This window comes from Amblyraja radiata, chromosome 2 (genome assembly GCF_010909765.2).
Source record: "Amblyraja radiata isolate CabotCenter1 chromosome 2, sAmbRad1.1.pri, whole genome shotgun sequence".
In the NCBI taxonomy this organism is placed as follows: domain Eukaryota; kingdom Metazoa; phylum Chordata; class Chondrichthyes; order Rajiformes; family Rajidae; genus Amblyraja; species Amblyraja radiata.
The window spans coordinates 9,366,935-9,501,934 of record NC_045957.1 but is presented as its reverse complement, the minus strand read 5'-3'; the positions used below and the strand labels follow the sequence as shown (position 1 = coordinate 9,501,934).

General features: G+C 42.7%; 1 protein-coding gene across 4 annotated transcripts; it reads left to right on the top strand.

The window, feature by feature from the left end:
• The first annotated feature begins 37,590 nt into the window (after nucleotides 1-37,590).
• Nucleotides 37,591-106,348, top strand: itgb1 (integrin subunit beta 1). 4 transcript variants are annotated; one of them, XM_033041940.1, is made up of 17 exons: nucleotides 37,745-37,863; nucleotides 75,302-75,371; nucleotides 79,508-79,593; nucleotides 82,915-83,131; nucleotides 84,664-84,834; nucleotides 85,006-85,244; nucleotides 85,608-85,766; nucleotides 85,924-86,019; nucleotides 89,742-89,831; nucleotides 89,936-90,076; nucleotides 92,346-92,548; nucleotides 94,291-94,529; nucleotides 98,851-99,073; nucleotides 99,635-99,861; nucleotides 101,321-101,487; nucleotides 101,659-101,740; nucleotides 105,185-106,348. In XM_033041940.1, exons 2-16 carry the CDS (start codon nucleotides 75,302-75,304, stop codon nucleotides 101,734-101,736), a joined length of 2,406 nt encoding a protein of 801 aa, XP_032897831.1. In that variant the 5' UTR covers nucleotides 37,745-37,863; the 3' UTR covers nucleotides 101,737-101,740; nucleotides 105,185-106,348. The 4 variants fall into 4 exon arrangements, with proteins under 4 accessions (XP_032897849.1, XP_032897840.1, XP_032897831.1 ...); XM_033041932.1 differs by having other exon boundaries at nucleotides 37,761-38,082; XM_033041958.1 differs by lacking the exon at nucleotides 101,659-101,740 and having other exon boundaries at nucleotides 37,591-37,863.
• The last annotated feature ends 28,652 nt before the right edge of the window (nucleotides 106,349-135,000 follow it).

The following is a 135,000-nucleotide window of genomic DNA, read 5'->3' as shown; positions in this document are numbered from 1 at the left end:
TTACCCCTCAGTTTCCTATTAAATCTTTTCCCCTTCAACTTAAACCTATGTCCTCTGGTCCTCGATTCCCCTACTCTGTGCATCTACCTGATTATTCCGCTCATAATTTAGTACACCTCGATAAGATCACCCCTCAGTTTCCTATGCTCCAAGGAATAGAGTCCCAGCCTGCTCAATCTCTCCCTATAGCTCACACCCTCGAGTCCTGGCAACATCCTCGTAAACCTTCTCTGTACCCTTTCCATCTTGACAACATCTTTCCTAAATCATGGTGCCATGAACTGAACACAATAATCGAAATGCGGCCTCATTAACATCTTATATGACCTCCCAACTCCTATGAGAGACACAAAATGCTGGAGTAACTGCAGGCAGCATCTCTGGATAGAAGGAATGGGTGACATTTTGGATCAAGACGCTTCTTCAGATTGAATCAGTAGAGAGGGAAAGAGATAAGGAAGGCTCAGGTGTGAATACGAGACATCAAAGGGGACAAAGTTAAGAAAAATGTAGAATAGATCATCCTTAGCTAGGGGAAGTTGACAACGAAGCATACAAAGATAAAATTTAATCAGGATGACATTCAGAGAACTAGGATGAGGGAGGGATGCCCCCCAATTTCTATACTCAACACTGATGAAGGTCAATGTGCCAAAAGCCTTTTTGACTTGACAGCACCTTCATGGATCTATCTACCTGTGCTCCTAGATCCCTCTGCTCGACAACACTCCCTGGAGCCCAATCATTCACTGTGTAGGTCCTGCCTATGTTAGACTTTCCAAAATACAACTCCTCACATTTCTCTGTATTAAATTCCAACCATCCCTCAGTCCACCTGGCCAACAGATCAAGATCCTGCTGTGATTTGTGACAACCATCTTCGCTGTCTGCAACACCATCCACTTTAGTGTCATCTGCAAACTTGCTAATCTTGCCATGTACATTCACATCTAAATCATTGATATAGATGACAAACAGTGGAGGTCAAGGACAGAGCGTTCACATCGCGGCCCTGATTCCACCAATCTTTCCACCACCACGCACAAGAAGCACAAGAAGCGACATGACAGACACCATAGTGTGCAGATGCCGAGAAGTGTGTTCAGCTCTGGCTGAACAACTTCTAATCTTGTGTGTGGACTCGAGAAGAAGAAGAATGACAAACAGTAATGGACCCAACACCGAACCCTGAGGCACACATTGTTTTCATGTTAAGACTCTTTTTAGGAAGCAGAGATATCTGATATGAACAATTTAAATTTCTGATATTCATATTTAAATCTCTTTACGGCTTCACCATTCTCTTTCACTAAAATGTTCTCCTGTCCTACATCTCTCCCACCTAACTCTTAGTTCCTCCAACGTTTGAACTCATGATTGCTCTTCAGAGAAAAGACATGGACTTGATGTGCTGATAAATGTCCGTTTGTGACATAACGGTTCTATAATTCTTTTGTCTAATTCTCCCAACATTTATTTGAGGAAGGACATTCTTGCTATTGAGGGAGTGCAGCGTAGGTTTACAAGGTTAATTCCCGGGATGGCGGGACTGTCATATGCTGAGAGAATGGAGTAGCTGGGCTTGTACACTCTGGAGTTTAGAAGGATGAGAGGGTGTCTCTTTGAAACATATAAGATTGTTAAGGGTTTGGACACGCTAGAGGCAGGAAACATGTTCCCGGTGTTGGGGGAGTCCAGAACCAGGGGTCACAGTTTAAGAATAAGGAGTAAGCCATTTAGAACGGAGACGAGGAAACACTTTTTCTCACAGAGAGTGGTGAGTCTGTGGAATTCTCTGCCTCAGAGGGCGGTGGAGGCAGCTTCTCTGGATGCTATCAAGAGAGAGCTAGATAGGGCTCTTAAAAGTAACGGAGTCTGGGGATATGGGGACAAGGCAGGAACGCGGTACTGATTGGGGATGATCAGCCATGATCACATTGAATGGCAGTGCTGGCTCAAAGGGCCGAATGGCCTCCTCCTGCACCTATTGTCTATTGTTTATTTATCCCAACATTGATAACTGTCCATTCACCCTCCTTCGCCCTGTTCTGAGATTTCCTCTTTAAATTCGACCATTTCTCTATTCCACTGTTCTCCTTCAGGACCTCTCTTACATTTCTTCAAGCTTTGGAGACCATCTAAGTAAGGAAGTCTGGAGATGACTTCAGTAGTGCTACTACCTCACACTTTGGGAACCTGGATTTGAACCTGACCTTTGATGCATCTGATATAGACACAAAGAAGCTGGAGTAACTCAGTGGGTCAGACAGCATCACTGGAGAAAAGGAATAGGTGACGTTTCGGGCCGAGACCCTTCTTCAGACCCGAAACTTCACCAATTCTAGTTCTCAAAAGATGCTGTGTGACCCGCTGAGTTACTCTGGCTTTTTGTGTCCATCTTTGCTGTAACCATTTTGTGTTTCTGAAGGACTATGCTGGTACCTCACTTTGTTCTCAGGAATGAGAATGCTAATGGAATAGTTACTATTAGTGAACATAAATAGATAAATGCACTGCTGTGTCAGGAAACTGGTACAATCCCCTTAGCTCCCATCAGAGCTGAACCAGGAACCTGGTGTGAACCCATGCTCTTTCTACTGCTGCGCTGGGAACCCATTGCCAAGCCCAGTTCTTCCTGCTGCTGTGCTGGAACCTAGCACTTATCTCTGCCCTCCCCACTGCTGTGAAGCTGGCATGAATCCCTGCCCTCTCTGTTGCTGCACATTGCTGGGCCTGTCAACTGGCATCAACTCCTGCCTTCCATTGGCACTAATGCCAGCAATGACTTGTTCACGTCTCGGTGTGGAGAGACTGCCCGAGTATTGTGTCTATCTTTGGTTTAAACCAGCATCTGCAGTTCCTTCCTACACATTTTGATATGCATCCATGTGGAGTTTGCATGTTCTTCTTGCGACTGCATGGGTTTCCGACACTTTTTCCCGCTCCCACCCCTTCATCTCAAAGATGTGCGGGTTGGTAGTTTAACTAGTTGCTATTGATTGCTAACATGTGCAGGGGACAGGTAAAATCTGGGTGGAGTTGACAGTGTTTGGGAAATATAAAATTGGATTAACGAAAATGGGTGTTCGACAGTCAACATTGACTTGGGGGTTGGCTGAATGGTCTGTTTCTGTACTGTATGACTCCGTGGATCGATGATTAATCACATCAGTAGTTAATTCAGTGGAACGGCTGAGACCCTGATGGAAGCAGACAATGTTGAGGATTTGGAAATAAGTAGGAAAAAAAATTGAATTTTGAGTTCATAATTATTGTAGCAATTCCACTAGCCATGTAAAACAATGTTTTGTATCAATTATACAAAATCCCCCCCCCCCCCCCCGATGCAGAAGCTTGATCGCCCTGACGAGAAGGCCCGCCGCCGGCTATGGGAGTAAGATCGTCCCGTCAACGGAAGGTTAGAGGTCCCCGACCGCTAGAGGACAAAGAAGGAAGTGATTGAGCTTCTTTTTGCCTTCCATCACAGTGAGGAATGTGGAGGAGTCACTGTGGTGGATGTTCATGTTAAAATGTATTTTGTGTGTTCTGTTGCTTTTTATTGGTATGACTGTATGGCAAATCAAATTCCTCGTATGTTGCAAAACATACTTGGCTAATAAAGTACGATTATGATTGTGATTATGATGATTTGTATCTTTGTATATAGGAAAGAACTGCAGATGCTGGTTTAAACAGAAGTTATCAAGAAGGAACTGCAGATGCTGGAAAATCGAAGGTACACAAAAATGCTGGAGAAACTCAGCGGGTGCAGCAGCATCTATGGAGCGAAGGAAATAGGTAACGTTTCGGGCCGAAACCCTTCTTCAGACTGATGATTAAACAGAAGTTAGGCAGCATCTCTGGAGAGAAGGAATGAATGGGTGACGTTTCGGGTCGAGACCCTTCTTCAGACCATTCTAAATCTATCTCCTCGTTCTTTTCCTGAGTTCCTTTAATATTTTTCTTCCACGAGCGTTGATACAATTCTCGACCACCTCCTTGTTATCATGGATGTCCAGTCCCTGTAAACTTCAGGAAGGCTTTGGTGGCACCTGTTTCTTTATTGAACAAAGACCCAATCAGTTCAGCACAAACACACTTGAATAAAACTTATATCCTCAACAGCTTCCCTTACGAATCCTCCCACTTTCTACAAGTCAAAGGTGTAGCCATGGGCAATCTCACAAACCCTAGCTATGCCTATCTTTGACTGTGGAACAATCCTTGTGAAACACAGCTGTCCCACTGAATTCATTTCCACATACCCTGGCTCTATCCTATCCCCCCTGGTCCAATCCCTCCCTACCTATGTCCAAGACACCTCACACGCCCTTCGTCTCTTCAATGACTTTCATTTTCCAGGCCCCCATGCCCTCATCTTTACCACCTCCTGATTAAATGCAAAGATTCAGGTAGGGAATTTCAGAACTTTGTGGCCAGGCAGCTAAAGACACAGCCAACAGAAAGGATCTGATGATTTTTAGTTTAGTTTAGTTTAGTTTAGTTTAGTTTAGAGATACAGCTCTGAAACAGGCCCTTCGGCCCACCGAGTCCGCACCCACCAGCGATCCTGCACACACTGGGGACAATTTACATTAACACCAAGCCAATTAAACTACAACCCTGTGCGTTTTTGGACTGTGGAAGGAAACCAAAGATCTCAGAGAAACATCCGCAGGTCACGGGGAGAATGAACAAACTGAGTACAGACAAGCACCCGTAGTCAGGATCGAACCCGGGTCTCTGGCGCTGTAAAGGGCCTGTCCCACGAGCATGCGACTCCATGCGGAAAGCGCGACCTAAAGGGTCTGTCCCACGAGCATGCAACTCCATGCGGCAAGCGCGACCTAACGTGGTCGCTTGAGCCGTACGGCCTCGCGGGACCGGCCCCACTTCGATCGCCGGAGCCGTATGGAGTTGTGCGGAGCTGGTCCCGACATCGCGCGGGGCTTTGAAAAACTGACCGTGTTCAAAAATTCCGCGCGGCAACGGCCTGCCGGCCCGCAGCCGCCTCGACGCTGTACGTCACGCGCGAACTTCCCACGGACTTCGCTCGAACTTCATGTCACTCACTCGACCTCCGCGCGGCCCCCGCTCCTGGTTTGGTCGCGCTTGCCGCAAGCAGTCGCATGCTCGTGGGACAGGCCCTTTTGGTCGCGCTTGCCGCATGGCGTCGCATGCTCGTGGGACAGGCCCTTAAGTCAGTAGCTCTACCGCTATGCCAGCGTGCCACCTATATTCAAGAATGATCAAAAGGTCAGATTCAGAGGTGCAGAGATATCTTGCGGGGTCGCGTGGCTGAAAGAGATTATGCATTCCAGGAGGAGCAAGGCCCTGAAGACATTTTAAAACCAGGATGAAAAGTTTTAAATTAAGCAACCACTGAGAGAATGGGTGAACAGGAATTGAGGCAGGTTCAGCTTTGCAGAATATATATAATATTACGTCAGCCAAATCGTCGTACGTTAGAATATCATTCATATCCTAATAATCCTTTGTGTAAAAGATTCCTCCAACCTTTTTGCCCCTACTGGTGGTGCCCACGCACTTCAATCTGTTGCTAAAACCTAAAGATACAATTCCCTACTTCAACAACAGATGGCGTATCTGTGTGTTTTTTTTAGTTGTTAAATTCTGACGTGACAGGATTTTTCCAGGAAATGATCAGTAGGCACAAATCCCGAGAGAATCCAGGCTTACCACATTGTTTGACAGTAAAGGGTTGGCTGCTGTTAGAAATGTATGAGTAATGCATTTATTGCCTTTAAAAACATAAAAACATAGAAAAATATGTGCAGGAGTAGGCCATTCGGCCCTTCGAGCCAGCACCACCATTCAACATGTTCGTGGTTGACCATCCAGAATCAGTACCCCTTTCCTGCTTCCTCACCATATCCCTTGATTCCGTTAACCCTAAGAGCTAAATCTTAAGGGCCTGTCCCACTGTACGGGCTAATTCAAGAGTTCTTCCCGAGTTTCCCCTGATTCGAACACGGAGAATTACGGTAATAGCCGCTCGTAGGTACTCGGGGCTGTTGAAAAATCTTCACGAGACTTCACGAGCTTACCGCTTTTCACGAGTACCTGCCGTTTGCGTTACGAGCCGCTAAGAGACGTCCTGAGCTCCGACGTACCCGCTACGTACATTATACGTGCTTACCACGAGTTTGACTTTTTTTTAAACTCGGGAGAGCTCTTGAATTACCTCGTACAGTGGGACAGGCCCACAACTCTCTCTTGAATACATCCAGTGAATTGGCCTCCACAGATTTCACAGATTCAAAACTCTCTGGGTGAAAAAGTTTTTCCTCATCTCAGTCCTAAATGGCCTACCCATTATTCTTAAACTGTGACCCCTGGTTCTGAACATTGTGGAGTCTTCAGAATTATCTGCACTGCTATGAAGATACACAAATCTATTCGCTAGTGAGTTATTGGATTTTGACTAGAAACAATTGCATCTATATTTTTACAGATACAGCATGGAAACAGGCCCTTTGGTCCACAGAGCCCACGCCAACCATTGATCACCAATTAACACTAGATCTACATTATCCAAATTTCTAATCCACTCCTTACACACTAGGGACAATTTAGAGAGGTCAATTAAAGTGCAATCCCGCAAGTTTTTGGGAAACCAATGAGGTCACTGGGAGGTTCGCATGCAAACTCCACACAGAGAGCACCCAAGGTCAGGATCGAACCCCGGTCTCTGGTGCGGTGAGGCAGCAGCTCTACCAGCTGCTGCACTGTTGATGTGTGATTTCAACAGTATTGGTCATGGACCTGAAATGTTAACTGTTTCTCTTTCCACGGATGCTAACTGACCAGCTGAGTGTTTCCTTCGCTCCATGCATGCTGCCTCACCCGCTGAGTTTCTCCAGCATTTTATCTGCCTTTGATTTTACCAGCATCTGCAGTTCCTCCTTAAACAGATGAGTGTTTCCAGCATTTTATGTTTATATCAGAGGACATTGTTGTCCAAGGTATGATGTTTTGTGGTAGAATCCATATTTTTAACATTTGATACAATAATGCAAATGACTTGCTGACAGGTGGATGATTTCAGTCCAAGGAAAGCCATTGTTAATTTATTAAAAAAGGGGTGAGGTATTGACAAATCTTATAGTCTTGTTTGAATTAGTGATTAAACAAACATAGAAGGGTACAGCACAAGAGCAGGCCCTTTGGCCCACAATGTCTATGCCGAACATAATGCCAAGACCATCTCTTATCTACCGATTTACATATAATCCATATCCCAATACATTTAGTTTAGTTTAGGTTCGAGATACAGCGCGGAAACAGGCCCATCGGCCCACTGAGACCACACCGACCAGCTATCCCTGCACTTTAACACTATCCTACACACACTAGGGACAATTTACATTTGTACCAGGCCAATTAACCTCTACAAACCTGTATGTCTTTGGAGTGTGGGAGGATTCCGAATATCTCAGAGAAAACCCTTGCAGGTCACGGTGAGAACGTAAAAACTCCGTACAGACAGCACCTGTAATCGGGACCTAACCCGGGTTTCTGGCGCTGTTAGGCAGCAACTCTACTACTGCGCCACCGTGCCGCACGATACAAAAGTCTCTTAAATGCCACTGATGTATCTGCCTCAAACCTCGCCCGACAGTGCGTTCCAGGCGCTCATCATCTACCATGTAAAAATGTTGCCCCATACATCTCCTTTAAACTTTGCCCCTCTCACCTTAAAGCTATGTCATCTACGATTTGATTATTCCTACGAAATGTTTTATCGGTCTATCCTATCCATGTCTCTCATAATTGTATGTACTTCTATCAAGTCTCTCGCAACCTCCAGCATTCCAGAGAAAACAATCCAAAACTGTCCAAGGTCTCCCTGTACCTAATACCCCCTAATCCAGGAATCATTCTGGTAATAGTAGGCTAGATTATTGCAACGGTCTCCTTGCAGGTCTTCCAAAAAAAACTGTCAGGCAGCTACAGCTTGTTCAGAACGCTGTTGCTAGAGTTCTAACAAAGACCAAAAAATTTGAGCATATTACACCAATTCTTAAATCCTTACATTGGCTCCCTGTATGTCAGAGAATTGATTTTAAAATCCTGCTGCTCACCTATAAATCACTACATGGTTTAGGGCCAAAGTATATCACTGACATGCTTCCACTATATAAGCCTTCTAGACCGCTAAGATCTTCTGAAACCAATCTGCTAGTGATTCCCAGAGTAAATACAAAACATGGGAAAGCAGGATTTAGTTACTATGCAACAAATAGCTGGAATAAACTTCCTGAAGATTTAAGACTTGCCTCAACTTTGACCACTTTTAAAACAAGACTGAAAACTTTTATGTTTACTTTAGCTTTCAGCTAAATCTTAACTAATGCATTTTTAATTTTGTTTTTCTTTTCTTTTAGTTCTTCTATTTTATTTCATTTTATTATTTCATTTATTGTATGACATGTTTTTATGTGAAGCACTTTGAGTCTGCCTCGTGTATGAAATGTGCTATATAAATAAAGTTGCCTTGCCTTGCCTTGCCTTGCCTTGCCTAAACTGATAAACTGGTCTGAAGAAGGGTCTTGACCCGAAACATCACCCATTCCTTCTCTCCGGAGATGCTGCCTCACCCGTTGAGTTACTCCAGCATTTTGTGTCTATCAACATTCTGGTAAACCTCCTCTGCGACCTTTCCTAAGCCTCCACATCCTTCCTGTAATGCGGCGACCAGAACTGCACACAGTACTCTAAATGCAGCCTAACTTAAGTCCTATACAGCTGCATCTGGCTTCCTGACTATTATACTCAATGCCCTGACCCTTCTTCACCACTCCATCTATTTATTTTGCCACTTTCAGGGAGCTATGGATTTCGACCTCAAGATCCTTCTGTACATCAATGCTGTTAAGTGCCATGCTATTAATTGTATCGTTTCCCCTGATATTTGATCTCCCAAAGTTGTAACAACTTATACTTGCTCGGACTAAACTCCAATGTGCCATTTCTCCACTCATTTCTGTAGATGATCAATACCTCGTTGCATACCCTGACAGCCTCCTCACAGTTTACAACCCGTGTAATCTTAATGCCATCACCTACAAACTTAATAAGCAACTCTTCCACGTTTACGTCCAAGTCATTTATATATAGTAAACACTCGCAATTACAGACCTGTATATAGCGGACATCAGTTACAGCAGACTGAGGCTCCTACCAACTGCCCCCCTCCTTCCCCCTCCTCCACCAGTTACCAAATGAGCTGGCACCATATAGTAGCGTGCTTCAGGTTACACGAGTGGAGAGAGCGAGCAGCATGAAGGCGGCATGAGTACCAGGCCCAACCCTGGCCCCACATACTGGGCACCACTGTTGATGTGCCATTCCAACAGAGTTGGTCGTGGACCTGCAATAGAAACATAGAAAATAAGTGCAGGAGTAGGCCATTCGGCACCTTTGAGCCAGCAACGCCATTCAATATGATCATGGCTGATCATCCAAAATCAGTACCCCGTTCCTGCTTTTTCCCCATATTCCTTGATTCCGTTAGCCCTAAGAGCTATATCTAACTCTCTCTTGAAAACATCCAGTGAATCGGCCTCCACTGCCCTCTGTGGTAGAGAATTCCACAGATTCACAACTCTCTGGGTGAAAAAGTTTTTCCTCATCTCAGTCCTAAATGGCCTACCCTTTATTCTTAAACTGTGACCCCTTCTTCTGGACTCCCCCAACATCGGGAACATTTTTCCTGCATCTTGCCTGTCCAATCCCTTAATAATTTTATATGTTTCTATAAGATTCTCTCTCATCCCTCTAAATTCCTGTGGACGGGTGACAATCTTACAACCCAGCAGTATGAATATTAATTTCTCTAACTGCAAGTTACCATTGCTTTCCCTTTCTTTCTGTCCCTCCCCCACCCTAGTTCTACATCTAGTTTCGCTGTCCTCATGATTAATTTTACTGTTTAACTGCCTCATTGTCACCTTCCCCTTCAAGGGCAATGTGAAGTAACCCTTGTTTTCCTTCCCTCTCCATCCCTTCCCTACCCTAGCTCTCCGAATAGTTTCACTGTCCTCCTGATTAATTTTACTGTTTGTATACCTCGTTGTCACCTTCCCCTCAGCCAACAATGAACCATTCTACATTTCCTTGACCATCGTCTGCTTTGACCTGTCCTTTTCACACCTTACATGCTCTTTGTACCCTTCCATATCTCTAGACTCCCTCTCCCCTGACTCCGTCTGAAGAAAGGTCTCGACACGAAACGTCACCCAATTCTTCTCTCCATAGATGCTGCCTGTCGCGCTGAGTTACTCCAGCATTTTGTGTCTATCTTTGGTGTCAACCAGCATCTGCAATTCCTTTCTATAGTCCCTTCGGATCTTCACTGGTCCAGCCTGAAAAAGGTACATTCCTGTTCTTTTCCTTCTCATCTTAGGCAGTCCTTCAGGATTGAAAATAACTTGCTTCCACCCCTGTTTGGTGGATTTTAATTTGCTAATAAGGCCAAAGTAGGACCTGAAAATCTTTGCGCAGATGGGATGTTACTCTAAGTAGCGGAAGCATTTGTTGTTAATCTATTCTGGTGGACCATGTTGTTACCTTTATTTAATCTCCGTACCGTCCCTTTAATTGATCAGACAATGTTAGTTCAGTTTAGCTTATTGTCACGTGTACCGAGGTAGGGTGAAAACCTTTTGTTGCGTGCTAACCAGTCAGCGGAAAGACAATACATGATTACAATCGATCCATTTACAGTGTACAGATACATGATAAGGGAATAACATTTAGTGCAAGGTAAAGCCAGTAAAGTCCGATCAAGGATAGTCCGAGGGTCACCAAAGAGGTAGATAGTAGTTCAGCATGCTCTCTGGTTGTGGTAGGAGGATTCAGTTGCCTGATAACAGCTGAGAAGAAACTGTCCCCGAATCTGGAGGTGTGCGTTTTCTTAAACTATTGCCTGATGGGAGAGGGGAGAAGAGGGAGTGGCCAGTGTGAGACACATCCTTGATTATGCTGCCGGCCTTGCCAAGGTAGATCAGAGGCCATGAAGTGAGAGGTCTCCAGCCTTGTCAGGCATCTCGGTTAGTTTGTTGGAAGCTCTGCATTAGTGTTCCACACTCTCCCCATGACCTGGGTGGGTTTTCTCAGAGATCTCCGGTTTCCTCCCATACTCCAAAGATGTAAGGTTTGTAGGTTAGATTCAAAAACCTGGGGTAACTCAGCAGGACAGGCAGCATCTCTGGAGAGATGGAATGGATGATGTTTCGGGTCGAGACTCTTCTTCAGACTGGTTAGGGACATAGATGACGATGTAGAGAGATAAAGAACAATGAATGATAGATATGCAAAAAAGTAACAATGATAGAGGAGACAGGCCATTGTTAGCTGTTTGTTGGGTGAAAACGAGAAGCTAGTGCGACTTGGGTGGGGGAGAGATAGAGAGAGAGGGATTGCTGGGGTTACTTGAAGTTAGAGAAATCAATATTCATTAGAATGAGGCGAAATGCAAATTGAAGGAACAGCATCTCATATTTCGCTTGGGCAGATTAAATATGATTTTCGTGCTTTTCCCACATCTTTGCAACTTCTGGAGGATGCCTCACCTTTCAGTGGCGCTGATCTGTATGTCATCATATGTCAGTCCCCACCATCCCGGGAATTAACCTGGCGAACCTACGCTGCGCACTCCCTCAAAAAGGGCAGGCTGGGACTTTATTCCTTGCAGCACCGGAGACTAATGAATGATCGTATAGAAGTGTTTAACATCATAAGGGAAAAACATCAGAAGGTCAATGCACAGCCTTTTATCCAGTGAGAATCAAGGACCAGAGAACATAGGTTTGAGCTGAGAAGGGAAAGTTTTAATAAGATCCCATGGGGTAATTTTTTTCCACACAAAGGGTGGTGGATATATGGAAAGAGTTGCCAGAGGAAGTACATGGATGGCAAAGATTTAGAGGGATATGGGCCAAAAGCAGTAGGTGGAACTAGCATACATGGGGCATCTTGGACTGCATTGGCACGTTGGGCCGAAAGGTATATTTCTGTGGTGTAATGGCTGTAAACATGTATAAGATGCTAAGGGGGAAAAATATGTACAATTAATGTCATGATCTTTAACAGCATAGATGTACAGAGGGATCTTAGGGTCCATATCTATAACTCCCTGAAAGCGGCAACACAAGTAGATAGGGTGGCAAATAAGGCATAGGGTAAGCATCCCAACAAAAAACCTTCCAAGTGTTTCCCAATCAGAAGCCTTGGATGAACTATGAGATCCGCACTCTTCTGAAGACCAGACACCGGGCATTCATGTCTGATGATACAGTGGTCTACAAGAAGTCCAGATACGACCTTGGTAAGGCCATCAAAAAGGCCAAAAGGGATGATACAGATGTTCGGCAGCTGTGGCGGGGCCTGAATGCAATTACCTCCTACAAGGCGAGATCAGGAGGCAGCTTGAATGTCGGCGAAACATCACTCCCTGACGAGCTCAATGCGTTTTACGCACGCTTTGATAGGGAGAACACTGATGTGCCTTCTCTAGCCCCCATTCACTGTGATGGTATTTCAGTCACAGTGACAGAGGCCGACGTCAGAAAATCCTTTAGAGGGGTGAACCCTCGAAAAGCGCCTGGACCTGATGGTATACCCGGTTGTGTTCTTAAAAACCTGTGCGGACCAACTGGCTGGTGATTTTACGAACATTTTCAACCTCTCACTTCTGAGGTCTGAGGTTCCCACCTGCTTTAAAAGGGCATCAATTATACCGGTGCCCAAGAGCAAGGTGATGTGCCTCAATGACAATCGACCAGTGGCTCTAACGTCTGAGGTGATGAAGTGCTTTGAGAGGTTGATCATGGCGCAAATCAACTCCTACCTCGACAAAATCCTGGACCCACTGCAGTTCGCTTACCGCCACAACAGATCAACAGTGGATGCGATCTCGCTGGCCCTCCACTCCGCTCTGGACCACTTGGACAACAAAAACTCATATGTCAGGCTGTTATTCATTGATTACAGCTCGGCATTTAATCCAATCATCCCCTCCAAGTTGGTTACCAAACCCGCAGAACTGGGTCTCTGCGCATCCCTCTGCAATTGGATCCTCGACTTCCTCATTCACAGACCACAGTCTGTTCGTATTGGTGGAAATCTGTCAGCCTCGATAACAATCAGCACGGGAGCACCTCAAGGCTGCGTGCTTAGCCCCCTGCTGTACTCACTCTATAGTCATGACTGCGTAGCCGGTTATAATGCGAACTCCATCATCAAGTTCGCTGACGATACCACTGTTGTGGGACGTACCACTGATGGGGACGAGTCAGAGTACAGAAGTGAGATCGACCGACTGACCAAATGGTGCCAACACAATAACACCAGCAAAACCAGGGACTGATTGTGGACTTTGGAAGGGGGAGGATGAGGACCCACTGACGCATTTATATCAATGGGTCGATGGTGGAAAGGGTCAAGAGCTTCAAATTCCTGGGCGTGCATATCTCTGAAGATCTTTCCTGGTCCGAGAACACTGATGCAATCATAAAGAAAGCACATCAGCGCCTCTACTTCCTGAGAAGATTACGGAGAGTTGGTATGTCAAGGAGGACTCTCTGGAACTTCTACAGGTGCACAGTGGAGAGCATGCTGACTGGTTGTATCGTGGCTTGGTTCGGAAAAAGACTGCAAAAAGTCCATCATCGGCTCTGACCTCCTGTCCATCGAGGGGATCTCAAAAAGGATGGCAGCATCATCAAGGACCCACACCATCCGGGCCATACACTCATCTCCCCACTACCTTCAGGTAGAAGGTACAGGAGCCTGAAGACTGCAACGACCAGGTTCAGGAACAGCTTCTTCCCCACAGCCATCAGGCTATTAAACTCGGCTCGGACAAAATTCTGAACATTAATAGCCAATAATCTGTTTATTTGCACTTTATCAGTTTAATTATTCATGTGTGTATATATTTATCTAATGGTATATGGACACACTGATCTGTTCAGTATTTGTGCCTACTATGTTCTGGTGTGCTAAAGCAAAGCAAGAATTTCATTGTCCTATCAGGGACACATGACAATAAAACTCTCTTGAACTCTCTTGAACTCTCTCTTGAACTCTTGCTTTCATAGGCTGGGCAATGAGCATAAGATTCAGGAAATCATGATGCGGCTTTCTAGGACTTTGGTTAAGCCGCAGTTCTGGTCTCTGCATTACAGGAAGTGAGTTTAGTTTAGTTTAGTTTAGTTTAGTTTAGTTTAGTTTAGTTTAGTTTAGTTTGTTGCCAAGTGTACCGAGGTACAGTAAAAAGCATTTTTGTTGCATGCTATCAGGTCCAGCGAAAAAATTATACATGATTACAACCAAGCCGTCCACAGTCTACATACAGGATAAAGGGAATATCGTTTACTGCAGGATAAAATCCAGTAAAGTCCGATTAAAGATAGTCCGAGGGTCTCCAATGAGGTAGATGGTAGGTCAGGACCATTGGTTGTGGTAGGATGGCTCAATTGCCTGGTAACAGCCGGGAAGAAACTGTCCTGAATCTGGAAGTATGCAGTTTCACTCCTCTGTACATCCTGCCTGTTGGGAGAGGGGAGAAGAGCGAGTGATCGGGGTAAGACTGGTTCTTGATTATGCTGTTGGCCTTGTCTAGGGAGGCAGCTTGAGGTGTACATGGAGTAAATGGAAGGGAGGTTGGTTTGTGTGATGGTCTGAGCTGCATCCTCAACTCTCTTGCAATTGCAACTCTCTGCAATTTCTTGCGGTCTTGGATGGAGCCGTTCCCATGCTGTGACGCATCCTGATAAAACACTTTCTACGGCGCATCTGTAGAGAGATGCACCTGACCAACCGACCACAATTAGTGAGGATAGGCGACAAATCATCCACTGTGATAATCCTCAACACTGGCGTTCTCAGCCCCCTGCTATACATTCTTGTACACCCACGACTATGCAGCCAAATACAAATCCAACGCAAGTTCTAATTTTGGAGATGACAGCACCGTAGTGGGCCAGATATCAAATAATGACGAGATGGAATACAGGAAGGAGATTGAAAACTTCATAACCTGGTGTGAAGACAACAACCTTTCCCTCAATGTCAGCAAGGCAAAGGAAATTGCGATCGACTTCAGGAAGCAAAGCGGTACTCATACAGTGACAATGCCGAAGTAGAGATGATTGAAGGCTTCAATTTCCTAGGAGTAAATATCACCAGCAACTTGTCCTGGACCAGCCTATCTTCAAGGTGAGAGTTGTTGGAGATACGCCGAACATCCTAAGCCTTCTAAGGAAGTCGAGGCATTGGTCTGCTTTCTTGGCCTTTGCTTCGAAATGGCTGGTCCAGGACAAGTTGCTGGTGATAATTACTCCCAGGCAATTGAAGCTTTCAATCATCTCTACTTCAGCATTGTCACTGTATACCGGGGTATGAGTACCGCTTCACTACCTGAAGACGATCACAATTTCCTTTGTATCTAACATCTAAGACAAAGCACCAATGTCTCTACTTTCTGAGAAAATTCGGTATAATTACAAGAATACAATCGAGCCGTTCACAGTGTACAGTGTACAGATACATGATAAGGGAATAACATTTAATGAAGGGTAAAGCCAGTAAAGTCTGATCAAAGATAGTCCAAGGGTCACCAATGAGGTATATAGTAGTTCAGACTGCTCTCTAGTTGTGGTAGGATGATTCAGTTGCCAGATTCAGTAACAAACAGGATGTCATTATTATGTGCATGTTGTGACTAATTCCCTGATAAGGAAATCAATGTAGCCTTACTCAGAGCTGAGCATGCTGCACTGACTCACGAGCTGTCACTGAACCTTGAGTTTTCCAGCAAGTCTCACTCCATCCTAACTTAGACGTAACTTAGACGTAACTTAATCTTTTACATCTGCAACCTTCCCCCCCCCCCCCCCCCCCCCCCATCGATGAACTGTACGCTGCGAGGGCCAATAAACGTGTGGGTAAGATCATCTCTGACCCCTTCTCACCCTGGCCACAAACTCTTTGGAGTCCTCCCCTCTGGGAGGCGATTCCGGACTATCAAATCCTCCACATCCAGACACGAAAACAGCTTCTTCCCAGGAGCGGTAGCTCTACTTAACAGCCGCACCACACCACCACATTGTGGCATGTAAGGCAAACACTTGTGAACTCTCCAAGTGTACTTTAGATATCTACAGTACATGTGCAATATATAGCAAAAATGACCCCTTTTACTCTTGCACTTTAATTTTATATTTTTTAATTATAATGTTTTTCTATTGTCTGCAGTATATTGTGTTTTTACAATGTGTGAGCACAGCACCAAGTCAAAGTCCTTGTATGTGTACATATTTGGTCAATAAATTGATTCTGATCTTTCATCAAAAAATCTCAGAAATCACTACCGAATACAAAACTGAGGATATCATCAAAGAGAAATGTATTACCACCTTTCCAGGGAAGCAGAGATTATGTTATGAAATTCCTCCAAACTTAGTAGTAATCATTTACATGTTTAAACTGTGATGTTTAATGTTTTATTCTTAATGGTTTACTGTATGTCGTGCTGTTACTTGTGAGCGGAGCACCAAGGCAAATTCCTTGTATGTGTACATACTTGGCCAATAAACTTATTCATTCATTTATCCATTCAACTTTTTTTTTTTAATTGTAATATGCTCAATGTTGAATCATGATTCATTTCCAGCTCCTGAATGAATAACCCTTTGTATGAGCTTGATGGCTTTAGATAAGAACTATACTATATGGTCTGAGAATTCATTTACATGAGGAGGTTTGTGTTCAACTGTGTCATTTATTTTAACCACCTTGTAATTTTCCTTTTATGGCCAAAACATATCTGGCATGTATCAGCAAGTCCAGCTTTTAAAGGCACTGCAAATGCGTCGGCTCTAAAGTCCCGCAGTCTGACATCTGTTTCGATTAATCCACTCATCAAAACATTATTCCCCTTAAGTTAACTTTACTGCAGCAACAGTGTCCCGTCGAAAAGTTGGGACATAATTTAACGCACTTCCCCAGAAGGAACGCTTCCTCTGCGAATCCGGATATGCGAGAGGCTGAGACATATGTTTTTGCCCATATCCTGGAATGCTGCCAACATGGTGTACAATTGCGTGTTCCAGCAAGTACGTCTGACTAACACAAAACGGCTCTCTTCTGGTTAATTGCTATCTAGCTCTTGTGAACATACTTCAGCTACAAGGAAAGGATTGAGCGTAGCGTCTGGGCTGTGTCTGGTCCACTCGTTGGTATGGAGTGCTCATCCCTGACATAAGGCACATGCTGCTGTTAAGGTTGTATTGTGGGATGCCTCAAATGTTGCCCCGATGCATCAAAGGGCATGCACTTACTGGTGAAATCATTTCTGCTTTTTGATTTGGTCACGCACAACGAAACATAGAAACAAACAAAAACTAGGTGCAGGAGTAGGCTATTCGGCCCTTCAGCCATTCAATATCATCATGGCTGATCATCCTAAATCAGTACCCCGTTCCTGCTTTCTCCCCATATCCCTTGATTCCGTGAGTCCTAAGAGCTATATCTAACTCTCTCTTGAAAACATCCAGCGAATTGGCCTCCACTGCATTCTGTGGCAGAGAATTCCACAGATTCACAATACTCTGGGTGAAAAAATTTGTCCTTATCACAGTCCTAAATGGACTACCCCTTTTTCTTAAACTGTGACCTCTGGTTCAGGACTCCCCCAACATTGGGAACATTGTTCCTGCATCTAGCCTGTCCATTCCCTTAAGAATTTTATATTTTTCTATGACACCCTCTCATCCTTCTAAATTCCGGTGAATATAAGCCCAGACGATCCATTCTTTCATCATATGTTGACACGAGTTGTTACTATGCAGATGCCAGTTGCTGGGCAAGCTGACAACTAAGTGAGGACATTACAGGCCATGACCTCTTTTCCACCGACAGGATGCAGATGCATAAGGCTGAAAGAAATACAGGAATCTGTCTGATTAAGTCATGATTGCTGTTGCTGTTCTAATCAGACACAGGTACTTTCAAACTGCTGGCTTCACTGCAGAATGTGGTTCACCACCGTGTTCTCAAGGGCAGCATGGATAAGAATCAATGCCGACCTTTCGTAAATGAATAAAAGAAAATAAAGACCATGAGAATGAAATGATGAGATTTGTACTCATTCCCTTGATTTTTAATTTCAGTTTCTCCTCTTGTTTGGAATCACTATTTCAATAAAATCATATTCCTAAACATAGAGAAAGAATTTAAGGGCACAAAGGAAATAATGGATGGCATGCCAAGGAGGCATGGCAGCCAAAAGCTTGGTGAAACAGGTGGGAATTTATAAAATTATACAATAGCATGGTCAAAAATCAAGGAAGTCCTGAAAACGAGTCCTCAACAAAGGCACATCCTCTAGTTTGTGGAGTAGGTAGAGAGCAAAGTCCAGATTCACTAACTTAGCATTACTAGGTGGCTAAAATCTTAAAGGAAAACGGTTATTCAATTGTCCTAGTTCTCCGACCAGTCTGACTGTCCTCCTGATTCAATTTTATCTTTGTATGCCTCGTTGACACCTTCCCCTAGCTAACAATGATCTATTCTACATTTTCCTTGATCTTCGGCCCCGTTGACGTCGCAATTCCGCACCTTACCCTTCCATTTCTGCGTGTCTCGCTCTCCCCTGACCCTCAGACTGAATGAAGAAGGGTCTCGACCCCAAACCCATTCCTTCTCTCCAGGGATGCTGCCTGTCCCGTTGAGTTACTCCAGCATTTTGTGTCTATCTAGTTATTCAATGGAGGCAGAGTACAGCAACAAAGCTACATTTGCTTGGGCATGCCTCAAACAAATTCCAATGGGAGCATAGAACAGGAACAGGCCCTTCAGCCCACAGTGTCTGTGCCGAACATGATACCAAACTAATCTCCACTGTCTGCATGTGATCCATAACCCTACCATTCCCTGCATATCCATGTGTCTATCTATAAGTCTCTTGAACACCACCACCCCTAGCAGCGCGTTCCAGGCATCCACCACTCTCTGTGTAAAAAACTTGCCCTGCACATCTCCTTTAAACTTTTCCCTTCTGACCTTAAAGCTATGCCCTCTAGTCTTTGACATTTCCACTCTGGGAGAAAGGTTCTGAGTGTCTACCCTGTCTATGCCTCTCATGATTTCTATCAGATCTCCCCTTAACCTCCAAGTTCCAGAGAAAACAATCAAAGTTTTTCCAACCTTGGCTCGTAGTTAACGTCCTCTAATCCAGGCAGAATTCTAGTAAACTTCTTCTGTACACTTTCCAAAGACCCCACATACTTCCATATGATGAGTGTTTGACGGCACTGGGCCTGTTTAGAAGGATGAGGGGGGGGGGGGGGACCCTCATTGAAACATGCAGAATATTGAAAGGCTTGGATAAAGTGGATGTGGAGAGGATGTTTCCACTAGTGAGAGAGTCTAGGATCAGAGGTTATAGCCTCAGAATTCAAGGACCTTTAGAACGGAGATAAGGAGGAGTTTCTATAATCAGAGAGTGGTGAATCTGTGGAATTCATTGCCACAGGAAGCTGTGGAGGCTGTCAATGGATAGTTGTAAAGCAAATATAGATAGATACTTGATTAGTACGGGTGTCAGGGGTTATGGGAAGAAGGCAGGAGAATGGGGTTAGGAATGGTAGATCAGCCATGATTGAATGGCTGAGTAGACTTAATGGGCCGAATGGCCTAATTCTGCTCTTATCACATATGCATTTATGAACTTCCTGTAATGTGGTGATCAGAACTGCACACATGTGCCTAACCAAAGTTTTATAAAACTGCAACATGACTTATTGACTCTTATATTGAATTCCTTGACTGATGAAGGCAAGCATACTATGTGCCCTCTTTTCCACTCTGTCGACTTGTGTTGCCACTTTCAGGTAGCTATGGACTTGGTGTCCGCGATCCCTCTTAAATCAATGCTGTTAAGGGTCTTGCCATTAACTGTACACACTCCCCTTACTTTAGACCTCCCAAAGTTCAGCACCTCACACTTGCTCAGATTAAACATCATCTGCCATTTCTCCACCCATATCTGTAATAGCCCTGCCTCACCCCTCCCCCCTCTCCCCCACCCCTCCCCCCCGCCTTCAGACAGAAGATAGAAAACCTTTAATACCCGTACCACCAGATTCAGGAATAGCTTCTTTACTGTTATCAGAATACCATGTGGTCCACCGATAAGCTAGGGTGTAGTCTTGATCTCTCAACCTACCTCATTGTGGATCTTGCACTTTTTCTTTATCTGCACTTTCCCTGTAATTGTAACGCTATGACACTGTACCACTATTTTCTGCATTCTGGTATTTTTCACTTTGCACTACCTGTTGTACTTGTGTATGGCTTGACTGTAATCATGTTTACTATGATTTGATTGGACCAGTTCAGTTGAGTTTATTGTCACGTGTACCGAGGTACAGTGGAAAGCTTTTGTTGCATGCTAACCAGTCAGCAGAAAGACAATACATGATTACAATCGAGCCATTTACAGTGTGTAGATGCATGATAAAGGAATAATGTTTAGTGCAAGGTAAATCCAGCAAAGACTGATCAAGGATCAGTCCAAGGGTTACCAATGAGGTAGATGGTAGTTCAGGATTGCTCTCTGGTTGTGGTAGGATGGTAGGATGGTAGGATGATAACAGCTTGGAAGAAACTGTTCCTGAATCTGGAGGTGTGCGTTTTCACACCTACACCTTTTGCCTGATGGGAGAGGGGAGAAGAGGGAGTGGCCAGGGTGCGACTCGTCCTTGATTATGCTGCTGGCCTTGCCGTGGTAGCGTGAGGTATAAATGGAGTCAATAGAAGAAAAGTTGGTTTACGTGATGGTCTGGGCTGCGTCCACAATTTGGTACAATTTCTTGCGGTCTTGGATGGAGTTGTCCCCAAACCCAGCTGTGATTCATCCTGATAAAATGCTTTCCATGGTACATCTGTAGAGGTTGGTGAGAATTGTTGGGGACATGCCAAACTTCTGAAGCCTTCTATGGAAGTAGAGGCGTTGGTGTTCTTTCGTGATCGTTGCTTCAAGGTTGGTTGTCCAGGAGAAGTTATTGGTGATATTGACTCCTAGGAATTTGAAGTTTTCAACCATCTCTACTTCGGTGCCGTCAATACAGACTGGGGTATGTGGACTGTTTCACTTCCTGAAGTCGATCACTATCTCCTTTGTCTTGCTGACATTGAGAGAACGGTTGTTGTCTTGACACCAGGACACGAGGTTCTCACGAGGATAGCAAGCAAATAAAATTTGTCACTGTTTCTCAGTACAATCGACAATAATAAACCAATAAGCAATAACCAGAGGTAGATGTAATTAAGATTAATGCAAAATGAAATGGATAAAATAGAATTCATTAAACATTGGGAATATATATCTGAATTCAATTTACTGGGGTGTGGATGGTCTTGGCAGGGACAACTTGTCTTTTTCTAAACACACTTGAGATGGTGGAGATGAGTTATTTACTTGAACCACTGCACTCCAAATCGATATGTAAGGCACTGATAATCAATTGGAGTGAGTCACTGGGCATTTAAGACATGTCAGTAAATTAGACGACAAAATGCATCTACTTCAAATGGATGACTGAACATCAAAATCGACTGTCGACTCATCAGTATCCATCCCAGGTTTTACTGAAAAAGATGATGGTGCAAAGGGTACTTCAGGAGTCAGGTAAGAATCAATCACATCAATTGAGAGGTGGTATGCCAATTAGGCATGTCTCAAGGAGGATTTTCATTGACATCCCTAAAGGACAATTGAGTCTTTGTAATAATCTGACAATTTTGCGCTCATTTGCCCTTCAGACTGTGATGACCTTCAGGCCTATCTATACTAACGGCAGAGGCACGACTGCAGTCCTTCTGTCTTTGTTTTTTGTCCGTTAGATGTATGTATGTATTTGGTTCTAATTTTTATTATTTTTTATCTGTGTATATGTGTGTGGGGGGGGGGGGGGGGGGGGGGGGTGGGGGTGGGCTAAATCATTTAATCTCTTCCCTGTACGGGGACCCGACTTTTTCACTGTCGGGCCTCCGGTATCGTTGGGCCTAACATCGTGGAGCCGGCGGCGGCCTTTTACTGCGCTGTATCTCTAAACTAAACTAAGTGATACTGATATAGTGCAAGTTTTACAATTTCATATAATATAATAAATAAATTATTGATCCAACTAAGTGTTTATTATTTTTATGTGTACTTTGCTGGGCATCTGTTTCTAATTAAACACATAAACAGCACCAATCGTATGTACATCAATAATAGTGAACCATAATATGAACCTTGAACTTCAAACCACGTTAGGCACGACAGCAATAAATGAATGAAGAAAATCATGCAATTAATGATTTATTTCCTTTTCCATATTTTCAACTATTTAAGTGGTTCCTTTAATTTATGATGATTACGTGCATTTCTTAAGAGGACAAAATGGCTGAAAATGATACTAGTGATGATACCACACCTTAGAGACCTGCAGAATGAAAATCAGGTCATCGGGCTCACTGTTCACATCAGGGGCTGTGCTATAAAGAAAGCAAATGAGAAATAGAAGCCAAGGCAATTAAAAAATAATAAGAGATGAAATGGTAGATTTCCAAGAAAAACAAACAGTTATATAAAGGGTACAAGTGTCGGCACGGTGGTGCAGCGGTAGAGTTGCTGCATTACAGCGCTTGCAGTGCTGAAGACACAGGTTCAATCCCGACCACGGGTACTGTCTGTACGGAGTTTGTATTTTCTCCCCGTGACCGTGTGGGTTTTCTCTGAGATCTTCAATTTCCTCCCACACTCCAAAGACGTGCAGGTTTGTAGGTAAATTGGTTTTGTATAAATGTAAATTGTCCCTTGTGTGAGTGTAGGGTTGTGTAAATGTGCGGGGATCGCTGGGCGGCGCGGACTCGGTGTGCCGAAGGGCCTGTTTCCGTGGTGTATCACTAAACTAAACTAAACTCAACTTCAGTTTCCTCCCACACTCCAAAGACGTACAGGTTTTTAGGTTGATTGGCTTGGTATGAATGTTAAATTGTTCCTAGTGTAAGATAGTGTTAATGTGCGGGGATCGCTAGTCGGTGTAGACTCGGTGGGCAGAAGGGCGTGTTTCCGCGCTGTATCTCCAAACTAAACTAAAGTAGAAACAAATGAAGAGAAAAAGTACATTTCCGTGATCGACTGCTGGGAAAGATTGAGAATGTGCAATAATGCTTAAACATTAAACAAGGGTTTGCTGCTCCTATTCTGAAGCAGTACATGCAGGACAACACAGACATGTATCCAAAAATGTAATTCTACTATTAAATAAATTATTAATATTAAAAAAAATTAAAAAATGATATTAAATAAAACAATATCACTTTCGCCCAAACAGCTAACAATGGCCTGTTTCCTTTATCATCGTTACATTTTTGCACATCTTTCATTCATTTGTTCCTTATCTCTCCACATCATCGTCTATATATCTCACTTCCCTTATGCCTAACCAGTCTGAAGAAAAGTCTCGACCCGAAATGTCACCCATTCCTTCACTCCAGAGATGTTGCCTGTCCCGCTGAGTTACTCCAGCTTTTTGTGTCTATCTTCGGTTTAAACCACCATCTGCAGTTCCTTCCTGAACAATATTATAAAGTTTTGCTTTTTTAAACATTTGGCATTTTTCTGCCACAACCTCGCCCATTCCGATCAGATTGGCCAAGATCACAGTTTAAGAGGCAGGAAAAAGGGGCGATGTGAAGATTTTCCTACCCCACTCCTTCTTCCCATCGTTTAACTTCCAATCTTTGTCTGGTCAGATCTGGTCTTAACTAAGATTTTATGTGACATATTATTTCCGACCATCTGGTCTTTTAAATCCATCAGTTCCATCTTAAGTTGTCTCGAGTGTGCATTCAGTTAATTTTGTTCACCACTCTGAAGACAGTCCACCTGCCTGTTGCTCCACCATACGGTACCCTCGTCTGCCTGGATAGTATACTCTGAATCCTCTGATGGAATATCGCAGCCACGTTACATCATCCCTTTCCTTTGCAACCAACCTGAAAGCACATCTATCTATTCTACCTGGGTTTTGGTCATCACTTCTTAATCTCACCTTTAATTTGGTTTCCAGAGTTGTGCTCAAAGTCTCGTCTTGGGCAATCGCCGTGTATTGAAGATGATTTGCCTCTACACCAGTTTTGTGAGTTCTATGATGGCTAGTGAGGTCACCGACGCTGCAGGAGATGGCTGAATGCAGATGAGTGGTAGATTGTGCATTCCTACCACTACAGGCACAGGACCTCCATGTGCTCCTGATGCCTAGACTCAAGGTTCTCAACATCACCTCAATTACTTCTTCTCCAGTTTATGCAGTCATGGGATATAGATGCCCAGGGGTTGCATATCTTCATGGATGCCTGAAGCTTTTCCTAAGTCTGCCTGGTAATCCCTTGCCATAACAGAGTTTGCAATAGAGTACCAGTTTCAGGAATCTAGCATGTGAAAAATATGGCCTGCTCAATAGACACAGGATATTGAGCATAGAAACAGCCAAACAAATCCTTGCCAGCAACCTTGCTCTACGGTGCAATCCTCCATTGTACCATCCTCCACCTTTCCTCATCTTAATCCATCAGTATTACTTTCTATTCTCTGGTCCCTCCTAAACCCATCCACACTGATCATTTCAACCATTCCCTGCAGTGGAGAGTTTCACATTCATACTGCTCAGATGTTCCTTCTGCATTCCACAATGGCTCTCTTGGTGACTAACTTTATCATGTTGGCCTCTAGTTACATTCTCTACAAAAGTTCAAACATTCTCTTTGCAACCATTCTCTTTGCATCAAAAGCCTTCAGAGTTTTAAAATCCTTTTAGTTTAGTTTAGTTTGGAGATACAACGCGGAAACAGGTCCTTCGGCCCACCAAGTCCGCACCGACCAGCGATGCCCGCACATTAACACCATGCTACACACTAGGGACAATTTTACAATTGTACCAAGCCAATTAACCTGCAAACCTGTACGTCTTTGGAGTGTGGGAGGAAACCAAAGATCTCAGAGAAAATCCATGTGGTCACGGGGAGAACGTACAAACTCCGTACAGGCAGCAGCTCAAATCAGGATCGAACCCGGGTCTCCGGCGCTGTAAGGCAGCAACACTACAGCTGCGCCACCGTGCTGCCCCAACCTTTGTTAGGTTGCCTCCTCTTCTTTCCTCATAGCCTCTGCAAACACAATGGGATTTTTTTTCCTATTTCAAAGGGATTGGGTGAATATAAATTGGCGTTAATTTTACTTTTCACGGCAGTTTTCAGAATATACATAACTTTTTGAATCGGATGCAACATTTCAACAAATATTCAATTAGAAGCATAGACTGCCATCAAAGCTGACGTGCACAATCGGCTTCCAGCATGAACCCACGCAAGTAAATATTCAACTTAAATATCTCATCAATGGCTGCATTTAAATAAAAAGTTCTTTCTTGAAGGGATCGGAATCTGCTTACACGTTAAAACGGCTCGTATATTTCCTGGTCTGTGGGACAATGCAAAACTGCAATGTAACTGAGAGGGTGAGTGCCAATCTTAAAGGACAGTTTCAACCAAAAGCATATCCAGTTTACAAGGAGCATTCCACTGCCATGGTATTCCTTCTTAGCTTTGTTTCAAATTGAGAAAAAGGCAACTTCACCATTTCTGCCTTGAACTCTTGGCTCCCGTTTGTAATATATTTGCATACTTAAATCTGTTTGCACGATGAGCAAAGTACAGACCATTTTTGAATCTCACTAATGGTCAATCTCCTGTATAATGACTCATGTTTAAAAGATATGTATAAAAATCCTATATAAACACTTGAAAGTTCTTAGTGACAAGTGGCGTATGTCTTTGTTTGACTTGTTTGCATGCCAAGGAATTGGTTGTTTAGCATAAGAGGTGTTATCCAACTGTTGCTGTGAAATTGAAGGGAATTCCTTGAAAAGGATTTATTTCCCAAATTGACTGATCTGAATTAGCCTCTGTTCAACTGCATACACCTCTCTGAAATTCATTCAAATAGTTAATGCAGAGTTTATTCATGCAAATAGTGACAGTAAAACCCTTTTTAAATATTTGAATATGTAGAGTTACTGCGGTAAAAGCAAAATCAAAATTAATTCCATCTTTTATTTTGGCAAGAGCAAATCATGCTTCCATTTGCAAATCAATGCCCTCTGTAATGTGTTTTCTAGTCTGACAGTTCAAAGCACAATAGACTTGAATTTACTACTACTTAGTTACTTCTTTAGTAAGGAAAGTAATGCAGTAGCTAATTTTTGCTCACACACTTCCACAAATAACATAGGCATTCTTCTTCTTTCGTGTCCATCTTCCATGTTTCAAATGTTGTCATCGTCCATCCTGACAAGCTTCCGGCGACAATCAGTGGGAGCCATCACTTAGATAGATAGATAGATAGATAGATAGATAGATAGCCTTTATTGTCATTCAGACCGAAGTCTGACCGAAATTTCAGCAGTCATACATATAATACAATAAAAACAACAATAAACACATATTAACATCCACCACAGTGAGTCCACCCAGCATCTCCTCACTGTGATGGAGGCAAAAGTCTTAGGTCTGCAGTCTCTTCCCTCCTCTTCTCCCTCTGCGCTGAGGCGATACCCCCCGGGCGATGTTATAAATCACACCGCGGCCCGGGGTGGTCGAAGCTGCCGCCCACCAGTCCTGCAGACGCAGCCGCTGGCCCGCGGCCGAACCCCGGACTCAGGCCACCGCCGCCAGAACACCGTCCCAGCCACCCTCACGTGAGTACCGTACCGTCTTCAGCCTCGGGCTGGGCCGCCCCGACATGGGCGCCGAACCTCCCCCGGGCCGGGCCGCCCTGACATGGGCGTCGCTTCTTCCCCGGGCCGGGCCGCCCCTGACATGGGCGTCGCTTCTTCCCCGGGCCGGGCCGCCCCGACATGGGCGTCGCTTCTTCCCCGGGCCGGGCCGCCCCGACATGGGCGTCGCTTCTTCCCCGGGCCGGGCCGCCCCGACTTGGGCGTCGCTTCTCCCTCTGGCCGGGCCGCCCCGACTTGGGCGTCACTTCTTCCCCGGGCTGGGCCGCCCCGACATGGGCGTCGCTTCTTCCCCGGGCCGGGCCGCCCCGACTTGGGCGTCACTTCCCCCTCTGGCCGGGCTGCCCCGACTTGGGCGTCGCTTCTCCCTCTGGCCGGGCCGCCCCGACTTGGGCGTCGCTTCTCCCTCTGGCCGGGCTGCCCCGACATGGGCGTCGCTTCTCCCTCTGGCCGGGCCGCCCCAACTTGGGCGTCGCTTCTCCCTCTTGTTGCAATAGATGATGGTGGAAGCAGAATTAGCTCAGGATACTTTCAGTTTCCAGCCCCATGACGTGGACACTTCTGCTATGGGGCCACAAAGGCATTGATTGCCCCATAAATGTTTTAATGAAATTGGTGATGGGTCAATATAAAGCAAAACACCAAGAGAATTTCCAAAAATACCTCAATCTTTTACATCGTAGAGGGCAGACAGGAGCTGGGTTTATTAGGTCATCCAAAGTGATGGCAGCCTAAAAAGTTGCTCTCTGGGCACTGATCAAAAATGCCATGTAGTTGAGAATAGGTTTAATCTAGAGTGGAGTCATATTGTATCCATTTCCAGGCCTCTTAATACTCAAGGGAAATGTCCATTTTTCAAATTGTCCATTTTCGTTGCCTAAAATTTTCCATTTTTTCTTTTATAACCATATAACCATATAACAATTACAGCACGGAAACAGGCCATCTCGACCCTTCAAGTCCGTGCCAAACACGTATTCTCCCCTAGTCCCATATACCTGCGCTCAGACCATAACCCTCCATTCCTTTCCCGTCCATATAACTATCCAATTTATTTTTAAATGATAAAAACGAACCTGCCTCCACCACCTTCACTGGAAGCTCATTCCACACAGCCACCACTCTCTGAGTAAAGAAGTTCCCCCTCATGTTACCCCTAAACTTCTGTCCCTTAATTCTCAAGTCATGTCCCCTTGTTTGAATCTTCCCTACTCTCAGTGGGAAAAGCTTTTCCACGTCAACTCTGTCTATCCCTCTCATCATTTTAAAGACCTCTATCAAGTCCCCCCCTTAACCTTCTGCGCTCCAAAGAATAAAGCCCTAACTTGTTCAACCTTTCTCTGTAACTTAGTTGCTGAAACCCAGGCAACATTCTAGTAAATCTCCTCTGTACTCTCTCTATTTTGTTGACATCCTTCCTATAATTAGGCGACCAAAATTGTACACCATACTCCAGAATTGGCCTCACCAATGCCTTGTACAATTTTTACATTACATCCCAACTTCTATACTCAATGCTCTGATTTATAAAGGCCAGCACACCAAAAGCTTTCTTTACCACCCTATCTACATGAGATTCCACTTTCAGGGAACTGTGCACAGTTATTCCCAGATCCCTCTGTTCACCTGCATTCTTCAATTCCCTACCATTTACCATGTACATCCTATTTTGATTTGTCCTGCCAAGATGTAGCACCTCACACTTATCAGCATTAAACTCCATCTGCCATCTTTCAGCCCACTCTTCCAACTGGCATAAATCTCTCTGTAGACGTTGAAAATCTACTTCATTATCCACAACCCCACCTATCTTAGTATCATCTGCATACTTACTAATCCAATTTACCACACCATCATCCAGATCATTGATGTACATGACAAACAACAGTGGACCCAACACAGATCCCTGTGGCACCCCACTAGTCACTGGCCTCCAACCTGACAAACAACCATCCACCATTACTCTCTAGCATCTCCCATTCAGCCACTGTTGAATCCATCTTGCTACTCCACCATTAATACCCAACAATTGATCCTTCTTAACCAACCTTCCGTGAGGAACCTTGTCAAAGGCCTTACTGAAGTCCATATATCAAACATCCACTGCTTTACCCTCATCAATTTCCCAAGTAACCTCTTCAAAAAATTCAAGAAGATTAGTCAAACATGACCTTCCAGGCACAACTCCATGTTGACTGTTTATCCAGATGCTTATATATATTATCTCTAAGTATCCTTTCCATTAATTTGCCCACCACTGACGTCAAACTAACAGGTCTATAATTGCTAGGTTTACTCTTAGAACCCTTTTTAAACAATGGAACAACATGCGCAGTACGCCAATCCTCCGGCACTATTCCCGTTTCTAATGACATTTGAAATATTTCTGTCATAGCCCCTGCTATTTCTACACTAACTTCCCTCAATGTCCTAGGGAATATCCTGTCCGGACCTGGAGACTTATCCACTTTTATATTTCTCAAAAGTGTCAGTACTTCCTCTTCTTTGAAACTCATAGTTTCCATAGCTACTCTACTTGCTTCCCTTACCTCACATAATTCAATATCCTTCTCCTTGGTGAATACCGAAGAAAAGAAATTGTTCAATATCTCCCCCATCTCTTTTGGCTCTGCAGATAGCTGTCCACTCTGACTCTCTAATGGACCAATTTTATCCCTCGTTATCCTTTTGCTATTAATATAGCTGTAGAAACCCTTTGGATTTACTTTCACCTTACTTGCCAAAGCAACCTCATATCTTCTTTTAGCTTTTCTAATTTCTTTCTTAAGATTCTTTTTACATTCTTTATACTCCTCAAGCACCTCGTTTACTCCATGCTGCCTATAATTATTGTAGATCTCTCTCTTTTTCCGAACCAAGTGTCCAATTTCCCTTGAAAACCATGGCTCTTTCCAATTTTTACTATTTCCTTTCAACCGAACAGGGACATAAAGATTCTGTACTCTTAAAATGTCACCTTTAAATGTCCTCCATTTCTCTTCCACATCTTTCCCATAAAACAAACTGTCCCAATTAACTCCTTTTAAATCCTTTCGCATCTCCTCAAAGTTAGCCTTTCTCCAATCAAAAATCTCAACCCTAGGTCCAGTTCTGACCCTCTCCATAATTATATTGAAACTAATGGTATTGTGATCACTGGTCCCGAACTGTTCCCCAACGCATACCTCTGCCACCTGACCCATCTCATTTCCTAACAGGAGGTCCAGCACCGCCCCTTCTCTAGTAGGTACTTCTATGTATTGCTGCAAAAAACTATCCTGCACACATTTTACAAACGCAATTCGCAATTTTCCAACGAGAAGTTCAGCCCGATGATATTGGAAATAGAGCAACTCTTCCCCATTTCAGGTGATGTTCAACCTCGCTGGTCAGAAAAATGATCTTCTTTATTTACTCATACATCAACTCGCTTTTATAAGTTCCAATTCCTATGAAATCAGGTTAACGAAAAAATCAATCAAATTCAAACTGCATTCTTTGCTAAGTAGCTCCCTCATTCCACAACTTCACTGCTCACTCTTAAGACCAAGCCTTCCAGCACCATCAACAGCATTTCTGTACTAAAAGATAGACACAAAATGCTGGAGTAACTCAGCGGGACATGCAGCATCTCTGGATATAAGGAATGGATGCTGTTTCGGGTCGAGACCTTTCTTTGGACTGAGGACTAAAGACTGACCTCCAATGGTTATTTGTTAAGACATACGGTGAAAGAATGGATCGACTAGCCTTATATTCACTGGAATTTAGAAGGATGAGAGGGTATCTTATAGAAACATATAAAATTATTAAGGGATTGGACAGGTTAGATGCAGGAAAAATGTTCCCGATGTTGGGGGAGTCCAGAACAAGGGGTCATAGCTTAAGAATAAGTGGTAGGCCATTTAGGACTGAGATGAGGAAAAACATTTTCACCCAGAGATTTGTGGATCTGTGGAATTCTCTGCCACAGAAGGCAGCGGAGGCCAATTCACTGGATGTATTCAAGAGAGAGTTGGATATAGGTCATAGGGCTAACGGAATGAAGGGATATGGAGAGAAAGCAGGAACGGAGTACTGATTCCGTATGATCAGCCATGATCATATTGAATGGCGGTGCTGGCTCGAAGGGCCGAATGTCCTACTCCTGCACCTATTTTCAATGTTCCTATGTTTCTATGTAAGACATGACAATCGCCTTGCTGGATGACATAGAAATGGAACATAGGTGTAAGGAGCACAACAGGAATGAATGTAAAACCATCCTCTTCTTATTGGAAAATCTCCTCTCTCAGGAACCAATCAACATTTGAATGTAAACGTGAATCTACATTTTGAGCGATCTCACCAAAGGCGTGAATAGGTGCAGCAAGGTTTCGTTACTCTCGTACGCCAATCTCATTATATTACTGAATGAACATCGTAAAAACTGCAAATCGTGGAATTCTAAAATAGAAAAAAAAAATTGCTGTAAAGATTCAATGAATGTCTATTCTGTAGAAAGAGGAATAGTGTGTCAGATCTGGGACTTTATTAGAGAAACATACGTGTTTCCCTTTCCACAGGTACAGGCTGATGTGCTGAATCTTTACTAATTGTCGTGGTCAGTCTGCTAATCTGAATAGGACCTGTTTAATCCTACCCTTTTTTCTATCAGTTAACCTAGACTCAATCTACATATATGGTCTAACAGTACTCACAACTTCCGGTGTGGTAACTAAGTAATCGTAAGTAATCCTCACAAATTGTAACTAATAATGATTTCAATGGATTGAATTTCATGGGTAGTGATTCAATCACATAATACTGTACTAACCTTACAAATTAACTACATTGCTCGGGTTATTGCTAATAAAAAACCTAATACTTTGTATTTCCCCTCTTTTAAAAAAAAAATCTCATGGGTTTAAGTTAAAGATGTAAACAGAATTGTCAGCATCGGTTGTACATACTCCTTGTGCTTTTATCACATAACCTTGGGCCTGTAGTCATCCTTCTCGCAATCCTGTGGCTTTAGTCACCCAACATGGCCATCTTAGGCACCACCTCCCACACCAGCTTGTAGCTAAAGAGCCTCTTAATTAGCCATATGATTGATGTCAAGTGCCACTTATTTCAGTCTTCAGAATTTGTGTAATTATATCTCTTCAACGACACTTGCCGAACCCATGCTGTTCTTTCCAAGTCCAGCACAAGCGCCCTAGTTTCAAGTGAAACCACGTGTAGGAAGGAACTGCAGGTGGCGGTTTACATCGAAGATAGGCACAAGAATGGATGACGTTTTCGGGTCGAGACCCTTCTTCAAACTCCATCACTTTCAAGGTCCACTGCAAAGTCATACACAATCCTAATTCGATTCAAAATTCTGGAGTTCCCTGTGTAATAAGATTATGGTGTGAATGACACTTGCCATTTCCACCAGCAAACTGTAACACTCCGAGAAGATCAATTACCATCTTTTTAAGGCATCTGGTTACAGACATTACACAGATGGTGGTGGGTATGTGGAATGTGGTGCCAGAAGTGGTAGAGGAGGTACAATGACACCATTCAAAAGATATTTAGACAAGTACATGGATAGTAGATTAGTTCATTGTGTCCGGTGAATTGATATTTTCATAATGTGTGAAAGGGAAAATTTCATTCATTATATTTATGGATTTGAACCAAATAAACTGCATTCTACAATTGGGACTGTTGTAAATCATATTTTTGATTTTCTTCTTTGAAATTCACAGTTTATCAAAATAAATATGCTATTATTTTTTCATTCAAGTAATTCATGTATTAGAACGCTCAAAAGTGCTTCTGTTTGACTTTGTCTTGGTAGTTGTTTTTCGGTATTTTGCTCAATGAAGGGGGATGGTTCATTGAGTTAGAAATTGATCCCATTTAGATTCTGCGAGGCCAACTATTTTCTTCCCGATTGTGACCGACATGGAAAACCGAAAAAGCTTTCTTCTCCCCTTCTCTGTTTTAGAATTTTCTCTTCTTCTGAACCGCTTATGGGCTTGTGTGTATACAAATGCACATTGATGTACATGCAGGTACTTCTCTTAGTTTAGTTTAATTTAAGTTTGAAGCAACAGCATGGGAACAGGCCCATTTCCATTGCTGTATCTAAACTAAACATTCTCTCACCTTCCCCTCTCAATCCTACCCTCTGGAATGGCAGAAATTAAGTCCTGATATATTGAAACCAAAGACATGTCGTGAGTCCAGACCAGTTGCCTGAGCAGTATCTCAGTTAGAGCCTTTCACTGTCTTGTGGAGACCAGTGCATCTCACACCACTCAACAATAGGTTGGGGCCACGGGGACATATGAGACTGCAGGTGCTGCAATCCAGAGCAGCAATCTACTGAAACATAGAAACATAGAAAATAGGTGCAGGAGTAGGCCATTCGGCCCTTCGAGCCTGCACCGCCATAAAATATGATCATGGCTGATAATCCAACTCAGTATCCCATACCTGCCTTCTCTCCATACCCCCTGATCCCTTTAGCGACAAGGGCCACATCTAACTCCCTCTTAAATATAGCCAATGAACTGGCCTCAACTACCTTCTGTGGCAGAGAATTCCACAGATTCACCACTCTCTGTGTAAAAAATGATTTTCTCATCTCGGTCCTAAAAGACTTCCCTCTTATCCTTCAACTGTGATCCCTTGTTCTGGACTTCCCCAACATCGGGAATAATCTTCTTGCATCTAGCCTGTCCAACCCCTTAAGAATTTTGTACGTTTCTGTAAAATCCCCCCTCAATCTTCTAAATTCTAGCGAGTACACGCCGAGTCTATCCAGTCTTTCTTCATATGAAAGTCCTGCCATCCCAGCATTCAGTCTGGTGAACATTCTCTGTATTCCCTCTATGGCAAGAATGTCTTTCCTCAGATTAGGAGACCAAAACTGTACGCAAAACAAAACTGTGGTCTCACCAAGACCCTGTACAACTTCAGTAGAACCTCCCTGCTCTTATACTAAAATCCTTTTGCTATGAATGCTAACATGCCATTCGCTTTCTTCACTGCCTGCTGCACCTGCATGCCTACTTTCAATGACTGGTGTACCAAGACACCCAGGTCTCGTTGCATCCCCCCTTTTCCTAATCGGCCACCATTCAGATAATGGAAATCCCTGAAGGAACTCAATGTCTAGAGCAGCCTCTGTGGGAGAAAAGAACCAAAGGCATTTTGGCTCGAGACCCAGCAACCGGCTTGCAGAATCTCTATCTTAATAGTCAACACTGCCTTCCCTCCCCACAGATGCTGCTTTACTCCAGCAGATTGTCTGTTGTCATAGATTGGGATCACGTCTGTTTTGTTGGTGACCTTTGTGCCTTCTTGATTGTGTACATAATAAATGGAATTACTTGTCTACCACTTGATAATGGAACCACGTGAGGTCCAACGAGATTCACTCCGGTTAATCTTAGAGCTTTTCTGTCAACAATCACTGAATTTTTAAAGTAATAAAGTATATTAAGTGTGTTTGAGGATTGGAGGGCGTGAGCTATAGGGAGAGGTTGAGTAAGCTGGGTCTCTATTCAATGGAGCGCAGGAGGATGAGGGGAGATTATAAGGTCTACAAAATCATGAGAGGAATAGATCAGGTAGATACACAGAATCGTTTGCCCAGAGTCGGAGGTGAGGGTTTTGCCCCCGTCAGGGGTTGACACTCGTTCTGGCAAGTGGGGGGCTTCTCTGACTGCAGTCAACGGCAGCTCCATACGGACGTATGGGGTTCACACAATCCCACTCATCTTTGGCCCCTGCCATTTTACCTGGACCTTTACGGTGGCCGACGTTTCCCAGATTTCCTCCAGGCCCATTCTCTGTTGGTGGATGTGCGGGGGCAATGCCTCGTTCGTCTACCCTTTCGGTTTCGTGCCTCCGGTTCTGGGGAGGGTCCTGTGGCGCCACCCAGTGGTTAGGCCACTTACTATGCGAACCCTCGGCAGTTGGGGGTAGGGTCATGTGACTGGGTAATGGCGGGACGGAGTGGTCACGAGGTATAGGGGTGTGCCCTAGTATATATAATGAACCCCGGGTCAACCTTCCCCCATTCGCGTGTATATTGTTCTCTTTGCTTTGACAATAAAGATCTCTTTGATTCACCACACGTGGCTTGCTTATTCACCCGCCATAAGGGCATTGTATAAATTTCAATGGCCACCAGCAGTGAAACTTACCGTACGTTCTTAAGAGACAACAGTGTGCAATTACTGCAGGGAGATAAGATTGAAACAGTTCCCCTCCACCACCCCCTAACCTCCCCCAGACACACCAACTCCAAACCAGTGTCATTTTATTAGCTTAGTTTACAGATACAGCACAGAAACTGGTCCACCGACCAGCGATCCCCGCACACTAACACTGTCCTACACTAGGGACAATTTACATTTATGCCAAGCCAATTAACCTACAAACCTGTACGTCTTTGGAATGAGGGAGGAAATGAAGAAAACCCACGCAGGTCACGGGGAGAATGTACAAACTCCATACAGACAAGCATCCTTAGTCAGGATCGAACTCGGTTCTCTGGTGCTGTAAGGCAGTAACTCTACAACCATGCCACCCTAGATCATAAAAATCTGACATCAGAAATCAATTAAAAAAAAAGAAAGAACAATTCAAGGATATTTCCCATTACCCGAGGGATCAAAAGTGAGGGGCATATATTTAAATGTAGTTGTGATATAAATTAGATAGCGGCACAATATGACGGAGGTCTGAATCTCAATTATCTTTCGTGGCAACACACAACACATTTGAAAAGGACAATAACCTATAGAGCACAGGAAGCTGTGTTTCATTTTTTATATAAATATGTAAATAGCTCATGTTTGTACAGCTTACTAAGGAGTGGTAGGTTTCATTAGCCTTGAGGAAAGTACTCACTTCTGAAACACGTGTTCGGCTGCAACTAGCGTTTATCAGAACTTAAAGGCACAGAATGGGTGCAGCAAAGGAGAGGACAATTGAGTATGTCTAAGATACACACAAAAAGCTGGAGTAACTCAGCGGGACAGGCAGCATCTTTGAAGAGAAGGAATGGGTGGCGTTTCGGGTTGAGACCCTTCTTCAGAGTCTATCTTCGGTTTAAACCAGCATCTGCAGTTTACACATATTGAGAATGTCTGTTGAGTCATGCCAGCTCTGTACAAGAGCCACCCCTTCCACTCCCTCAACCTTCCCCATAGCCTTGTAAGTTCCTACCTTTCAGAAACTCATCATCTTATCTCATTTGCAAGGTCCTTCATACAAAAGGAAGAAGGTCATGAGCATAGGCTGATTTTGTCACAAACCGAGTATTGTATCTTCTAGGCCCACTGGACCTGGAGGCTTTAAGACAGTACAGGTCTACCAAAATAATTCCAAGGACGAGGATTTATAGTTACATGGTTAGACTTACTTATTCAGTGTCCATTGCAGGAGGGCATTCAGCCCATCAGGTTCATATCTGCTCTCAGCAAAGTAAGCCTATTAGTCATATTGTCCCCCTATTATTTCTTCCTGCAATTTATTCTTTCATCCCTCCTTTGATTTTGTTTTGCTACTTACCTACACTATGTGGAATTTTCGGAAGCAAATTAACCTATTGGCATGTCTTTGAAGTGTGAGAGCAAGGTCAATAGTGAATCTTGGTCCTTGCAGCTGCAGCAGCGGCAGCACTGAAGTCTACATCACAGTTAATGGAACTGTAACATTTAAACTAATAGATAACTGAAGAGAGATAATTTGCAGGACTATGGAGAGAATGGCGAGTGGGCCAAGCTGAATTCCTTCAATGCTGTAACCGTTCTGTGTCATCCACCCAAAAACCTTAACTCTATGCTTTTTTTCACCACAGAATCCATATGACCTGTTGATTTCAATGCAACCGCAATGCTAGCATTTATTTCAAGATGGCTAGAATACAAAAACAAGCATGTAATGCTGGGGCTCTACAAGGCGCTGGTCGGGCCGCATTTGGAGTATTGTGAGCAATTGTTGGCACTATATCTGAGGATGGATGTGCTGGTGCTGGAGAGGGTCCAGGGGGGATTTACCAGAATGATCCCAGGAATGAGTGGGTTAGCATATGATGAGCGTTTGACATCACTGGGCCTGTACTCGTTGGAGTTTTGAAGAATGAGGGGGGACCTCATTGAAACTTAGCAAATAGTGAAAGGCCTGGATAGAGTGGATGTGGAGAGGATGTTTCCACTAGTGGGAGAGTCTAGGACCAGAGGTCAACGCCTCAGAATTAAAGGATGTTCCTTTAGGATGGAGATGAGGAGGAATTTCTTTAGTCAGAGGGTGGTGAATCTGTGGAATTCTTTGATTTGATGACTGCCTCCAGCATTTGTTTTTTTTTTCGCGTGGGTGCAAGTCCTGTTCTCCCCTCCCCTTCCATCCCATCCTTCCTCCCCCCCTTCCATCCCCCCTCCCATCCTCCCCCGCTGCTCCCGGCGATGACATCACCCTTGTCTCAGCGCCACGCCCACGCGGTGACGTGTAGGGTCTGGAATTCGATGCTGGCGGGCGCCGCCGCCGCTCGGCCGGACTCGGGAACATTCGGCAGCTTCTTCGGGGGGGAGGAGGAGGAGGAGCCGGGAGCCGCTGCAGCTGCAAGGAGCTTTGAAGGAGCAGTCGCGAGCCCAACCGCCGCCGCTCGGCCGCCGGCCGGACTCGGGAATCTCCGGGGAGGAGGAGGAGCCGGGAGACGCGAGACGCGAGACGCTGCGGCGACCACAGCAGCCACGGGCAAAGGCAAAGCGTGGCCGCCCCTCGGCCGGACTCGGGAATCTCCGGGGAGGAGCAGGAGGAGGAGCGGTCGCGGTCGTGAGCTTAACGGCCGCCGGCCGGGCTCGGGAATCATCGCCATCCTTCTTCGGGGAGGGAGGAGCCGGCAGACGCTGCAGGCAGCAAGTCAGGAGCAGTCAGTCGTAGGCGCTCGCTGCCGCGTCCCGGAGAGAAACTGAAGCGCCGGTTGTAGGGCGGGTGGAGGGTAGGTCTTTTTTTTAATTTTTAAACTTTTTTTTTTAATTAAAAAAAGAAGAGAAAGAAAGCGGCGATCGAAGCGGGGGTCGTTAAAAGTCAGTCAGTGAGTGAATGAGAGAGAGAGCGGGCGGGGACATCCATTGTGTGGATAACAGTCCTCGCCGGGGCCGGAATTGGGCTGAGCGGCTGGAAAGCTGCTAACTCGGGGCGACCCGCATATAAAAAGGTAAGTGGGCCCCTCTCCTTCCTTCTCCCTCTCTCCTTCCTTCCTTCCTTCTCCCACTCATGCCTTCGCCCTCTTCTCCTTCCCTCTCCACTCCCCTTCCTTCTCCCCCTTCCCTCCCTCGCCCTTCCCTCCTCCCTCTCCTGCTTTTCCCCCTCCCTCCCGCTAGACACCACCGACCCGAGGGGGTCCCTCGGCGTATTTTTCACCGGCTCCATACTGTCCTTGGGTCTGGGGGAGGGGAAAGGAAGAGTCATGCACACAATCATCTCTCTCTCTCCCCCTCCCTCTGTCTCCTACCGCAGTAAGGACAGGAATGTGATTCATGCCCTATTTATGGGTGGGGGACGTGCTGCCACTTAAATGTACATCTTTTTGCATTTATATATACACAGACACACACAGTGTGGGGGAGGAGGGTCGATTTTTCTACGCCTCGACGAGGCCATTCTGCTCCCAACGCATTTTAGGAGTTTTAAGTTTTGTTTTAATAGTCGTTTGTACAATAATCTGAGCGAATTCGAGCTTTTCCTCATGCTCCAATCCCAATTTTCCAGCTCGAAACTTGGAAGTTCCTTGTGAAAGAGTTTTAACTTGATCGCTTGTTTCTATTCTGTGGTGGTATCTTCAGATATAACCTTGAGTTTTCGCAGTGGCAAACAGCCGGGGAAAGCTGCACAGCTTTCTCTTGTGGCCTTGGGCGTGTATTTTATTTGCTTTTATCTTTTGTTCTTTAAAAAAAATCCAATGATGACTACTGCTTGTTGCCTTTGTAATCGTCTCGGCTTTAACTGTACTCGATAGAATGATTCATTTTGAAGGTTTTTTGCCTATTTGATATTGTAAAAAAAAAGATTAGCAGTGGAACGCCCTATGCTGCAGGCGTCTTGTTTCATTAAAATATATATTTTTAAAGAAATTGCCATGTGAGCCCTTGTATAAATGATGACATGTGACCTGTTTTAACTCGCAAATGGACAAATATGGAAAAGGGATTCAACAGACCAAGGTGTTAAAGCCTTTCCATTTAAAATAACAATCTAATGTGATAAGAAATAGATTCTTCTTACTGTTTTCAGAAAATAACATACACAAAGAATAGTAGAACTAATAAAAAATAGCAGTAATTTACTTTCCCTATGACTATCTCCCCATGAATTAAGCTAAACTCTTGCCCTGTATATGCAAGGTTTTTTTTTGAAAAGAAAGATATGCATTTTTGTAGTGCTTTTACAGAAAATTTTCAGAAGTGTCATACTTAATTTTGGCTATCATTTATTAAACGCTACAAGTAAATTTCACAGACAGCAATGTGATAAGAGCAGGCATTCTACTACAGAACAGTACAGCACAGGACCAGACCCTTCGGCCCACTTGTAATCCCTTCTGCCTACAAGTGATCCATATCCCTCAATTGCTTGTATATTCGTGTGCTGATCTTAAAATCCTCAAACACCACTATTATATCTGCTTCCACTACTGCCCTTGGCAGTGTGTTCCAGGCACCTACTCCTACGTTAATAAAAAAAACTTGCTCCATACATTCCCATTAAAGTTCCCATCTTTAATCCATGGCCTTGTTTAGTTAGTGTCATTAAGAATAACAATCAGGATGTGTGAGAAAGAACCCTGTCCTGAAATAGTTTGGGATCTTTTGTAGATGGCCTCAATTTAATTTGCTTACAAAACATGGCGCTGCTAACTCTGTAGCAATCTCTCGGTACTGTAGTTGAGCAATATCCAAGGTGAAACATTTTAGAAAAGTGCAAATTCTTGCTGGAATGGCAAGACGGGCATCAGCATTGATTCTGCTATAGTAGGTTCTCCCTGGGTTACGAATATCAAACTTACATATTAGCGAGCATGTCGGGAGCTGGTTGGATAGATTTGCTGACTGCTATGGGGCTGCAGGCGCCATCTTCCTGGAGGGAGCAAGGCATTTCTGTATGCCTTCTCAATCACTTGCACCCTTTCCCCGCCACCCACGTCGTGACAATTGGGACACGGTCTAACTGGCAGAGCTGAGGGTGCTTAGCAGATGCCCACTCTGAGTCCGTAAGCCTGCTCTTCCTGCACCTCCTTGCTACCCTGTCACAGCCTTTTCTTAGTGTAGATAGACACAAAAAGCTGGAGTAACTCAGCAGGTCAGACAGCATCTCTGGAGAAAAGGAATAGGTGATGTTTCGGGTCGAGACCCTTTACTGGGAATCGGGGAAAGGGAAACGAGAGACATAGACAGTGATGTAGAGAGATATAACACAAATGAATGAAAGATATGCAAAAAGGAAACGATGATAAAGGAAACAGGCCAGTGTTTGCTGTTTGTTAGGTGAGAACAAGTACAGACAATGAGATTCAACCAGACTACTTTGAAGCTGGTGTGACTTGGGTGGGGGAGGGATGGAGTGAGAGGGAATGCAGGAGTTTCTTGAAGTTAGGGAGCATTGCTTCCACAGCTCCAGTTTCTTCCCCAGCTTGGCTGTCCGCTCCAGCAAATTCTTGTCACACGCCTCAGCCCCCTCGAACCAGATCCCCAGCGCCTTCAAGAAGTCAAGCTTGATTATGAAGGGGACGGAAGATCGATCGGGCCAGTTGCCAAAGAGCAAGGCCTCGCTCTTCCTGTGGTTCACCCTGGATCCCGTGGCCGACTCAAACTGGTCACAGATGCGGATCGACCATGGATCCGAGCAGAAGGTGGCGACATAGTCCATGTAAAGTGAGGTTTTGACCTGAGTGCCCCCACTGCCTGGCAATGTCACTCCTCTTATGCTCGTGTCCTTCCTGATGGACTTGGCAAAAGGTTCAATACAACAGACGAACAAGACGGGAGAGAGGGCAACCCCGCCTGACTCCAGACCTGACGGGGAAGCTGTCTGATTCCCACCCATTGATTTGGACTGCACTATAGATATCGGTGTAGAGCAGTTGGATCCAATTCCTGATCCCCTCCCCAAAGCCCATTTTCGAGAGCACGTCCAAGCTGGTCCAAGCTGACTAGGCAGGCATCCATCCGTCAGTCCTGCACATAGGCAATGGTATCTCTCAGCAGTGCCAGGTGGTCTGAGATTTCCCTGCCAGGTACAGCACAGGTTTGGTCCGTCCGGGTGGATCACCCGTGCCAGAGCAGATTTGACCCGGTTGGTGATGGCCGTAGACAGGATCTTGTAATCAACATTCAACAATGTGATGGGTCTCCCATTCCTTGTATCCTTCATCTCCCCCTTCTACTTGTAGATTAGGGTGATGCTGCCCTTCCTCATGGAGTCTGACATGCTGCCGGCTAGAAGCATGTCGTTGTACACTTCCAGCAGGTCCGGGCCCACCCAGTCCCACAGAGCCGAATACAACTCGGCCGGTAAGCCATCGCATCCGGGTGTGTTACTCGAGTCAAAGGAACGGATGGAGCCAGTCACCTCCTCTAGGGTCAGTGGTTGGTCCAGACTCTTCCACTTGCTGTCCTCCCAAGACCTCCATGATAGAGGACAGGAAGTTCTGGGAGGCCGTGCTGTCTGTGGCCTTTCTGTCGTACAAATCCGTATAAAAGGATTTGCAGATCCTCAGCATGTCCGTCTGCAAGGATGTTACCGAGCCGTCCTCCTCCCTAAGGCTGTTCATCACAGAGCTCCCCCTGTAAACCTTATGGAAGAAGAAGCAACGCTCCCTCTCTATAACGGGGAAAAATTTGGTCATTAGGTGTGAGGTACTCTTGGGGCTGCTGTACTTGGTGCATGTGTGGCCTGTCGCTCCTACGCCCCAGGGATCACCCGGGCTGTCTTCCAGTTCATCTGGGGATCGAGGATGGACCGGGTGCGACGGGCCACAATGCACAAGTCGGCAGACAACAGGAGTAAAAGCGTGCCCAATGTTTCCCTCACCCTGATGGCCACCTTCGTGTGTGGCTGCATCAGGCGGACCGTAGAGCCAAGGCACGTGGGCACCCAGTGTCACTACCTGCTGAGGTTCTACCGGTGTTGCAAATGATGGGTCTGGCGCAGATTCCACGCAATGTGCCAGTCAGCTGGACGTTCGCACACCATCTGTCCCTGGTGGAAAGGTTCTTCCGGACCTACACCTTTGACCACAGGTCCATCAGGCATTGGTCAGCTTGGAAGGTCCTGCAGACACTGCAGGGAAATGGCTCCATGGATCCTGTGGCATGGTTCGCAGAGCAGACTGCCCGGCTTGTCTGGCAAAATTCTAACCTAAAAGGGCAGTCGGAGTTCCCGCACAGAGTCGAGGGAGGAGGTACAGGGACAGGTGTTGCATCTCCTGTGGTTTTTCTGTGATTCTCTTTCATACACCATTTGTTTGTTTTTTGACTTGTGAACAGTTTGGATTACATAGTTCTCAGTCATAACCTGGGAACATTGTATGGAGGAACATTTTCACTAACCTATAATTACATATGCATCAGTTATATACCAATAGGAAGAAAGGCCTCGACCCGAAATGTCACCCATTCCATTACTCCAGTGATGTTGCCTGACCCGCTGAGTTACTTCAGCCTATTCAGCCTTTTGTGTCTATCCTCAGTTATATAATAGTTTGACTTGGATAGTCAGCACCTTTCTGATTCAGCTTACTTTGTAAATAAGCAATAACTGTTAAAATGCTGTTTGAGGCATGGATATGGCTATGTAAATAAGCCATTGTGTGTAATAATCCAAAATTCCTTGAATTCCGGAGAAACCCCAGAAGATTGGGAAATTGCAAATGGTTCACCATGATGCAAGAAAGGAGAGAATAGAAAGCAGGCACATGTATTGGAATCCATTATTAAGGAGAAAATGGTTGAGCATTTAGAAAATCATAAGGCAGCCAAGGTTGGAGAAATAGGTTGGATAAATGAGAGTCAGTAGCAGTGGTGATTTGGATTTTCAGAAGAAATTCAATTAGATGCCGTAAATATTATTGCACAAGTTACACACATAAAATTGAGGATATGTTGGTTATAAAGTTATGGGGTGTTTTAATACCTTGCATAGCATAGGTGAGTCTTGCAAGTTTACTGCTTGTGTTTAAGGAAGGGTGTGAGGTAGTGCATAGAAGATTCACCTGGTTGATTCCTGGGATGAAGAGACTGATATATGAAAAGATCTATACTCTGCGTTTAGAAGAATGAAAGGTGATTTTATTGAATCCTGACGGGAATTGACAGGATAGCTGTTGAGGATGATTCCTGATTTGGGATATTTTGAACCAGAAGGCATAATTTCTGAACAATGGCTTGTCTGTTTAAGGCATAGATGAGGAGATGGATTTCTTCTGAGGCTTTTGACTGTTTGGAATTCCTGAGATATGTAGAAGCAGAGTCATTGAATATATTGAAGACGTTGAAAGATGATTAAACTACAAAGGAATGAAGGGGACTGTAGACAGAGCACAGAAGTGGTGTTGAAGATGTGATTGGATCAGCCATGATCTTGTATGGTTAAGCAGGCTGAAAGGTCTACTTCACATCCTTTTGAAGTTTATTAGTTGCCAGGTCCAAGATGTGCATTTTCTTGTTATTTATATAAAACGTTATGACGGAAATTGCTGAATGTCTAACCATTTTCAGTCATTTCAGGCCACTGGAGTAGGGGTGCAGGATTGGAGAACTGATACTGTAAAAGGAAAGGGGTAAATCATGTAATCACTCTCCATTTTGTTTAACCAGTGAGTGCCAAGTTATTGCAATCAGTTCTGTAACTTAGTTTGAGCCTTCATTGGAAAGACACAAACTTTCATTGATAGTCAGCATGGATTTGTTAAGGAAAGGTTATAAACGTACTAACTTAATTGACCAACATTGATTTCAGCAAGGCTTTGATAAGGACCCAGAAAAGTAGGGGCAGTGGGCAAATAGATTTGAAGTTAGTTTTATACCTTGTGTTTAAGAAGGAACTACAGATGCTGGAAAATCAAAGTTTTATACCTTGTTTTGTTAGCTGATACCAGTGGCGTTCTATAGGTTTATGTACTTGGTCCAATGCTTTTGTATATGTCGATGATTTTGACAAATAGGGAAGGTATGAAAGAGAGGTTGGTAGTTAATACAAATATTGGTTGGCTAGGGAAGGGAGAAGTTTTTTATTCTGGAGGAGTTGGCTAGATAGCCTGATCAGTTAGGCAAATTAAATCAAAGTGAGGTGATGTATTTGGAAGTGATAAAAGGGAATTAAATAGTCGATAAATGGAGGATATTGTGCAGAGATCACAGATTCTTGAAAATAACAAAACAAGACATGATGGTTAAAAAGGTATTCAATATAATATGTTTAAGGATAGAATCATATAGGCTTCAGCTTGAGTACCGTGCAGAGCTCTGGTTTCCATGTCAAGAGTACAAAGGAGATTTTGACAAAGATATATAGCAAGATGTAGATCATTGTAACTATCCAATAAAGATTGGATAGACAGGTTATTTTCTCCTTGTATATATGGTTTGTGTTAAAGATGGCATCATAGTATAGGATTGGTTGGTAAATTAGTTTTCTTTTACATAAATTGTGCAGTGTGTGCTAACCATTTGCAAGGCACAATTTGAGTGAGTCCATTTTGGGCATTTGGGTAAGAACAGCTCCACTTACCAATCACCTTTATTTGCTATTTACTATCAGTTTTTGGGAGTTTGGGAATTGCATATTTACATGCTTGTGTTTCATAAAATTAGTGTTTTGTGCTGTGATGTGCAATTGTCCACCTAAGATGTTTGTGAAAAGATTAAAGATTGCGTTAATATAAACAGAACAAAGAACAAAATTAATGTTTATAGTATGACGGTGGTGCAGCGGTAGAGTTGCTGCCTTTGCAGCAGCGTTTGCAGCGCTGGAGACCCGGGTTCGATCCCGACTACGGGTACTGTCTATACGGAATTTGCATGTTCTCCCCGTGACCTGCGTGGGTTTTCTCCGAGATCTTCGGATTCCTCCCACACTCCAAAGACGTACAGGTTTGTAGGTTAATTGGCGTGGTATAAGTGCAAAATTGTCCCTGGTGTGTGTAGGATAGTGTTAGTGTGTGGGGGTCGCTGGTCGGTGTGGACTCTTGGCTGAAGGGCCTGTTTCAACGCTGTATCTCTAAAACTAAAAACTATGATGTGACTATTATTTTTCTTTACCAAGAGGTATCTGTTTTGAGGTTAGGGTTGGCTCGGTGGACACTAATTGTATTTCCAGGGGTGTAGCATGATATCTACTGTGCAATCTTTTAAATGAGATGTCAAGCCCAGGTCCTATCTGGGACCTGCAGGTGGATCTCTTTTACAAAGAAAATCCCGTAGTAATAATTAATTTGATCAGGGCCTTTTTCTTGCTGTACAGATGAATATTTATCCTTTAAACAGTCAAGGAAAATAATTCTATTTGGTTGTTCTTTGAATAACTACCAAAACTATGCTGTGTACAAATTGACTGCTGCATACAGCAGTACTGCACACAGGTCCGTCGGCCAAAATATCTGTGCCGAACATGATGCCAAGATAAACTAATCTGCCTGCACGGTCCATATCTCCATTCATCACACATCTATGTGCCTATCTAAAAGCCTCTTAAACATCACCATCGTATCTGCCTCCAACATTCCTGGCAGCACGTGCCAGGCACCCACTACCCTATGTTTAAAAGAAAAATGTAATCCACATATCTCCTTGAAACTTTGCACATCTTGGCTCTAAGCTACAGTGCCCTCCATAATGTTTGGGACAAAGACCCATCATTTATTTATTTGCCTCTGTACTCCACAATTTGCGGTTTGTAATAAAAAATATCACGTGGTTAAAGTGCACATTGCCAGATTGCCCTCCCCCCCCCCCTCCCCCCATTTCAGGGCACCATAATGTTTGGTACACAGCAATGTCATGTAAACAAAAGTAGTCATGTTTAGTATTTTGTTGCATATCCTTTGCATGCAATGACTGCTTGAAGTCTGCAATTCATGGACATCACCAGTTGCTGGGTGTCATCTCTAGTGATGCTCGGCAGAGGCCTGTATTGCAGCCATCTTTAGCTTGTGCTTGTTTTTGGTTTTCTCAGTTTTCTCTTCAGCATGTAAAAGGCATGCTCAATTGGGTTTCAGATCAGATGATTGACTTGCCCACTCAATAATTTTTTAGCTTTGAAAAACTCCTTTGTTGCTTTAGCAGTATGTTTGGGATCATTGTCTTGCTGTAGAATGAACCACTGGCCAATGTGCCAGTACCTGTACCTTCAGCAGCCCATACAGCTAATACCCCACAATCCAGGTAGCATTTTGGTAAAAAGAAAACGTCCCTGTTTTTGCAGCAATGACTACCTCAAGAAAAATGTACTTGGTTTTGAAGGAAGTAGTTTTTATAACCTTGGGGCATCTCCCAGTAGCCGATTAATTATAATTGCGATATCCTGAGATCACGATTGATAGGAAGCACAAGAGATTGCAAATGCTGGAATCTAGCAATAATGGAGAGTAGGCAGAGGAACTCAGCTGGCCAAACAGCAAATGTGGGGAGAAACAGACAGTCGGCATTTCGGGTAAAGACCCTTCATCTATTATGTTCAGTATTATGTTTAGTGAACTTCAGGAATTAAAGCTAAATTCTGTAATGATCAACATGAGACTGCTAGATTGTTGTAAATGTGCACCTGGTTTACACAGGTCCTTTTTACAGCTGGAAATCTGCCTTTCTTGTCTGGTCTAGTCTATATATAACTCCAGAGCAACTGACGTGAATAGATCTTTACTGTTTTCACAGTTTGGGGTAATTAAGGATGGGCAATATAGTCAACATTTCTAGTCAAATTAGTATGGAAAATTTGGTACATTATAAACTAGATTCAAACTTTCTGAGAATGTTGAGCAAATACTAAGTACTGGAGGAACTTGGGTGAGGCAGCATCTGTTGAGAGAATGAAGAGGTGATGTTTAGGGTTGGGACCCTTCTTCAGACTGATTCTAGTATGGGGGAGAAAGCCAGCAAAGAGAGTTGTGAGTGGGACAAAGCTGGTAAGGTTGATAGATGGATATAGATGAGGGGCCTTTTTTGTAAACATGTCAAGGTGCTGGAAAATCCGGAGAGATGAGGAGACATGTTCGTTTCCTCTTCAGATGCTGCCTGCAGCACTGTGTTTTGCTCAAGATTCTAGCATCTGCAGTTCCTTGTGTCTCTGTCCAAGAATGTTGTTTGGTTTGCACATTTTGAAGGCATGAATAGAAAATTAAAATAAGTTCTGTCTATTACACCATTTAAATAATACTTTCATAGCAACCACAAAAGCCAACCACACTATCCCTTGCTCCTGTGGCTCTATTGGACTTGCAGTTTAATAGGATGAGCGTTCTTGTGGTTCGCGATGAGCAGAAAACTTATGATCTTCCGTTTAAAGCATTGTAACATTTTAGTGTGCATGAAATCTGTTTATTTGATTGGGTTAGACTGGATAATGCAAGTCTGGCAGTGTGTAGAATCTGTCTCGAGTATCTCACAGGTATGTCTGCATACTCAGAACCTAGAAAACAAACCTGTGCTTACCTTCTCTCCAATAATATCTATGCTATCCACGACCTGGTGCTGATAAATTTTTTTGTTATAAAGATTTCAAATTAGGACAAATTCCAAATTTTGTGGGGAAAAAATCATTTTAATAGCCTCTAGAATAAGTTTTTTTTTTTTAAACGAGCCAACTTCAGCAACATATGGAAAGTAGAATTGAAAGCTGGAATGTGCTGTCACCTATCATTAGAATAATGGAGCATAATGTTTTAAGTGGAGTCAAACCTTTATGACATGTTTAAACAAGTAACATTGCTAACCAAGCATGAAGACGCTAACTTTGCCTGAAGTAAAATGTGGCAATGCAACTTTGTTGGAAGTTAGACAAAAATGCTGGAGAAACTCAGCCGGGTGAGGCAGCATCTTATGGAGCGAAGGGAATAGGCAACGTTACGGGTTGAAACTCTTCTTCAGACTCAGACTTCACATTTCTTACATTTGGCTACCCTTTGTGTTGTGTTTGGTATTGGATACCAATTCTCAGACAGCAACCGATGTAAATACAAATTACTGTTGGATGTGGATGCTGGCGAGGTGAAAAGTGAGAAGCTCGATGACTATCCTTATTCTGTTTATCGGGAGGTGGGTTGAGAGCAGCAGTGTGGGAAATGGAGGTGGTGTGGGTGAAGGCTCTAATCACACTGACACGGAAGCCCTGTTTTCTGCTGAAAGAGGACAAATGGTGTGAAATAATGCAGTTTGATAACTGATCCCAGTTAAAAAATAGAAAATAGCAGCCCAGAAACAGGCCTTTGTGCCCACAATACTTGCCGTACATAATGCCAAGTTAAACTAATCTCATCTGCCTGCACATGATCCATATCATCTCTCTCCATTCCCTGCAATTCTGCATGCAGATCTAAAAAACACTCAAATCCCAGTATCGCCTCTGTTTCACCGCCAATGAGTTCCAGGCACCCACCACTTTCTGCGTAACAAATTTGCTGTCTCCAAAAGGAAAGTAAACTAAATAATTACTGCACATGTAGACAGTTGGATAGGTTTGAAGATTAAGCAAACAATTCTGCTATAACATGACAGTTACCTTGTATTATAGTTAATCGCATTACGAAACCAATGGGCTTAGAGTTTTAGACTTGCAATGACAAACTTTATTCCCTGCGACATTTTCAAAAATAAAATACTTTTTAATAGCTATAAGTTTACTTCTGCAAGTTTATTTTCACACAGAGAGTGGTGAATCTCTGGAACTCTCTGCCACAGAGGGTAGTCGAGGCCAGTTCATTGGCTATATTTAAGAGGGAGTTAGATGTGGCCCTTGTGGCTAAGGGGATCAGAGGGTATGGAGAGAAGGCAGGTACGGGATACTGAGTTGGATGATCAGCCATGATCATATTGAATGGCGGTGCAGGCTCGAAGGGCCGAATGGCCTACTCCTGCACCTAATTTCTATGTTTCTATTTTTTAAAAAGGCAGTAGGTAACATTGTTTGTAGAGCATCATTGCACGTGTTAATAGAAGCTATTGTTTGCCAATTCCAATGGCTACATGCGGTGAAGCAGATAGAATGTATTCTTAAGAGGCAATGGTATCTGATTACTGCAGGGAGTCTTTTTTCTAATTTTTTTGTCCTGGAGGCAGCTTTTTTTTCTTTCTGATTATCAATTTCCAAAGTAACTTTAAAGTGGGTCTCCACTTCCTGATCAAAATTACATTATAACTAAGGTACACAAAAATGCTGGAGAAACTCCGCGGGTGCAGCAGCATCTATGGAGCGAAGGAAATATGCGACGTTTCGGGCCGAAACCCTTCTTCAGACTGATTACATTATAACTAATTTGGCCAGTGTAATACAATTAGTGTTTATTTGATTCTCCCAATTATCTCCAATTCCTATAATGGAAACACTCATAGCAGAACTACTTGGGCAGCTTTCTGAGGACTAAAATAAATGTTTGGCTTCTCCTTTGAAAACATACTTCAGATCCGTGAATGTTGTTATCTATATAAAATACAAATGTGTTTTATATTTTGAAATTTTAAGCATTACAATTTGAGAAATTCTGATGCATGTCTAAGAGTATATACTTCAGAATGTTCTGGCCAACATAAAAGTGACATTACTCGACGTCATGGATCATGTGATTACAATCAAAACCATACATGAGCAAAGTTACTTTGGAAATTATCAAGCAGGAAAAAAAAGCTGTCTTGCAGAATAAAAACTGTCTAGGGAAAAAAAGATGTTTGATTGTAATCATTTTTTTACCTGGCTAGCAGGCATGAACAATGTTTTTTTTTTTACACTGTATCTGGGTATCCCTGACAGTAATAAGCCAATACTAAGGTATCCCTGACTAATAAACTAATACCAACGCCATTTCACAGAATCAAGTGTGAGTGGGGCAACATCCAAGATATTGTAATTCAATAAAGTTTGTAATTGTAATTCAATAAAGTTTAGCATCGCAGTGCATAAGGAAATGGACCTCTCCAAGCTAAAAATAGTCAATTGGAGAAAGATTATTTCTTATGGAATGAGAACATATGTGGCCGTGGTATATGGTAACGAATGCTTGATAGGTATAGCAGTAATGAACACTGGGAGTTGTTGGAGGGGAAGATCTTTCAGCTAGTGCAGAAGCATTTCCATGAGGAAAAGGCAAGGAAACTAAAGAATATTAAGATAAATTAAAGATTACAAAGTGGTGCAGCTGGTAGAGCTGCTTATTCGTAGCGCCAGAGACGTGGGGTTGATCCAGACTTCTGGTGCAGTGTGTGTGTGGAGTTTGCATGTTTCCAATGGGGCAACATTGGTTTTCTCGTTTCTTCCCACGTCTCAAAGAAGTGCAGGTTTGCAGGTTAATTAGCCTGTGTGAAATGCCCCTAGTGTGGAGAGGGCGGATATGAGAGTGGAATCGTATATAAATAGATTGGATGATCAGTGGTCAGTGTGGGCCGACTGGCCCGTTTCCCTGCTGTATCTTTCAATCTATATAATCAGATGAGGTTACCCACAAGTGAGAAATGGGCTCAATCGAGAACGTTCAGATGGAAAGTATAAAAATTCAGAAATAAAGCATGAGAAAAAATTATCGTAAGCAGAAAATAATCTAAAAAATCAGTAAGCAGGTGCACAAGAAAAGATTTGCAAGAGGAGATGTGCTACTGATCAGTGGCCAACAAAAGAAAATGTGTTTATTAGGCAGAGGTTCTGGCTGAGGTTCTAAATCAGTATTTTGCAGTCTTTTCAAAGGAAGTTATTGCTGCTGCTGCTGCTGGCAAAGGAAGATGCCGTTAACATGAATGAACTAAAAATTGAAAACAAGATACGAGAAAGGCTAACAGCACATAGTTTGGATAAATCTTAATACCGTAGTCACAATACCTTAATGAGAAAGGTAAGGGCAGAAATTGTAAATTCCTTCATCATAATCTTCCAAACAGTTTCAGAAGTTTGCATTGTGAACTGTTAGGAGGTGTTTAGGCAATGACAGAACAGGAAGAATGGAGCTAAGTAAGGGAGATCCATGGAAGTTAGGAGCGGAGAAGAGGATTTGGGTAATTTTATGGTCCATTGCATCAAAAGTTGCAGTAAAGTCTATGAATATCGTTAAGGCAGAGTTGAATGGATTCTTTAAGCACGGGGTGAAACATTATCAGGGGTTAGTAGGAATATGGAGCTGAGTGTACAATCATATTACAATTTAGTTAACAATTACTATTGAATGCTGGAAGAGGCTTGAAGTGCCGAATTGTCTAGTCCTGTTTGATATATTCATGGATAAATAAAATATAAAGCAAACATTTGGCGGGCCAGGCAACTGCTGATGAGAGATTACCTTTAATCAGAAATGGAAAAAGTTTTAAGCAAGTACAGAGGCAGCAAATGTTAAAGGGGAGGAAATAATGATTGAGAGTTGTAGAATAAAATTAATTAATTAAAGTGTGAAGCAATGTGGTAAGACAAGTGGGTAATAGGTGGGTCTTGTAATTCATGATAGCTGGATGGTGAGGGTGGGATACAGGAGAGGCTGGATTGCACAATGGATTGGGCTGCATCCACAACTGCAATTTCTCAAGAAGGGTGTTGACCCAAAATGTCACTGATTCCATCTCTGCCTGTCCCGCTGAGTTACTCCAGCTTTTTGTCTGATCTGCAATTTTGTGTGGTTTTGCAGAAGAGTTGCCACCCCATACTGTGATGCATTTGAATAGGATGCTTTCTATGGTGCATCGATAGAAATCGGTAAAAGTCATTGGAGACATGCTGAACATCCTGTCACTGTTTAAAAATTGTATGAAAAATGTATCATAGGAAAAACATTTTTTTACAACTAATAAAACTCTTGCAGTATATTTTTTCACTTAATTTAACTGTGAATATATGTATTCAAACCCGGCAATTATCCTTTATAGGTGTTAAACTTATAGATGTATTGAACCAGCACTTAACAACTTCAGTCATCAACAGTTTTGTTTGTTCTGAATTACACCTACAAACCAGATCCGTTTTTTTTGTTTTTTTGCACGTTATACAGAGGGGTAGTCATTTTAGAATGAATTTCCATAATTCCAGTTACTTTTACTGACATTACTTTGCAGAAAAAGCTAATTCCACCTCCTTGTTATTTGGAAAATGTTACTCAAGACGGCTGTGAATTATTGAATCTGGCCCTCAAATTCCCATGTTAACCATTTCTGTAAGGAATGTAGATTTTTTTTTACAGGGGAGAGAAAACACAACTTGACTTCTGGGTAGATCACTTAACAGTATTCAAATGTTTTTTTAAGAGCATACATGGGCGTAGGCATTGTGATTCCTTTAGAATTTCTTCATTGAATAAAATTATGAACAAGTTGTATCTTGTCCCCATTTTCCTGCCTTTCCTCATGACCTCCAGTAACCCTATAATCTCGACCATCGGTGATTCAGTGTCCACGTGTCTTGTTAGAGAATTCCCAAAATTCATAACCCTCAAGAAATCCCCATTGCATCGGTATTAAATGGGAATGCTTTAACCCTTTATTCTGAAAGTGCCATCAGGTTCTCCCATTTCTTGGTCTCTGTCGGAGGGGACAGACTATCGACTGACGAGTATTATAAACCTACTGACTCCCACAATTATCTGAACTACACTTCCTCCCACCCTGCATCTTGAAAAAATACTGTTCCTTACTTTCAATTCCTCCTTCTCTGCCGCATTTGCACCCAACATGAAGCTTTCCATTCTAGGACATCTGACGATATTCCCCTACCGTCATAGATAGATCCCTCTTTAGTGTCACCTCTGTGCCTGTGCTCCCCCTACCCTTCCCCATAAACAGAACTAGGATAGAGTTCCCCTGGTCCTCATCATTCATCTCGCCATCAGCCCCATCCTCTTCCCTTTCCACCTTCCACAGAGACTGCTCTCTCCACAACTCCTTGGCTCACTCCTTTCCCACCCCTTCATCGGGTATTTTCCCCTGCAACCACATGGAATGTAACACCTGTTCCTAAACCTCCTTCCCCGCCTCCATCCAGGAACCCCAGCCGTTTTTCTAGGTGAGACAGGTTCATGTGCACCACCTCCAGCCTCACATAGTGCATCCAGTCTTCTCGAAGTGGCCTCCTGGACATCGGTGAGACCAAGCATAGACTCAGCGACCGTTTAGCTGAACACGTGCTCAGTCTGCCAAGGCCTACTGGATCTCCCAAATGCTAACCGTTTTAACTTCCTCTCCCATTCTCGTACTGACCTTTCTGTCCTATGCCTCCTACATTGCCAGAATGAGGCCGCACGCAAACTGGAGGAACCTCTAATTCCACTTGGGTAGCTTTTAGCCCAACGGTATGAACATTGAATTTTCCAATTTTAGGTAACCTCGAACAAACCCTTCCGTTCCTCACCCACGCATCACTTGGACTTCCACGCATCGCTTGGACTTCCCTCCCTCTCCCTCCTACCTTCTTTCCTCTGGCATCATAATGTACAACTGTTCCACCGGTCTGTTTCACACCTGCTTTTATCTAAGCATCTGCCTATCAAAAACCTTCCCTTGCCTGTGTCCACCTATAACCTGCCACGCTGTGTTCTGCTCTCTCTCAGCTTTCTTCGCCACCCCCCTACAAGCAGTCTGAAGAAGTGTCCCGGCCCTAATGTCACCATCCAGAGATGCTGCCCGACCCACTAAATTATTCCAGCATTTGTCCACCATTCTTTGCATGTTCAATATATCTGTGCTGTCAGAAGATTTTGCTACTTACACTTATTATACCTTCATTAAAGTCACTAATGCAAGTTCATAACAAGTTAAGACCCTACTAATTATGGTTTTGCCAGCCTGAAGATGACCCAGTTAGCCTGACAATTTTGTGTTTAACTGACCAGTTACGATATGATAGATTGTACAATATGAGGCCATTCGTTTTGTATGTTAGTGTTCTGTTGGTGTTCTACAAAAGTAGGGAAGTTTTAGTAGAACTTGGGTCTGTGGTGAACCATAACTGGAATACTATGAATATTTTTGATCTCTTTACAATGGAAAGATATACCGTGGTTGGAGCCAGTGCAAAAGTGGTCCTCTAAATTTGATAATCAGCTTTAATCAGATCAACGGTTTTAACAAAAGTGACATGTAACTATGTATTTAAAAAATAATTTATATTTATCAAAATACAGGATGTTTTGTTGCTTTGTGGTTACTTTTATGTCACAACAAGACCAGCAGAATAAGTTATACAGAAGATATATGTGTAACTGGTCTTTTTTGGAAAGATTTTGAATTTAAGAACAAGAAGTTCATGTTTGAGAAATGCTTTATTTGGAGACATAGTGTGGTTTAATACAGCACTGTACAGGGGGAATTGTGATTGCACTCGAGAACAGAACAAATGTACTGGGCTAAAATAGTTAATAAAGGGAGATTAGCAAATCTGGGATTTTGTTTAGAAATAAAGGACACTTAAGACTAAAAGGAGATGTAAATGAAATATATAAAATTAAGAGAGAAGGATTAATTATGAAGGATTTGTGGCCTTGAACAGGGAAGTCAGCAACTAAGGGCATAGATTTCAGTTCATTGATAGGATTGCAGGTAGTTAATTTTTTATTTAGACTAAGGAGTGTGTGTGTTGGGAACTCCTGCAAAGACACAAACTTTTCACCACATTTCAGAAGCCCTAATCTGCATGGTAATGGTTGCAGAATTCAAACTCGAGATTAATCTAAAACTATAATTTCTGGTCTGTCTTGTTATTTTGGGCTTAGTGGGTTCCCAGTTCAATAAATATAAGTGAAATTATTCTAAAGCAAGGCCTTCCTTCAAATCAGCAGTCTATTAAGAAAAAGGAGTAAGCCATTTCGAACGGAGACGAGGAAACACTTTTTCTCACAGAGTGGTGAGTCTGTGGAATTCTCTGCCTCAGAGGACGGTGGAGGCAGGTTCTCTGGATGCTTTCAAAAAAGAGCTAGATAGGGCTCTTAAAAATAGTGGAGTCGGGGGATATGGGGAGAAGGCAGGAACGGGGTACTGATTGGGGATGATCAGCCATGATCACATTGAAGGGCCGAATGGCCTACTCCTGCACCTATTGTGGGGGAGGGGGGCAGGGTAATGGGGTAACCGTTTCCCAGTCTCTTCCTGGCGAGGGCGCAACTATTTCTCCGAGTCGCGTCCTCGCCCCCCACCTCGCGGCCTACCAGCTGGATCGGAGCGGCCTTTCCTGCCGGGAACCGGACCAGGGCTGCTACAGCGGCGGCGCAGCGCTGGAGTCACCGCAGAGCGGGCGATGCCTACCTGGGTCGCCGTTTGGAGCTCCGGAGCGTTGGGCCGCTGCTCCAACATCGTGGAGCTCTGGTGCGGAGAGCTTCCAACGCGGGAGGCGCTGAACAACATCGTGGAGTCCTGGGGCGCCTTGCAGAGGGTCTCCAGCAGCAGTCTCCACCCGGCGCGGCCTGCGGACTTTGGAAGCCGCCGACTCCGGTAGGAGGGGGCCGACTCTGGTGTCCACGCCGATGAGGACGTCCCGCAGCCCCGACGTCGGACTTGCAACACCCCGGCGAGCGGTCCTGGACATCGGGCCGCCCGTAGCGGCAACTGCGGAGGGCACGGGGAGGCCCTGACCACGAGGAACAGTGGAGGAAGAGACTGACTTTGGTGCCTTCCCACACAGTGGGAAACTTTGATTCTGCTGTGTGGGGATGTTTTATGTCAAACCCTATAGTGTGTTGTGTCCCTTTTTTTATTGTATGGCTGTATGGGAATTTCATTTCACTGTGCCATCTGGCACATGTGATGAATAAATCTATCTTGTATCTTGTCTAATGTCTATTATCACTGCAGATAGACACAAAACGCTGGAGTAACTCAGCGGGACAGGCAGCATCTCTGGAGAGAAGGAATGGGTGACGTTTCGGGTCGAGACCCTTCTTCAGACTGGTTAGGGATTAGGGAAACAAGAGATATAGACTATGAGAGATAAAGAACAATGAATGAAAGATATGCAAAAAAGTAACGATGATAGAGGAAACCGGCCATTGTTAGCTCTTTGTTAAGTGAAAACGAGAAGCTAGTCCGACTTGGGTGGGGGAGGGTTAGAGAGCGAGAGGGTATGCCGGGGATACCTGAAGTGAGAGAAATCAATATTCATACCACTGGGCTGTTAGCTGCCCAAGTGAAATATGAGATGGTGTTGCTCCAATTTGCGTTTAGCCTCACTCTGACAATGGAGGAGACCTGGGACAGAAAAATCTGAGTGGGAATGGGAAGGAGAATTAAAGTGTCCAGCAACCGGGAGATCAGATAGGTTCAGGTGGACTGAGCGAAGGTGTTCCGCGAAACGATTGCCCCGTCTATGTTTGTTCTCGCCGATGTATAAGAGTCCACATCTTGAACAACAGATACAGTAGATAAGGTTGGATGAGTACCTGGAGACCTCAGGATGACCCCCAGAGCCGACGGGCTGGATCTCCCAGGAACAACGGAGCTGGAGCTGCCGACTTTGAGGGAACCCCCGTTCGTTACGGAGCTGGAGCTGCCGTCTGTAAAGGAATCCCCGTTCCAGCGCAGGTCCGCAGAAACAGCAGGTACAGCAAGTACAGTACCTGGAAACAAAGGGGAAGCCTCCATTGTGTCCGGAAACGTGGCCGACGGGCAGGATTTCAGGTCAGAATGAAGCGCAGGCGACTTCGGCCCCCTCTCCCTACTATCCTACTGGCTAATGTACAGTCCCTTGAAAATAAAGTGGAGGACTTAAGGGCAAGACTGCTTTATCAAAGGGAGCTGAGGGAATGCTCTGTGTTCTGTTTCACAGAGACATGGCTCACCCCCAGCTCCTCAGACTCAGCGGTCCAGCCTGAAGGGTTCTCCATCCACCGTATGGACCGTACCCTGGCATCTGGGAAAGGGAGAGGAGGGGGCGTCTGCCTCATGGTCAACTCTGCGTGGTGCTCAGACGTGGCAGTCCTGTCCAACTCCTGCTCTCCACACCTTGAACATCTGGCGGTGAAGTGCCGTCCCTTCTACCTCCCAAGGGAATTCACCTCCATTATCCTGACCGCGGTCTACATCCCACCCCAGGCAGCCGTCCGTCTGGCACTGGAGGAGCTGCACGCCGTGGTCAACAAACACCAGACGCCTTACCCCGAGGCATTTACCACCATTGCTGGGGACTTCAATAAGGCGAACCTCAAGAAATCACTCCTCAACTTCTACCAACATGTCTCCTGCTGCACCAGAGGACCTAACACCCTCGACCACTGCTACATCACCATCAAGAATGCCTATCGTTCTATCCCTCGCCCTCACTTCAGTAAGTCCGACCATACCGCGGTGCTGCTTCTTCCTGCCTACAGGCAGCAATTGAAGAGCGCACCCCCAGAAGTGAGGACAGCACAGAGCTGGTCGGGGGGGGGGGGGGGGGGGGGGGGGGCAGAAGAACAACTCCAGGACTGTTTGGAGTCTGTAGACTGGGCAATGTTCAAGGACTCTGCAACTGACTTGAACGAATACGCCACAGTCGTTACAGACTTCATAAAGAAATGTGTGGAGGACTGCATCCCTACAAAAACCTTCCGAGTGTTTCCCAATCAGAAACCTTGGGTGAACTTTGAGATCCGCACTCTTCTAAAGTCCAGACACAGGGCATTCATGTCCGATGATACAGTGGCCTACATGAAGTCCAGATACGACCTTGGTAAGGCCATCAAAAAGGCCAAAAGGGACCTGCTCCAAACTGGAGGATGAGACAGATGTTCGGCAGCTGTGGCGAGGCCTGAATGCAATCACCTCCTACAAGGCGAAACCAGGAGGCAGCTCGAATGTCGGTGAAACATCACTCCCTGACGAGCTCAATGTGTTTTACGCACGCTTTGACAGGGAGAATACTGATGTGCCTTCCCGATCCCCCATTCGCTGTGATGGCATTTCAGTCTCAGTCACAGAGGCCGACGTCAGGAAATCCTTCAGAGGGGTGAACCCCCGAAAAGCACCTGGTCCTGATGGTATACCTGGTCGTGTTCAAAAAACCTGTGCGGACCAACTGGCGGGAGTTTTTATGGACATTTTCAACCTCTCGCTTCTGAGGTCTGAGGTCCCCACCTGCTTTAAAAGGGCATCAATTATACCGGTGCCCAAAAAGAGTAAGGTGACGTGCCTCAATGACTATCGACCAGTGGCACTAACGCCGGTGGTGATGAAGTGCTTTGAGAGGCTGATCATGGAGCAAATCAACTCCTACCTCGACAAAAACCTGGACCCAATGCAGTTCGCTTACTGCCATAACAGATCAACGGTGGATGCGATCTCGCTGGCCCTCCACTCCGCACTGGACCACTTGGACAACAAAAACTCATATGTCAGGCTGTTATTCATCGATTACAGCTCGGCATTCAACACAATCATCCCCTCCAAACTGGTTACCAAACTCGCAGAACTGGATCCTCGACTTCCTCATCCACAGACCAAAGTCTGTTCGTATTGGTGGAAATGTGTCAGCCTCGATAACAATCAGCACGGGAGCACCTCAAGGCTGCGCGCTCAGCCCCTGCTGTACTCACTCTATACCCATGACTGCGTAGCCAACCACAGTGCGAACTCCATCATCAAGTTCGCTGACGACACCACTGTTGTGGGACGTATCACTGATGGGGATGAGTCAGAGTACAGAAGAGAGATCGAGCAACTGTCCATATGGTGCCAGCGCAATAACCTGGCCCTCAACACCAGCAAAACCAAGGAACTGATTGTGGACTTTGGAAGGAGTAGGAGGGGGACCCACAGCCCCATTTATATCAACGGGTCGATGGTTGAAAGGGTCAAGAACTTCAAATTCCTGGGCGTGCACATCTCCGAAGATCTTTCCTGGTCCGAGAACACTAACGCAATTATCAAAAAAGCTCATCAGCGCCTCTACTTCCTGAGAAGATTACGGAGAGTCGGTTTGTCAAGGAAGACTCTCTCTAACTTCTACAGGTGCACAGTAGAGAGCATGCTGACCGGTTGCATCGTGGCTTGGTTCGGCAATTTGAGCGCCCTGGAGAGGAAAAGACTACAAAAAGTAGTATACACTGCCCAGTCCATCATCGGCTCTGACCTTCCTTCCATCGAGGGGATTTATCGCAGTCGCTGCCTCAAAAAGGCTTGCAGTATCATCAAAGACCCACACCATCCTGGCCACACACTCAGCTCCCTGCTACCTTCAGGTAGAAGGTACAGGAGCCTGAAGACTGCAACAACCAGGTTCAGGAATAGCTACTTCCCCACAGCCATCAGGCTATTAAACCTGGCTCGGACAAAACTCTGATTATTAATAACCACTTTCTGCTATTTGCACTTTATCAGTTTATTTATTCATGTGTGTATATATTTATATCATGGTATATGGACACATTTATCTGTTTTGAAGTAAATGCCTACTATTTTCTGTGTGCTTAAGCAAAGCAAGAATTTCATTGTCCTATACAGGGACACATGACAATAAACTCACTTGAACTTGATGAGTTGCAAGTGAACCTCTGCCTAACCTGAAAGGACCGTCGGGGTCCCTGGGCAGAGTCGAGGGAGGAGGTATAGCGACAGGCATTGCATCTTCTGTGGTTGCAGGGGAAGGTACCTGGGGAGGGGGTGGTTTGGATGGGAAGGAATGTTAACCAGGGAGTTGCGGAGGGAATGATCTCTGCGGAAGGCGGGAAGGGGTGGAGATGGGAAAATGTGCTGGTGGTGGGATCCCGTTGGAGGTGGTGAAAATGCGGAGGATTATGTGCTGTATGCGTCAGCTGATGGGGTGAAAGGTGAGGACTCTTTTGTCCCTGTTACTGGGGGTACAGGGAGCAGGAATGGAGATGCGGGATATTGAGCAGACCCTAGTGAGGGCCTCATCTATGATGGAAGAGGGGAATCCCCGTTCAGTAATGATTGAGGCCTGGTATGGAACGCCTCATCTTGGGCACAAATGTAGTGTAGACACCCGAACTGGGAGTAGAGGATACAGTCTTTGCAGGTGGCAGGAAGGGACGAAGTGTATTCGATATAATTGGGAGTCAGTAGGTTCATAATAGATGTCAGTTGATAATCTATCTCCTGTGATAGAGACGGTGAGTTCAAAAAATGGTAGGGAGATGCAAGAGAGGGTCCAAATGGATTTGAGTGCAGGATGGAAATTAGTAGCGAAGTTAATGAAGTCCGTGAATTCTGCATGTGGGCAGGTGGTAGCTCCGATGCAGTCGTCAATGTAGCGGAAATTCAGAAGGATTGGATGCTTTCTGTGGTGCATCTGTAGAAATTGGTAAAAGTCTGGAAATATGCCACATTTCTTTAGCCGTTTGACGAAGCAGAGGTGTTAGTATTTATTTGTTGCTAGAGAATCATTGTAGCTGGAGCAGGGCAAATATGCTATCATTGAGAGAGTTTATTGTCTAGATGCCACGCTACTAAGTTCTTTATCTCCTTCTTGTACTTGCCTTGTTAATGTTTGAAATCCAGCCCATTACAGTTGTGTCATCTTCAAACTTTTAAATGGAGTTAGAGCAGAATTCGCCAACACAGTACAGTTCGGGCCTAACAGCAGCTTGAAGGCAACACTGTTTAGAAGTAGGGGTGGAAGATGTTTTGTACCCTATCCTTACTGATTGCAGTCCATGGGTCTATAGTCCTATATAGTCTAAGCTATAGTCTATTGCAGTCGAGGATCTGGTTGCCATGGGGGGTTGCTGAGCCCTAGGTCCAGGAGTTTGGTTGGGATTATGGTGCTGAAGGCAGAGCTTTGGTCGGTAAATAAAATCTGATGTAGGTGTTAGTCTGACTGGAGGTCTGTGACCCACGGTGCTCTGAAAAGATAAGTATTCATTTATATTGGTTTATTATTGTCGTATGTACCGAGATAGTGAAAAATTGTCAGTGGGACAGGCAGCCTCACTGGAGAGAGGGAATGGGTGACGTTTCAGGTCGAGACCCGTCTTCTGGTCTGAAGGTCTCGACCTGAGACCCGTCTTCTGGTCTGAAGGTCTCGACCTGGAGTTACTCCAGCATTTTGTGTCTATCTTCAGTGTAGAACTGGCATCTGCAGTTCCTTTTTCATAGTGGAGAATGTTGTTTTGCATATTCTCCAGGCATATCATGCCTTTCATGAGCACACCCAGTGGTGCAAAAAGGGAACGGAAACAGTGCAGAATATAATGTTACACTTACAGGGGAATTACAGTTATTTTAAAAAAAAGCAACAGCCTCAAGGTAGATTGGAAGATCGGGAAGTCATCCTTGGAATATGAGAGGTCTGTTCAAGAGTCTGATAACAGCCGGGAAGAAGCCAGTTTTGAATATGGGAGAATGAGCTTTCCAGCATTTGTACCTTCTACCCGAGGTTTGAATATGTTGACTTCTTTCTTGAGGCATTGTGAAGTGTAGATGGAGTTGATGGTTGTGGGGTGAGGGTAGGGGAGCGTGGGAGAGGTTGGTTTGCATGATGGACTGGGCTGCTGCGCCCGTGAATCTGCTATTTCTTGCCAACTTTGGAAGAGTAGTTGCCATACCATGCTGTGAAGCGCCTGGATAGGGTGCGTTCTACAGTGCATCTGCAGAAATTGGTCAAAATCATTGGAGACGTGCCAAATTTCCTCTTCTGAGGTCCTGGGTGCTCTGTGATATATAAATGATGTGGACAAAATGTATGTGGGTTGACAGAAACTTTAATGAAGTTGTGATTAGAGAGAATGATTGTCAAAACATACAGACCAAATGAAAAGGTGGCCAAGAGGTTTCTTCCACACCCCACAGAAATGCTAGTTGGTGGGTTAATTGGCTGCTATAAATTGCCTCCAGTACATGGATGAGTAGTAGGATCTGTTAGGAGATAATGGAATTGTAGGGAGAATAATAGATATTTAGTGACTGGTGCAGAATAGATGCACCGATGAGCTGGTTTCTGTGCTCTATCTTTTTTTTTAAAGCCGATGGGTTTAATTCGGTAAGTGTGAGATGTTGCACTTTGGGTGGTCAAATGGAACGGGAAAGTTGTGCAGTAAATGGCTGACGCTTATAGGAGTGTTAATCCACATAGAAATTTTAGGGTGCACGTCCTCTGCACTTTGAAGTCAGCAACACAAGTAGATTGGGCGGTAAAGAAGGCTGCTGGTGTGTTTTCCTTCAGTGGTAAAGCTTGGTTTAAATGTCAGGAAGTCATATGGTCGCTATATAAAATTTTGGCAGGCCACAATTTGACTATTGTGCGCTTTTATGGTTACCGCATTACAGGAAGGATATGGAGGCTTTGGAGAGTGCAAATGAGGATGTTGGCTAGATTAGAGTGTATTAGTTATCAGGAAAGGTTGGATAACCTAGGATAGGGTCAGGCTCTGGAGTAACCCGATAGAAATGTTCAAAATTACGAGGGGTAGAGGTAGGTTAGGTGGTCTTTTACCCAGGGTGCAAATGCCGAATACCAGAGGACTCAATATTAAGTTGAGAGGGGCAAATTTAAAGGAGATTTGAGGCAGGCTCTGCTTTAAATAGTTTTAGATGAATGGTGTGCATTGCCAAGAGAGGAGATATAGCAACATTTATTGGTATTGGTTTGTTATTGTCATGTGTACCTAATTAAAGTTTGATAATGTTGAAACAAGGAACTGCAGATGCTAGTTTACCAAAAAAAAGACAGTGTTGGAGTAAACTGGTTCAGGCAGCATCTCTGGAGAACATGGTCCCCTTCATTCAGTCTGAAGATGTCCCAATCTGTCGCCTATCCGTTTTCTCCAAAGATGCTGCCTGACCTGCTGAGTTACTCCAGCACTTGTCTTTTAAAGTTTTGTTTGCATGCTATCTAGTCAAATCATACCATGCATGGGTATAATCAAACCATACACAACTACAACAGGTAGTGCTAAGAGGAAAAATAACAAAAGTGCAGGATATAGTGTTACAGCTTTAGTTTTATAGATGCAGAGAACATGCAAGAGCCTGATGGTATGAAGAAGCTGTTGCTGAACTTGGACGTTACTGTTTGCAGACTCCTATACCTTCTTCCCAGTGGCACGATACATCCACAATTCCTTGTGGTCTTGGGCAGAGTAGTTGTCAAACCAAGTTGTGATGTGTTATGTTCTGCAATGCATCTGTAGAAATTGGTTTGTCATTGGAGACCTGCTGTATTTCCTTAGTCTTATGAGGAAATAGAGGCCATGGTATGTTTTCTTGGCCCTGGCGTCAATATGGCTGGACCAGAACAAGATGTTGGTGATATTTATGCCCAGGAACTTGAAGCTCTTGACCATCTCCAATTCGGCACCATGATGCTGATTAAGGCCCTGTTTCCTGAAATGGCAGCTGTTTTTGCCCTCTGACATTAAGGGAGAGATTGTTTTCCTGACTCCATATCACTAAGCTCTCTATCTCTTTCCTGCACCCCGTCTTGTCATTGTTCGAAATCCAGCACCGCACCACTGAATGGAGTTGTTGCAGAATTTGGCCGCATGGTTGTGAATGTATAAGGAGTATAGTAAGGGGCTGAGAATGCTGCCATGCAGCGCATCAGTGTTGAGGATATTTTGTTGCCTTTCCCTGCAAATTTATGAGGCATTTTTATCAGCACATAAACATCCGGGGAGTGGAAGGAAATAGACGTGTGCAGGCAAGTGGGATTAGTTTGTATTGGCATCATGGTCAGCGCAGACATCTGTACTTTGCTTTGTTTTAGTTCAAGGCAGGCTAGGATTTAGTGCAAAGGCAAATGTGCAAATATCCAAAGTACATATTTGACAAAGCCTTGGATAATGGTTTTCACTATGAAGCTCGAAATGAAAACACTTGCTGGCAGGATATTGGGTTCAGAAGGTGTCAAACCTTTACATTTAATTCAGCCTGAATAAAAGGGTGGAGTTGGTGAGATCTGAAACTGGTACAAATGAAGGAAATTGTTACTCATCTGTGATTTTGATGTCAGATTAATAAGCCTGAGAATATGTAGGAAAGCATTGGTGGTTTGTTAAAATCGCTTCTCCAAGTTTGTTAATCATTGTAGAAAATATTTTGTGTTCTATTTTATATTTGGTAGTGTTGGAGGCTAATTGTAGAGCATACATACATTAGCAAGCATATAAGAGAGAACATTTCATTCATGATTTGAAGTAATTTGCAGTAATAACATTATTTAACATTATTGTTGGCTCGCGACAATCAACATGAATGTTGCTAGCTGGTAAAGAAGCTATCTACCACTTTTTTATATCTCAAGCCAATTAGTAAATATTTAGTGCTAATCCTGCCGCCTTATATCTTTTGACTGAGCTAGTTAGTTTGTTTTTGTGAAGTATGTTTCCCTCTAATTTCTCTGAGCTGTGATCTGATTTAAATACCAGAGCATTGGTTTCAGGTAATAGAGGGAGGGTTTAAAGTTGTATTTAGAAGCAAGTTTTTCTTTTACAGTGATAGGTGCCTGGAACCAGAGGAAGTGGTAGAAGCATATATGAAAACAAAACTTAATCAGCATTCAGGTGCACATATATAGGCTGGGGGTAATATTGACCTTGTGATAGGATTAATTTAGGCTGGTATGGTGTTGTGGCTGAAGGGCCTGAGCTATACTGTTCTCTGTTATGTTGAGTGTGCTTGCAAAATTATTAAACATGAGGATCATTTTTCCTTTGAATTTAGATTTGCCCTGGCATGATTTTTTTTTAAAATCCTGATCTTTTGTATCTATATGACATTCTGATTTGAATGGGTGTGTCTGCATCGGTGTGTGGCAACACTTCCTGTGTTTGTGTGTAGCTTTCATGGAAGCTTATTCAGCAATTAGTCACTTCCCTTCCACAAATGTTTTTTGATGAATAAAATAAAATGCAAAATCTGGCAAATGGGTCTCTGCTCATCCCGATGCAATTGGATTCTCGACTCCCTCATCGGCAGACCTCAGTCAGTATGAATTGACAATAATGGTTTCTCCTCGTTGACTATCAGCCTTGGAGCACCCCGATGCTGTGTACTCAGTCCCCTGCTCTTCTCTAGAGTGAAGACTATGTAGCCAGACGCAACTCGAACACCATCTTTAAATTAGCTGACGGCATGAATAACGTTTAATGATGAGTGAAGGTACTGGAGCAGGGTTGACGATCTCAATAGTGCCAGAACAACATTCTTGCTTTCAACTTGGCGGCACGGTGGCGCAGCAGTAGAGTTGCTGTCCTACAACGCTTGCAGCACCAGAGACCCAGGTTCGATCCTGACTGCGTGTGCTGTTTGTACGTTTTCCCTGTGACCGCATGGGTTTCCTCCGAGATCTAAAGTTTCCTCCCACACTCCAAGGAAGTACAGGGTTATAGGTTCCCAGGTTATAGGTTACAGCCCCCCACCCCCCATCAGTCTGAAGAAGGGTTTCGGCCCGAAACGTCGCCTATTTCCTTCGCTCCATAGATGCTGCTGCACCCGCTGAGTTTCTCCAGCATTTTTGTGTACCTTCGACCTTCCAGCATCTGCAGTTCCTTCTTGAACACAGGGTTATAGGTTAATTGGCTTGGTGTAAGTGTAAATTGTCCCTAGGGTGTGTAGGGTAATGTTAATGTGCGGGGATCGCTGGTCGGTGCGGACTCACTGGGCCGAAGGGCCCTTTTCGGCGCTGTATCTCTAAAATAAAAAAAATAGCATAACCACGGAGCTGATTGCAGACTTGAGGGAGGGAAAGCTGAGGATCTATGAACCTGTCTTAAATGATGGATCAGCGGCAGAGACAGTCACAGCTTCAAGCTCCTGGGCATGCATACCTCTAAAGATCTGTCCTGGCCCCTGCACCTTGATGCATTCACAAAGAAAACTCTTCCACTTAGTGAGAAGATTGGAGAAATTTTGCATGTCCCTGAATACTCACTCAGGCTTCTACAGCTGTACAGTAGAAGACATAATTGACTGGTTCTGGCCTGGTTCAGTAACTCAAACGCCGAGTAGCAAAGAAAACTGCAGAAAGTGGTGGACATTGTCCGCTCCATCAAGGATATTGATTGGGAAGAAGGTACAGGAGCCTGAGAACCATGACCTCCAGTTTCAAGAACAGCTTCTTGCCATCAGCTTCTACACTGAACTACACAACTCAACCATACCTCTGATCTACTATGGACTTTGGTTTACTTGCACTATTGACTTTGATTTGCATTATTATGGTACCTAGTTTTACTGGCACAAGCATACTTTGATCCCTCTGAGCATCAGTGTGATCTAATCCCTCACCGTTGAACTAATACATTGCTTTTTTTGCTGCATGTACCAACATTTTTTTTCCCCCATATTGCATTCCAATAATCATGTTACTGCTTGCTACCATGTTAAGCCCCTCTCTCTCTCAACTCATTATACTGGCTAACTCCCCTCTAATTTTTCAGTTCAGTTGTAGAGTCCCTCCACAGATATTGCCCGAGCTGTTGGGTTCCATCAGCAGTTTGTATTTTTGCTCCAGATTCCAGCAGCTGCATTGTCTTGCCTCTGCACTTTGCTGCCAAGTATACTGGAAACACTAATGTAATAAAAAAGGAGCTGCAGAAGCTGGTTCATACCAAAAATAGACACAAACTGCTGGAGTAACTCAGCGAGTCTGGCAGCATCTCTTCAGCTTCAGACTGAAGAAGGGTCCTGACTTGAAATGACCCTTGTCCATTTTGTCCAGAGATGCTGTCTGACCCTCTGATTTACCCCAGCACTTTGTGTCTATACTGGAAACACTGTTGAGGTGACTCTTAGATTTTCAAAGAAATGGGAAGGAAGTCTGATGTTAGTAGAATGGAATTTCTGAACATAAGGAAACCACAAAACATGCCCAAACACCCAGGGAACACTGCAACAATGTCTGATATTATGTGTGCAGATTTGAGAGCAAAAGACTGGGTTGTATACATGACGGGGTTTTGGAAGAGTTTATGATATCAGATTTATGCCATGCAAACCAGGGAATTGTGAAGCAAAGTAGTGGAGACAGAAAGTAGCAAGTCTGCAAGGGTATTCTGGGAATTCCACATATCATACTAGTCAACCATTGACTTACTTCCAATATTCATGCGCTTCCCATTTCATTGTTAATGACAAATATGGAGACACTTTTTCTTCATGTGGTCTGCAGCTAATGCCAGTGGTACGGGGAGAAGAGATTCAGTTGTCAGCAGCTTTAATGGACATGGCTGTGGGTGTAATTGCAAAAGCAATGAAGTGTGTGAGTACTTGCAACCGTATAGGACAACATCATCAGCAATGACTTGGGTATAGAGTGTAATAAAACAAACCGACCCGCTGGAGGAACTCAGCAGAGCAAGCGGCATCTGTGGAGGCAAAGGAATGGCCGATGTTTCGGCTTGTGACCATGCATTAGGATTGGAGACAGTGCAACTGTTTAACACAGGGGTTGGCAACCTTGTTCTGCATAGGGGCCATGATCCATGTCTGAGCTGATGGCGGACCACATCTATCGGCATTGTGTGACACTTGGTGTTGTTTTTCGCATTAGTTTTCACGTGTTTTTCAATTCGTTTTCTGCAGTTCCCAGGTCCCTCGCGTGCCCCGGGACCAGCTGTAGTTCCCAGGTCGGCTCGTCTGTCCCGGGACTGGCTGAAGCGCCCAGGTCGCCTGCGTGCCCCGGGACTAGCTGCAGTTCCCAGATCAGTTCGCGTCCCAGGTTCATACTATGAATCTTTCATCCCTTCCCACTAAAAACCAGCCCCTCCCAGGTACTTTCCCCTGCCACCACAGGAGAAGTAACACCAATCCTTATACCTCCTCCCTCGACTCCATCCAGGGACCACGACCGTCTTTCCAGATGAGAGACAGGTTCACATGCACCTCCTCTGACCTTTATCTACTGCATTCAGTGTTCCTGATGTGGGCTCTTATTCAATGGCGCGGCACCATAAACTCGACAAATGTTTCGCTGAACAAGGACTGCATGGTTGCCCTTTTGCTAATCACTCTAATTTCACTTCCCATTCCCTTAGTGACCTTTCTGTCCTCCATTGCCAAAATGAGGCCACACACAAATTGGAGGAACAGCACCTCATATGTTGCCTGGGTAGCTTACAACCCAGCCGTATGAATGCTGAATTCCCCGATTTTATGTAACCTCTCAGGGAACCTCTTTGCTGGAGGTCATATGTTGCAGGCCCCCTATCTATCAAGTTTTCTTTCTCTCGCTTCCAGTCCCTGCCTCCCCCTCCGAATGAAGAAAGGTCCCGACTCAAACCATAACCTATCCATTTTCTCCAGAGATGCTGCCTGACCTGCTGAGTTACTCCAGCATTTTGTCTTCAGCTTTCATATTATGAAATAATTGTTTCCATTGATCTGCCTTTCAATAGTTATGCAGTTTGAAATAGAGCCTTATTTCAACTTCTGTGAGCAACTATTATTGTAAATATTGACCAAATGTTATTCGGTGTGATAGATGAAGCATATTCATTACAATTTTCAGTAAAGTTTAATACACAGTGGAAGAAGAAGTAGATACTCGGGCTCCTCAGGTTAACTCTACCATTCTATGTCATAACTGATATTTTGCCTCGGCGCCATTCTTCTGTACCAACCAAGTATATGACAGAAACAGCATTAAAGTAGCATTTGCCATTTGAATTTATGCTTCCCTTTTCAAATGCTATTTTCCTATTGCACAGGAAGAATATTTTTAGCTTTAAGATATCCTGGTCTCTTAGATTGTGGTTCTCAAAGTTGTAACGTGTCAAATTTTTTTTTTTCATTTTACGTGCACAGTTCTTGATTTTTGTGAGTTGACCATTTTCAATCCTAGGAATGCATTTTAGAAGATAATTTGTAGTGTTTTGGTTTCTTGTTTATAATATTTATGCTGCTGACACTGTAAATGTTTACAACCTGTGAATGTTGCATTGATGCTGGATTCCTGGACCTAGGAAAAACTGGTGTAGAAAGCATTTGTGCAAGTAGGTTGGGGGAAAAAGGAATCTGCCTGGACAATCTGCTTCTGGGTCTCTCTTCATTCAAGAGATTCAAGAGAGTTTATTGTCATGTATCCCAGAGTTGAGTTTAATAGCCTGATGGCTGTGGGGAAGTGGCTATTCCTGAACCTGCATGTTGCAGATTTCAGGCTCCTGTACCTTCGACCTGAAGGCAGCGGGGAGATGAGTGAGTGGCCAGGATGGTGTGGATCCTTGATGATGCTGCGTCTTTTTGAGGCAGCGACTGCAATAGATCCCCTCTTGGGCGCACAAGTTGCCGAACCAAGCCACGATGCAACTGGTCAGCATGCTCTCTACAGTGCACCTGTAGAAGTTTGAGAGAGTCCTCCTTGACATACCGACTCTCTGTAATCTTCTGTAATCTTCTCAGGAAGTAGAGGCACTGATGTGCTTTATTTATAATTGCATCCGTGTTCTCGGACCAGGAGAGATCTTCAGAAATATGCACGCCCAGGAATTTGAAGCTCTTGACCCTCACCACCAGCGACCCGTTGATATAAACGGGTCTATGGGTCCCCATCCTACCCCTTCCAAAGTCCACAATCAGTTCCTTGGTTTTGCGCTGGTGTTGAGAGCCAGGTTATTGTGCTGGCACCATTTGGTCAAACGGCCGATCTCACTTCTAATCTCTGACTCATCTTCATCAGTGATACGTCCCACAACAGTGGTGTCATCAGCAAACTTGATGAGGGAGTTCGCACTGTGACCGGCTGCGCAGTCATGAGTATAGAGTGAGTACGGCAGGGGGCTGAGCACGCAACCTTGAGTGCTCCCGTGCTGATTGTTATCGAGGCTGACACATTTCCACCAATACGGACAGACTGTGGTCTGTGAATGAGGAAGTCGAGCACAGCCTGACCTGTGAGTGAGTCTCGCAGCACTACATTATACTACTTCTATGTTCCTGTGTTTGCATTTCCAGTCTCATTTCATAGCACTTCATTTTTTTTCTTTCTCTCTCTCTCTCTCTCTCATCCCAATTGCCTCAAATAACCCATTGACCAGATGCCCTTTACAGCTTAACCCTACAGCAACCCTGGCTCCATTCAAACAGAGAGGTTATATTTTATCCTGTACACCCCGCCCTCTCTGCAACTTAAAATTAACTATGTTTCTTCCCGAGTTTTGATGAAGGGTCCTCGATCGAACTGAGTATTTCTAGCATTTTCTAGTTTTATTTCTGATTTCTCGCATCTGCAGCTATTGATTTCACAATTAATAAGTGATATCTCTATATTTAGGCAATAAAATAAAGAGCACTGGTTGCATTCAGTAGATGTGGTGACTTCTGTAAAAAGTAAAGCAAAGTTAATGTTTCAGGTTGACCCTTTGAGTCCTGATGTGTAGTGGGAATGCTGTTTTGTGTGCTGTGGAATTTTTGTTTCAGTGGAAGTAATCTTGTAGCGTGCACCAGATTATATCAGAATGCTGTAAGATTCTTTGCTGGAGGTATATTTACTTGCTTGCCCAACTTTAAGGCTCATCCTTTTAAAGAACATTTTAAGACGTAGTTCTGAGTCGTCAAACATTGTTGTAACAGATGGTGACCTATGATATGTTGTCACCTATGGGAAGAAAATGGTACAGTATTAATAATTAAGCAGCCCATTTGTGTCCGATAAAGTATAGGAACAAATTCTGTACTCGGAAGACTTTTCTGAAAGTTATATTAATGGTAGAATGTTTGAAGCGTTTGATCTGTTAAAATGCTTGAGACATGGAGGGTCTCGACCCAAGATGTCACCCATTTCTTCCCTCCAGAGATGCTGGCTGTCCCACTGAGTTACTCCAGCTTTTCGTGTCTACGGTTTAAACCAGCATCTGCAGTTCCTTCTTACACATTTTAATGAACTAGATTGTAGTGCTTTGATTATCTCAGATACGTGTCACTTCAGTGAAGTCGGAATGCATTCGCTTTTTCTGCTGTAAATTGCTACTCATTGTATTTCAAATCCCTTACAAGTTGAATATTCAAAAGAAATCTGGAGGAATTCTCTGCCTCAGGGTGGTGGAGGTTCTCTGGATACTTTCAAGAGAGTGCTAGATAGGGGCCTTAAAGATAGCGGAGTCAGGGGATATGGGGAAAGGCGGGAACAGGGTACTGATTGTGGATGATCAGCCATGATCACGCTGAATAACAGTGCTGGCTCGAATGGCCTACTCCTGCACCTATTGTCTCATTGAATCCATTCATTGACTGGACAGGGAAAGAAAGCTGGAAATGAAACAGTTAAAGTTTTGGATGATCAATAGCATCCAACTAGTTCACAAAACATCCTTTGGATCAACAAAGCCTGCCCTGGTCTAGCATGACCATTATTGGAATTGGGTGATTGATCTTTTAAACATATTCCAAAATAATATACCACAACTATCTGAGGCACAACGGAAGTTCAGAAAGGAGACTCTCCACTTTAAAGCATCGTGGGCGGCACGGTGGCATAGCAGTAGAGTTGCTGCCTTACAGCGCCATGGACCCTGGTTTGATCCTGACTACGGGTGCCGTCTGTACGGAGTTTGTATGTTCTTCCCGTGTCCTGCGTGGATTTTCTCCGAGCTCTTTGGTTTCTTCTCACACTCCAAAGATGTACAGGTTTGTAGATTAATTGGTTTGCAGTTAAAGGATTAGTCCAAGTCAACATGGATTTATGAAAGGGAAATCATGCTTGACTAAAATTCTGGAATTTTTTGAGGATGTAACAAGTAAAATGGATGAAGGTGCCAGTGGACGTAGTGTATCTAGACTTTCAGAAAGCCTTTGATAAGGTCCCGCACGGGAGACTGGTGACTAAAATTAGAGCACATGGTATTGGGGGTAGGGTGTTGACATGGATAGAAAATTGGTTGGCAGACCGGAAGCAAAGTGTAGGAGTGCACGGGTCCTTTTCAGAATGGCAGGCAGTGGCGAGTGGAGTACCGCAAGGCTCGGTGTTGAGGCCGCAACTGTTTACCAATATATTAATGATTTGAAGGAGGGAATTAGGAGCAACACTAGCAAGTTTGCGGATGACACAAAGCTGGGTGGCAGTGTGAACTGCGAAGAGGATGTTAGGAGGTTGCTGAGTGACCTGGACAGGTTGAGTGAGTGGGCAGATGCGTGGCAGATGCAGTATAATATAGATAAATGTGAGGTTATCCACTTTGGAGGCAAAAACAAGGGGGCAAATTATTATCTCAATGGGGTTAGGTTAGGTAAGGGGGAGGTACAGCGAGACCTGGGTGTCCTTGTACACCGGTCATTGAAAGTTGGCGTGCAGGTACAGCAGGTAGTGAAGAAAGCTAATGGAATGTTGGCCTTCATAACAAGAGGATTTCAGTATAGGAGTAAAGAGGTTCTTCTGCAGTTGTATAGGGCTCTGGTGAGACCACATCTGGAGTATTGTGTACAGTTTTGGTCTCCTAATTTGAGGAAGAACATCCTTGTGATTGAGGCAGTGCAGCGTAGGTTCATGAGATTGATCCCTGGGATGGCGGGACTGTCATGAGGAAAGATTGAAAAGACTAGGCTTGTATTCACTGGAGTTTAGAAGGATGAGGTGGGGATCTTATAGAAACTTATAATAGGACTGGACAAGCTAGATGCAGGAAAAATGTTCCCAATGTTGGGCGAGTCCAGAACCAGGGGCCACAGTCTTAGAATAAAGGGGAGGTCATTTAAGACTGAGGTGGGAAAAAAAATTTTCACCCAGAGAGTTGTGAATTTATGGAATTCCCTGCCACAGAGGGCAGTGGAGGCCAAATCACTGAATGGATTTAAGAGAGAGTTAGATAGAGCTCTAGGGGCTAGTAGAGTCGAGGTATATGGGGAGAAGGCAGGCACGGGTTATTGATAGGGGAAGATCAGCCATGATCACAATGAATGGTGGTGCAGGCTCGAAGGGCCGAATGGCCTCCTCCTGCCCTATCTTCTATGTTTCTATGTTTGGTATAAATACAAAAAAATTATCCCTAGTGTGTAGGATAGTGTTAATGTGCGGGGATTGCTGGTCGGCGTGACTTGGTGGGACTGTTTCCGTGCTGTATCTTTAAACTAAACTAAAAAATCTAGGAATGGACAATAACTATAAGCTTTGTGTAGGAAGGAACTGTAGATGCTGGTTTAAGCCGAAGGTAGACATAAAAAGCTGGAGTATCTCATCTTATTAGAAGGAATGGGTGATGTTTTGGGTCGCGACTGTTCTTCAGACTGTCACCCGTTCCTTCTCTCCAGAGATGCTGCCTGTCCCGCTGAGTTACTTCAGCTGTTTGTGTCTGACTACAAGCTTTGCTTTTATTCTGAAAAATAAAACGTTTCATTGCTAATATTTGTAATTAATAAAATACAAATTTTACTCTGGTAGAGACTTGAACATTGTAATGCATGTTAACTATTTTACCTTGTCGAGGTCAATGACCATGTAATTAAATGACAGCTGATGTGTTATTTTAAAAAAGCTGTAGAATAAAGACATGGATTGCATTTCGATATTGAAGTCGAGTTATTTGTTTCAACTTGACTATCAGATCAGCAAGTTGGAACAGTGTTTTGGAAGGCTTGCCGCCATGAAAAAATGTATGCTCGTGTGTACTTTCTTAATTGTCTGTTTCAAGTGCATTTTTGAGGGATGAGCCCTTAATTTAATACCTGGAATAGAAGACTAGTTTTGGATTCACTAGAAATAAGCAGATAATGACTTGTTAGATTGTTCCCTGGTAAGTTCAAGCATAACTTTGGATATAATAGCTCTCTCCTTCCTAGTCCTCATTACTAAACATATTATTGAAGAATTTGAACAGATTTTCAGCCGTTCTCAATAAATTGTGATAGTGCACAGATCGAAGTACGTAGACCAACCATAGTGATACACAGTTCTTGGTGATTCTGTGTTGAGAAAGTACTGTGGTTAGGGTTGTGCAGAGTGGTTCAAGAATCTAGTGGTTAATGGGAGGAAGTTGATCTTGGACTTGGAGATAATGGTCTCAGGCTCCGATTCAACATTCTTGATGGGAGCAATTGGACGATCCAATGCTTTTCCTTTATCGTCACTGGATTAATAACCTGGAATTCCCAACTAAGCACCATCAACACATGTATTGCAGTAGTTCAGTTGCATCACTAACATGCGGCAAAGAGGAAGTAAATGTGTTCTGAATGAAAGGTGATTAAACTGAGGCTTTGACTTTGTTTCTGTATGCATACTAAGAGCATTCTCAAGCATTGTAACTTAATGTACCTCTCTTCAGTTTAATGTTTTGGGTTAGCTCTTTTTAATTTGAGAAGAAAAATGTCCACTGGTACTGTAATGTGTTCTGAAGCTGTGAATTGATGAGTGCCTTTCCAGATTATAAAAACTGTTTTGTTAGTTGGGCGAGCCTTTGGTTTGATAATCGATTTAATGTCTAATTCAATAATCTGCATCCTCTTGCCTGTTAGACAAACAGGAACCACCTAAATAAGTTGGCTAAATTACAATAATTGCAGAATTATTCTGTATGCATCTCCCCCATTTCCCCCGCCCCCAAATGTCCATTGCAGCAGTTGGGAAATGAAAGCCAAGCTTGTTCGCACTTAGTAAAACATGCAAACCTATCCCCCGGCACCTGGTGACGCAATGGGTTACTTTTAAGGCGTTGGTGCTGGCTTGGGTAATGTGGTTTCTCCTCTTTTGTGATAGATGGGGCTTTCACATGTGTCTCCTGTGTCTGTAGTTTTTTTTTTCTCTAGCTTCTCCTCTCCCTCCCTTCCTCAATGTTCATGCCAAACATGATGCCAAGTTAAACTGATCTTGTCTGCCTGTACATGCTCCATATCCTGTAAATTTCTGCACATCCATATGCCTATCCAAAAGCTGCTTTAATGCCACTCTTGTATCTGCCTCCACCACCACCTCTGGTAGTGCGTTCCAAGCACCCACCACTATCTGTCTAAAAATAAGTTGGCATGAAGAATATAGATGTGCTTGGATGCGATGTGGGCATTTTTTTAATCAAAGAAAGGGGGCAAGGTTGTAGGTCTGGTCACAATGCTCTCAGCTATTATGAGCATTGCAGTGCAAAATTCTCAGAGGCCGAGATGTCTCATGACTTGGGGAATGCTGTGAAGATTATCTTAAATTGTGAAAACAAGAATCTGGATGTATAGGACTTGAGTTTTACTAAAGTCCCTCCCAAAATTAACTGGTTCATTAACACAACAGCTAATCACACTGGGAAATGCCATAATGGAGTGTTGTTTTTTTTTTACCTAAACATATGCAAACAAAGGTTTTGAGCGGAAACAACATTTTGAATGCTTCTTTGATTTTGATTTAATGAAACTTTTGTTTAATCCTTTCAGATGGATTTGAAATGTATCCTGTGTACGGTACTGATTTGCTGTGGCTGCTGGCAAGGTCTTGCCCAATCAGGTAACACATGAAATTAATGACTAATTAACATTACTGAAGATATTCAATCAAACATCAAGAATTTTTATTTCTGGATATGTTTTCGTGCAAACACATTGCTCCATGAAGTCGCTGCTTGTGCTCATTCCTCTCGATTCACAATGTTTAATAGAATCTTTCACAGGAATTGGCCATTCACCTCTTCCCGTGTCCAGCCCTGGACGATACATGCCTTTCACACATGCTGATGACACCTACCTCATTGCCTCTCAATCCTTTTACCACATCAATACATAGAAACATAGAAAATAGGTGCAGGAGGAGGCCATTCGGCCCTTCAAGCCAGCACCGCCATTCATTGTGATCATGGCTGATCGTCCCCAATCAATAACCCGTGCCTGCCTTCTCCCCATATCCCTTGATTCCACTACCCCCTAGAGCTCTATCTGACTCTCTTAAATCCATCCAGTGACTTGGCCTCCACTGCCCTCTGTGGCAGGGAATTCCACAAATTCACAACTCTCTGGGTGAAAACGGTTTTTTCTCACCTCAGTCTTAAATGGCCTCCCCTTTATTCTAAGACTGGCCCCTGGTTCTGGACTCGCCCATCATTGGGAACATTTTTCCTGCATCTAGCTTGTCCAGTCCTTTTTATAATTTGTATATGTTTCTATAAGACGGCCCCCTCATCCTTCTAAACTCCAGTGAAAACAAGCCTAGTCTTTTAAATCTTTCCTCATATGACAGTCCCGCCATCCCAGGGATCAATCTCGCGAACCTACGCTGCACTGCCTCAGCCACAAGGATGTCCTTCCTCAAATTCGGAGACCAAAACTGGACACAATACTCCAGATGTGGTCTCACCAGAGCCCTAGACAACTGCAGAAGAACCTCTTTACTCCTGTACTGAAATCCTCTTATTATGAATACAATGCTGCATCTCTGATGGTAGCTTGAGTTTGGTTTATTGTCACGTGTAACGAGGCGAAAAGCTTTTGTTGTGTGCTAACCAGTCAGCTGAAAGACCATGTATGATTACGATCGTGCCATTCACAGTACATAGATACATGATAAAGGGAATATCGTGAATAATGTTTAATGCAAGATAAAGCCAGGAAAGTCCGATCAAAGATAGTGTGAGGGTCTCCAATCAGGTAGATAGTAGTTCTGGTCTGCTCTCTAGTTGTTGGTAGGATGATTCCGTTGCCTGGTAACAGTTGGGAAGAAACTGTCCCTGAATCTGGAGGTCTGCGTTTTCACACTTCTATACCTTTTGACCTATGGGAGAGGGGGAGAAGAGGGAGTGGCCGAGGTGCAACACCATGTTATGTACAGAACCATGTGACAGGTCCAGCACGGGAGAAGAATCGATCCTTTGAGCCCGCACTGGTTTCCAGAATAATATTCCCATCAGTGCGAATTGCCCTTGCTTTTTTTGTTTCCTCCATAGTCCTGCAAATTATTCTGCTTGAAGTGTTTATTAATTCAATTTCTAAGACTCTTGGTTCTGTTTTCACAACCTGTGGTGGCAATACATTCTAGATCACAGCTACTGCTTTTTTTTTAAATCTGCATCCGTTTTACAGTTCTCTGAAAATTCTGATGCCAGACTAGCAGGTTCTCTGAACTATTGCTTGTTACTACTATTAATAACCCAGTGGTTTTACTCAACATTTTTTACATGCGAGTTCAAAGGAATAGTAAACTGCTAGTTTAAAAGAAACAGGAAGTAGATGCGGTACGTTTCAGCTCATCAAAACAAGCTCAAACGGACAATTGCTCTAGATCAGGCCACGAATCTATCCACATTCAGTTTCCAAATTGCAGCTGCACGCCCTGCTTACATTTTGGAGCCCAGCTCATGTCTTTGAACCGACTGCTAATGGGAGCAGCAACATGCTCCACCTATCTAAGATGGTTGTAATCGTGCATACCTGCAATAAATCTCCCCTCAACATTTTTTTGATCCAACCCCGGGTTTCCTTGTCTTAATTTCCTTCATTCTTTGTGCTAAAGTGCATTATTTTACAGTTCACTCATTTGACATTTGGATTTCCAGTCGGCCTGCACATCCATATTGTGTTGCATGGTATAACTATCCAGTCCTGACAGTATAGCAATGTCCTGTTGAACATGGGTAAAATTGAAGCCCTTCTTAAATTTGCACATTCCATTCCATACTTATCAATTGTCATTGACTAAGCCAAATTATTGGTGTCCAGGTCATTTTGCTCTATCCAGAATTCTTATATTTTTCTCGGAGTTCCCCCCTGAACACTGCCTTCCATCTGACCAAATTTGTTCATTCAGTGGTGAAACCTCTTCAAACTTTATTTCAATACTTTCATCCGATGGATTTATCCTTTCCATTGATTTATCACGTACATTAAGGGAAGAAAAGGATTGAATATGTAGTTCAAGAAGGAACTTATGGCCTTCATAAGCTCGAGATGAAGGGCTTGAGGACAGTTGGGGGTGAAAAATGAATTGTTGTAAGGAGATCCAGAATCAAAAAATAAAGTATCGAAGCAATATTTTTAATCTGCATATTTTCATTGTTTTCAAATGGAATTGCGCCACGTGAGATTTTACTGATTTTTACACAAATTATCAAATGATGCAATGGTTTAACAGATAGAAAAACCATTGAGTTGGTGATTTCTGTAGAAGGTCATTAATCTATGATTCTAACAGCTTGTGATATGTTGACCATACCTTTTCTTAACAAATGACTCGTCAATTTCATGACTTAGTTTGAATGCTTTAAATTGGGCACTTGATTTTTTTTTTGAACTGTGTAGTCTCTATTGAATTCTAACCATGCCACTGTTTTGATTTCAGTGGGAAGTGTTCCACTAAACCTGATTACAATGAACAGAGCAGAATTGATATCTGCCTGCAATTTCTTCCCTCTGCACATTTTCTTAGATTCATGGGAATCTTACTGAAGAAACAGACCCTTCAGTTCTTCGAGTCCGCACTGACCATCAACCGCTCATTTACACTGACCCTACACAGAGGTCATTTTATTGCCATGTTTCCATCACCAACCCCCTCCCGCTCCCCTCCAAATTCCACCGCTCCCCTACACACCAAAGGCAATTTACAATGGCAAATTAACATACCGACATGCATGTTTTTTTTTTAAATGGGAGAATTCCAGAGCACAAGCTAGCATACGTAGTCTCGGGGAGAACATGTAAGATCCACATAGCCAGCACTTGAGGTCAGGATTGAATCTAGGTTGCTGGAACTATGAGACAGCAGTTCTACCAATTGTGCTGTTCAGCGGTAGAATTTTTTTTGGTGGGGTGGAGGGGAGGTGATGTTGATGGGAATATGGTGAGAATAGAATGATAAAATAAGATTATTGTAGGATTGGTGTAAATGGGTGGTTGACCGTCAGTGTGCATGAGGGGCTGATGGATCTGTTTCTTCAGTATGACTCTCATGAATCTAAGGACAGGAGTAGTGGGAAGAGAATACAAGCAGATATGAATTAAGTTTCATTTGAGTGGAAACGGGTGAATGATCACAAACCAAATTATCTCAAGTCCTCAATTTTTTTAAATAATTCAGAACGGCAAAAATATGACAAACTGAGCCTTTTCAAGATTACTGTGGAAACTTCAAAATACATTTTAGATCAACATCATCTGAAAAGTTTTAATGATGCTGAAATTTGTAAATATAAGAAAAAAAATAGTAGATTAAAATCTCGGTCATTGAAATGATAATTGGAATAACAGACTAGGCTATTTTGAGGCATTTAAGGCATAATCTGATTGAAGTGCTAAAGTTAATGGAGGAAGCAGATAAATCAGCTCGGGGTAATTTTGTCCGGCTAACAAGACTTGATTAACAACATTCAAACATTGGGAAAGGGACACTCTTAAAGATGGTGTGCTGACGCAAGTTATGAATTGAAGTAGGTTGAAAGAGATGGAGCCTATCTCTGTCAATGATCCTATTTTTTTTTCCCAGTTTGATTTGTCTGGGGCTGGTGATAAACAGAATACTGATTTAATCTTGCTTAATGTCTACCATTGAAGGGTTTTGATGAGGTCTCCTAGTGTTCAGTGTATACTTGATACTACTTTTGCAATTGAAATGCAGTTAGACAGTTTGGAAACATAATCTGCCTTTCTATATTACAGACCCTAGTGAGTGTTTAAAAGCCAACGCGAAGTCATGTGGAGAATGTATACAGGCTGGTAAAAATTGTGGATGGTGCACCAAAACTGTAAGTTTAAAAAAATTTAAAAATATTTGAACCACAACAGCAAATATTGCATGACTTATATTTCTATTGTGGAGGGATGGGAGAATGCTGCAAATCATCTGGGCACTGGGCATTTACAGTTAAATAGCACTCGTACACAGTCATTGTAAGTTTTCAGACCAAGTGTTCTAGTATCTGAAGCTTTGTCATTAGCATAAGATACACGCAAAATGCTGGAGTATTTTGGGACAGGCAGTCGAGACCGTTCAGACTGAAAGTCATGGGAAAGGGAAATGAGGAATATAGACGATGATGTGGAGAGATATAGAACAATGAATTAAAGATACGTAAAAGAGTAACAATGATAAAGACTTGCACCTCCTCCAACCTCATCTACTGTATCTATTGTTCAAAATGTGGGATCTTATACAGTGGCGAGACCAAATGTAGACTGGTCGACCGTTTCGCTGAACACCTTCGCTCAGTCCGCCTGGACCAACCTGATCTCCTGGTTGCTAAATACTTTAATTCCCCTTCCCATTCCCACGCTCACTTTTCCATCCTCCATTGTCAGAGTGAGGCTAAAGCAAATTGGAGGAACAGCATCTCATATTTTGTTTGGGCAGCCCAGTGGTATGAATATTGATTTATCTAACTTCAAGTAACCCCTGCATTCTCTCTCTCTCCATCGCTCCCTCATCAAAGTCACACCAGCTTCACGTTCTCATCCTGCAAACGGCTAAAAATGGGCTGTTTCCTTTATCATTGTTACTTTTTTGTATATCTTTCATTCATTGCTATCTCTCGTTTCCCCTTCCCATGATTTTCAGTCTGAATACTCTTGATTTACTGGAAATTGTTCCCCACAATTCAAAATAGTCTGAGCAAAAGTTAGTATTGAGCTGTTACTATAAACTCCAAATTAAGTACACAGCATTTTGTCACTTCTGATATATCTCGTCAAAAGGTGTTATCCTCCCGTGAACAAGTGTCTCAACCCGAAGCATTACCCATTCCTTCTCTCCAGAGATGGTGCCTGTCCTGCTGAGTTACTCCAGCATTTTGTTTCTATCTTCGGTTTAAACCAGCATCTGCAGTTCCTTTCTACACATTTTGTCATTGGCCTGCCTGTTAAAATATAGCATATAGAACAGTGCAACACAGGAGATGGCTCTTCGGTCCAAGATGTTTTTGGTGAACATGATGCCAAATTAAACTAATCCCTGGGCACAAGGAACTGCAAATGCTGATTTACAAAAAATGCTTGCGTAACTCAGCAGGTCAGGCAGCATCACTGGAGAACATGGATAGGCGTGTTTCAGGTCAGGACTTTGTGTACTTCAGTACTTTGTGTCTTTTCCCTAATCCCTTCTGCCTACACGTAATCCATATATTTCCATTTCCTGCATATTCATATACCTATCTAAAAGTCTCTTAAATGGCAAATTTGTATCTGCTTCCCTTGTATCTCCTCTGCATTATTTGACACTTCCACATTTGACACAAAAATAATCTGGCTGTCTATGTTATCAATGCCTTTGTTTAAATAAACTTCCATTTGGGTCTTCCGTCGGCCCCTCATGCTCCGGGGAAAACAATCCAGCATCATCAAATGTTTGCTACTTCAACTTTAAAGACATTTTGTATGTCCAGCTGTCTTTGACTGGTGTAAATACGTGGAATTCAATCGGATGTCTTGACTTAGTTTGATTACGTTGTGAAGATCTGTTATGTTAGCAGATCTTCTGAGGCCTTATTGCAATTTGGAAGGAAGTAGGTTGCCGTGGTACTCTTTACCACAACTGAAATAGTGGTTGTGGGAATGGGGTTATTTCAAAGAATTTGACGAATGGTAAAGTTGAAAAAATGGTCAAAGGAAGTCACAACATTAGGGCATTAAGATAGCTGGGTACAGCTTTGCTGAAACAAGAAAAGACAAAATAAAAACATGCAAAGCAGGAAATATACTGGAAATGCTCGGGTCATGCAGCATCGGCAGAATGAGAAACATTTAATGTTTCAGGACAAAGATGGCTAATCAGAAGTAGGGAAAATGAGGACAAAGTACATTAAGTTTTGAGAGAAGGTGAGAAGTAGAGAGTAAAGGGGAAGGTTTGTGATAGGACAGAACAGGAGAGGTTGTGTGATGCGAGTGAGAGTGGCAAAATCACTTAATACACGAGTCTGGGGGAGATCAAGGCAGGACATGACAAAAAAAAATCTGATATAGCTCAAAGAGAACAAAGATTTATGCCAAAGAAAAGTAGAAAATGGTCTAATGAAAATAGCAGCATTCGAAGTGTTAAATAGCTGGGGTAAAGAGTCGATAATTGAAATGACTTTCAGACATACTTTAGTGTTAAATACATTTTTTTATCTCATACTCAGCAAATTATGACAGCAGTTTGTTAAATTGGAATGATTTCAACATTGGATTTCCTTTGCGCTATGGCTCGGAGCTGAGCAATGTGAACTTGTATGTTATACCACTTATTATAATATCACTTTGAATTTTCAGTACAGAAAGTTGCCCCCTTAGACATTTTCACAAATAATTACAGCTCTTTGAATTTTTTCTTTTTGTTCTCGACACGTTATTAATGTGAAATATTTTGCAAGTGTTTATGAAGGGTTTTAATGTAAGTTGGGAATGGTTGCTTCTCTGGTCTTCATCGCCCCTCCCCACCTGTACTTACCTATTGCTTGCTAGTTCCTGCCCCACCCCTTCCCTACTTTGGGAGATTGCAACCTTCACATTGTTTGCACTAATGCAATCAACCTGGCGTGCACAATCAAATAAGATCAAATAGAACAAGTTGTCCCGACAACTTTAGGCTGTGCACGCCATACGCAAGAAGAAGACGACCAAGTTTCTGTCTTCCGTCAGTCTGAAGAAGAGTCCAATTCCAAACATTGTCTGTTCTTTTCACCCTATAGATACTGCCTGCTGTGCTGGGTTCCTCCAGCACTTTGTTTTATGCTTAAAATTGCAGCATCTGCATTCTCTTGTCTCCATTTTATGTGACCATTGTAACTTATTTGATAACAAAAAAATTGAGGATCGGGGGAATAACACGGGAATGCCCATATTTCTACTTTTGTGCAATCCTAACCAGTTTTAGAGGATTGTTAATGGGCGTGAGCGATTGGCATTTCAGTGAGCTGTTAAAATGGGCCGCCTGGATCGGAAAATCTACTTGGAAGTTTCAGCTATGGTATACTGATAAGCTATAACACAATAAAATCAAATAGCATGAAATACTTGGCATCATATGAGTTCAAAAACTGCAAAGATTAAGGCTTATCTGCTACTCAAACAAATGAATTTGTTTTTTTTTGTAGGAATTCTTACAACAGGGGGAGCCAAACTCTGCACGCTGTGATGATATCCAATCATTGAAAAAAAGAGGGTGTGCAATGGATAAGATTGAAAATCCCAAAGGTTCACAAACAATAACCGCTAATAAGGAACTTACTAGTCGCAGAAGCGGTGGAAAGATAAAGCTAGAAGACATTACGCAGATTCGACCACAGAAGCTAACCCTGAAATTACGATCAGGTATTTTCATAGGAAATACTAAGAGTAATATTTGCTTTAATGTAGAAAATATTTAAAATTCAATAAGGTCTGCTACAAATAATAACCATTCAGGAATACACCCAAGACAAATTATCTTGAGTTGCAAAGTAGTTGAGCGTTAGACCTTTAAAATTATTAGACTTTAAAATTATTTAATCCAAGCAGAAAATTCATCACTGTCAAGAATACAGTCCGTATAACCCTACATTGTGTGGACCCAGTCACATGAGTATTGACTGCCTGGCTCGCATAACTGAAAAATGCCATTGTGGCAAATTGGCAAACATCTGTTATTTTAGTATTGTGGACATTGTTTTGGGCAACTTAATTTTCAAAGCATTCTAATTTGTTACAGGGACAGTCCAGCTTTGAGGTGAGGTGCTTTGAAGTGGCCTCATTGTGATTTGAAGTGCATTGAATCACTGCTGTAATTTGAAATGCAGTGCAAGGCTACATTGTTGGTCACTTTCTCCCACAACATCACAGGGTGTAGGAAATCAGGAGTATTGTTGTAGTGTGTGCTTAAGAGGGCCAAAGTTTAATGTACTTTATACTTAATGACAAATTAGTCTCCAACAACTCATTCATTTGTTGGCACAGAGCGAAAATTAGCCAATTCCTGTTCATAAAGTTTAGCTCCAGAGACAAGCGAAACATCAAAGATGTTAAGGGATTTTATGTTTAAGCAGAGATTGCATAGGTTTTTTGGTTGGTCAATATTCCAATGACTGAGTCCACATAGTGTAGTTACATTGTTATTATTAATAAAAACCATCGGTCTATTAGTATACTGAGATTCCCATAAACAAATGCGATGAATTTTGTTACTGAGGGATAACATGATGACAGCTACCTTCTCTTGAATATGAGATGCCCTGGCTCTAATAGGCAAGATTGTGATTTTAAATCCGATTGTAATGATGACATTCCTCCTGTATTGAGATTTTTCAATCTAGATTATGCCAAATTCCCATGGGTCTTAAAACATTATTTCTACCGTTTTACGCGGAAATTAAGATTGTGACAATTTAACTCCGCCATTTGAGGATCTGAGTAATAAAATGAGAACTTCTGTTGCTCAACGTTGAAACCATTATAGTAACATTTTTATATTTAGAAGTACTCATTGTTCTGTAGATAACTCTTATCCGGCAGAAAGGTCCTTCTGTGCCCCAATGACGTGGATTCTCTGAAACCTCCCCCTCCCCTATCTTGCTATTCTGATTCACCTGATCTTTTGTTTCGGATGTTCATGTTAAATATATAGAATTTGTTATAATGCTGCCACTTCTGATACAAGAATAAAGATACAGTTCAGAATTGGGCTTTCTACAAAGGTGTAATATACTTGAGATGGTATTAATTTGTATGACATACCCAATATAGATCATTTTCAAAGAACAAAACTCATTGAAACATTCAGTCATTCACTGTTTCACGGTTAAAATAAATTACTTGTGAATGTTCATTTTGTATGCCCATTTCTAACACTGGAATCACTTGCTTTTCAGGAGAGCCCCAAACCTTCTCATTGACTTTCAAGAGGGCTGAGGACTATCCTATTGATCTCTATTATCTTATGGACCTCTCATTTTCAATGAAGGATGACTTGGAAAACGTTAAAAAGTTAGGAACCGAATTAAAAAATGAAATGCAAAAGATAACTTCGGATTTCAGAATTGGTACGAATCTTGTTTTATTTCTTTTGTTGTACATCCTTGCTTTTTGCAGACAATGCTTCATCTGGCTGTATGGTAATTCAAATCACACTGTACCAATTGGTGCATGTGGTAATATATGTCTCTTGAACTCTCTTCTCTCTTGATCTTGTATTAAACCTTTTTTTAATTTAGGGTTTGGGTCTTTTGTCGATAAAACTGTGATGCCGTACATCAGCACTACCCCAGCCAAACTAAAAAATCCTTGCCCTGGTGGTGAAATATGTACGAGCCCATTTAGCTACAAAAATGTGCTACCATTGACGAATGATGGATCAAAATTCAATGAACTTGTAAGCAACCAAACCATTTCTGGGAATCTGGACTCTCCAGAAGGTGGTTTTGATGCCATCATGCAGGTTGCTGTCTGCGGGGTAAGTGATAATAACTCTCCTTGATTATTTTGAGTGAAATATCTTGTACCTGCTCAGGTTATCTGGAGATTTTATTGAAATGTTCCGGTTTTATTTTCACTTATTGTTCTATTATAAAGATCATAAGGTTTTGCAAAAGTCTGCACTAACTTAACACATACTTCAGCAGATCTCCCCTCAACTCCTTTCAGTGTGCTGTAGAATGTTTCCAATATCCACACACGATTCTCTCCTGTGTTCTAAATGCTTCTTATTTTCTCCAGCAACGGTCTTTTTCATCTCACCCATCTATGCCTCCAATAAATTAGAATTGTAAAAGTTACTGGAATTCGGGAGGTCATTTAATTGTGCTTTACTTTACAGGAAAAAATTGGTTGGCGAAATGTGACTCGGTTGCTCGTATTCTCTACAGATGCTGGGTTTCACTTTGCAGGAGATGGTAAACTGGGAGGCATTGTTCTACCAAATGATGGGAAATGCCATCTCAATACTAATGGTCACTACACCATGAGTGATTACTTTGTAAGTTTGTTATTTCATCCTGGAATTTATGGCTCTTGAAAATATTATTGACTATATTCCCAAAGACAGAATGATGACTTTACTACTTTTATAAATGATCAAATAATCTGTAAAAGTATCAATCAGCTGAAAATCTTAATTTTTTTTTTGTGTGCAGGATTATCCATCAATTGCTCATTTGGTACAGAAGCTTAGTGAAAATAATATTCAGCCTATTTTTGCTGTTACAGAAGATTTCAAGGGTGTATACAAGGTAAATGCTTAAATACATTTCACATCAGTACAAAATAAATATTTGAGTATGAGGTACAGAAATATTCTTAACGCTTCTTCATTATTGTTATTTGACCACTGGAACTGGTTGTAGGACTTGTTAACTTATAACAATACACTTACAGGCACAGACCCTTTAGCCCAAAATATCTGGGCCAAACATGATACCAAATTAATCTCCTCTTCCTACCCGTGTTCCGTATTCCACCGTTCCCTGCATATCCATGTGCCTATGTAATACCTTGCTAAACGTCACTTTCACATCTGTTTCCACCACCACCTCGGCAGCACATTCCAGCCACCCGCCACTGTGTGGGGGTGAGGACGGAGGGTGAATTTGTCCTACACGTCACCTTTAAACTTCCCTCTCTGAGGTTAAAGCAATGCCCTCAACTATGATATGTCCACCCCGTGGAAAAAGGTTCTGCCTGTCTCACCTATTAATGTAATGTGACTAGTATATTTCTACAAAGTCTCCCCTTAACCTACGATGCGATGCTCCAGAGTAAACAATCAAGTTTGTCCAACCGCTCCTAACTACTAATTATCTCTATTACAAGCCACATCCTCTTTTGTACTCTCCAAAGCATCCACATCCTCCTTGGAGGTTCGGTTTCCTGTCAGCAAAGACAGAAATCTTTGCATAATCACTGGCAATATGTTATCGCAGCATTTTGTTCATTGAGGAAAAGGATATTTGAAGGTTAGGAATTGGACCATAAGCTTTGTGTCATGTTTATCAGACTAGGAGGCCGTGCCCTGCAATATGATTTTTGAACCCAGACCATCTCCAGCAAACATCTCAAGACAAAGTACCACCAATGTTGTCTCCGCAATATCCTCCCAATTCTTTTGATGAAAAGAGTATTAATGTCAGTTTCCTTTCCCAGGCCAACATTCCCATTATTGAGGCCCAAGTTACACTTAGTCAGTTTATTTGGGCCAGCCACATTATTCACATGCACAATGCCAGACTTTTGAAATAGAATCTATATTCCAAGCTCAGTCGTGGGAAATGATTATCAAATGGATGAGGAAAATATTCAAGGGTGGTACTCAAAGTCAACTTGATAAATGTAACATCCCCACTGATTATAGAGTGATACAGTGTGGAAACAGGCCCTTCGGCCCAACATGTCCCAGCTACACTAGTCCCACCTGCCTGCGCTTGGTTCATATCCTTGGAAATTCTTAGCTCTTCAGTAGTGGAAGAGTATTTGGAATGGAATGAGAACTTTTATGCCCTTGCTTCAGAAGCACACAGAAACAGTGTGAAAATGTTAAAGTACCTCATGCCCTATCTGGTAATAATGTCTGTTGTTCCCACATTGGTCTGTGATCACTTCTGAACCCACAGAATGAAAGGAAGTTGCCGTTGATTTTAAGGCATTGCATAAAAGGAGAAAACGTCATTTTAAGTTCATTCATGCACCTAGGGGAAATGTGTTGTGGAATACCCGATCAATAGTGGCAGCAGAATTGTCATTATCTTTGAAAAGGAAGTGGAGAAATTTTTGAAAAATTAAAATAGTAAATGTGGAAGTAGAAGAAGTGTCTTGTTCTTATGAGGAGGTGGAATGATGTGTCAGAGCCTTGAAAATGGCAGATAGGGTTCATAGGAAATAGGACATTGAGGGAAGTTAGTGTAGAAATAGCAGGGGCTATGACAGAAATATTTCAAATGTCATTAGAAACGGGAATAGTGCCGGAGAATTGGCGTACTGCGCATGTTGTTCCATTGTTTAAAAAGGGTTCTAAGAGTAAACCTAGCAATTATAGACCTGTTAGTTTGACGTCAGTGGTGAGCAAATTAATGAAAAGGATACTTAGAGATAATATATATAAGCATCTGGATAAACAGGGTCTGATTAGGAACAGTCAACATGGATTTGTGCCTGGAAGGTCAGGTTTGACTAATCTTCTTGAATTTTTTGAAGAGGTTACTCGGGAAATTGATGAGGGTAAAGCAGTGGATGTTGTCTATATGGACTTCAGTAAGGCCTTTGACAAGGTTCCACATGGAAGGTTGGTTAAGAAGGTTCAATTGTTGGGCATTAATGGTGGAGTAGCAAGATGGATTCAACAGTGGCTGAATGGGAGATGCCAGAGAGTAATGGTGGATGGCTGTTTGTCAGGTTGGAGGCCAGTGACTAGTGGGGTGCCACAGGGATCTGTGTTGGGTCCACTGTTGTTTGTCATGTACATCAATGATCTGGATGATGGTGTGGTAAAATGGATTAGTAAGTATGCAGATAATACTAAGATAGGTGGTGTTGTGGATAATGAAGTAGATTTTCAAAGTCTACAGAGAGATTTATGCCAGTTGGAAGAGTGGGCTGAAAGATGGCAGATGGAGTTTAATGCTGATAAGTGTGAGGTGCTACATCTTGGCAGGACAAATCAAAATAGGACATACATGGAGTAAATGGTAGGGAATTGAGGAATGCAGTTGAACAGTGGGATCTAGGAATAACTGCGCAGTTCCCTGAAGGTGGAATCTCATGTAGATAGGGTGGTAAAGAAAGCTTTTGGTGTGCTGGCCTTTATAAATCAGAGCATTGAGTATAGAAGTTGGCATGTAATGTTAAAATTGTACAAGGCATTGGTGAGGCCAATTCTGGAGTATGGTGTACAATTTTGGTCGCCTAATTATAGGAAGGAGGTCAACAAAATAGAGATCGTACAGAGGAGATTTACTAGAATGTTGCCTGGGTTTCAGCAACTAAGTTACAGAGAAAGGTTGAACAAGTTAGATCTTTATTCTTTGGAGCGCAGAAGTTTAAGGGGGGACTTGATAGAGGTCTTTAAAATGATGAGAGGGATAGACAGAGTTGACGTGGATAAGCTTTTCCCACTGAGAGTAGGGAAGATTCAAACAAGAGGACACGACTTGAGAATTAAGGGACAGAAGTTTAGGGGTAACATGAGGGGGAACTTCTTTACTCAGAGAGTGGTAGCTGTGTGGAATGAGCTTCCAGTGAAGGTGGTGGAGGCAGGTTCGTTTTTATCATTTAAAAATAAATTGGATAGTTATATGGACGGGAAAGGAATGGAGGGTTATGGTCTGAGTGCAGGTAGATGGGACTAGGGGAGAATACGTGTTCGGCACGGACTTGAAGGGCCGAGATGGCCTGTTTCCGTGCTGTAATTGTTATATGGTTATTGCAGGTTATTGCTAGATTCATTGGCATTCAAAAGGAAAATTGACTGAGCCACTTAGGGGCAAAGACATTATGCCAAATTTTATCTGAATTAAGGCTAGATAAAGTTAATTGAAATTTTGTGAAATTGGAACAAATGCAAATGATGTAATCAAGTTAGGTTATGAACAATAAAGTTGGCATGTAAACCAGGGTGCACATTGAATGGGATGCATGTGCTTTGGTCTTTAGTTACAGCTGTATATAGCTATGAATTATTGGATGGTTCCTAGTTATGATCATTAATCCGTTCTTGTTCTCTTCTGGTTGCCTCTGTCTTAATCTCTCAACTTTTTGTATTTATTAATTTGGAGAAAGGCATTCATGCTTTTAGCTCTTCTAAATTGTATTTATTACTGTACTGTACATTTCTTAGTATTTATTTATCACTTGATGTTTCCTATTCGTCAGAAAAAAGATTATAGTTCTTATTGTTCTTAATGATGTTTCTTTATTGTTATTAAATAACCTGTGGTTAGCAATGTTGCATTATTTCTAATAGGAACTCCATAATCTTATTCCAAAATCTGAAGTGGGTGTTCTTTCTTCAAACTCCAGTAATGTCATCAAGTTGATCCTTGATGCTTATCATGTAAGTACAAGTAAAATATATTGATCTTCTAAATTTGTCTTCCTTTATCAATCCTGCATTTAAATAAAAACAATGGTGATTATATTCCTGTTTTATTTTAACAGGCTTTATCTTCTGAGGTTATCCTTGAGAACAATAAATTGCCAGAGGGACTTTCAGTGCAATATACAGCCTTTTGTAAGAATAATACTGTTCACACGGGTGAAAATGGCAGGAAATGCTTAGGTATTCAGATTGGTGATGAGGTAAGGTCCTGCTGATCATTATCGAATCCAACTTTTTCTTAAAGATTTGATCACTGGTTATGTACTTGCAGTCATGCAAAAGATGGGAGTCAGGAATTGTTTTTTTTTTAATTTTTTACACATATCTTCATTTAGTTTGAAACGTACTATTGTTTCTGCTGAGTTCCTCATTAATGATAGCAACAAACATGAGACCAGTTGGAGGAACTCAGCAGGTCAGGTGGCATCTGTGGAGGGAAATGGATGATTAAAGTTTTGGATTCCCCCACCATTACTCACTCCTCCCTTCCCTATGTCGTTCTCATCTCCACCAACTGTTGTTCAATTCCATTCTTCACCATCCTTTCCTATCAGATTCCAGAACCTGCGACCTTTTATTACTTCTTGTCCTCCGGTTGCTATGGTCAACTTTTTCCCACCACCTGACCATGATATGCCAATAAACCCCTCGTCACCTGTATCCACCTGTCACATACCAGCTCTTGCCCCATCTTGCTCTGTGAATATGTGCATCCAGTGGTATTTCTAGATTCTCTATTCAATATCAATGAAAAGTTAGTATCTGAGAATATTGCTCCTGGCAACGCAACATACAACCTTGGCGCCCGGTCTAATGATTGAGATGTATACTCTAGCAATTCATCAAAATCTGTATTGCTTTTCCATATATCTTTGATTTTAATGCTACCATCTCTACAATCAAGTAAAATAATGGCATGTTTCTAATGCATAGAGCACAGACACAAATCTTTCTGCCCATCACGTCCTTGCTGTCTATTGACTTTCTCTCTACATTAATCCTCTTACTGTCTATCCTTTGCGAATGCAAATGCTCAACTAAATACTTAAATATGTGTCTCTGGCTCCACATCTCCCTCAGGCAGTGCATTCCAGATTCCAACTTCCACCCCCTGCACCTCCCACTCCTTAAATCTATGCCCTCCAGTTTTGTATATCTCTGCCATGGAGAATGGCTTTCTCCTGACGACTCTATCTTATCATTGCTCCTCAGAATTCTGCATACCTCAGTTAGTCTCCTCTCAGCCCCCACTGCTCCAAAGAGTACTAACCCAGACTATCCAGAATCTCCAAACTGAAGCCCTTTGTCCAGACAACATCTGGACACATTTTCTCTATACTCCAGGCAATTTGGATGACCTTGACCTGTGATGACCAGAGCTGCACTTAGTACTGCAGCTAGGACCCTAACCAGTGCTTTGTGAAGTTGTACCGTGATGTCTCTGTCCTTTTGTCTTTAATTCGTTCAAGGGACATAAGCTTTACAGGTTGAGCCCGGACCTAATTGTCCATCCTTAATTACCCCCCAAAAGATTGCCAGTTGTCATCTTGCATTGTTGCAGTCCCTGGGTGTGGGTGCACCCATAATGCTGTCGGAAGAATTCCAGGAATTTGACGAGCAACAGTGAAGGAACGATTACATATTTCCAAACTGGCATGGTCTGATGTTCCCATGCATTTGCTGCCCTTGTCCGTCAAGCTGGGTAGGGGTCCTTGGCTAAGGAATCTTGATAGATTGCTGCAGTGCATCCTGTAGATGGTAGAACTGTGTGGTTGTGGATGGAGTACACATCCAGCAAGCTGCTACAGACTGCATGGCAGCCAGTTTCATGAGTGTTGTTGAAGTTGCCATCATCCAGGCAAGTGGATGGTATTCTGTCACACTCCTGACTTGAGCCTTATACATGGTGCGTTAGGAATTAAGTTACCACTGGATTCCTCGCCTCTGGCCTATTCTAGTTGCCGCTGTTGAGTATATGCCTGTTCCAATTCATTTTTTTGATCAGTAATAACTCCAGGATATTGATAAGGAATGGAGGCTGGATTTCCTTGTTCGATATCATCATGGCCCAACACTCATATGGCTTGAATGTAACTTGCAACCTGTCAGCCCTAGCCTGGTCTTGATCATTGGTCTTGATCAGTCCAGATCTTGCTGCAATTGGATGTGGACCAAGGAGTCACAAACGGGAGTGAACATTGTGCAATCGTCAGCAAATATCCCTATTCTGGCATGAGGATGCCAACCTGAGTTGCCTGCACGGATGTCCAGCAGTGGGGTTCACTCGATTCCCATTGACTTCAGTTTAGGCAGGGTTCCTTGATGCAATACTTGATCAAAAGTTGCTCTCACTTCACCTCTGGAGTTCAGCCAATGGGACCACATGGGAGAATGGGAACCAGGGCCCTGACAAATGGACTGGGGAACATGGGACCAGGAGTGAAAACAATCCTTTGCTTTGCCTTTTAGGTGAGCTTCAACATAAGCATCACAGCAATAAAATGTCCAAATGAAGGTGTAAAGAACACTCTTGAAATAAAACCTCTGGGATTTACGGAGAATGTGGAGGTTACTCTCGAATATATTTGTGAATGTGACTGTCATAAAAAAGTAAATCCCGATAGCCAAGATTGTCATCAGGGTAATGGAACCTTTGAATGTGGAGCCTGCAGGTAGGGGACCAGCTTATCTAGTCTTTTAATAATTGTGTTCATGTCTGGGATGGGGAACCAATAAAGGTCAAGCTACATTTTGTTTATGGACATTACAATTGTTTTTGTAACTTAACACGATGCTGAAGTTTAAGATATCTCAACTTTTCAGCAGTTAACAAAGCAGGGATTTGATAAAGGGGCCTGTTCTTTGTGACAGCTTATATTTGAAGGAATATTTTTTAAATTATTTTGTTCAATGTAAGGAATGTTGCCACTGTAGAACTGAGCAGCATTTAATGAGGCAGCAACAATAATGCAAGCAATCTGTAGGAGCTACATTGTTTTGGATGAGACTCATTTGCAAAGATAAGATTGATTTGTCTCTCGTTGGAACTGCTAATGCAGTTAATGAGACCGTAATTTGTCTGTAAGAAATCATTTTGGTGCAGTGTTGTAATTTATAGAAATGTGACTGTTTAAGGCTCTTACTTCTAAATGCCATCTGGTATGTTAATGATTCATGGCCTATTACTGTAATTGCCCCAGGGACCATTTATTCTCAATTCGTGCAAAGGTTTGTTCTGTTTTCACTTGTTTATGAGAAGCATGGATATTATCTATATTCGGCACTCTGTATCTTCCCCTTTGCTCTATCTATTCTACTTGAGTTTGTCTTGATTGTATTTGACTACAGTTTTATCTGATCTTTTGAATAGCATGCAAAACAAGGTTTATCGCTGCACTTGTGCAGGTGACAATAATAAATATAAACTCTAATCAATCTTGTAAATCTCAGGCATTGATAGCACAGTACCCAGATTATTGTAAATTTGAACACAATCCTGTGGTGGTTAAATTTTGGGAGAACGCAGCATAACATCACGGTGGCACAGCGGTAAAGCTGCTGCCTTACAGCGCCAGAGACCCGGGTTTGATCCTGACTACGGGTGCTTGTCTGCACGGAGTTTGTACGTTCTCCCCGTGACCTGCGTGGGTTTTCTCCGAGATCTTCGGTTTCCTCCCACACGCCAAAGACGTACAGGTTTGTAGGTTAATTGGCTTGGTATAAATGTCAAAAGATTGTCCCCAGCGTGCGTAGGGTAATGATAATGTGCGGGGGTCGCTGGTCAGTGCGGACTCGATGGGCCAAAGGGCCTATTTCCGCGCTTTATCTGTAAACAAAGCTAAACCTAAAGAAAAGCCCTGCAGGTCGTGGAAATCTGAAATGAAACAGAAAACATTGGAAACACTTGGCAGGTTATGCTTACTATGATGCCAATCTAAACTAATCCCATTTGCCTGTACATGGTTCATACCCTTCTATCCTCTGACTGTGTGTTTATCTGTCTAAATGCCTCTTTAATGTTGCTATCGTATGGTCTTAAGGGGAGTTTACATTCTCCCCGTGATCACATTAGTTTCCTTTTAGGTGCTCTTGTTTCCCTTTCTATCCTAAAAATTGCTCAGGTTGACACGATAATTGGCCACTGTAAGTTGCCAGTAAATTAATGATATCATCTGGGGGATGGAGGAGGGTTATTGATCACAATGTGGAAGATATTTGATGGTCAGCATTGACTCTGTGTGCCAAAGTGTCTCTGCCCTCTCTCTACCTCAATATAGCAACGTTCAGATTTATTATTTGTGGCAGTTTTGCTGTGGGGAGAAAGTAATAGATAAGATTTTCTTTTTTTAAATATTAAATATATTAGAGCGGTATTACGATCACCCGTTTAAAATGTGGACTGCTTCATTTCCAGATGTAACAAAGGACGCATTGGTCGCTCCTGTGAATGCAGCACTGATGAAGTAAACAATGAGGACATGGATGCTTCATGTAGAAAAGATAATGCATCTCTAATCTGTGGTGACAATGGAGATTGCATCTGTGGGGAATGTGTCTGCAAAAAGAGAGACAATCCCAATGAAATCATCTCTGGCAAATATTGTGAATGTGATAACTTCAACTGTGACAGAGCTGGTGGTTCCATCTGTGGAGGCAAGTATGCAACACGAGTGGCCTGGCTGAATCAATGTTGCACCTGCTAGTGACCGGGCTTCACACAACATTGTGTAGGAAGGAACTGCAGATGCTGGTTTGCACCAAAGGTGGATAGAAAATGCTGGAGTAACTCGGGACAGGCAGCACCTCTGGATAGAAGGAATGGGTGACGTTTCGGGTCGAGACCCTTCTTCAGACCCGAAACGTCACCCATTTCCTCTCTCCAGAGATGCTGCTTGTCCCGCCGAGTTACTCCAGCATTTTGTGTCTATCTTCACAGAACACTTATTTACAGCATTGTCACAAATATTCTTACTGTGGCAAAATAAATATGTTTGTTTGATGTCATGACCATTACGGAGTCTTGGTTTTGAGAGGGATGTGACCAGTAGCTCAACATTCCAGTGTTTCGATGTTTCAGATGTGATAGTGAGGTAAAAGAGTTGGGGGGGGGGGTTGCTTAACTAATTGGGGATAATGTCACTGAGGAACGACTGGAGGGACATTCGCTAAGGCAATATGGGCGAAACTCCAAAATAAGGAAGGTGCAATCACTCTGGTGAAATTATACTATAAAACTCCCAATAGCCAGCTGTGACAGAGCTGGTGGTTCCATCTGTGGAGGCAAGTATGCAACACGAGTGGCCTGGCTGAATCAATGTTGCACCTGCTAGTAACCAGGCTTCACACAACATTGTGTAGGAAGGAACTGCAGATGTGTAGAGAAACAGATATGATGAAACATTAAGGAAAGATGTAAAAGAAACAGGGTTGTCATAGTAAAGTGCTTGGAAGAAGCCTGTCTGGGTCAGGAGATATTTGTGGAGAGAATGGACAGACAACATTTTGGGTCTGTGCCCTTTTTGCAGTGGATGACTTTAATTTCCACAGTATTGACTGGGACTTCCTTAGTCAAGTGGCTTAGAGGAAACAGAATTTGTTAGGTATATCCGAGGGGGTTTCTTGAAACAGTACAGTAAACCCTCTGTTTTAACGACCCCCGAGTGCTCCGGTTTCCACCCACATCACATCACCATTAAGGTTTATATGTTAATTGGCCTCTGTAAATTGCCCGAGTGGATGAGAAAGTGGGATAGCGTAGAACTAGTGTGAATAGGTGATCATTTGTTGGCATGGACTAAGTGGGCCGAAGAGCCTGTTTCATCGCTGTATCAATCATTCGAACTCAGAGGATCCAAACAGAACTTTGTATTGGGGGAATACCCAGCCAGGTGACTGGACTTTCAGTGGGAAAGCATTTTGGGAACAGCGATTATAAATGCTTAGGTTTTTTTAATAATGATGAAGAAGTATTTGTCTTGGGGAAAGTACTAAATTGGGGGAAGGAAAATGACATTATTAATGAGGAGCTAGGGAAAGAAAATTGGGAGCAGTTGTTATTGGGGATGTTCACATCGAAGTGAGAGTTCTTTAGAAACCAACAGGTCAGAGCTCAATGCAAGTAAAGAGCAGGAACACGATTGGCAAGGTACGGATGGGAATGTTGGGTGATGAGATTGTAAATATGGTCAAAAAGAAAAAGGAGGTTTAGGAAATGAAATCAGACAGGGCCTTTTTAAAATAAAAAAGTAGCAAAGAACTTGAGAATGGAATTAAGAGGGCTCGAAGGTTCCATGAAGTGATATGGGCAAGTTGAATTAAAGAGAATCCTAAAACATTTTACATGGACATTAACACAAGAAGGTAACCAGGGAGAAGTTAAAACTATTCAATGATAAAGGAAGGAATTTTTGCATGGAGTCAAGAGGATGTGGCATGTTACTAAACGAGTACTTTACATCAGTATTCACCAAGGAGAAGGACATGGACGATGGTGAGATTGTTGTGAGGTTTACTAATATGCTAGGGCATTTTGATGCTGATGTGGGTCTCTTGAAGAGCCTATGTCCCAAGGGCCTAATGGGATCTATACCAGATTATTGAGAGGGGAGTTTGCTGGGGCCTTGACACAGATCTTTGTATCCTCTTGAACCATGAGCAACATCCCAGAGAACTGTACAGTAGCCAATGTTGTTTCTTTGTTTAAAAAGGGAAAGAATGATAATCCAGGAAATTATAGGCCAGTGAGCCTCTCATGGGTGGTAAGGAAGCTGTTGAAAAGGATTTTAATGTTCCAGATTGCCCTCCATTTGTGTTGAATTAGAACTGTGCCCAACCCAATTTGGAAAGAAATGTCAGCTTGGAGGCCTGTTTACTTGAACAATGCAACATAAAAACAGGCCCTTCGGCCCACCTTGATGCCAATCTAAACTAATCCCATCTCCCTACACTTGCATGTGTTTCTGCTTTAAGTAATTATCACTCCATACGGACATTGTTTCAGCATTTTACATTGGGTGGAAACTGCAAACTTATTTCAAAGTCAAATTGCAAAAATATTTAAATGCTCTTTTAAATGCATAGAAATAAAGCCACATTTCAAAGTGCAGTGTGTGAATTCAACTTAAATCTATGCACTCTTTCAGCAGGATTCACATCACATCATGTATACAGATAGCAGAAGAGGCAGCATTTTCAGATGTGGGAATATTTTAGAGGGAACTGTGGGGGATGCATCTTATGGGATTGCTCGGTGATTTTTGTAGGCCTCGGTGCACTGCACAACAGATAAGAAAGTTAACATTGATGATTGCAGCCATAATATCCAACATGAGACTGAACACATTAAATGACAGAGCACTTGGGAGTGTTGTGGAATACTGTACGAGATCTTAGTAAGGCCAAAATGACAGTTCAGTGTACAGTTCTAGGAAAGATAATACTAAACTAGAAACAATGCAAAAAAAGAATGGGTCTGGAGGGTTTAAGTTATAAGCTGCGACTGAATAGGTCAGGATTTTTTCCCCTGGAATTTAGGATGCTGAGGGGTGATTGTGTAGAGAGATATATATGAAATAATGAGTACCATAGACAAGGTGAATAACCAGTTTTGCTGCAGGGTAGGGAAATCGAGAACTAGAGGACATAGGTTTAAGGTGAGATAGGAAAGATTTTTTTTGAAAGTCCTGATGGACAACTTTTTCGTGCAGAGGTTGGTACATTTATGGAACGGGTTCCCAAAGGAAGTAATTGAGGTGGTATAATTATGACATTTAAAATACTCTTAGACAGGTACATTGACAGGAAAGGTATTGAAGGGATATGGGCCAAGAACAAGCAAATGGGATTGGCTTGGTTAGACAATTTAGTTATGATGGACGTATTGGGCCATAGGCCTTTTTTATGTGCTGTATAGGCTCTACTGACTGAAAAAGGATTAAAGCATTCACTTCCCATGCTACCAATTATAAGGCAATTGACAGTGGTAACCATTGTGGGGGGGATGATTTTCTGTCTCTACGTAATCCTGTTAGTCTTTGTCCAAGATGGCTGCCGTGAAGGGAGAGTGGACGCTGGCGCGCATTGGCTGCCGCTGCTCTCTCTTCACATTGTGTTTTTGATTTTCTGTTTTTGGACTGAATTCTGTTTTTAGTTTGTGTCTCTGTGATGTCTTTATTATTTATTTTACTCTGATTATATGTTTATATTCCTGTTAATCTATGTAAGGTGTCCTTGAGATGTCTGAAAGGCGCCCAACAAATAAAATTTATTATTATTATTATTATTCAATTTATAATTTGGGTTTATAAATTAAAGGGCAAAATCCCAAATTTAAGAACAGGTTTGGCCTGAAGAAGGGTCCCAACTCAAAACATCACCTATGTATCACCTATCCATGTTCTGCTGAGATGCTGCTTGACTCACTGAGTTACTCCAGCACTTTGTGTCTTTTTGGTAATACAAATATACTTAATTGAAAAGCGAAGGGCAGATCAAGGAAATGTTAAAAAAGAATATGGAATCTTTAGCTTTATAAATGGAAGCATAAAAGTTCAAGTTAAAAAGAAAAGTCATGATGAACTTTTATAAGACATTGGTTTGACCACAACTCAGGCATTGTGTGCAGTTCTGTCCACCATACGTGTTTGTTTAGGATTCTTTTTTAGTATGTCGCATTAACTTGTGTATGTTCTGAAGAAGGGTCTCGACCCGAAACATCACCCATTCCTTCTTGCCAGAGATGCTGCCTGTCCCGCTGAGTTACTCCAGCATTTTGTGTCTATTTTCAGTTTAAACCAGCATCTGCAGTTCCTTCTTACACACAGAAAATATGACGAGCAGGAATGGCTCTGCTGTAACTATTCCATGGTTCTGGTTCACAAGTATCTTGATTTTGCCGTGGGATCAATGGTTGTGGAGAGGTGGTAATGTGTGTGGATCGCAGAGTATTTAGAAATGTTTATTTCTTCCATTGCAGGAAATGGAATCTGTAAATGTAAGATATGTGAATGTTTCCCCAACTTTACTGGCAATGCCTGTGATTGCTCCCTGGACAATTCCACTTGTATTTCAAAGAATGGACAGGAGTGCAATGGCAGAGGAAAATGTGAATGTGGTCGATGCAAGTGCACTGATCCAAAATTCCAGGGGTCCGCCTGCGAAATGTGCCCAACTTGCCCAGGAGTCTGTACAGCACACAGGTAGTTAATTGCGTGATCAGCAAGTTCATTTTTTTTTTCATGTTCCTTTAGAAAAGCATCTGCACATTATGCCACATTTATTGAATGAAAGTTATGGTGCATACGTAAATGTTTTTCTTTATTTTAGAAGAAACACTTAATCCTACTGAGTTGTGTTTGAAAAGGTTAGGAAAATCCTGAAGTAAATGGGGCATGAAGAGATACATTCCTAATATTAGCTTTTTGAGATAAGGGTAAACTCAATCTCTTCAGTGATACCCAATAAATGTAATTTTTAAAATGCATGCAAAATGCATGATTAGTTTAATCTGCATTTTGTCTATTACTGTGTTCAAATCCTGCATTCCTACTAAAACCATCATAAATTGGAACAAAGAATGGTTGGTATTTGTAGAAATGTTATCTTCAAATCATGAGTAAATTAAGGAAAGTGGTCTGTGAAATCTCCCATGGAACTTTATTGAAGTCACTTACCCTGGTCACCCAATCTATAATTTAATCTCTTTCGTACCCTAATTGGCAAGATTCTCCACTGATTTGCAATACTTGTGTGTTTGCTAGGGATTGCGTTCAATGTAAAGCCTTCCAGAAAGGACCCAAGAAAGATACCTGCGATCAGTGTGAGTTTGAAGTTATTTTGGTGGAAAAGCAAGATGAGTTACCACAACCAGGCCAAGCTCCATCAATTGCTCACTGTAAGGAGAAGGATGAGAATGACTGTTGGTTCTACTTTTCCTATTCTGTCAATGACCAGAATGTTCCAGAAGTTCATGTTACCAAAAATGCAGGTAAGACTATTGTATTTTGGGCGTCCTCAACTGTGATTCGTATGTTACAAATTGTAGGTAAGATCTAGGTAATTGTAGGTAAGAAGTACACTAACATACATTATCTGTAAACAATGTTAGTTAAGCAATGAGACGATATTCAAAATAAAACAAGTATCTGGAACAGCATAGGATTCATTAGGGATCTGTCAGAGAGGATTGTCAACATTTCCTTTTTGCCGTGCTTAAGTTGTGGAAAGTACAACCAATAGACGGGAATGTAATTGAGGACATTGCCCTTTTGAGTTCCTCGCAATGGAGGTCAATTTATCAGGTAACAGCTATGGGAAAGGCAATGTATTCCCCTGAAAGATCAGAAAACTACAAAATGGTCACATCAACCCATTGTATACAAATGTTCACTGATCTCATTTCCTCTGAAGGTTTTCCCTCAGCAGCTTCTAGCCTAGTAGTGCCCCCACATTCTCAGCCCACTTCTATCTCTTCCCTAAGGGGCACAAGCCAGCCTGTCTGTTGTTTCAGCCTGCCTTCAGCAAACTTATTTCTTTGAACAGAGACCCAACTAGTTCCCCTCCAACAATTGACTCGTTCCCCTGATTTGGATATTGAATAACTTCTCAATTGCCTCTACCTTTGCTCCCGATCAGGTCAGAGGTGTGGCTGTGGGAACTTGCGTGAACCCAAGCTGTCCCTGTGTCTTCGTGGGACATGTGGTCTTGCTGTGATCCCCTCCCTCAATTTCCCCCCCCCCCCACACCACCTCAATTGTCCCCAGCACTGTATTTATGCATTGCTTCCTTCTCTCAAATGGAACACAAAGGACCTTTGCTGCCTATTTCCAGCCTTCACTTGTTTTCACGTCGTCCCCCTCAGATTCTTTACTTTCTGAATTATTCTACCTGTCTCAGGTTTGATTACCCTTTACCCGCCCACAGACTCTCGCACCTATTGTAACTATATTTCCTCTCATCATGGCTCCCTGCCAGGACTCTTATCCCATACTTCCAGTTCCTCTATAACGGCTGCATCTGTTCTAATGATGAGGCTTTCCACATAAAGCCTCCAGCCATTGCTTTCCCTCTACCGCAGGGGTCAAAACCCTCAGGTACGTCTCATGTCTTTCCTGTACCTCCACATTCATCTCATCCTCCCACCCTCTCGTCCAGCCAGAGCAAGGCTAGTGTTTCTAAGGTCCTTGATTTCCACACTACCAGATTTCATGTACAATGGATCACTTTTATAATTTCTGTCATCTTCAACGCATTTCCACTGCAATAATGAGAAAAAAAGAAAACTTCTGCTCATAGGTTTTGTATTTTCCCGGTGTGTGTGAATTATTTCCATATATCATCAATAGATATACTTGAACGTTCTGGTCTGTTTGTAAAGAATAGCTGTATTTTCTCCAAGAAAATGTTATGTCCATAAAATTTTGTTTTTAATGTCTTTCTTTTCCTAGAATGTCCACAGGCACCTGACGTCATTCCAATTGTAGCTGGTGTGGTTGCTGGTATTGTCCTTATAGGCCTTGCCTTGTTGCTGATATGGAAACTACTGATGATCATTCATGACCGAAGGGAGTTCGCAAAATTTGAAAAGGAGAAAATGAATGCTAAATGGGATACAGTAAGTCTAGTTCTTCGTACATTTTGGAAAGGTTATCATGGATTCAACAAAGTAACCAAGTTTCATTTACAATCTCCTTGAATATAGGAGTTTCTTTTATAATGTACAATATCTAATTTTTTAATCTTTTTTTTTCTTTTTGCTGATTTTCCATATTTGTTTTCTCTATAGCAAGAAAATCCTATTTACAGGAGTCCTATACACAAATTCAAGAATCCAAATTATGGCCGCAAAGTTGCTTCTCTCTAAACCTGTTTGTATTATCTTCTCTTGCATGGTCTTCTCATCTTTGCTTTTCTGTGGTTGCCTGCTTAACATGTAGTGACTGAAGACTTGCCCTTTAAACATTTACACATATTCAAAAAAGGAAAATGCAATCTGATTTTCTTCATGGATATTTTTGATTGTAACCAGAGACAGGAGACATACATTCTGTATTAGAATTTACATCAGACATGCACACAAGAATCCAATAAACTAATCGGCAAGACACTGTGAGTTTGGCAAGCTTCACCCCATACTGTATACAAAACAATAAATTATGCTCTTCAGAAACCTGCTACCCAAGTTCTGTTGGAAATGGTGAGGCTTCTTTAGATACATTTGAGTGCCTGAGTGCATGCTTTGTGCACTTTACTAACTAAACATCTTGTATGACTGAAACATGGTTTGCTGTTCCAGGTTTTTTTTTCTTCTTTTTTTTTTTTCCTCTCGTTTGGTCAAGTTCCAATTATGTATATGTATCTTGCCTCCTATGTTGAGTGATTGTGATGGTTAATCACAAGGAATCCTTATTATTGCAGATGTCCTCTCAGTCAAAAGGTTTGAAATACTTTCTCCAGGTCTTGATGTTTGAACCCTTTCTAGAATGAGGACCAGTCATGTGTATGGTCCAGTAGCTTGTGATTCAATGTCACTGTCAGGAATCCATATTATTAAAATTGGATTCTGTACGAAACATCACCCATTCATTAGTAGAGAATAGGAAAGGTGGTATGTATATTCCTCCACAAACAATTACAATCTTGGAAGGAACTGCAGATGCTGGTTTAAACTGAAGATGACACAAAAGGCTGGAGTTACACAGCAGGTCAGACAGCATTTCTAGTGAAAAGGAATAGGTGACATTTTGGGTCGAGACCCTTCTTCAGAGTCAGGGGACTGACCCGAAGAAGGGTCTCGACTTTTTCCAGCTTTTTGTGTCTACCTTCCCTATTTCTATTAGATTTGGGATTCAGTAATTGGCAGCACTTTTGAACATTACGCTGCAGTCTCACCTGGTCTCTGCTCTGAATCACCGCTCCAATGAATCCATACGTGGCCAGCCCTTGAGATGATCCAGACAGTTTTCAATTCCACATCCACCTTCTCTCTGGTTTTTTTAGCTTCCACGTCTGTTCTTTCTTCATCCCCTCTGCTTCTGGAACTTTTATTGACACGGTGTCTTCCTGACTTGCCAGTTCTCATTCTTCCCTGGCTGGTATCCCATCCTCTGCCCCTCATTCAAAATGACGTCAAAGAAAGCCTTGTATATAGTGCCGCTCATGGCTTCTGGATTTTCAATTATTTTGAAGAAAAAATTAATTACAAAAGAGTCTAATTGATCTGGAATTAAACTCTGCTTGGTTTGTTCTGATCGGCCATCACTGATACCCAGTTTCCAAAATCTGCGCACACTTCAAATCCTTACCGCTTCCCCCCCCCCCCCCCCATCAGTTATACATGACCTAACCATTGACGTGGACAGTTCTGCCCCACCAACACTGGGCTCTACCATGCCTCCTTTTCTTTGTACCCTACTTGATAGTTCTCCTATGACAGCGAGAGTTACTTGATCAGAATACTCTCCCTCAAGCATACAATCTTACGCGGTTGATCCTTAACTTATCATTGCTGCCTGTATTCTCTTGGCATCTCGTGCTTTTTTGAAATCGTATTTCTAGTAAGTGCCGTGAAAGTGTTTTGTATTTTAATGGTGCTTTTAAATGCAGGCTTTAGAAAATTATACAAGGAGTTACTATAACTGCCATTTTGCTTCATGTTGCTTTATATTGTGAACCTGCATTTAATTCCTGACTCGTGTGCTTCAAAATTTCTTCTACATTAAAAACTAACCTGCCACTGCTGTGCTGTGAATTGAAGTTGTATTTAATTTTGCTTGAAGTTTTATCACAGTTATGTATTTAGGCTCTGAAATGGTACTGGCAATGTGAGAATATAATTTGTATCTTTAGAAGCTTGATTTAACGTCTAGATTGATAGAAATACAATACTTGTATTACATGTATTGTATTGAATGAAATGTAATGGAATACTTACTACTATTACAAAATTACCAAGTTTAAAATAACAATTATTTTAAGCTGGTTATGATGCGTTTAAAAACGTTAAGATTTTGTGTGCTGATGGCCGACAAAATAATAGAATTTTCAAGTTAAATAGTTCTGAAACTGAATATTTTCCTCCTGGTTAAGTTGATAGCCTTACAGAGATGACTTGCCCAGTGGGGATTACTGTGTCTGGTGTACTCCAGCAACTAGTTTTGAGTATTTCTTTATCTTACCATTCCCAGTAAAAAACACCCACCAACAAGCAACAAACCAATCTTCTCTAAATAACTACATGAGATGTGCAGGTTAGATAGCACTCATTTTTGGGCATGGTTTTCTCGGGGTGGATCTATAACAATTTATCTAGACTCTGATTGGGGCTGAGAATGGCACATTCTCCTGAAAGAAAGCAAAGATTATAGACCAATTTAGTTAAGATTAAGGTGATATGAAGTTGTGCATTATTGGAAATGATTTTGAGGCCATTTTGCCTCGGAGCTATCCAAATAGTCCACTGCTCTGCTCGTTCTTTTTTACTATACAAAGATTTTCTATTGTCATTAAAATGTTTAAAATAGTGAAGGAAGATGACAGGTGAACAAAATGAGTCTCTGCCAGTCCAACCTAGAGGTGGAATGTATTTTGAAGCCACACCTTTTTAAATACCAGGTAATCTTCATGCAACAGGTTATAAGGAACTGAATTTTAATACAAAGGATAGTAATATTATTTTAAAAAGTGCTTATTTGGATTACCTCTGACAACTGTCTGAGATGGGTTTACTCTGCTAATTAGCCTATTACTGATGCTTCGATTTGTGAATTTAAAGCCTTCTGCTATCCTGTGGAAACTTAAACGTCCCACCCTAATTGTAGATTAATATTCTGTTGGCTCCCTTCTCCATCAAAGATATGAGAGACCAGGAGATGGCATAAAGGCATATTTATTATGCCAGAGTTAAATCCTTATTCAGCAGGCCGGGAATTTGTCATTGGGAATGGAAGGACTTAATTACTGATTAGGAATTGCCAAAATCCAAATGAAACGTGATAATGTAAAAATAGCCAGGCCATGGAAGTAGGTAGGGCCATGCGAGAGGCAAATCAAGTCCAACCTAAAACCTTCTAATTTCAGTAATTTTTCATTAAAACTAAGAAAAATGTTGTACCTGCAGATGACTATCCAAGTGTATTGTTATCTGCAAATTGATAAATATTCTACAGTGATTAAGCACAGTGAAAACACTTGTATAACATGCAATAATTATTGACTAATATATTTTGGAAGTAAATTTTGCCAATAATATGCTTTCCGCTTTAGCGGCTATTTTGAATTCCAAAAATTAATTTTATCTTTCTCCTCACTAGGGTGAAAATCCAATCTACAAGAGTGCTGTGACGACTATTGTCAACCCAAAATATGAGGGAAAATGATGGAGTTTGTGCATTTTTGAGAGGGTTCCTTATTTTTATTTTATTAAAACTATAGATAAAGGGTTTGGGTTTTTTGTAGTCACAAAATTAGCTTTAGATCACTTGGCAGTGATTTGCTAACCAATAATGTAAGTTTTTCTATGCAGATTTTGAAACATGTACAGTATGTGTAAACAATTAGTTGCTTTTTTTAAAAGTTTTAATTTGAGAGAGTGCAAAAAAAACCAGCGTTGGAATGGAATGATTGTTTCTTTATATAGCTTTGTTTTAATTTTTAATACTCCAGAATTCAGGCTTTCCAAAGTTATCATGTAAATTCTATTAACAGTATTTTAAATTGAGTAAGGAAAAACTCAAAAGCGAAAGAATCTCCTCACGACCACTGTGCCAAAAGAAATGATTTGGAATAAACTCTTCTGTAATTTACTCGAGTGCCTGAGAGAATTTTGTAGGCCAAAAATCAGTATCAGTTTTTCACTAATTCCATATTAGTCCAGCAGTCATATCATGGTTTATAAAATCAGTAATTGTAATCTCTTTATTTTGTTACCGCCCTTTGGATCAGGGTAACTGAGCAAAAACATGCTTTTATTTATAAAGCATTATACAACTGTGTTGAAATATTTGATGTTATGCATACACTACTTTGCCAAATGTGGATTATTTTTATTTAATGGCATTTAATGGTAAATGACATTGCCAAATCATGACAAATCCAACTTAGTTTTTAAAATTTAGATGCAAGTATTCATTGGTTTATAATTTTGCAGTTTTTTTTAAAATGTACTTCGTAGCAACCGCTAGGCCTTTTATTTGTATCAACACAATTAGCAATCGCTTCCATTTCTAAGCAGGTTCTCTGCGAACTGCACAAACTCAGCACGGTCCCTTATGTTCAATTGCTATAAGTACTAATAAGCTGCAAGCAAATGGTAACTTGAACACATGCTAGATACAGCTGTTTGCATTAATTCTGTCCAGGTATGGACTGATTTCACTTGGATCACTTTCTTGGTTTAAAGTGCCTTTTTATTTTAAGTATTTTCACTCTTGGCGTACACTTGAGTTATTTATTAAATAAATGACTTTATAAAAATATTTTGTGTCTTTCGATCTCCATTTTACTGCAACATTTAGTTGCACTGACACCTCGCTTAGCACTTGGCATATGTTTTTGGGTATTATAGCCCTAACTGAATCAGCTGCAAAAAGTGCATGGGATACTTGCCATCATTAGCTAGAACACAGAATACAATAGCAGGGAAGTTATGGTAGAACATTGTAAAATGTTGCCACAAGACGTCGGTGTGTGGAGCAAATAACGGAGTAGCTCAGAGGGTCAGGCAGCATCTGTGGAGGGAAATGGGATAGAGTTTTGGATTGATACCCTTTGGACTGCTTGGTTGGGCCACAGCTCAAGTGCAGTTCAAGTTGCCACGTCATTGAAAGGATGTGATTACACAGAAGATGGTGCAGAGTAGATTTACCAGAATATTGCCTGGGCATTTATTTCTGTTTCAAGGAGAAACTTGATAGACTAGGTTTACATTCCTTGGTTTGGGAGAAGGCTGAAAGGGGACATGGTAGACGTACAAAATTATGAAGGGTGGAGATTTATGTGAAGTAGATATTTGTGGTGTTAGAGCACATTATTCAGCAATGTTACAACATTTTGAGATTAAAAAAATCAAGTCTGCAATTTATCCCAACAGATAAAGCATAAAAAGAAGTTTATTTCGACACCTAATTCAGTTTCATATCTTCAGTATTAAAAATGTTATGGCCATTTTCATACTCGGAAATTAACATCTTGTTCCCTATTGCTTTTCCATTGACTTAACACAAAAGCTGTGATCGAGGACAGTCAAAAGCCCATAACTTTCGTAAAAATTAAGAGAACTGAATGAACTTTTCAGTTATTATAGATTGAAGCATTCTGAAACAAATATAAAACATCTTACTTGGTTGACCTGAAATTAAAGCATATAATTAGTTAATTACCTAATTGTAGCTAATTACAAAATTGACCGTTGTGACGGAAATAGTAATAAACACCCAGACTGCCTTGAAAATTCAAAAATGTGATATTCTCAAGATCAGAAGTTTAATATTATTGTATAATATGCTGTAAGTCTGTTACAGATAGGTAAATAAATTACAATTTCTAGCAATAGACCGTCTTTATGGCATATCATAATCAGTAGCATCATCATACTGCTCAGATTGTAACCAATAAGCAACTCTGTACACCTTGTTTTTCCTCAACTTTTCAATTTTGGCATTATAAACTACAAGTTTTTGCTGTTCAAACCATGCATGACATGCCTTTCTGCCCACTACTTTCCCATTAACAGTCCTGTACATTCCATTTCTTAAGAAAAGGATATTTTTTTTTAAATAGCCTAAGTATCCAAATAACAAACTAATCCCATTCACACAAGAATTCACAATATAACATGATTTTTAAATCTCACTGTCATGAATTTATATGCCAGATGGAAGGAATTTAATGTTTAATTCCCATAAATTAATCTAGAAACATCCACTCAATATAAATTTGCACAATACATGGGACTAAAACTGATATTTAGTATAAGAATATTAACTATGGATAGACAATAACACAATATAGACGATTTAGATGCTCTTATGACATGATCGTCCAAAAAAAAGAGCATTTAAATCATCTTGCGAGTTGGTTTTTCTGGAACGCGATCGATTTGAACGTTGCATTTGCAGTGAATTTGAACCCCATATCGGCAGGAAAAACACTGCCAGTTCGTATGGGGCCCAAATCACATTTTCGCAACGTAAAATTAGATTAAAGCCATCCCAAGAAACGAGATTACATGTAAAATACACGACTTATCCTTTGTTTTGTCCCATTCTTGCGATCCGTCACGTTGTAGGCGTTGAGGGCGTTTTTATTTTAATCTAATTATTAAATTGTCTCGCGATTTGAAAAAAAAAAATCGGGAACGGAAGACGGGTCGATTTCTCTTCAGCAGCTAGCAGCCCGAGGAAATCTGCTTCCGTCAGGCAGTAGAAAACTGGATTTTAACACTGGACTGATTTAAGATAGCATAGCTTTGTGCATGGGTAAATCGAGTCTATAATCTGATAGCTTTTTGAAGTGGTACCCAAGAGGTTTGAAAGCCGGACAGCGGACTTGGTCTTCATGGACTTTAGCAGACCTTTGACCAGGTTCTGCATGGTAGACCAGTCTGCTAAATCACATGGAATTCAAGATGAGCTAACCAGTTAGATTCAAAACTGGCTTGGAAGAAGCAGTCAAAGGGTAGCTGTGGAGGGATGTTTTCTGCTTGAAAGTCTGACCAGTAGAGTGTTGCAGGATTGGTCCTGGTCCAATGTTTACCTATATTAACAGTTTGGATGGCAACATAGGTATCATTACCATTAGATTTGCAGCTGACACCAAAATTGGAGGTAGAGTGGACAGTAAGGAAAGATGTATCAAGGATTTGGATGAGAATGGTCACGTTTGTAGCTAACACTAAAGTAGCTGGCATTGTAGACGTTAATAATAATAATAATACATTTTATTTGTGGGCGCCTTTCAAAAGTCTCAAGGACACCTTACAGAATTTAACAAGAGTAAAAAACATATAATCGGAGTAAAATAAATAATAAAGTCATCACCAATACACAAATTAAAGACAGAATTCGATCCAAAGACAAAAAAAATCAAAAACACAATGTGAAGAGAGAGCAGCGGCAGCTAAACCGCGCCAGCGTACACTCTCCCTTCCGACAGCCATCTTGGACACAAACTAAAATAATCACTTACACACAAAAATCATCCCCCCACAATGGTTACCACTGTGGGGGAAGGCACAATGTCCAGTCCCCATCCCCAGTTCTCCCAAAGTCAGGCCTATTGATGCCTCCGCTATTGCCTCTATGGAGGCCCAATGTTCCTGGCCGTTCTCGCCGGGTGCTGTTGCCCCGGCGTCGGGAGAGTCCTCTCAGCGGCTGGGCCACCTGGAACGGTCGATTCCCTACCGGAGACCGCTGAAGATAGTTGAAGATAGTTAGCAAAAATTACGGCAAGATCTTGCTCAGCTGAGCAAGGAGATCGAGGAATGGCTGATGGAGATAAGTGTGAGGTCTTGCATTTTGGGAAGTCAAACCAGAGCAGGACGACTAGACTGGTAGTGTCCCAGGGAGTTGTAGAGCAGAGAGCATAATACCCTGATGTTTGCATCACAGGTTGATGGGTAAAAATGCTTTTGGTACATTGGCCTACATTAGTGAGGGTTTGTGTATAGGACCTGTGTGTGTGTGTGTATATCACACACACACATGTGTGTGTACATATATGTACCTGCCCACACAGATATATACACGTGTGGGCAGAGGTACATGTATGTATACGTGTGTGTGTGTGTGATATACACGCACACACTGCATTCAGAAAGTATTCAGACCCCTTCACTTTTTCCACATTTGCTACGTTACAGCCTTATTCTAAAATAGATTAAATTATTATTTTTTTTATCATCAATCTACACACAATACCCCATAAGTGAAACAGGTGTTTAGAAATTTTTGCAAAGTAATTAAGAAGAAATAACTGAAATATCACATTTACATAAGTATTCAGACCCTTTACTCAGTACTTTGTTAGCGATTAGAGCCTCAAGTCTTCTTGGGTATAACGCCACAAGCTTGGCACACCTGTATTTGGGTAATTTCTCCCATTCTTCTCTGTAGACTGGAGCAGGTTTTCATCAAGGATCTCCCTGTACTTTGCTCCGTTCATCTTTCCCTCAATCCTGACTAGTCTCTCAATTCCTGCCACTGGAAAACATCCCCACAACATGATGCTGCCACCACTATGCTTCACCGTGGGTATTGTATTTGCCAAGTGATGAGCGGTGTCTGGTTTCCTCCAGACGTGAAGCTTGGCATTCAGGCCGAAGAGTTCAATCTTGCTTTCATCAGACCAGAGAATCCTGTTCCTCATGCCTTTTGGCAAACTCCAAGCGGCCTTTTACTGAGGAGTGGCTTCTGTCTGGCCACTCTACCATGAAGGCCTGATTGCTGGAGTGCTGCAGATATAGTTGTCCTTCTGGAAGGTTCTCCCATCTCCACAGAGGATCTCTGGAGCTCTGTCAGAATGACCATCGGGTAATTGGTCACCTTCCTGACAAAGGCCCTTCTCCGTGATGGCTCAGTTTGGCCAGGTGGCCAGCTCTCTGAAGAGTCCTGATGGTTCCAAAGATCTTCCATTTAAGAATGACTAGACCAAGTGCAGACCCGTTGGGTCTGTTTCCCCAACGGCGTTTTTGGGGGGGGGGGGGAGGGGTGAGAAACTTCTATAAACATTGTACTACCGTGTACCGATCTGGCTGTATTTTGGCAACTTCCTCTCGTCTCTTGTGCTGTTCTGCTCATTACTGCTTCTCAACGTTGCTTTGTGTTGTTCCTTGAACATCCAGCAACTCGATTGCTCCCATCTCTTTGCATGATGAAAAAAAAAGAGAAAGATATTTATCACGATGTAGATATTCATAAATTTGTAAAGGTAATTTCATCTATTGTAGACATTTATAAACTTCTTAAGACAATTATGTATATAAATTCATTTACCTATAATTTAAAAAAAAAACATTACACAATTATGTACCATTTTGTATTTAATTTGGAAGCTTATTGTTGTGTCTCTTGTTCCATGCAAACTTCCAATAATTTTTGAAGCTCCTCAAGAGGTTCAGTCCTTTCTTGTTCTGTCTCTTGTTCACTTCTGCTCCATGCTGCTTCTCAACATCTCTTTACAGTGTCCATTCACCATCATGCAACTTGTTTGCTCCTGCTTCTGGGCATGAATTTAAAAAAAGGAGATATTTATTTCAATGTAGATATTTATAAAATTCTATCTGTCAATCCATCAACATACAAATAAAGAAGAGTTTTTGTATCATATACCAATTTCGGTGTTTTCTATCAATTTCTTGTTGTGTTGCTTGTTCCCTACTGTCCTTCATTTATTTCTCGCAGATCCCAAAGACGTTCAGTCTAAATATCTCGGATCCAGAAATGAGGCGACAGTGACAGCTCTAGACAAAAAGGCAGCATTTGAATGGTATTAGGGCATTCTGATAAAACTGAAGTAAATTTGTATCATGGATAAAAAAAAACAATGCACGGGTCTGAAATAATCTCAAATACTGACCTTTCATCCATCTTAAGATCTGAAGTTGATTTTCACTGATGGTTACAGAATTTTCAATTCCACTGCAACTCCTGGGAAAATGCAGTCAATCCTTACAAACAAAATAACTCGACAATAGACCAAAGTGGAAAGTAACACTCATGTCAAACAACAGAAAAGGTAACGATAATTTCCTACAAGGCAGAAATTAACCACATAACCTTGATACGCAATGCCATTACCAACACCAAATCCTCAAACATCAATATCTCGTCAATCATCATTTACTCAATAATTGACTCAACAATTGAACTGTACCTGATACATATACCCTAGATGTGCAAGCCTGTAGTTTTATATCCTGCAGCAAATAATCCATCTGCAAGCTTTATCGTGAAGCATGAGAACAGCTCCAGCAACTTTCGATCCAAAAATCAAATACAACTGTTAAGATTTTACATGTCACTTAATGTGTCCTTGAAGCTTTTTCTGAGGCAGCATTTTAAACTTTTGTGTGCAGAAATGCGATTCCTGTGTTAAACATCCCTTGTTGAACTGAGGAGCAATAATCAAAAGTGTCGAAACTCTGGACATTCAGTTCCTTCCTGCATCGCTTTTTGCCTTCAGTTTTGCCTACTTTCATTGACTTTAGGAAAATTTGAGCACTTAATGCAGCAGTCATTTCTCAACAAAGCATTTGTTTAATCACAACATTCCTGGTTGATGTCCCATCTTTCAGGAACACTTTTACTTGTTCCTTCACCTTTCCTCTGCTAAGAGCTACATATAGTTGGCCATGTTGAAATACTGGTTTCTCAAGGTATATCAAGACCTTCTCCATGGTTTGTCCTTGTGCCTTATGAATTGTCATTGCAAAACTCGACAGAATAGGGAATTGGCTCCGCCTAATGGGAATGTTTTCATCTTCTGTCAAATTGATCTTCATCCTAGGAATTAGAACAATATCTTCTTTGTAGGCCCCCATGTTGATTCTAGCAACTATGAGATTATTGTGTAGCTGTTCTACAATCAACCTCGTTCCATTGCATAGCTTTGGGGGTTGCAAGTTTCTGATTAAAACAATTGGAGATCCTTTCTTCAACTCCAATTTGTGTGGTGGTAAACCACAAATCTCGACTGAATCGAGGAATTCCGTTGGGAAGTGAGTTGAATTTGTTCCGTCAGTGACAGAATTGAAAGAATAGTACTCCCTCATGGTTCCAGGGAAGCGTCTGACACACGCAGAATTGATTCTTCTCATCGTATCATTGTGAGGAACCAAGATACAATTGTTAGAGAATAATGTTGCAGGGTGGTCAAATGTTGGATAGATATAATCAATGCAGTCATCCAGTGTTCTTGCTGAGAGAACCATGTCTTCTGGAATGTTAATTTCATTGTCTTCATTCTTTGCAATCTTGTCCTCTCCTACATCCAACAAAAATTTAGAATACTCGCCCTTTCCTTCGCTCAATCGCATATTTCTCTTCAATTCAAACTTTGTGAAAGTCCGCCACAAGTACGATGTCTTGATGCAGGCGTTTTGAACATCAATATCACTTCCCATCTTCACTACAGGAAGGAGTTGTCTAAAATCACCACAACAAATGGTAAGAATTCCGCCAAAATGATCCTTTTTGCGGCATACATCTTGAAGAGTTCTGTCCACCGCTTCAAAGCACTCCCTCCTAATCATTGGACACTCATCCCAAACAATGAGCTTCACTCTCCTGAAGAAATCTCCCGTTTTAGAGTTGCTGTTGATGTTGCATGTTGAATCCTCCGTCACATGGATAGGTATCTTGAATCGTGAATGTGCAGTTCTTCCACCAGGCATTAATGTGGCTGCAATACCAGACGATGCTACAGCAATGGCAATTTGACCTTGAGCTCTAACCGTGGAGAGGATCAAATTTATGATAAATGTTTTTCCTGTTCCTCCTGGTGAGTCAATGAAAATCATTGAAGATAGATCCCTCTGCAAGTAGTCGCACACATGGTCATAAACTTCTCTCTGCTCAGCATTCAGCAGAGGCTCATTCTCATCAACAAATCGCTGTTGTTCTGATCTATTGTAATTCAATTCATTAAGTAAATCAACATTTTCACCATCAATGTCCATCCTTTCATTTCTTGGTCGGGGCAAGGTAAAATTTTCCAGTGTGGTGTTGCAATTCTCAAGCTTGTCCTGAATATAAAAGAGAGCCTGATCATGATGTCTGTCATCAATTGTGATATTCTGACCACTTTTTCTTCTTCGCTCGCTTTCAAGGTAATCCTCAGACATGCAATTCTTGAAGCGATCCCATAATTGTAGAGGATCATTGATGTCAGTATTTGTCAGCAGAACAACAAACAAATCCCTGATTGCCCTGGGGAGTCTTGTCATTTCAGCATCTTCCATTGTTTGTTGCCAATGGTCGTCAGCTTCCAACAAACCTCTTTCTCTGCAGACGTCTTTGAAGGAAGGAAGAATTACTCCATTATGTGTCTTCAAGGACTCGAAAGACACTGGTCCTTTCACGTGATGCAGAAGCAGTCTCATGTAGAAGAGGTCACCTAGTTTTGGAGAAATGACATGTATTCGTCCAAGAACGTTGACTTCAAAAATACCTGGGAAGTTATCCACACTCTTTCCAACCTTCCTTCTTTGCCATCTCTTGCTGCTCCATGTATAAAATCGAGGTACATCAACGTACAATAGTGTTCTTGCAAACGGATCTTCAGAACTCAATCGAACAAATTCAGTCAAAGTGGTTCTCGCAATTCCATCATTCATCCCTTGCTGAGCAGCATCAAAAAATACTTGTTGTTGGTCTGGTAGATGTATATCAAGTCGAATGACAGGGGGGTGTCTCTCATGAGTAAGAAATCCAAGGACTGATGCCCCTGCCTCTGAAGGACCAATGTATCTTCCATTCAGGTACTGTTTAATCTCGTCATTTACGTTAATTCCAAAAGCTGCCTGATCACATCCCTTCAAGGTGTACTTGATGACGTATTTGATTGACTGTACAGAGCAGCATATTTCGACGTTGAGGTGACATTTGAAAGCCTTCAATAGTTCTGCATTATAGGGCACAACCCAATTAGAAGTAATAGTCTTTAACGAACGTCCTTCTTGATGTCCCTGAAATCCTCCCATTGCGGGAGATCTTCTCCTGTACAGAGGATACGAATCATCTCCATACATTGTGCTTTCGACAAATGGCTTTGGGAATCTCTTGGTGCATCTTCCTTCCTTCCAACATCGAGATGTGGCCTTGCAGAACGGTCCATGGATCATGTGCTTGAGTACCAATTTATGCAGCTCAGGATCTGCTTGTGGGTCTGGAATTTCAGCTTGCACAAATCTTTCATATTGTTGAGGTCTTGGCTTACTCGCTTCATCAAGCCAAAGCAGACAATGGAAATGAGGCAGGCCTCTCTTCTGATATTCCATAGTCAAGATGAAAGCAATACAGTTTCCAAAGAAGCCATCTGGTCCAGTGACGGTCTTCATGAATATTTTTCTTTTCAGCTCGAATACTCTTGCTATTAATTCCGGTCTATCAGACGGCTGCTGATTTGGAAAGAGGCACTGTCGGATCTCGCTCCAATTTGGATTGCAGGTCATTGTAATGAAGAATGCAGCAGTACCATACTTCCGAACATACATCATGGCGTCCTGGCATCGTCCCATCATATATCTGGGACCACCGACAAATGTTGAAGAGAGGATGATGCGCCTTCCAATGTTTTCCAAGTTATCATCATCATGTAATGCATCCGTCAGTCCTTTGTACGTCGTTGACCTCAACGATACCTGATTCATGCGAATATAATTCAGTCTATCACCTTCAATTTTAGCCGCCATATCTACAAGATATTGTTGGAAGAGTCGTCCTCCTCTCAAAAGCTGGTTGAATTCATTGTCACGATTCATGATCCTATATGCATAATATCGCATTAGTGTCAATTTTCTGCCGGTACTCATTTGGAGTTGTGAATGCCATCCGTCATCACCAAGTGGAAAGAAAAGGATGTATTGAAAACTGTCATAAGACCTATGGGACTCTGAAATGATTTGCAGACCTCCTTCTGCTCCTCCTCTTCCTCTACTTCTCAAGACAATGTGGCGTGATGTTGCCACAGGCTCATTACTGTTTGCTATGAGGACGGCAACTTCATTTGCAGTTTGCGTGTTAAACCTCCGTTCATGTTGGAAAGGTGGCCGATAATTGGGATCAATAACGATTGATGCCTCCGGTAAATCTCTAATTCTCTCCATCGCCATCACAAGTGAATGAATGTAAGGGTTGTTTAGTCTTATCATGTTTTCAAGCGTTTCAACAGTGTCCCTTTGAATACCAGCATCTTGGAGTATACTCATTCGCAACCCAATGCTATCTTGCGGGTCCATGAAATAGATTTGTAAGAATTTATTTTGTTGATCTTGGTCAGGCATCAAAGAACCAATGAAATGATGAATCTGGCCTTGAATGATCACTGAAGGATTCCATCCATGTGACATCACTTCCTTGGCACCAAATGACGTGAATTGAAAGAGACAATTGTATTGTCTAATATTCTTTTGGAACTCATGTGCTTGTGGCGTGTCACCTGTATACAAATTAATGAGTGCATTCGGGAGTGTTTTCAGAGGTGCAATCTTGACCTTACCCTTCATGCAGCAAAAGTTGGTCGTTTCTGCTGAGAAGTGTTGAGCTCGACAATGAAGGCAAACATGGATCATTTGACCAACATCAGCATTAATATTTCTCCTTTTTAGTCGTGCATTTCGTTGTTCATCCAGCCTTCCAGTTCTTTCATTTCCCATCTCTGAATCCCTTCTCATTTGTATTATTTCTTGATGTTCCTCAAGATGTTGAGATGTTTCTTGATGCATTTCTTGAGTTCTTCTCTCCTGCTCCCTCTCTCGTTTATTTCTGAGACGCTGACTTGTTTCTGGCTCTGTCTCTTGAGTTATTCTCTCCAGGTCCCTCTCTTGTTTATTTCTGAGACGTTGACTTTTTTCTTGCTCTGTCTCTGGAGTTCTTCTCTCCTGCTCCCTCTCTCGTTTATTTCTGAGACGTTGACCTCTTTTTGGCTCTGTCTCTCGAGTCCTTATCTCCTGCTCCCTCTCTCGTTTATTTCTGAGACGTTGACTTCTTTTTGGCTCTGTCTCTCGAGTCCTTCTCTCCTGCTCCCTCTCTCGTTTATTTCTGAGACGTTGACATCTTTTTGGCTCTGTCTCTCGAGTCCTTATCTCCTGCTCCCTCTCTCGTTTATTTCTGAGACGTTGACTTTTTTTTTGCTCTGCCTCTCGAGTCCTTCTCTCCTGCTCCCTCTCTCGTTTATTTCTGAGACGTTGACTTATTTCTGGCTCTGTCTCTTGTGTTCTTCTCTCCTGCTCCAACTCTTGTTTATTGATGAGACGTTGACTTCTTTTTGGCTCTGTCTCTCGAGTCCTTCTCTCCTGCTCATTCTCTCGTTTATTTCTGAGACGTTGACTTCTTTCTGGCTCTGTCTCTTGAGTTGTTCTCTCCTGCTCCCTCTCTCGTTTATTTCTGAGATGTTGAGTTGTTTTTTGCTGCATCTCATGTACACTTCTCTCCCGCTGTCTCCCCTGTCTATCTTCTAGACACTGAGATGTTTCAGGCTGTGTCTCTTGTGCCCTTCTCTCCTGGTTCGTCTCATGTGCACTTCTCTCCCGCTGTGTACCCTGACTATCTTGGAGACAGTGAGATGTTTCTGGCTGTGTCTGTTGTGCCCTTTTCTCCTTGTTTATTTCTGGATTATCTCGGAGATTTTGTGTTGTTTCTTGCTGAGTCAGTTGTTCCTTTCTCCTCCTCATTACTTCTCGATGTTTCTTTTTCTCATCACACGACCGCCCTGTATGTTTATTCTTTCCTCTTGGCATGATTTGAAAACAGAATCTCTGTTGGCAATGAAGACTGTAATAAGTTATACAAAATGGAATTTTTCCGAATTTTAAAAAGCCGAAACACACTCTCAGATGAATTTATTCAAAATGGTAGATATGAGATCAAATGAAATAAATCACAAAGAAATTTTGTTGAAATCTCAGTTGTCAAAGAAAACAGATCAATTTCTTGAAAATTGTTCCTTTCCTCTAGAATGAAATCAATCACAATGAAACCTGTTGCCAATTACAATGAAATGTCTTTTTAAATATGTTATCAATTTAAACGTCAAATAAAAACCAATAAAATGTTTTCAATGAAAGACAATCGTTAATCTCAAAATTGTAAAGATGTAACAAATGGGTTAATTTTAATGTTAGAAAACAGTCTTTATGAATTAAAGACAATAGTCAAGAAGTCTGTATTCTCAAAATGATAAAGATTTTTCAAATTGGGTAAATTTAACGTATAAAAAGTTTATGTCAAAATATTTTGTGTAAAAAATTTAAAAAATAGTCAACGATGACAGTGAAAAAACAATCAATTTGAATCTAAGTTGTCAATGAAAAGTCAGCAATTATTTTTTTGTTAAACAGTTTTTGAAATTAAAAGTATGTGTTAAAATGCAGTAATATTAAGTGAGAAGTAAATCAATTCAATGAAAAACAAACAATGAATTTTACAATGAAATGCAATCAAATGGTAATGTTATAAAATTATTCGTTTAAATGAAATGCACTCTTCTCTATGCCTGCGCCTCCACAAACAGATCAGAGCGTCTTCACACTATGCACCCGACCTCACAACTTATCTTCTTTTAAAAAAGTCAACGATGACAAAGTGAAATTTCAATGATTTTAGTTTTCAAAGGCAAGCTTTTAGAATCTAGAAATTTCAAAATGGTAAAGATGAAACAAACGTGGAATATTTAACGTTAGTAAAACGTTTTTTCAGAGGCAGGGGAGGAAGAGGGGGAGGGGAGGGGGGAGAGAGGGAGGGAGGGGTGTTGAAATTATCAGTTTTTAAAAGTAATGTTAAGTGAGAAATAAATCAAAGCAATGAAATAAAAATATAGAATTTAACAATAAAATGTTAATGTTAAAAATGAAATGCACTCTTGAAGATTTATAATGAACAGTTAAATGAGAAAAATCAAATTGATAAAAATAAAGAAAATTACAATGAAATGCAATAAAATGTTATTCTTTAAAAAATAAGCTTGTAAATTAAATGGAATTTTTAAGATTTATATAATGAGCAGGTTGATGTGATACAAATAAATTCAATCCAATAAAAATAAAGCTGATTTTTATCGTCACAAATGCAATCCACGACTCCTGTCTTCACAAGCAAAGTAAGAATGACGGTTAGTGAAGAATTCAAACAATCGCTGAGCGTTCAAGATGATGTGTGCGCGCCTCCTGCACCAAAGGGGGGGGGGGGTGGGGGTGGTGCGTTTGTCGTCACACACAAAGATGAGGAGGGAGAGGGGGAAAAGTGTGGAGGGAGGGGGGGTGTGGGATCGGAGGTGGAGGGGGAGGGAGGGGTGTTGAAATTATTAGTCTTTAAAAGTAATGTTAAGTGAGAAATAAATCAATTCAATGAAATACAAATATTGAATTTAACAATAAAATGTTAATGTTAAAAATGAAATGCACTCCTGAAGATTTATAATGAACAGTTAAATTAGTAAATTCAAATTGATAAAAATAAAGAAAATAACAATGAAATGCAATAAAATATTTTTTTTTTAAAAATAAGCTTGTAAATTAAATTGACTTTTTAAGATTTATATAATGATCAGGTTGATGTGAAACAAATAAATTCTATCCAATAAAAATAAAGCTGATTATTATTGTCAGACAAATGCAATCCACGACTCCTGTCTTCACAAGCAAAGTCAGAATGACGGTTAGTGAAGAATTCAAACATTTGCTGAGCGTTCAAGATGCTGTGCGCGCGCCTCCTGCACCAAAGGGGGGGGGGGGGGGGGGGGTGCGTTTGTCGTCACACACAAAGATGAGGAGGGAGAGGGGGAAGAGTGTGGAGGGAGGGGGGGTGTGGGATCGGAGGTGGAGAGGGGTGTGGGGGTCTAAGCTATTGCAGTAAAGTAAACAGTGTCACTAATGCCAGCGTGTTGTAGAGTAATTAGTCGTTAAGAAATAAGCTCGGTGCTTCCTGTGAAAACCTACCGGTACTCGCGGTAAAGTGAAGAAGCGGTCTCAATTAATAAGCGGCCGATTGGCGATCGTGGAGGCGAGGATCATATCTGTGGCCGGGCAGGGGGGGGGGGGGGGGGGGGGGGGGTGGGTGGTCGTCAGTATTGTTAGTCTGCTCGTTTTCGGACCATGATAACGGGAGAAAAAGGGAGTGAAATTGATTGCTATTTGCCGCGAGTTCGTAAGTTACGCGATCGGAGCATTTTGTCCCTGCATGTTTTCGCATGAAGCTCCGAGATTATCTGTTATAGAATAATAACTGTACAACAGGCTGGCATTAGTGACAATGTTCAATTCACCGCGTTATAGTTCAGGCCCTCAATTTCATGAATGAATGTCTGAGTAAGTGAGTGAGTGAGTGAATGAATAAGGAATGAATGAATGAATGAATGAATCTATTAACGTTATAAAGGGTGCAATTAGATTAATTAAAGTCCATACAGTTAGATGTTCATAAATTCCGGCCTTTAGTCTTTCCTTTCAGGTAGGTGATTCATGGGTTCATTTGTGTTCCAGCACATCAGCATGGACCTTGTTCTCTTGCATCTTTATCCACTTCGCAGCACTTTCTTCTGTCTTTTTTTATGTTTTTTGCACTAAATACAATGAAGCTGATGCAAGTTTCCATGACATTTATTCCACAGAACAACACATTTGAATCTCCAGTAAAACAGGCATCTGTGAAGCCCTCTCAGCCATTTTGTGTGCTGGCCTGAAACAAAGCGCGTGATTGGCCAACTGGCAGACAACTCAATGTCAAACGTGCATTGATTGGAATATTAAAATCTCGACATATTGTTCGTTCTTCTCTAATTTAATTAAGTTGTGCATGTGTTGTTCATATCGAGTTTCAGGGGTCTGAAACACGTTAATATTTTTACATAATATGTGAACATCTCATGTTGTTTTGAAAGCTCCTCGGCTCACAGGCTATTCTCTGTACGGTAACTATGGCAACGATGTCTTTGAGCATCGGGGCTTGTGTGGGTGATAAGCCAGTTTAGTTTTGAAGTATTGGGGGGGGGGGGGGGGGGTGTATGTTATCCATTAAAAACGTGCGCTTAAACACGATGGAATGAAATGAGAAGCGCATACTTAGAAAGAAAAGCGAAATCTCTGACGAAGTGGAAAAGACGTGGGCGGTCCTGCGGCCCCCAATAGCCCCCAAAGGGGGGGGGGGGGGGGGGGCCTCACACACACTAACCACCCCCACACACAGAGTTGGAAAAGTGCATAAAGACCGTTCCCTACCTGTAGCCCCCAGGGGAGATTTGGTCGTCGAAGTCGGGTCCCTGCCGTCTTAAAATATCGTATCTTGAAGTCGTCGAAGTCGGGTCCGTCTCGGCAACGCGTGGGGGTGGTGGTGGGGGGGTCAGCGGTGCGGCATCACACACACGAAGCTTCGACACACACAGAGCCTTAAAAGTGTAAATGCCCGACCTCTTTTCCGTTTTTCTCTAATTTAATTAAGATGTGCAGGTGGTGTTCTTATCGAGGTTCAGGGGTGAATGACGTAAATATTTTCACACAATATGGGAACATCTCATGTTGTCTTGAAGGCTCCTCGGCCCACATCTGACTCTCTGTACTGTCACTATGGCAACGATGTCTATGAGCACTGGGCATTGTGACATCACACGATGGAACGTTCACCATTGGCTGGGGCTCCTGCATAGGCATATGTAAATGAATCCATTCCGATTGGACATATGTGAAGATTGGGCATTGTGACATCACACGATGGAACGTTCAGCAGGGGCTGGTGCTGGTGAAGGTTCTGTGGGTGTGAAGCCAGTTTAGTTTTGAAATATTGGGGGGGGGGGGGGGGGGGGGTTAGGATTTGATTAAAAACGTACACTTAAACACGTCGAAATGTAATGAGGAACGGATACTTAGAAAGAAAAGAGAAATCTCTACCAAAATGGAAAAGATGTCGGCGATTCAGCGTTCCCCCTTATCCTTAAACTTTGACCCCTTGTTCTGGTCTTCCCCAACATCCGGAACAATCTTCCTGCATCTAGCCTGTCCAACCCCTTAAGAATTTTAAACGTCTCTATAAGATACCCCCTCAATCTTCTAAAATCTAGCGATTACAAGGCGAGTCTATCCAGTCTTTCTTCATATGAAAGTTCTGACATAACAGGAATCAGCCTGGTGAACCTTCTCTGTAATCCCTCTCTATGGCAACGATGTCTTTGAGCATTGGGCATTGTGACATCACACGATGGAACGTTCACCATTGGCTGGGGCTCCTGCATAGGCATATGTAAATGGATCCATTCCGATTGGACATATGTGAAGATTGGGCATTGTGACATCACACGATGGAACGTTCAGCAGGGGCTGGGGCTGGAGAAGGTTCTGTGGGTGTGAAGCCAGTTCAGTTTTGAAATATTGGGGGGGGGGGGGGAAGGATTTGATTAAAAACGTGTACCTAAACACGACTGAATGTAATGAGGAGCGGATACGTAGAAAGAAAAGTGAAATCTCTACCGAAATGGAAAAGATGTCGGCGATTCTGCGTCCAGTTTCGGAGTTGCAGGGAATCAATGGAAGAAATGTGACAGCCGGACGGAGTTCCGTTTCGGAATTTTGGGCGAGAGTTTTATATATTATATGATATGATGGAGGCCATTGTGCTCTTCAGGAGTCCCTGCAATGCTGCAGAAATTGTTTTATACCCTTCCCCAGATCTGTGTCTCGACACAATGTTGGCTCGGAGGTCTGCGGACAATTCCTTCGTCTTCATGGCTTGGTTTTTGCTCTGACATGCACTGTCAACTGTGGGACCTTGTATAGACAGGTGTGTGCCTTTCCAAATCATGTACAATCAATTTAATTTACCACTGGTGGTATGTGTATATATGTATGTATATATACATGTATACACACACACACACACACACAGATATAGAGAGTGAGAGATGCTGCAGAAATCAACAGCAAAATGGCAGATGGAGTTTAACCTAAACAACTGTGAGGTGTTGCCCTTTGGAAGGTTGATTGTGAAGGGAAAGCATACAGTTAATGGTAAGACCCTTAACAACATCGATGTGCAGAAGGATCTTGGAGTCCAAATTCGGAGCTCACTGAAGTTGGCAGGACAGGTAGATATGGTGGTAAAGAAGGTGTATGCTTGCCTTCATTGCTAAGGGCATTGAATATAAGAGTTAGGAAGTCATGATGCCGCTCTATAGGACTATGGCTATGCCGCATTTGGAGTATTGCATGCCGTTCTGATATTTTCTTTACAGGAAAGATGTGGATGTTTTGGAGAGGGTGCAGAGGTGGCTTACCAAAATGCTGCCCTGATTAGAGGGTTTGACCTACAGGGAAAGGTTGGATAGACTTGGATTGTTTTCTCTGGAACGTCAGAGGTTGGGGAGACGATAGCAGTACATAAAATTGAAAGGCATAGATAGGGTAGGCAGAACCTTTTTCCCAAGGTGGAAATGTCCAACACCACAGGGCATAGCTATAAGGTAAGAGGGGAAAGGTTTAATGGCGATGTGTGGGACGTTTTTTCTACACAGAGTATTGGGGGCTTACAACACATTGCTAGGCATGGTGGTGGAGGCAGATACAACAGTGGCATTTAAGGAACTTCAGAAAGGCAATGAGGGATATGGATCATGTACAGGCAGATGAGATCATGTTCTGCACAAACATTGTGGGCCGAAGAGCCTGTTCCTGTGCTGTGTTTTTCTATGTAATTGTACAAGATGTTGGCAAGGCCACATGTGGACTTTAGTCCAGCACTTTGTATCTTTCTTTTGGAGTACCCTGCTATAGGAACAATGCCATTAAGCTTGACTGCAGGGTTACAAATCATGGCAGAATATAATTCTGCCAACAGCCCACAGTTTCACACGGATGCCTGGTTCGAGGACTATGATCATTTCTGAATTTCTGCCATTTCACATGCTGGTAAGTGCCACAGAACATCAACGATGTGAAACTAGGAGATTGCCTCCACAACCACCTAGGTACCAAGCTGCCCTGGTAAGACTGGAACTTGCATATGTCTGATAACGTGAGTAATTAGCAACATAGCAAACATCCCCCCATGTAGAGAAGTCAAGATCCCCCAGATCTCATATTTCATCATTGTTCCCTAATCCCATATCAATGTTTCTGGTACCTGCGAAGTCTGTTTTTTTTTAGTTAGTTTGAAGAAGATAGACTTAGTTTGAAGAAGATAAATGCTGGAGTAACTCAGCGGGACAGGCAGCATCTCTGGAGAGAAGGTATGGGTGATGTTTCGGGTCGAGACCCTTCTTCAGACCTGCGCTTATTCAATTTCTCCTTCTGAGCCATCCATCCCTACATATTGAGGTAATGTCATCCAACCTGAGTAAGATTCATACATCTATTACAACCAGGTGTTCACTCCAAATGTTTTCTCTTCACAGTTTACAATTTGCGTAAGCAATTGATAGTGAATCGAGATGTGAGCACCTGTAATTGTATGTGTTTGAGATTCCTTGTTTTAACAGTGAACCTCATCATTTTCTGCAAAGTACATTCATTTCCAAAGAAGTGAAAACTAGAAGTAAGATGATGCCAAACCAAAGTTTAACAGTGACTTAGTTATTTATAGATGAAGCATGTACAAATAAAAAGAGCAACAAGCAACTAACCCGATAGCCCAGCTTACATTCCACCTCCAACACCACAAAAATAATTTGACATTTACATTCGATAGGCCTCTTTGATTCCATCACCAGTGAAACTGGTCACCAAGTGAACCGAGCAATCAATTCCAACCACACAAGGCAGATAGAATCCGCTGATACCATTGAACTGTTTGTTCTTTTTTAACCCCGTGGCGTATTAATAATTCACTTACAACAGCTTCCGGATTTCTGTCTTCCCAGAAGTGGCTTTCTGTTGTCAAACACTGATGTTTTTACTCTCAGTCCAAACACAAAGTCTGGTTTATTTATTTGGGTACTTTCATAAGCAGCCAACTTTGGAGATCCTGGCTTTATTTATCAAAAGCCCTTTAAATTTGCAGTCCGTGTTGGAATTTGAGGTGATGAACTTTGATGAGATGATCTTCTTGGTCTTATCCTTGCATCAAAGCTTGAAATTCTATCAGCCACATTTTGAAGTATTCCACTTCTGATTTGGACATAGCTTGACTGCTGTTCCAGCTTACCAAATAACCTTGGCATGAATCTTTGGAGACTATTTTGATTGATTTTGGGGATTGCCAACAAGGCATTATTGCCCATCCCAAATTGGCCAAGAGGTTGTGTTGGTGAGCCTCTGCCTCTTCTCTCACTAGCCACTTATTTTAGGATCTTTGGAGGACATACAAAAGGATATAGAGACTCAACCCACAGCTTCAATAATTTGCACAGCAATACTTACCTAAGAATTGTAAGTTTTCTCAGTTCCTGATTTACAACTTTTCTGGGATGGTACTTGTATCCTCGATAGCAAAGACTAACCCAGAATACTTTTTGAAATTAATTTGTCATTTCCTTGTTTCACACTATAAATATCCCAGACCTGCTTTCTATGAGACTAGCACTCACTTTGTGAACTTTTCATTTTAAATATCTTTGGGAACTCTTTCTAAATACATTTCAAGATGCCGTAGAATTGGCATTTCAGTAACAACTTTTTATCATGTTAAATAATCTTACATTGACTCCTGGAAGTGCATTTGGACAACATTTGCGGCGGAAGTGGCGGCGCTGTGAAACGGCTGCGGCTCGCCTGCAGTCTGTCTGTTTTTACCTTTTTGTGTTGTTTTTGTTTGTCTTGTTCAGTTAAACTTTTGGTTATTAGGTTGTGTTATGTGTGTGGGGGGGCGGGGGGGGGGTGAAACAGGGCTTTCTGTCTCTCCCTTCGGGGGAATGCGACTTTTTTTGTCGTATCCCCCTTCTCTTCCTCCGTCTGAGCTGAGGCCTAATGGCGGAGCTGGCAGCCTCCAACCTGCGACCGACCTCGAGGATCCGGAGGTAGAGCCAGCCAGGACTTACCTACGCGAGGCTGGCCGTCTTCGAGCTGCGGCGGCGTTCGGCCAGCGGCTCGACTCGGCGCTCCGGTGAGGGTGGACGGCGCGGGGCTGGGACACTCCTGTGTGGGCGGCCCGGCTCCCGGCTGGAAGGCGCTCCCGTGTGGGCGGCCCGGCTGGAAGGCGCCCCCGTGTGGGCGGCCCGGTGCGGCACTGAGACGCTCCCGTGAGGGCGGCCCGGTGTGGCGCTGAGACGCTCCCGTGAGGGCGGCCCGGTGTGGCGCTGAGACTCTCCCGTGTGGGCGGCCCGGTGCGGGGCGGAGATGGTGCTCTGGCGGCTGAGGCGGCGTTCTGGCGGCAGCGACCTGAATCCGGGGCTCGGCCGCGGGCCAGTGGATGACATCGTCGGGAGCTCGCGGGTCACAGGTTGATGCCTGCTTTCCGGAGCTCCCGTGGCAACAACTGCGTCCGCTGGACTGGAGGGCGGCAGCTTCGACCACCCCCGGGCCGCGGAGCTTGAACCGCGGGACTGACTTACCATCGCCCGGTGGGGTATCATCTCAACGCAGAGGAGGGAAGAGACAGCAACCCTAAGACTTTTGCCTCCATCACAGTGAGGAGGTGCTTGGTGAACTCACTGTGGTGGATGTTAATTTGTGTTTATTGTGTGTTGTTTATTATTACATGTATGGCTGCAGGCAACGACATTTCGTTCAGACCGAAAGGTGTGAATGACAAATAAAGGATTCAATTCAATTCAATTTGACACAGAATTAAAAGTTTGGTCAAAATCGTATTTTAAGATGGATCGGAGACAGAGCAAATGAGACTAGGAATAGATTTTAAACTTTATAACCTCCGAAGCTGAATGAATTGGATTGGTGTGGGTGAAGGAAACTGGAAATATACTGGATTCCAGATCTGAGGGAATATATAGGTTTTCTGAGGGTTGTAGGAAGTAAAGGGAGGCATGTAATGCAGAGGGCATTGAGAGGTATGAGCACCCTTATAATTGGTAACCGTTTTGCTGAACCGTGAGTCAACCCAAGTCATATGAATAAAACCAAGGAGTGCAAAGGAGAAAATAAACAATTTTCTCCTTGGCACTGCTTGGTGTACTCATGTATAACACGATTTGCCTGGATAGCATGCAAGAGTTTTCCTTGTATCTTGGTGCATTTAGCAATAATATACCAATACCAAGATTTGGCATCCCTAAAACCAGTCCCACGAATCTTCAGAGCACTCCTTCTGTGCCAAGTACATCCTTTCGTAGATAGAACTGTAGACATTGCTATATGTATCAAAGATCCTGTGGCAAACAAGATAGATCACTCAACGAAAAATACGTAGTACGGTCATGGGCAGATTCATGGGTAATTTTCGGCCCCATTTCCGTAACCGGCTTCCATCTCCGCACCAAAGATCCCATAGCGGAGCAAAGATACTAGTGTAGAGACGGAAGCCGGTTACGGAAACATCCTCGTAAAAATAAAAGTTATTTGGTTTTCAGAATTATAATTTATTAACACAACTGTTCCCCCGCAACGTTGATTACACTGCGAGTCGGGTCGGATTACTGAAATGGATGAAAATAAGGCCTACGTTCTGCTCCATTGCGTACTACATGTCAGCGCATTGCATTTAGAAGGAGTGGTCTATCTTGCTCCACTATAGGATCTTTGATATGTATAGTCTCACCAAAGCAGCCCAGGGATAAATTGGACAAAAAGTAGCAAACAAATGCATTAGTCATACTGAGTTGGGAGCAGGAGGGAATCGCAAATGTGCAACATGATTTGTGGTGGGACCAAAGGAAATACCTTTGGCATTTGCAAACGTTTAGTTTTAGAGATACAGCATGGTAACAGGCCCTTCAGCCCACCGAGTCTGCACAGACCAGCGATCCCCGCACATTAACACTACCCTACACACTAGGGACAATTTACACTTATACCAAGCGAATTAATTAACCTACGAACCTTTACGTCCTAGGAGTGTGGGAGCAAACCGAGGTTTTCGGAGAAAGCCGGCGCAGCCACGGGGAGAACGTACAAGCTCCGTAAGATATTCTGGCTGGAGGTCATTGACCAGTGGAGCTCTCCAGGGATCTGTGCTGGGATTGCTGCTATTTGTGTTACATATAAATGATTTGGACGTAAACATAGACAGGTTGGTTAGTAAGCTTGCCGAAGACAGCAAGATTGCTGGGGCCTCGGACTGTGATATACAGCGGGATATACATCAGCTTCAGAAATGGGCAGAGAAATGGCAGATGGAGTTCAATCCAAGCAGGTGTGAGGAGTTGTACATTGGGTGGTCATATGTAAGGGGAAAAAATATACAATAAATGACATGACCGTTAACAGCATTGAAGTGTAGAGGGATCTTGGGGTCCGTCCATAATTTGCTGAAAGTGGCAGCACAAGTAGATAAAGTGGTAAAAAAGGCATGCTTGCTTTCATGGGCCAGGACTTTAAGCATAAGAGCACAGACATCATGATGCAGCTTTATAATTCTTTGGTTAGGCCGCATTGAGTGTTTTGCATGCCGTCCAGAATAACCTGATGTATTCAAGAGAGAGTTAGATTTAGCTCTTAGGGCTAACGGAATCAAGGGATATAGGGAGAAAGCAGGAATGGGGTACTGATTGTGGATGATCAGCCATGATCATATTAAATGGCGGTGCTGGCTCGAAGGACCGAATGGCGTACTCCTGCACCCATTTTCTATGTTTCTAACCGGGCATCTCATTCGTGGAAAAATAGGTCTTTGGGTCAGGACCCATCTTCAGAAGTCAAAATTCTGAATTAAGTTTATTTAGGGGGAAAAAAGAAAGGTCCCGACCTGAAAAGTTACATTTTCATGTCCTCCACAAATGCTGCCGGACCTACTAAGTTACTCCAGTACTTTGTGTCTTATTTTGAAAACCAACATCTGCAATTCCTTGTGTTTCCATGCAACTTGTGACTTTGACTAGAACCAACAAATAGACTAGCCATGTAGGAAGGAACTGCAGAATCTGGTTTAAACTAAAGATAGACAAAATGCTGGAGTAACTCAGCCGGACAGGCAGCATCTCTGGAGAGAAGGAATGTGTGACGTTTCAGGTCGAGACCCTCCTTCAGACTGATGTCGGGGGAGAGGGAAACACGAAGGTAAGGAAGTATAAGGTGCGAAAACAGGTCAAAGGGGATGGAGATCAAGGCAAATGTAAAATAGATCATTGTTAGCTGGGAGAAGGTAACAACAAAGCAAACAGAGATAAAATGTAGTCGGAGAGAGTCAGACTGGTCTACCTTCGTTAGTATGGACCTGTTTATAACGGATTTCGGTTAGAGTGGACGGACATAATGACCTACATGGCCGGACCGGGCTGCCGACGCCACCCTCAGCCCGCACTGCTTCCCCGGCAGCTTCTGGACCAGTGCACCGCCACTGCCAACACTCACCTGCCCTCCGTCCACCCGCGGTCCACGACCAATGACTCCGCCGATCCTGACCTCTCTCCCGACCACCAGCAGGCCGGGGGCCATCAAGTCACCTGGATTCCAGGACCAAGAGTCCAGGTGAGCGGTTGATTGGCAGATGTGTCAGGTGGGGGAGAGTTTGGTGGAGATAGAAACCAAGACTGGAAAGTGAAGACAAAACATCGCAAAAGGTGGAATTCTGATAAGAAAGGAGGGTGGGGAATGAGATGTAGAACCAGAGGGAGGGTGATGGGTCGAAGGAAACAGTGGTCGAGAAAATAAATGGGTTCCTGGGCTAAATGACATGGAAGGTGTCTTCTTTAGTCAGTGGGTGGTGCATCTGTGGAATTCTTTGCCACAGAAGGCTGTGGAGGCCAAGTCAGTGGATATATTTGAGGCAGAGATGGATAGATTCTTGATTAGTCAGGGGTTTTGGGGAAAAGGCAGGAGAATGGGGTTAGGAGGAAGAGATAGATCAGCCATGATTGAATGGCAGAGTAGTCTTGCTGGGCCAAATGGCCTAATTCTGCTCCTATCACTTGTTATATGACCTTATGAGGTGAACAGACGGAGGAAGTGGAGGAGGGGCAAGAAAGTGGGTGACAGGAGCAAGAAGAGTAGAAAAAAATGGTGTATGTTGGTGAGAGAGGTGAATGAGAAGGACAAGGAAATGCTGAGTCATTTCCCCTCCATCCTCTTTTTAACTTCATTGTTCTCTCTGTCAACGTAGGTACTTAATCACATGAGACTTTCTAGAAAATATACATCATGTCATGAGCTTCAGTCTGAAGAAGAGTCTCGACCCGAAACATCACCCATGCCTTCTCTCCAGGGATGCTGCCTGTCCCGCTGAGTTACTCCAGCATTTTGTGTCTACCTTGACATGAGCTACTTTCATTCATGAAATCATCTGTATAATTTTGAAGAGCCCACCCGTTCCCATTGAATGTATATCTTCAGCAGCCTCGATCAATGCCTAAATTTACAGCATCCATTACAATTCAACTGCTCTCTATTAATACATGGACTTCAAGTTTCTTGTAGCATAGCACCACCAGTGGTCGCCATGCCAGTTTGCTTACCGCACAATAGACAATAGGTGCAGGAGTAGGCCATTCGGCCCATCGAGCCAGCACCGCCATTCAATGTGATCATGGCTGATCATCCACAATCAGTACCCCGTTCCTGCCTTTTCCCCATATCCCCTGACTCTGCTATCTTTAAGAGCCCTATCCAGCTCTCTCTTGAAAGTATCCAGAGAACCCGCCTCCACCGCCCTCTGAGGCAGAGAATTCCACAGACTCACCACTGTCTCTGTTCTAAATGGCTTACCCCTTACTCTTAAACTGTGGCCCCTGGTTCTGGACTCCCCCAACATCGGAAACATGTTTCCTGCCTCTAGCGTGTCCAAACCCTATATATTTCAATAAGATTTCCTCTCATCCTTTTAAATTCCAGAGTGTACAAGCCCAGCCGCTCCATTCTCTCAGCATATGACAGTCCCGCCATCCCGGGAATTAACCTTGTAAACCTACGCTGCACCCCCTCAATAGCAAGAATGTCCGTCCTCAAATTAGGGGACCAAAACTGCACACAATACTCCAGGTGTGGTCTCACTAGGGCTCTGTACAACTGCAGAAGGACCTCTTTGCTCCTATACTTGACTCCTCTTGTTATAAAGGCCAACATGCCATTCGCTTTCTTTACTGCCTGCTGTACCTGCAAAAACATTCTGTACAAATATCAAGTAGATTTATATCTGAGGCAAATTTAGAGTATTTTAATAAAACTCGCGACCAGTTCTTTTCATTTTTGGCAGTGAGCTAACACACAGTTGACCCACAAATGGTCATGTTCCAGCTTCAAACACGTAGACTGACTGCCTGGAATTGCACTCTGCCATTTTCTGAGAACACATTTCTAATTAAAACCAAAGGACATTCTTAGGCAACAGCAAAGCAAGCTATTTTAGCTCTGGGTTTAGAATGTGCCCGGAAATAGCTGTTCTTTTTCTCTCTTTGCGTTGTTTGTCTGCAGTCGCCTTGTTTAGCTGATTTAGCTCTTGCATTCCAGATACAGGGAGGAGACTGCAGAACCAGCATTTCAAATTCCAGTTTCATTCTTGAGACGACATTGCCCCATTTTTTTTAATATGACGTGCACCTTAACTTTTTACAAAAAAAGTATCTTCGTAAATGCCTATCTAAAAAGGATGTTGATCATTGACTGGCTAGCAATAGGAAATTGAGGTAAAGTGGTCCAGATTTTGTTCAGAACCTTAAATATTTTTAGGTAGACAAAAATGCTGGAGAAACTCAGCGGGTGCAGCAGCATCTATGGAGCGAAGGAAGTAGGCAACGTTTCGGGCCGAAACCCTTCTTCAGACTTAAATATTTTTACATTGTTTGACCAATTAGTTTCTTTTGATTGGCTTAATGTCCCTTGTGTTGGTTCTTCACTTTAGAATGGCCCAACCAAACGACTGAGAAAACCGCGTATGTAGAAGATTTGTCAAATGTGTCTTATACACATGGAGTGTATAACTCTGTTAGTGCAGAGTTTAATCAGCTATTTGTTTTCCAGTATAGAAAATGTTTTAGTTTTAGAGATACAGTGCGGAAACAGGCCCTTCGGCCCACCGAATCCGCACCGACCAGCGATCCCTGCACACTAACACTATCCTGCACACACAAGGGACAATTTTACAATTATACCAAGCCGATTAACCTACAAACCTGTATGTCTTTGGTGTGTGGAAGGAAACAGAAGATCTCGGAGAAAACCCACGCAGATCACGGGGAAAACGTACAAATTCCATGCAGACAGCACCTGTGGTCAGGATCAAACCCATTCTCCGGCTCTGTAAGGCAGCAACTCTACAGCTGTGCCACCCAATGTTGTACAGCCAAAGCTGATTTGGCTCTTGTTTGCAGTATTATTTGGAGTTTAATTAGACAAACTCTATTTCCCAGTGATAAATGTTTACTTGTAGTGCATCCCAGCATCAACAGTGCCCTGAAGCACCATGGACCTCTCCAGTTTGTTATCAGATCTGCAAGAGGATTGGCTCAGTTCATTAAGCATGACTTCTTCAAACTAAAACCATCTCTACTACGTTGCAAGAAGGATGCAGGATATTCTGGCCTATCTTCCAATTATGTTTCTAGCATTACCTTAAAAAATAACTGGTTGTAAAGTGGGTTGGGGTATCCTGGAGTCACAGGAGGTGCTATTTAAGAATTTAACCCCTTTTTCATGTATAAAAGAACATGAGCCCTGCCAAATTAGAGGTGTTTTCAATGCACCTTTTTCTTGTCAATTCTTATTCATAAGCAAGCAAAATAACTAATTTATAATGAACAAGGTGATAGCCTTGAACAAATTGGTATCAGATGCTTACTGTACTCATTAAGATTTAGCATTAGGGCAAGAACCTTGCAAATATTGGATGCACGTTGCTATTTGTCACACTAGTCTGTGAGAGATTCTATTTACTATTGAGGGCTTTATCACAGTACAGAAGGGTCTCTGATTTATATTTGTTGCTAAAATGTAAAATTGAGGTTGGAATGATGGTGTGAAAATAGTAATTACAAGGGTTGGTGATGTGCAAATACCTTAAGAGACTATTTTTCCTTGCGTATAGCGTGCACAGCCTAAAGTTCTAGATCAAGTGTAGACATCCAGGCCAGGACAGCATCAGTTACTGGGTGGATGGCTTTGATGCCACCAGGGAAAAGCCTCAGTGGGCAGTCATTCACTATGTGTGGGATGGTCTGGTCTGGAGGGTGCGGGTTCTGTTCAGGGTTAGCCATTGCTTGCGATGGAGGTCAAAACCCGGTGGTTTCACTGTGGAGTCTGTGATGCCCTCTCCGTTGTTGATGTTGGCATCTCTCCAGGCTCTGCCCCACTCAGTCTTGGAGTCAAAGTCTTCCAGGGATTTAACGGAAGACCAGAAGGGTTTGCGGGTCTTCAGGCACATGTTGGGCAGATTGTTCAAGTCAGCAATGGATGGGAAGGTCAGGGTTAGTTAGCCTCGATGGCTGCAAGAGACTGTATTCATGTGATAACTGTATCACGTCTTGTAACATCATTGTACCTTGCTTGCCATTTCTGATGGCTGCCATGATAAACAGTGTTTACTTGATGCTTCATGGCTAAGTGAGCAAGTGAAAGTGATACTTTACTCTAGACCACTTCAGGAAAGTCTACAATGCGCCGCACTGGTGGCGATGAAGAATTGAATGGAAGCCCTTGGCTGTGGAAAGTAAAACTGGGTGATTTTACACCATTGCAAAAGACTTGGTGCAACAGAAGACATGGTCCCCCTCGCTGGCTCCTGCCCCCCTCCCCCGTGATACCCCACTCTCCCCCATGGCTCTTCCCGTCTTTTCTCCGAGCTCCCCACCCCTCCCTCCCCTCCCCCGCCCACCCACACGCGGCATGGCCATAGGAGAGGCGAGGGAGGGATTGGGGAAGGGTAGGAGGAGAGGGAAAAGAAGAGGGAGGAGGTGAGGAGTGAGTGTGGGGGAGGAGGGGGAATAGAGGGAGAGAAGGGGGGGGTAGAGGAGTGGGGAGGTAGGGAGTGGGGAACAGAGGGAGAGGAGGGCTGTGGGGGAGGTGAGGAGGGATAGTGGGGGGATAGGGGAGGTGAGGAGTGGGGGATAGAGGGATAGGAGGGGGTAGGGAGGGGAGAGGAGTTATGGAGGGAGGGAGTGACTGAGGGTAGGGGAAAGGAGAGGACGAGAGGTGAGGGAGGGATTGGGGAGGGGAGGAGGAGAATGGAAAGAAGAGGGAGGGTGAAGAGGAAGGGGAGAGAGTGCTGGGGGATGAGGGGAAATGAGCTGCGCCTGTGCAGTTGGGGACTATGGGTGAGTGGTGGAATATTGCGTTGGGGGACCAAGCCTCCAGTGTGACAGGGACCCAACGGGTCCCACTTAGTCTAGTAAGAATTACAACTGTGGGCCTCTTTAAATGGCTTCAGTAAAAGTTGGAGCATACCTCTACCAAAATGTTGGCTTTTCCCAATCATATAATTATATGTATAATTAAAAAAGCTGCAGATGTTGGACCTGAAATAGAAAACAGAAAAAGCTGGAAACACTCAACGTATCAGGCAGCAGCTATGAAAAGTGAAACAGAATTAATATTTCTGTCCCACGTTAGATAGGGCCAGGATTTAGACTGTTCACTTACATAGAAACATAGAAACATAGAAAATAGGTGCAGGAGGAGGCCATTCGGTCCTTTGAGCCAGCACCACCATTCACTGTGATCATGGCTGATCGTCCCCTATCAATAACCCGTGCCTGCCTTCTCCCCATATCCCTTGACTCCACTAGCCCCAAGAGCTCTATCTAACTCTCTCTTAAATCCATTCAGTGACTTGGCCTCCACTGCCCTCTGTGGCAGGGAATACCACAAATTCACAACTCACTGGGTGAAAATGTTTTTTCTCACCTCAGTCTTAAATGACCTCCCCTTTATTCTAAGACTGTGGCCCCTGGTTCTGGACTCGCCCTGCATTGGGAACATTTTTCCTGCATCTAGCTTGGCCAGTCCTTTTATAATTTCATATGTTTCTATAAGATCCCCCCTCACCCCCTCATCCTTCTAAACTCCAGTGAATACAAGCCTAGTCTTTTCAATCTTTCCTCATATGACAGTCCCGCCATCCCAGGGATCAATCTCGTGAACCTACGCTGCACTGCCTCGATCACAAGGATGTCCTTCCTCAAATTAGGAGGCCAAAACTGTACACAATACTCCAGATGTGGTCTCACCAGAGCCCTATACAACTGCAGAAGAACCTCTTTACTCCTATACTGAAATCCTCTTGTTATGTAGGCCAACATTCCATTAGCTTTCTTCACTGCCTGCCGTACCTGTAAGCCAACTTTCAGTGACCGGTGTACAAGGACACCCAGGTCTCGCTGCACCTCCACTTAGAAACATAGATTCATGCAGTACAGAAAATAGGCCCTTCAGCCCAACTCTTCCATGCCGACCAAG

Bases quoted from the DNA above. Each gene is read 5' to 3' on its own strand.
- itgb1 (XM_033041940.1), top strand. From the start codon at position 75,302: ATGGATTTGAAATGTATCCTGTGTACGGTACTGATTTGCTGTGGCTGC. The intron at 89,832-89,935 runs GTAAGTACAAGT...TTATTTTAACAG, and splicing joins TGATCCTTGATGCTTATCAT to GCTTTATCTTCTGAGGTTAT. The intron at 92,549-94,290 runs GTAGGGGACCAG...CTTCATTTCCAG, and splicing joins TTTGAATGTGGAGCCTGCAG to ATGTAACAAAGGACGCATTG.